Genomic DNA, 117,662 nt, shown 5'->3' on the forward strand with positions numbered 1-117,662 from the left:
AAACGCTTTCAGGTCAGAACTCTGAGATTTCATCTGGGAAAATGTCTGAGTTACAGGTTTCCTGGAACGCAGCATAATTCTTAAAATACTGATGCTGTTTTTAATAAGGTCCGGCAGAGACTTTATTTCTTGAGAAAAATGAACACGTTCAAGGTTTGTAAGGTTCTCATGTCTCTTTTCTATCAGTGCTTTATAGAAAGTGCTGTCACATACTGTATGGTTGCTTGGTTTGGTTGTCTTGCTTTGTTCAGTAAAAACAGACTTGTGAATCTGGTCAAAATAGTGAGCAAAGTGATCAGAGTGCAGCAATCTCGATGCAGGATATCTACAGCAGACGTATTCTTAGCAGAGCCCAACAAATTCATTGGCCTGACCAGTTTTTCTTCTTGTGCTTTATATTTCTTGTGGATAGAATTGATCGTTGATTTTAAGACTGTAATCCTATTCATTGACTTTTATTGAATCTCGTTTTATCTGCTTTATCTTGTATCTTCTTCATCACTGTTTATTTATCTACAGCACAGCACTTTGATGACTGAATGCACTTTATGGGTTTTGCCTGATTCTTAGTCTTGGGCATTTTGTGGTTTAAGTGTCATCCTTTTTTCATTTGACTTCAGGATTTTTCCTGATTTTGTAATACCCGTATGATTTATGTGTTATCATGTACTGTGAAATGATGCTTGCTGCTGGAAAACAATTTTCCCACGGGACTATAATAAAGTTCAAGTTGAAGTTAAAAGCTTAAGTGACGCCAGATCACACACATGGAAACTGCTGTGCCACTAAAGATCGTCTCCTTTCAACTTTCAACAAATCCATCTGAAGTGTAATAAAGCACAAAACCAGCACAGGTTAAATATCCTCCATGCTAACAGGCTACCTGCAGTGCTGTCTTCTTCTATACCCTAATTTTTGTTGGATGGCCCATAGTGTTGTGTACAATCTTGTGTTGACCCCTTGTCCAGCAACTCACATCAGCACTTGTTCAGTCCGGCACATATCAGGACCTCTAGACAGATGGAGAAATGGCTAAAATACACCAGATGCCTCTGCAATGCGTCTCTGTTCCTTTACAGCTAACGGATCACATAGGTTTCATTCAAATCAATGTGTCAACTTACACAGGATCCATTTTGTTGCAGTATGTCTGCGTGGCTGGTCCGTAATGTCGCAGGTAATACACAGCCATCCTATTTTTGAGGGACATGGAGATAAAGGACAAAAGATGGATAGGTCGGAGCACCAGGCTAACATATAGCCGGCTGCTACAACGTTTGCTTGATGTCACATTTTAACCCGTAGCGTTACGTAACTGTACCAATAAATACCTTACCTCGGCGCGTTGTATCCAGTAAAAAGTTGACTTGAACAAAGAAAATTTGTTTCGATCTGATCTCCATTTAATTCCAAAACAAACACACGTGTCGCTAAAAGTAATCTACCACAGTGTGTGGCGACTCCGGTCCACAAGGTGGCGAGGGAGTGCAATTAAAACAGATTCTCCTCACAGCATCTTTAAGCAGTGATGGGAGAAATGTTAGAAAATGTGTTGTTATAAGTGAAATTTCATTATTCACAGCCTTCACTAAAAGTTTTAAAAGAAAAATAAAATAATCGAGATACCGTGGTAGTTGTTAATATATGTACATGAATATTCGAATAACATAAAGAGTGGCTGTGCACTGGAGCATGAAATCAAGTTTTGATCATAATCAGCATCTTCCACTCTTGCTGGCAAAACAACAAATGAGGGATTCATGATGAAATCTGAAAATCGAAAAGTCCACACCGCTCTGTCTCTGCAGCCATTAAAGTAAAGGACCAATCATTAAGCAGATAGAGCGGGCTGGTTGAGGCCATGCAGGCCATGATGAGCATGCTGGTCATCATTAGCAGCTGCCTGGGAGGAATAGAGGTGTTTTACTGCAGCAGAGCCGCGCTGCAATTGGTCCCTGGGGAGCGTTAATTACCTCCAGCTCACTGTATCAATAAATATTTGAGGCGAAAAGAGGTTCCCGAGGGTAAACGCAGAGAGCCTGCTTTCTACCAAGTCCACTCAACCGTGAAATATGTGACTTTGATGAATGGAGCTGGAAGAAATGAGCTTTTTTTTTATCTCTTGTCTTGAAGAGTAATACGCATTTAAAAGCTAATCTGTGTTTTTCTAAGAGTTTAAAGCAGTAAATGTCGGAGCAATTCCTCTACGTGAGAGGTGAAAACAGGCACAAACAGCTAAATAACACAGTGGTAATTTCAAAACAGAGGCAGCAGGTTGTAATTCAGAGCATTTCTTTATTATTTCACAAAAAAAAAACAGCAGCTGCTTGCGTCGTCAGCCGCCGTCCACCCGACACAAACAGGAAACTACAACAGGAACTTCACGGCATTTTTACAAACACACAGGCACAGAAATGACAAGCCTCCTGTCTACGCTTCTACAGTCATCGCTCTATCAACGTCTGTGAGAAAATGTGGAAAAAACAATCTTTACAAAGGATGAGGAGGAGATTCAGATGCATGTTGTTCCCTTTAATCACAGGAAAATGTCATGTAACTGAAACGATGACGGTTATCTTAGAAAGATCCTGTCAACCAACTGATGACCTTCATTTCAGAATATTCAATGTGGCAGGAAAGAAAAATATAACACTGCGTCTGTTTATGCTTTGTTTTTATGCATGGCATCATTTTACACTGTTTGCCACTAAACAACGATGAGATTCAGCCTCCTTCAGATCAATAAACCAATAAATCAGCATCCAACAGACACGATAATGGTAGAAAAATGACTAAACCCTCTGATTACCTCACGTACAGTCTCTCTACATGATGGATTGGCAAGACTAAAGGACTAAAGACAGGTTCATTCATCATGAATGTGTGGAAAATCACACGTTGAGTATATTAGAGCTGTTAACGCTGGTTTAAGGACGTGTTTCCTGCAAGAAAACTCCAATTAAATTTAATTTTCTTTAATTAAATTTAATTTTCAAATTGGTGACAATTTTCTTTTTAAATTTGGAAAAAAAGTTTTTTTTTCTTGCAGGTTGCCAGTTAAGGTCTATCATCTATCTGTCAAAACTGAGTTAAATTAGAGGGAATGGGTTGCCAGTTTGGGTCCACTGTCAATTTCAAAAGATCAGGCTGAAGTTATTGTGACAGGGTTGCCAGATTGGTATCATGGGCTACTGTAAAAAAAAAAAAAAAGGGTCAAATTGGGTTACTGGGTTGCCAGTTTGGGTCCACTCTCAACTACTTTAAATCAGGGAATAGTAGTTGTGATTGAGTTGCCATTTTGGGATCACCATCTATTCTTGAATAAAAACATTGATATTAATAACAGTAATAATACTAATACTGGGTCAAACTTTGGGACTGAGTTGCCAGATTTGGCCCCATCACATATCTTAAAGAAATGGATAAAAAATGTGAATGAATGAGTTGCCAGATTGAGTCAACTGTTAATAAAGTACAATTAGGTCTGCTAAATGAAATTGTAGAATTGTAGTATGGGTAAAACCTTGTCACTTGGTTGCCAGTTCAGGTCCCCGGTAAATTAAAAAAAAAAAAGTGACCAGGTTGCAAGTTTGAGGTTTCTGTCTTTTGAAGAAAAAATAAAAAGACCTGGTCAAAATTTGTGTCTGGGCTGCCAGTTTGGGTCTAATGGGTTTAAATTTAACTGGCTCATAGCCAATTTTGATCCACTGCCAATCTTTAAAACAAAACAAAAAAAAATGGGCTGAGGTAATTGTTGCTTGGTTGCCAGTTTGGGGTAACTGTCTATTGGAAGAAAAAAGATTGGGGCAAACTTTGTGCAAAGGTTGCCAGTATGGAGTCAGTGTCCACAGGTAAGACAGAATGGGTCTTACTTTGTGACTGGGTTGCCAGTTTTGGCCTCCTCACTTTTCTTAAAGAAATGGAAAAAAAAAATTATGAATGAGTTGCCAGATTGAGTCAACTGTCATTCAAGAAAAAGTAGGTTGAAAAAAGGGATTTGGTTGCCAGTTTGGGGTTATTGTTCACTATAAGCAAAGCTTGTGCTGTATGTCACTTTGGACAAAAGTGTCTGCTAGATGAAATTGTAGATTTGTAGTATGGGTAAAACCTTCTAACTTGGTTGCCAGTTCAGGTCCCCTGTCAATCAGGGAAAAAAATGTGATTGGGTTGCCAGTTTGAGGTTGTTGTCTTTTGAAAAAGAAAAAAAAATAGAAAATTAAAAGAACTGGTCAGAATTTGTGACTGAGTTGCCAGTTTGGGTCTCATGAGTTAAAATTAAGGTGGCTTAGTAGCCAATTTTGGTCCATCACCAATCTATAAAACAAAGCAAAAAACAAAATTTAGCAAGGGTTGCCAGGTCTGGTTCGGTGTCAAAAGAGTAAAATCTGGTTAAAATAAATGCGACGAAAGAAAGGAAGGGTCTAACTTTGTGATGGGGTTGCCAGTTTGGGTCCATCATCTATCTGTTAAAACTGTGTTGAAACTAGAAAGAATGGGTTCCCAGTTTTTATCCTTTGCCAATCATCAAAAAAAATTGGATGAAATGAATATGGCTTGGTTGCCACTTTGGGTCCATCATGATCCACTGTCTATTTAGAAAGAAAAAGAATAGGTTAGACTCGGTGACTGGGTTGCCAGTTTGGGGTCAGAGTATATTGTCCAATGCAGAAAACAAAAAGGATCCAATTTTGTGACTGCGTAGCCAGTTTGGGACAACTCTGTGTGAATTATACTGTTTGGTGAAGCACAGAAGCCTCTAAATAAGAATAAACTCATTGTAATTTATCAAACTTAATCAGCATAAACCGTAGAAACTGTGCAGAAAAAGTCTTCCTGCCACAGACAACTTTGACCTTAAAAAATAAAACTTGCAAATTTCTCAGCATTTGAGGTCAAAGATCTCTGAGTACTTGGAGCTAAAAACATTTCAAACTTTTACCAAAAGAGCTTCACGCTGCTTTTGTGCCGTCTCACAGCAACTGTAGGAGTTTCTGCAAACAGCTCGAGTCCCTCATGGACCAGTTCAGCTGAACTATGTCTGGTTTTTCACTGAATTAGCAAATTAAACAGTCGTCCTGATGTAGCCTGAATGCTTTTAAAACACAATTTTCTTTGATCTGCAAAAAGCCCAGTGTGTGTTTTGGTTGAAATGTCCAAAATGTTCTTGTTTAGCGAAGATAAGTAGGGAAATTATGCTGATATGTGCAGCAAACTTAGGAAAGAAACAGAAAACAAGGATAAAACAACACTTTTACAACCTTTGATGGCTAAATTATATGATGTTAAAGTGTGTTTTGGGATTTTTAATGAGTAAATAAATGTATAACATTTGGTGCAGTATATTCTTCTGTATCACTTTGTGTCTCTGGTGCGTCATGCCCACTCTGCGTGCCCTGAACATCATGTTGTGTTTGTATCCACTGACCTCAAATCAGACTTTTTTTATACTCACAAAGTAAACATGTAAACAACAAAAATCTATCAGAAAAGACGAGAAAATTACAATCATCCTGTACATGACGAGACTGCTGTACAAAAGAGTTCACCCTGTTCGTGTGTTCTGTACACTCCATTGCTTTAATGACACAGTAAACAGACAAACCGCCTGCCTCGACGTATAAAAGTGGAAAGAAAGAGAAGCGTCCATCTGCGTGGACTGTGAGGGGTTTTCAAAAGCAGATAAATCGATACATGAACCCTGCAGCTCACGCCCACTCCTGACCAGCTACTGACCCACAGCTCACACACATAAAACACACACCGTCAGCCCTGAAGCCTTTGGTTTTTCTTAATTAAGGACGATATTCAGATGAAGGGGGTCAATACTTGTGTGGGCTGAGTGCCAGTGAGGGTCTGTTTAAAGCAGGAGAGGCCGTTTTTGGAGGGAGGTGGTGGTGTGCAGGTCAAAAAGTTAGCTAATCAATGAAAGATAGCGTGCTTAGCATTGATTAGCAAACAAAAACAAACAACCTTAATTTCTTTCAGGACTTATGAGTGAATGTGTCAGAGAAAAAAGAGCCAGATAGATACTGGGCTAGCTTGTAGAGCTAGCATGTGGTGGTAGTTAGCTTAGATTGGCTTATTGGTAACACTGGAAGCAGAGGGAAGCAGCTAGCTTACCTTGGTTATCAAAACTTAATATGAAATGTTAATACTGTTTGGAGAATTTTTGGCAAGTTAAAATTTAAAGGTTGTGTTTACAGTGGTGGTTCAATGGGGAGCTATTAGCATTAGCTAACTCATGTAGTATGCTAGTCCTTGTCAAGTGTCTTTGGGATGAGGAGGGCAACAAACATGATGCCCCTCCAAATTTCACGAACTTAGCTACAGTTTGGAAATTCATTTTTTATAGTCCTACCAAAAAGCTGTGATTTCATGTTGATATATTTATTGTAGCTAATGTAGTGTCTAGCATTGAGCACTACAATGAAGGCTTCAGAGACGCTAATAGAGGGTTAATATCTTTGGTAGGGGGGTGTACACAGGCTATCTTATTCCTACTACATCCATTACAAGCTAGCTAACTTAGCTACATTAATTAATGCCTTTTTTAAAACCATACAATTCCTGATATGAAAGGGGTATCAAATTGTTTAATTTCTCATGAAATTTCATATTTTTTCAAACTCTACAAGCTATTTTTTTTTCTAACTGAGACCTGGGCGAAGGTTTATGCTAGCATGTTGGTAGCACCTGATTAGAAGGCTTCATAAAAAACTTTGACAATATTCAAAATAAGACAAATGACAGTCAATCAGTTATTTCATAAAAGATTAGCTCTTTCCAACTGCTTCCGTTTTAGGCAAATTTAGCAACTAAATGCAAAAAATAGTAAAAAAAAAAGTATTTTTTTTTTAAAAAAAACACGGTATTCTCCATACATTGGCGATTTCTTTTACATTGTCTGTTGTCTTCCAAATCTTAATACTAGATAATAGTATTTCCAACAAATTCTTGCCTCTTATGATAACTTGCACAATGCCACCAATGGGCAAAAATGGCTCTGCAAAGATTTCAAAATAAGAGCGCAAATGTTGTGTTTTTAGATATGAAATGAAACATTGGTGGGTTGGTAATTGGTTATTGATAGCAACACAAGCTAATGGTTCAAGACCAAGGTTTGACCATGAAGAAATGGCTACCGCTTGAAATTGCACGTCATGATTCCTGACCAATCTCTCCATTTCTTGGAATTTCAGTGCTTTGAGCGTTAAAACAGTCAAACAGCTTCTCACTTTCTCTCTTGTATTTACTTTTGGCATGTACTGTGCTGGCATGGATTAACAGAGCGGTCAACCTTTAGTCTGATTTGACGATTATCTGTGTACCACATGGAGCCATCATAACACACTTTGTTCTGAACAGGAACAGGCTGCGTGAAGAGGGAAAAAAACAACAAACTAAAAGCTGTGTTGATTTTAAGTTTCCCAGATGATTCAAACAAGGCCAGACGTGGATCCTGCACAGTTAATTCCTGCAGCATCAGAGAGCAGAGCGCAGCCAAGTCCAAACTCTTTGTACTGCTGCACCAGCTGGAGACGCCAACAGACACTCAGCTACACAACGCTATGATAACTGTTGTACTTCTACCAACCACAGACTAAACGGGCCATCCAAAAGGCTGTGAGTGTGACTGAGTGTCGGATCGGACCTTCGCCAGGAACAAATCAGCTGGCCAAAAAACATTTCTGGATTAAATCCCAAAGTGTCTTCAAAGGAAAAGGAAGGACAGGAGGAGGGCAGGGGGTTTCAGGTGAAGTGAAGTTTCTATTTCTTTTTTAATTTCAGTCCCAAAAATTAAAAAAAGTAGGACACAAAGGCAGACGTTTTCTGGATCTCCGCCCCGCCCTCCTCTTCTTCTCTCACTACATTGCTCTGTTGTTTCCTTAATGCCCATAGTGTGAGTTTAGTCCCCCCTCATACCCTGAGGAAAGGAAGGGCTATTCGGCAAGGTCCAGGGGGGTCCGCGGCAGTCTGTGCAGCCTTCTCCAGATCCTCAGCCGCAAGAAATGACAGTAAAGCGTTTGGAGATGCAGGACATGTTGTGCAACACAATGCCCAGGAGGAAAAGCAGCACACACGCCACGAGTATCACTGTGCACACGCCAGACCACGTGGACCCTTTCCCTCCAGCTCCCACCGGGTGACTGACTCTCCTGTCGCTCTCGCCTCCCTCCAGCCCCATCCCCATGCCCTCCAGACCCATCCCCAGACCGAGGGGCTGCTGCTCAGGCACTGTCACCACTGTCACCCCCTTCTGCTGGCTGCCGGGCAGAAAACGACATCCCAGCTCCCCGGGCAGACCGAGCGCCCTCTCCTTGGCGATTGGCAGCGGCAGCATGTAGCAGCCGTTACTGGGGAGGCGGATGAAGACGGGCGTGTGCTCAGAGGCGTGAGGAATGGCGATGACAGTGATGATGTCCGGGTCATCAGGGAGCTGGGAGACGGACAGGCCCGGCGGGAGCTTGGTGACGCCGCGGCACCAGGGACAACGGATCTCCTTCTGGCTGCTGCGCATCTGGGTCAAACACACCGAGCAGCACGTGTGTCTGCAGTCCAAGAGCTTGGGCCGCCGCCGAGGACTGTAGTAGTTGAAGCAGATCTGGCACTCCAGAATTGAATCTTGGGAAAGAGTCTCCATTATTTAAAGAAGGTGGAGGGTCCTTTGTTAAACTTGCTCAGAGGAAACTTTTTCAGGAAAGGTAAGTTGAAATGGTCTTCCAAATGGAGTGATGGTTGGTCCACTTCTTCATTAACCTCTGTCACACCAAGTTGGTGGCACCATGGTCAACCATCTGCAAACAGAAGGAAAACACCAATTAAACAATGAAGGCATCAGTAAAATCTTGGTACTTGTGTTCAGTTTCTCAGTCCTTTAAGAATTTTGGCCTTTTTTTATCAGAAACTGAAACTGAGCTCTAACGCAAAGCACCAGCTTTGGTTTCTCATTAACTCATTTTATATCTCCCCAACCCACCAAAACCACTTGAATACTGACACATATGGTGTCTAATTTGTTCTAAAATCTAACCACTAATATTCTCCACCACAACTTCACTTGTATAACTTTAACATGCACCCTTAGGAAAGGTTAGATTAAAAAAAGTCAAAGGTTTGTCCAACAAAATTATCTTTGAGTTCATGTTTAACACTTTAAAACTCTTGTGGTATTAGCTGCGCATGCTAACAGGGTTGCGAAGAAGCTGACAAACAAACAAACATACTCTTAACAAGAAAAAATACATGAACAATCCAATTGGTACCCTAATCCAGTATTGTTAATGCTTTTTTAGAAATAAATAGATAATAACTAAATAAATAATAGAATAAATAAATAAATGTTGCCTTATTGTTATTTTACTGTCTTTTTTAAATACAAATAATAATATTAAAAAAAAAATCTATGGCATGTTTATCCATACCTCAAACCAAAATAATGATAATAATAATAATAATAATAATAATAATAATAATAATAATAATAATAATGAAATAAATAAATAAAAAGAAGAAAGAAATATAGACAAAGAAAAATATATATATAAAAACCAGATAAGATCAAATAAATACCAAAACATAATTACATAAAAAAAAATGAAAATTAAATAGTTATAATAAAACAACTTCGAGGATGTCAGGTTCTCTAGAATTTGCTCAGTTGTTATTTTTCCATGGGGTTGTTTTGCTTTGTTGGTCTTTTAATGAACAAAATACTGAATTAAAATATTAATAATATTATATCATAATTATTATATTACAGAGAAATTATGTTATATTCATATCTTTTCTCTCAGAGTGAATTTCATGTTGTGTATTTTAAATATTCTTAAAGTCAAACTGGTTCAAACTGAAACACTAAAAGTTGCAAAAAAACAAGTGCAGAAAAGTCTCTTCTACAAAAATGTGCACTGCACTAAAATAAAACCATCGACTTTTTCCTTTTGAATTCATTTTTATTCACTCTCAAATTTTGTGCCTCGGATGAACTTTTAGAATCATTATCTCCTCCTTTAAACCAAAGGTTTCCCACAAGCCAAATACGCAGATCAAATCAGAGTTTTTACTCAAAAAATCGTGCAACAATCTTTCCAAAGTTTTGTCTTTGGACATGGAGCTACACATTTGCACTGTGAAGGATGACAAACAAGAAGACAGATTAATATCAACACCAAAATTTTCTGTTGTCTTGTGTGAATACTTATTGTTGGGATAGCTTGTAAATACCACCAGAAACCAATGTCTCTCTGGTGAAGCATCAAAAACAGACTGTGTCTTATTTTCCAGTGTGACCTATATTCCAGATTTTACGGTACTTATTTACTGGAGCCCCTGAAGAAAGTAGAAATGACTCCTCCTGGAGTCAACACATGTAAACACGATGCTCTGATCTACAAAGACTATAAAAGGATTTAATCACACATATTTATCCACGCAGGTCTCTGGTCTCTGCAGCTTCAAATTATTCAGCAGGAACAAAAGGTCCCAATGATTTCTGTCACAGCCGACTGTTCTGACTGCTTCAATATCAATAATATTTTTTAAACAATACATAAAATCAGCTCAACAATGCTTAGTTAGAATGCTTCATAAGACTCATTGTTCTGTGCAGCACACATCCCAACCTGCAGCCTGCAGTCACGGCAGGTTCACGAGACCCGCTGCTTCAGTATCGATGTTAAGTGCGTTTAACCGTCTCCTTCAGGCCTCAGACTCCATAAACAATTCCTTCCTCCTCCTACTTCTCTTGCATAATCACTTCTACCGTGTTAATCCATCCGGAAGTGGTGATGGTCGACTTTTACAGATGATTAAACCCTGTCAAAACAGCACCAAGGAAATAATGAATACCAAACAGGGCCCTGCTGATTCTATATTATATTTCCTTCTTCCAAATTGTCAAGTGTGAAAACTGCTGAGGACCAAAGACGACTAGATTTCCTCTCTCTCTTTCTGCCTTCTCGACAGAGCCGACGTCCCTCCAGGGGAGGACGTGGGCAGACAGTGAAAGTGAAGAGCGAGACAGATGGAGGAGGGAGAGACGGCGAGAAAAGAGGTGATAAAAAAAGAGAGAAAGGTGACCACTGATTGCCCTGCAACACCATACATCTCAGTCCTTTATCACAACAAGATCTCAGGCAATTAAAGTCCTCAAAGCGCCCTGTGGGGAGACGGATGTGAGCGTGACAGATAAGACTGTGCTCACACCAGGCAGCCTCTCAGCAGTTTGTTCAGTCTGGAGTCTCTTTGGTTTGTTGTTTGGAGTAGAGAGAAGGATCGTTTTATACTTTTGGTGATGGTTAGGTTTCAGCAAGACAAGGATTGAAATTTAGAAGTTAAATTTGAAGTGAAATAGGCAGATACGGCTTATCAGAGCTGAATGAAACATCATCGATTGATCCTGTCACATCTGCTGTGAGTCAAGGAACGGAAGACACCTTCAATTACAGCATCATCCTCAACCTCTTCCTCAAAGAAACCCCAGAACATGAGGTAATACACTCACCGGCCACTTTATAAGGCACACCTCTCTAACTGCTTGTTAACACTAATTTCTAATCAGCCAATCACATGGCAGCAACTCAACACGTTTAGTCATGTAGACTTGGTCAAGACGATCTGCTGCAGTTCAAACTGAGCATCAGAATGAGGAAGAAAGGTGATTTAAGGGACTTTGAACATGGCATGGTTGTTGGTCTGAGTATTTCAGAAACTGCTGATCTACTGGGATTTTAACCCACAACCATCTCTAGGGTTTACAGAGAATGGTCCCAAAAAGAGAAAATATCCAGTGAGCAGCAGTTCTGTGGGACAAAATGCCTTGTTGATGCCAGAGGTCAGAGGAGAATGGACAGACTGGTTGGAGCTGATAGAAAGGCAACAGTAACTCAAATAACCACTGGTTACAACCGAGGTCTGCAGAAGAGCATCTCTGAACACACAACACGTCCAACCTTGAGGCAGATGGGCTACAGCAGCAGAAGACCACACCGGGTGACCCTCCTGTCAGCTAAGAACAGGAAACTGAGGCTACAATTCACACAGCAACACCAAAACTGGACAACAGAAGATTGGAAAAACGTTGCCTGGTCTGATGAGTCTGGATTTCTGCTCCACATTCAGATGGTAGGGTCAGAATTTGGCCTCAACAACATGAAAGCATGGATCCATCCTGCCTTGTATCAACGGTTCAGGCTGCTGCTGCTGGTGTAATGGTTTGGGGGATATTTTCTTGGCTCACTTTGGGCCCCTTAGTACCAACTGAGCATGGTTTAAAATCCACAGCCTACCTGAGTATTGCTGCTGACCATGTCCATCCCTTTATGAGCACAGTGTACCCATCTTCTGATGGCTACTTCCAGCAGGATAACGCTCCATGTCATAAAGCTGGAATCATCTCAGACTGCTTTCTTCAACATGACAATGAGTTCCCTGTACTCAAATGTCCTCCACAGTCCCCAGATCTCAATCCAATAGAGCACCTTTGGGATGTGGTGGAACGGGAGATTCTCATCATGGATGTTCAGACGACAAATCTGCAGCAACTGTGTGATGCTATCATGTCAATATGGACCAAACTCTCTGAGGAATGTTTCCAGGACCTTGCTGAATCTATAACACGAAGGATTAAGGCAGTTCTGAAGGCAAAAGGGGGTCCAACCCGGTACTAGCAAGGTGTAACTTATAATGTGGCTGGTGAGTGTAGGTCTATATCAGGGCGCTGGAAACTGTTCTTCAAAGTAAAAACACCAAGATGACTCGTCAAGGTAAAATGTTGTGTCTAGTCAGCAGAACAGACTTCAGGCAGTGACCTAAAAACACAGAGTGTTTGGGACAGATGGTCCAACACTTTCCTCCATCAAACCTCACAGTCAGATCCAGCTCCGGTCAGACTCGTGTGTGTCTCCTACTTCGCCCTCAGCAGCATCACATGACCCTCCCCTACCTCTGGGTACAACACTCCCTCCTCCTCCTCCTCCTCCACTGTCAGGTCCCGAGGCCAGACCTCCTCTCTCTGCACTCCACGCTGACCTAGTTTCTCCACACCCTCACCGAGTCAAAGTCGAGGAAACGCGAAGAGAAACCCGGCAGTTTTATGGAGAGAAGAGAGGAGAAGAGAGGAGAGAGGGAGAGGAGCGCAGGGAGACAGGAGCAGAGAAAGAAACCTGCCCTTGAGGGAGCGAGACAGCCCAGGGTATTACTGAATCCTTTTCCCAAAGATAAGGATTAGCTTTGATCTGACATAAATGCTTTGTGGCTCAATATTCCCATACACACACACACACACACACAAACACACACACACACTCCCTCGTCTCTTTTCTCCCTCCTGACTCAGAGCTTTTCCTCTTCTCCGCTTCACTTCTTCATATTTTACAGCAGGTTATATTTCTCTCCTCAGTCTCCTCCTTTCTACATTTACCACTTTACTCATTTTCTACGTGTCAAGGTCCAGAACAAAGCTGCACAATAAATACTCAGAGAAAAAGGGAGAAACATCATTATAAAGCGATGCAATTACTGAATCGCATGAGGCAGCAATTCCCCGCTCGCAGGTTCATTTTGTGGTTTGTAAAATCAAACCTCGGGAGCTCAGCTCTCCCATTGAACAAACGGCTTTACCGACTCAAAATGGGAAACATCAACATATATTTCACCGCAAAATGTTGTGGTTTTGAGACAGAAATAAGATATTATCCAAGATATTGGAACTCATGTGAGTGCTTATTGAAAGAAGTGCTGCAAACAGCAATCTTTACGCTCATATCAATGATTATCTTTCAGTGAGCAGCTGGATTGGCTCAGTCAATTCATAGTAGTGCAGTCATCAGCATCGTCCACTTTGTCTCGAGTCCCGTCATAGTGTACATTGTCTGTGATTTTGCTCCGTACTTTTCACTGTATCCTCACATTTTTTGCATTATGGACACAAAAAGGAAAGCAGGATCTGTTTTCCCATAAATAGAAAGTATAACACAAGATTTGGATAGTTATTTAGAGATTCAGGGGGTATTTAGGGTAAAAATCTGACTTACTTAAAGGACTGCCTGAACTTTAAATCTGAGGAAACATCAGGAAACACCCCAATCAATGCTTTTAAAACAGATTTGGGGCCTGCCTCTGTGATTAAGGGTTTAGCCCCATAACCGATGGACCTCACAACTGATTATTCTTCCGAGAATGACCAAAGTAGGTGATGTTGATATGGCTTTTCTACTGCTCTGGATCACGTCAGTCTTATGGTAATATTTAGCGTGAGTACTCAGAGGATTGTGATGTTAAAAAAACTGTTCTGTGTGGTTTAGATCTAAAAGTGGTCTAGTGTTTGGGTGGCCCTTTTTTTGTAACAACTACTCAAACCTTGTAATGTGAAAAAACAACGTGTTAATAACAAACCTGGGAACTCTGAGTGATTGGAGCAACACTTCAGCCTCTGGTGGAACAGCGAGAACATTTTCTGCTTTCAAGAACCCAGAAATGAACAAAAACACACACGGTACACGCTTCAAAACCCCTGCTCTATTTAACTGTCAGTCTGAAGGGCTGCATTTTCAGGTTTTCAGGTTTTCATCGCTCTTTCAGCGTCCACTCTCCATCTCCACCCCGAGGACACAATAGTTCTTCAGATTGGACTCGATTGTTTGAGGGAACAATGAAAACGCGGTCAAGCTGTTTCATCTTCCTCAGGATCTGAAGAAAACACCTCTCCCTGCTCCCCGGGAGCACTCGGAGGTCGTGAAACAACAACTACAGGAGCAACCTCGGCTGCAACTTAACAACATGATTTATCGGTTCAGCTGAGCTGCAACCAGGCCGACCTGGATAAAAGCTTCAGTTTGTGACCCATTTTTCTGTCACAGCGACGGAGAAACACAACAAAACCTGCACCTTAAAAGATCCAGGAGCTGAATTTAACATCAGCATCCAGAGGAAGTTGAATTCATAGTAGTGCTGTCAGGCGATTAAAAAAAATAATCTAATTAATTACAGGATTTGTAATTAATTAATCTAATTAATCACATTTTAATCTCATATCTCCTTAAGGTCCCAAAATAAAGCATTTGAATTCCAGGACATTAAAATTACATTAAAAGACATAAAAAAACGTTTAAAAATAAGGGGGGAATATATACAACACATTTTTAGGTACCCTGAGGCAAAAGGAACACATGAAAAAAGTTTTATGGTGCTATCTTACCAAGTCTACACAATCCTGCACCTAAGATAAGCTGATTTGATTTTTAGGATGGTTTTTCCTTCTGTCACTTTTTTACTCGATGTGGACTCAATTTTCACTGCAATATGAACTTCTATACTTCTATGAGGTCAGGAGAACCAGGGCTAAAGGCTAAAAACTGTGAGGAACTATGTACAAAACACTTAATTCAAGTCTTGGATCAAAGAAGAGTGAAGTATTTTCAGTTTTACATGCTCTAAACACACAAACTGTTGCTCATTGGTGCAGAGCAGCCCCAAGCTGAAACATGACACCAGGAAGATGGAAGGAACTTTTCAAAGAATTCTTTAGATTTGAATACAGGATGAATATCGATCATTCAGGGCTTGTTTAATGCAGAAAAGAGTGTAGAATTATCTTTTTTTTACAGAATTGAGCTAGAGCAAACGGTTGATTTTCTGCAGATTTTCAAAAAGGACATGTGATCACAAATCACCTTTGCTTCCCCCCTGGTTTAAAGCATGTTGCTGATGTCACGTGTGATACATTCAGGGACCTTCAGAAATTTGAAAATCTGACAAGAACACCACTTTTTCCAAGTAGGACAAACGGTTTGTAAATGCCAGACATTTGAAAATAAGTGCGTCTTTGAACGCCCCGCGGGTTTGGGATCCAGATTAATCTGCGTTAATTTTTATGACGCGTTAATTTGCGGTGTAATTAATTAATCTAATTAACGCGTTAAAATGACAGCCCTAATGTATAGACAAATTTAAAGGAATTTGTGGATTTTTTCGCCTCTTTTGGGCTGTTTCTGTAGTGATGCTGTGGAGTCTGGGGTTCAGGAAAGGACGGATGATTAAGTAATGAAACAGAGTGACCGAGTGTCGGCTCCCAACATGCCTCTGGTCCGCTGAGAGTTACAAAACAGAAAACACACACAGGCGCCACTCACTCCCCGGGGACCTCCACACGTCCTAAAAATAACCGCCACAGACAGACACTTACATAAAAAGACACAAAACTGACACTAACACACACACACATTGTCTGATAGACGGCCTGGGAGCAGCGTGGAGGGGAAACCAGTTCATCTGCAGACCAGGAGCACCGGAGCAGCTTCGGTGTAAAACTGTGCGTGCAATTAGCAGCGTCATATTTCTAATGATTTCCATTATGCTCCAACGCTCCTCATCTCTCATGGCAGATAAATGCACCGTGCAGTGATGGAGGTGTGCACGTGTTGGTGTTAAGTTAATTGCATGTCACTCATGCTCCTGAGGGAGTAAAATGAATCTTGTTATCCTCGTTTCAGACTCAGGATGTAAACATTTCATCAGTGAGTTAAAGCGACAAACCATCGATAAACCCTGGCGTGTGTGTTATGAGTGTGAGATATTTATCGGAGAACAACGTTCCTGCACAAACAAACATATCAGACGTGTTGTGCTCTCTGAGTTTTGGACTGTGAGCTCAGTGCTGAGCCAGCATTTGCATACGAGATGGCGTTCCTACCTCCTCGCCCACACGTCGGATCTTTGGACGAGAGTCAAATCACTTCCAGAGAACATTTAGCGGCTACATTTAGAGGATCTGCAGCCTGGGAGGAAAGGGCACAGCAGCTCCTTCACAGAGCGCCTGGCTGCTTCTGACACTGTGAGTGTGTGAGTGTGTGTGTGCTAATCCAGGACTCATCAATTAAGTTAAACTGCGGCTCATTTTTCATGTACCTTTAATGGTAACTGCACAGGCGAGGAGGCGAGGAGGGCAGGGAACGGTCTGTCCTTGACTGAGGTTATGATGGAGAGTGGATACATGTGGCTGTGCTGATCCTCCTGTCCTCAGACTGGCTGTTTGGAGTCCAGGTTTCATCTTTGGTTCAGATTCAGAGATTTAGATCTTGTTGTGGGTTCAGGACTTAAAACAGAAAGAAATTATTGAGGCACTGAAACCAGTTTTGGATCATTTCGAGTCATATTTTAAAAAAAAAACATGAGCCTAGAGTGAAGACACAACTTCATGGTTCAACTTTTGGTACCAGACATAGACTGTATATAGAGTGTACAGCGTGGCTCCGCCATTTCCCATTGTACAGTTTTGAAGCCAAAATTCAGAAACTTATTACTTTTTTTCCTCCAATTTCCACAAATCAGCATCATAAGGTTTAAATTTTCTCAGAGTCGCTCTTTGATTATATTTATAGATGTGACAGAGCTGTGCAGGATTAAAGGCACATTGGTCTCTCAGATCATCCCAATGCTTTTTATTCATTCAGGTTTTTAAGGCAGAGTTTTATTGTAATGAGAGGAAAATTTCGCTTTTTCATGTCACCTAAATCTGCTTTCTGAATTTAGATTGTGCTGTAAGAAGCTTTTAAATCATTTTAACATCATTATAAGCTTAAAAAAGTCACTGTTTTAAGATTATTCTAATAAAAACAGGTCTTAACTGAAGGAAAACACCATCAAATTTCTGTTTTGCCTCATTTCTCAGCAGATTGAATTAATATTATTAGAGTAACTTGAGAGTAACTTGAGAAACAGTGGTTTTTAAAGATCTTGAGCCCATGCGGTGACTTCCACTACAGACTCATATCTGCTTTTAATGCCTGGGAGCCTGAAGATGACGTCCTCCAGAATTGGCTCTTGGTAATTTTTGAACCATGTTGCTGGTCAACTGTTTAACACTGGATGCTGTCGCTGGCGAAAGATAATGACCAACATTCTTATGCCTGAAACAAAACAGAAACGTCTGCAGTTTGACTCCATTGCTTTGCGTGTTGACTGCGTTTTGTCAACTCACCCCAACTGTGTGTTCAGTCCAATAAGCTGCTTTGATAAGTCTCCTTTCATTCATGTTGGGCTGTAAAATCTCAAACCTGTTGACTTCTAATGGTGCGGCCACATCAAACGCGAATTTGCAGCGCGATCACATACAAAGTCAATGCAAAGACGCGTTTAGCCGCCGATTCGCCCTGGGCGGCGCGATTCGCGCGTTTGGAGCGTTCACGCGTTTGGGCGGTAGATGCGAATTAGCTCGAGTTCAAAATATTCCCCCACGACGTCATTGTTTTGACAACGTTGGGGGGCAACTGCCGCCTGCTCCGGCTCCAACTCCGCCGGATTATGGAGGAGAAAACAATCTGTGTGGTGTGTCATCATCCAGAGTTACGATACGACGTGTGTACTCAACAGAGACCGGAAAAACAGGAGCAGGCTTGGGTGAAAGTCTCTGAGGAGACAGGTTTTGAAGGTAAGTTCTGTAAATATTCGTTCCCAGCTGGATTTACCTGCACGGGCTATCACTGAGTCCAACTGTGTTTTCCTCAGCGGAGTTTTGAGCCTGATAGAGAGGAGGGAGGAGCGGGGGCAGGGGCAGAGCCAGGGAAAAGATGGAAGTTCTCTGTGCTCCTCTCTTTCCTCCACGCCTTCATTATCCCCGTGGAGACCTCCAGGAACATGGGTCGGGGGGTGGAGGATGAGGTCACAGGGAACAGCCAGGCAGGGCCAGTGGAGGTGGATTACCAGGGAGAGGCAGCAGGCCTTGATTGTGATCTCCAAAGCTTTCACACACTCTCCTGTCACGCTTTGGAAACCACAGCTCATTGTTTTTCAGCTGCTCTTTTGGACTTTCGGTCTTTAAATGAACGAGCTCTCTACTCCGCATGCGCAGTACCGCGCGTTTGCGCATTCGCGCCTCATTTTGTCAAAAAAGTCCAGCAGCGAGACTCGGGCGTTCACGCGGCACGTGACAGGCCATTCGCGCGAGTAAATTCGCGTGTTCGCGTTTGGTGTGGCTGCGGCATAATAGGAACTGGCTCTGATGCGGGTTTGAAAAAAAAAAAAAGTGGTCAGCTTGCATTCAAACATACACACGTTGTCATGGCAACCTGTTAACTTGCTGTTTGTCAGATTCATTCACTGGTCGTAAATCTTTCAGCTCTTGATTCTGTTTCGCTTCGTTAAGACTCAGGTGATGGTTGAGTCTGCTAAAATGACACGTTGGGGTGTTGTTTACACGTGTCCCGCTCCGCGATGGCGTCTTCTTCCTCTTCCTGTCTCTGCCGGCGTGTTTGTGTTCGGCTTCTGTGTTTGCTGTCTGATAAAACTGAGTGCTTTTTTTCCACGGTGTTGTAATTGAGTTTGCTTGTGTATTCAGCACCACAGAGTCGAACGGATGATGCATTGTGTTGGTGAGTGTGTGTGTGTGTGTGTGTGTGTGTGTGTGTGTGTGTGTGTGTGTGTGTGTGTGTGTGGTCTCAGCACAGATGGAGCCCCTGATAGAGGCCTGTGCAGCCGACCACTGCAGGACACATTATGGCAATTTCCAGCCTGAGGAGCCAGCGAGCGTCAGAGCTGGCGGGGCCGCTGGATGAGCTCGACCCCACACGTCCAACCAAGCGTGACACCAACGCCTGCACCGCTGGGACGCCGCCCAAACCAGGACGAAGAGGTGAGCGGAGAAGGTGGTGGTGTTCACGCGGTGCGGTTCCTCTGGTGCTGGGTTTCATTCTCTAAAGCCAATATTTGACTGGACGAGACCTTTTCCTGACTTAAGAGCAGTTTCACGAGGGGAAATAAAAAACAAGAGGCTGCGCTGATTGAAATCCCTTCCTGGCTGGAGAGTTCACACAAACACACACACACACTTAAAAACACACACTCACAGGTAAATTCCTCTATCTACAGACTTTACTTTGTCTCTTTGGATAAATTTGTTGAAGATTGTATCAGGAAGGTGGACGTTTTTTTGGGTGCTGAAAACATTTGATACTAACTGTCAGTTTGATTCTTTTTCCCGTTTTTTTAGAAGAAGATGATATAACTTTATTTGTCATTATAACAAGTACAACAATATTGCAAACAAGAAATTGCAACCTTATTGTCTCACACACACACATACAAGGTTATCTTGTGGTGCACCACTGAGACGCTTTATTTTTATTTTGTTGATCCAATGCTGCACTAAGTGGAGAAAAAAAGCTATATCCATGTTGGCTAGAATAATACCTTCATTCAAATAAAATAAAAAAAACCCAAAGGACAACTTGTAGGAGTTTTTTTCTTTTCTTTTTTCCTAATGCATTGCTGAAAGACTGGATCGGGAAATATCGGGATCGGCAGATACTCAAAATAAAAAAATTGGAATCGAATCGGGAGCAAAAAATAAAAGGTGATTGGGACATCCCTAAATAAAATACAATTTTGTTTGAATTATTGTGCCTCTTTTTTAGGATACATTCAACTTTCAAAATCTCTTAAGAATTTGTCATTTTTTTATGTTTTGGATGCTTCAAACTGTGCAGCTCAACAAAACCCAAACCTTCAGACAAGACACTAAATTACCATTTCCACGGCTCATTTCGTATCGGTACAGCTTGCATTTTGTGGCGTTGTCTTTGGCTAAAACTTGGACAGGTCCCCAAATTACTGACCCACACCGTTCCACTTTTTGGTACCCTTCAGTTGGGGTGACGGACGGACTGATCTGACCCCATGAGATGGAGCTAAAAACACTGCAGTCTGTTGATTGGTTGAAAGAGCCGCCGTCACTCCCTGTGGGAAAGTGGTTTAATGCCACGGCCACACCAAACGCGAACACGCGAATTTACTCGCGGGAATGGCCTGTCACGTGCTGCGTGAACGCCCGAGTCTCGCCGCTGGACTTTTTTGACAAGCTGAGGCGCGAACACGCGAATGCGCGGTACTGCGCATGCGGAGTAGAGAGCTCGTTCATTTAAAGACCGAAAGTCCAAAAGAGCAGCTGAAAAACAATGAGCTGTGGTTTCCAAAGCAGGACAGGAGAGTGTGTGAAAGCTTTGGAGATCACAATCAATGCCTGCTGCCTCTCCCTGGTAATCCACCAGCCCTGCTTGGCTGTTCCCTGCGATCTCATCCCCGATCCCCCGAACCTCCGACCCCCCGTACCCCCGACCACCCGATCAATGTAGGTCATTACCTGTCACCTGCAACAGCATTTGGTGTTAACAAGTTAATCAGCAACATGATTAAAAAATCATCAAGAGCCAACAATGGACGTCATCTTCAGGCTCTTTGGCATTAAGAGCAGATATGAGTCTGTAGTGGAAGTCACCGCATGAGTTCAAGATCCCTCCCAAAACAGTCTTACACAAGTTACTCTCACCACATACAGTTTAATCTGATAAATATAAATTAATAAGCTGATAAATGGCCCAAAAAGACCTGTTTTTATTAGAATAAAATCAAAATGTTTACTTTTTCAAGCTAACATTGATGTTAAAATGATTTAAAAGCCTCTTACAGCACAATCTAAATTCAGAAAGCAGATTTAGTGACGTGAGGAAGCTCAATTTTGATCTTCCTCTCATCACAATAAAACTCTCCCTTAAAAACCTGAATGAATAAAAAGCTTTGGGATGATCTGAGAGACCAATGTGCCTTTAATCCTGCACAGCTCTGTCACATCTATAATTCAAAGAGCGACCCAGAGAAAATTTAAACCTTATTTATGCCAACCCTGATCTGTTTATGACGCTGCTTTGTGGAAATTGGAGGAAAAGGGAATTAATTTCTGAGTTTCTGTGTGAATATAAAAATGGACCTGTCCTTGAATAAGAGGTCAAGTTAAGGATTCAGGTTTCTTATTTATCAGGTTTATATGTTTAATTTAAGCAAAACCTTGGTTTTCTTCATGTCTGTTCTCTTTAAAGTTGAGATTTATGATCATGAGAGCCGTTTGTGTGCAGACTCACACACCTGCACGCATGTGAGGGATTTATCGCTGACTCGTGCACATTAGCTCATCAATCCTGCGCGAGGTCACACAGAGTGCAAAAACTCTCATCAGCAAAACAAATCACCGTCCCTCTCCGCTCTTTGATGAAAGGCGTCGCTACACGCAGGAAACGTGAGATTTCCAGAGCAAGATGAAAGAGTTGAACGCTGCGATTCCCACTGCCCTGGGGCCTGATCTGCATCTACAGATCCAAACGGAGATCCTGGAGACCTGCGATAAAGGAGGAACACGGTTTCTCTGCCCCAAACTTCAAACAACACTGACACTTTAATCAAAACTATGGAAATGAAGATTATTTAAAAACCAGGAAATGTGAGATGACGTCAACATGTGTCCTCGGGGTGGGCGGTATACCGGTTTCATCACCGTCACCGGTATCATAAGTTGCCATGAAATGAATTTTGCTAAACAGTAATTACCACGGTAAAGCATTGTTACACTTAATTTAATCCAAGTAGTGGTTAATCTATGTGGGAGATTTATTTCTCCCGACGTGAGAAGACACTTTTCTGCCACAACCATTCCAAAAATACACCTTTAAGTCCAGTAGCACCGAGTCAGTGACGTGACGAAGTAAACATTTACCGCGTCTATGGTCAAACCTCAAGACCTAAAATGTGATACAACCATTTTTTAACATAAGTAGTGGCAACAAAATAAACATTGTGAAGCAAACTGAAGCCATAGATTGTGGACTATGAGACGCTACATTTTTCACACGCTTTGAACCATGAGGCTTAGACAATAGTGCAGCTAAATCACAGGTTTTTAAGGCCTAACGAGCTTCATAGCCTCGTAGCATTAAAACCAAGAAATTTCTCCATTATATTAGTTATCAATGAAAGACAAGCCAACGAAAAATATGAGTTTTGGCGAGCTTAGCTAGGCATAAATAACCAGCCTGCTCCGGTGTGTCCAGACAAGCTTTGTGTTAGTTTACTCTGAGTTTGTTTTCACCTTTTTTGACCAATAAACATGTTGCTACAAAACGCCTTTGATAGACTCTTGTTCTGAGGATGAAGCCTGAGCGCTGTCCAGCCCAACATCATGCGGTTCAGTCGGGACAGGCTGTTGTTTTTACTTCTTGTGAGTTTAGGGCAGAAATTACCCCTACAGCAGTGTTTTTGTGCAGCAGAAGCCCAGAGCGCTCGCACCAAACACCCCCTCCCTGCTCCTCTGCCGGTTTCCTCTGCACTCAGACGGGGCCATATTTTACTTGACCCAAAAACACAAATAAACAGACTCCCACTGAAAAAATCTGATATCAGTCTGCATTCACGCGTTATTTAGAGAATTTTCAGCGCGTTACTTTCACACAAAAACACCGCTAAATAAGGCTCTAGTTCTCATCGTGTCGTAAAACGGCGCTACCTCCGCTGCAGAGCCACAGCTGGCTACGAGGCGCTCGCCGCTTAGTGTATCAGTCCACGCGCGCAGACATAATAATGTCCTTATTTTTATAAACCAGTACTTACCCTTGGCCTAGCCACAGCATTCCGCTTTAGTATGTGCACATCCTTCTTGTTTGGAGGAGGGGGTTGATAATCTTCTCGAGAAAAATGTTGACTGCAAACGCGAAGAACTGACAACATTTGTGTTGGAGTGTTGCTGTCCATACTCAGAGCTACGAGCCATAGTTGTTGTAAATCCCAGTTTATCGATAGTATATGGTGAAACTTGTATGGTGTCCAGGAGGTTTGTTTGTTTTCGCATCCCGGGTAAGCACGCTAAGCTGCAAGCGCCTCGTAGCCAGCTGTGGCTCTGCAGCGGAGGTAGCGCCATTTTACGACACGATGAGAACTAGAGCCTTATTTAGCGGTGTTTTTGTGTGAAAGTAACACGCTGAAAATTCTCTAAACAAAGCGTGAATGCAGACTGATATCAGATTTTTTCGGTGGGAGTCTGTTTATTTGTGTTTTTGGTCAAGTAAAATATGGCCCCGTCTGACGAGCGGGGAGGGGGTGTTTGGTGAGAGTGCTCCGGGCTTCTGCTGCACAAAAACACTGCTGTAGGGGTAATTTCTGCCCTAAACCTTGTGATAGGACCCAACTTGTTCCATCCCGGAGTATCACTTTAAAACAGCATTAAATGATTCAAGAATCCTACCTTGGATTGATAAAGCTGCAGACCGAGCACCTGCCTCAAAAGTTTTGTTGTGTAGTGCTTCATTACACAACCTTACAGGCTTCAGAAAACACACATTTAGGAAAAGTCACGGAACGAAAAACTAGTAATGTTAATTTAACAAATTTATTGGCATCCAAAATGGTATTAGTTAATTGCTTACCCTTTTAAAATAACATGCAAAAAGTTATTTTTTTCAGTAAGTATTCTTCATTCCTCAGACACAGTTTGCTCACCAGTACAGTTCACTTTAAGCCTGAAATGGGAAAAGCTTCTCTTCCTAAAGCACATTGTGGGCAAAAAACTTTTTCGGACGACTTCACTTTTTTACATGTTGGAAAACCGCTGTATAATATCGTTATCGCAATATGAAGAAAAAATACCGTGATATGAATTTTGGGACACCCCTAGTGTGTCCACGTTCGGCTCGACGGATCTCCAAACAAAGATGGGAAGTGAAAGCGCTCTTTAGATGAGTCATAACTTTAACTGGAGGCTCTAATGCTCTTTTTTCCTCTCATGCCAGAAATCATTTCAGGTCTCCCTCCTTCAAATGGAGTAGATCTCGCCACAGAACGATTCACTTATTAAATAAGAGAGTTCACTGCAGAGAGGGTGATAAAATTTACTGCTAAGGACAGGCCTCGGGCTCTGTTCCTGCAGACGAGTTGGCTCTAAAGAGACGCCGGTTAAAATGTGTTTTCTCTGATTTTCCTCTCCTCTCCTGGATCCGTGTGGGCGTTTGAGTTTGAGCGTTTGAAGTCTGATTGTAGGCGGTAAATAAGAATCACTCCCAGCGAGGCGGCACCTGAAAGGACAGGTTTCAGTAATGTGTATCTTCTCGCAGCTGCTCGAGTCTATCAAACACGGTGCGACGCAGCAGGTAGCGAACGCACCCTGACCCGTGTTTCTCCAACTGAGGGGATCATTCGCATACAGACGAGCGGCGCGGCGGGAGAGTTCCTGAGCAGGATGTGAAACGGCGAAGTTTGAAAGAGATCCAGCTCCACTTTTAAGAAGCTCAGCAGGTAAACATTCGGGGAAAACGTTACAAACACTTCACCAGATGTTCAAAAACAGACGATTACACATTCACAACATGCACTATCCTCTGTTCAACCTTCACCTCCACTCGCAGCTGCGCTTCCAGCAAACTCTTTTAAGACTCTGTGGCTCAGCGTGAGCGGCAGGCAGGAGGTTGCGGATGTAGCTCGGAGACACGCGTTGTCATACGGCGACTGTTTGTCACGTCCTCGCTTCGAGCTTCTCTTGGAAAGAAACCGGAGGAGAAAACGTCGACGAGCTGACGGAGAGGTTCATTTATAGAGGTGCCCCCGAACTGTTTCATGTCACTCTGTCACCGTTAACACCTCAATTTCTCCAGCTGACACTTTGACGGCTTAATTACGGGCAATCTCAAATAAAAGACACAGGCGACAACATCGGCTTCACAAAGCTATCTCGCCCACACACACACACACACACACACACACACGCATAAATAAATATTTTAGGAGGCAAACTAAGTTGTCAGGCGAAGAGAATCAGTAACAAGCCTGAGGTAACTGCAGATAAACCCCCTGAGGAGACTTTTTTACCGTCTATTTTGGAGTCTTAAACACTTCCTGACGACTTCATTTAACAAAACGTCTTCATTTCTGAGCAAATAGTAAAAAATGAGCCACACAGCTGCACGGAAACTTCCAGACTGTGCTGAATCAAGGTGAAATCATCCCACAAGAAGACTGTTCAAACCCTCTACCCTCTCAGAGACCGTCAAGATCAGACTGACTTATATTCTGGTGTAACCTATATTCAAGATTTTACGGTAATTATTGAATAATCAGAAGAATATGGAATGAATGAAGAAAAATAGCATATTTCGCTTGTATAAACAATAAATACAGAGCAGACTAGCCCAGAAGCTGAAGGTCCAAGTTTCTAAAAGCCTTTCTTCCTGTTTTTTGTTTACCTTTCCAGGTAGTTTTTCTGTTTCGCTCTCTGAAGTGACTTACATGATGCAAACCCTTTATCACCCAGGTAACTCACAAGCCACCTGGATTTTCATTTTTGAAAAGAGTCAGAAAACATGTCCAGAAAGCTCAATATCTTCTTCTCTTCTTTTGGGAACTGTTTAAATTTTTTTCTCTTGCCCAAATAGTTGAAGAGTTACGGTAATGAGAATAGCTCACATCAAATAATGCCTGTGATTGGATTGTTGTTGCACGTGGATTCCTGTGCAGTGCAATGATACCCCAGATGTTACCATAAAGCTTTTCTTTTTTTAGTTAAGGAGCCATCTGAATTTCAAGCCCAAATAGTACAGGAGTTACGGTAATTTAAAGAGCACTTATAAATTGGGAGCACCGGCGCTCTGATGGGTTTTAACAAGCAGTTCCCAGAACTATTAAAGAAGAGGTGTTGAGCTCAGGAACTCGTAAACTGACTTCCAACTTGCACACTTTGTTAACTGGAAAGTCAAGCTGCGACATGTCGCTAGATGAGACGCTCTTTAAGGCATTAAAGTTCTTCCAAAATTACATCAAGGTCTCATGTTGAGTTTTAAAAATTGCAGAAACAGAAATCAAGTAAAAGCCTGATTGCATTAAAACATTTTTGAAACCGTTTGGAGATAATTCCTTTTTCCTTTTTTTGAAAAAGGGTTGTAAGAGATGTGAGATGTGTATTGTTTAAATCATTTAGAGTGGAGGTTTCTGAACTTTTTCCAAAGCATTTGGTTTTCTGAAAATGTCCAAGGTCCAGCAGCTCTTACTGACATATTTAATAACCATGACAGAAACATAAGTCTGTGTTTGTAAATCATGCCTTGGAAGATCATCTTTTCCTCACTCAGGAACTGTTTCAATTTTCTTGCTTGCCCAAATAGTTGAAGAATTACGGTAATTTAGAGAGCGCCTGTAATTTCGGAGCAGCAGCACTCTGGTGGATTTTAAAGGGTTAAAGGGATTGTATGGTTCCTTAAAATGCAAAAAAGTGAGATTTTAATCCTCACTAAGATCCAGCAGAGTGGTTAGCTGGTTGTAAAGCTTTGGATTGAGAGAAAAATGTTCAACTAATTAAGAAGCTATACTGGTTAGAGTTTGATCAAGAAAAGATAGAAATACTAGACTCATAAAATCTCACATGAACGCAGGTTTTAGATCATTTCTGGAGGAGGAAAAGGATCCAACTCACCCAGACGGGAACAAAGTCAATCCAACTCGATCTGCTCAGTATTTCCAACAGAGAGTGAACGGCAGAATCCAGCCTGTGAAGAGAAAACAGGAAAAGAAAACGAGTCAACAACGACCACCCTGAACAAACAACTGCTCTCACATTTCCAACAACAGTTGCAGGAGGCCTGAGGCAGGACAGGAACCTGTTTCTGAGGAGAGACTCTGAGAGCTTCGCTCAGAAACAACAATAAGCTGTCTTAGCAGATGGTGCAGGGGAGAAAACGTTTTATTTCAGACAGTTTGGTCTCCATAAGGTGTCCTCACTCATCTCTGATTCTGTCAAAGCAGTAGACACGGAGGAGTGCAGGAAGTCTTTGGAAGATTCATTACGTCTGCTTTGTTTGCAACAGGAGTTTGTTTATTTACTCTGCAGCTTCCCCGTCCACTAAAAGCCAAAAAACTCCAAACACCATGTGTTTAGCTTTTGAATGTTGCAAAGCTGAAGTCCTGCACAATGTGAGCAAATAGTTGCTCATCGTTGCAAAGCTGCTCTTCATGTTTTACACCAAAACTGTGTTTGGAAAAATCTTTCTTGATCCAAAATTAATCCAAAAGCAAAATTTCTCATCCCAGATTTGGCATCTGAGGGAAGCAGATCACTGCTTGAGCTTCATTTTGCAGCCCTTACATAACAAAACACACTAGTGCTGTCAGGCGTCTCAAGAAATAATCAAATTAATTACAGGATTTGTAATTAATTAATCAAATTAATCACATTTTAATCTCATATCTGCTTAAGGTCCCCAAATAAAGAATTTGAATTCTAAGATTCTAAGATTGTAGAGCATTACTAATCAAATGAACAAATGAAGAAGAGAAGATTTGTAGCAGGGTATTAGAACTTTTTAGATCTTTATATTGATGGAAGTTTTGCATCATTTCCTCAATTAAGCACCATATTTAATCTTCCAAATTCACACTTTCTTCGATTCCTGCAAGTTAGACATTATGTTGAGGATAAATGTACACAATTTGAAATCACTAGAGTTTATCAAGTCTCAAAATGTGTGGGCTGCTTTACAGTTTTGATGTCTTCAGGTCACATCAGAGAAGCTTGGGCCAGGGATTTGAATGCAGAGATATCTCCAGAATTTTGGGAAGATCATCGTTATTCTATTAATTCACGCTACAGATTGATCCAGCATAAGGTGATGCATAGACTGCATTTCTCAAAGACCAAACTTCATCACATCTTCCCTTCAGTGTCCTCGAAATGAGACAAATGCTGTTTGGCCGAAGGTTCTCTGTCACATGTTTTCTGGTTTTGCTCTGTACTTTGCAACTTTTGGACTTCCCCAACCACAACCTGTCCATCTTTGGGTGCTCTGCAGTAGGGCTGAACAATCAATCCAATTTAAACCAACATCGCAATGTAATAGAATGCCATTCTCACATCCCAAAGGCTGCAATTTATAAAAAAAAAAAAAAAAAAAAAAATGAAAGTGCATCTACTTTAGTTTGTGTTTTGTTACTAATGACAGATCAGTATGATTTCTATATGATTAATATTTAAATTTATGTTCACACAGAGTTTCTTTTTCATTTTATAAAAAAATGCATTTCACATGTTGACATATTTCAGTGGTTGAGCCAGAGATTTGGTCTTATTTACACTTCTGCACTGTATTTTATGTGAGATCCATAGACGAGAGGATTCATATTTATTCTTTATTTTATTGTTCATAATAGGCCTGTTGTTCTGCAGTGCTTTGTTCCTTTCTCTGATTTTATTTAAGGTAATTAATGATAATTTTATTACAGGTCTATAAGGCCTGAAGTTAAATCAATCAGTCAACATTCTACTGTGATTGTAATAGTTAAATAAAGGTTTATGTTATTTGTAAACATGATATATAGGCCTGAAAAACAGGAAAAAAAAAATTGTATGTTACACTATCCTTTGTTGTGTTGGTCATAATACAGAACGGTTTATTGCTTGTGTTAAGTGAATAATGTAGAAGATAAACATAAAAAATAACATAAAAAATCACATGCTAAATCGCAATCGCAATAGTGGTAAAAAAAAATTGCAATTACATTATTTTCCAAAATCGTTCAGCCCTACTCTGCAGGGACTTTAAAACTGTCGCATGATTTACAGATTGCATTGCTTGTAGGAATGGTGGTTGCAAAAAAACGTATTCCTCTCACTTGGAAATCCACCTCACCACTTTGCTTCTCGCACTGGCGTAAAGATTTGTTTTACGTTATTCAAATGGAAAAATAGTGTCTGCACAAACCCAACACGGAGATTAAATTTGAGAGAGTTTGGAGACCTTTCTTGGCATACTGTGACATCACCTTGCTTTCATGTGACGGTTTTGGTGATCCCGAGGTTGTGTCTCTTTTATATCCTCATGTTGCTTATCCCATTAACGTACTGTTGCTCTTGTGTTAACAACTTTTAAACTTTTTTGTACTACAACTACTATGTACCATGCAGTGGCAGCCATGTTGTTTTTTTGTTTCTTATCTTTATGTATGTGTCCTGTATCTTTGTACTTTTGTTTATAAGTGTATTTGTTCAAATTATGTTCTTGTGTATGTTACTACCAGCATAATGTTTTTGTAAATCCACATTTTTTCATCATTTACAACTGTTTACTGCGTCTCTTGAAGTAAATTGTGTTTTTCAGCAGGGGGAGGCGGGGTCTGGTGGAGCTTGTCAATTAAAATCCTGCTCGTTAACTACTGTGGGTGAGAGCGGTGTGCTCTTTGGACGAGAGCTCAGCATGGATATGAGGAGAAGATGTGAGATGACAGAGACATAGCGAGACGCTGCAAGTCAGAAAAGTTCAGGCAGCTCACGCTCCAACTGAGAGAAAAAGCCGTGCCAGCGAGAGAAAAGACGACAGAGATCGTGGCGAGGAATCAAAGGGTGGAGCGCCCGAGATGGATGCGATCAAAATAGTGCGTTTTGGCTTTTTTACATTTAATGGTATTGTGTTTAACGGAGAAATCAGTAAAAAAAAAAAAGATATTTCCACAGCTCATGTTGGGGTGTAAGGCTTTTCTAAAGAATGAGAGATGGCAAAAGGAGTTTATGTGGAGAAAAACTATGTTTTAGTACCAAACTCGCACCAAACGAAGGAATTGAAATCTGTGCAGCTTTCAAAGTCATTCTTTAGTCGATGACTTCATTTCCTTACAGACTGACTCTATCCCATCAACTCCAATCGTGTCGAAGCCACTCTCAACCTGCACAACAGCTTTCTCCAATTTCATGCAATTAAGTCTGGAAATGCTAATTAAACTCAGGAATATCAAAAGACTCGAGGAGGCTCGGGCGCCACAACAAAGCTGAGTGTTTTGATGCGGTTGCCAGGCGATAGACGGCGGAAAAGTCTCACACACACAAACACACAGACACACAAAGCTGGATGTCACTGCCAAACTGTAAACACGTCTGAAACAAAACCTCAGAAATGTGGAGCCACAGCGCTGAGCCGCATCCTGCATCAATGACAGTAATCCACAGAGTGTACACAGCCTGCCTGCAGTCATTACAGGAACACACACAGGCAACAATTAGCTGCTTACTATCTGATCTGAGATCAGCCGCATTAGGAGGATGTAAGCTCTCTTTCTGCGCGCTGCACGAGCACAATGGGTGATTAATGCGTCCGGCGTGGACAATAGAGACTCCATCTGAGGTCATAAAGGGTGTTTTATAGAGCTGTTAATGCTGGATCATAATTCAATTTGCTTCATGGGTCAGTTAGACCCAAACGGATTAAAAAGCATCAAAACGAGAAAATCTTGAGGTTTTATTTTTGCACACTGAGACATTTATTTACTTTAACCATCATCTGTAAACATGTCGTATGTACACGTCTGTTGTGGAACTCTGCGATCTGTGAGTGCAGATGATTTATTGACTGGTAGAAACCAGCTGCTCGCTCCCGGCTTATCACAGATATATCAGATTTACAGTTTAAAGAAGTGGTGCCATAGGATGGATTACAGTAAAAAGACTTCTTCAGAATATTTACAGGCAGAAACGAATCAAAACCGATGGTTAAAGATGTTTTAAAGTCCTCTAAGAGCATTTTTTACATTCATTGAATAAGAAAGCTGAAGTGAGGCTTGAATGTGAGCAGTAGAGGAAGCAGCGACCTCTGCAGCGAGGGTTCAAACTGGTTAGATCGACCAGTGTGCCATAAATAAAGGAATCACCTATGAATAACAAATGTTTTGACTTTTGGTTCTGAGAGTTGTTCAGTTTGGTTTGATTGAATGAAACCCTCGCTTTGAGAAGAGAGACTGATGCATTCAGGCTTTTGCTCAACAAGTCTGTTTTTTTTGGATCCGTAATCTGAAAAAAAACAACACCCCACAAAGACACCTTGCACACTGTTGATGTTTATTTTTCTATTAGCTGCGAAAATTTGCGGTACGAGAAAAATGAAATCAATAAACAGTGACAATGATTTTTTTGTTTCTTTCTCTGCTTGAGAAAAGAAACAGAAAACATGGAGTCCATCCACTCCTCAAAAAAAGACAAGAGCAAAGAGAGCAGAGCTGTGCAGTGTCTGGCAGAAGATGTTTGAAGTAGAAACACACACACACAAAAGCACACAAGTCTTTGTTCATCAACCAAACAACCCGAAATTACAGAAAACGTGTTGGAAAATGTAAAAACATGACATTCCATAAAAAAGTCTGAAAAGTCAAACAACCCTGAAAACAAGTTAATGAGAGAAAAAAACAAACAATTAGGATTCGGTGAGTACTGGTATCGGTATTCCTGAAGTCCTCCTCGCCAGTAGTTGGCGCTGCTGGCCTGCGGTTTAACACCACAGCAACTGTGTGTCATGTCCTTTCCAGAAAGCATTAATGAACCAGGGAGAGCTAACATTTAACTGTTTAATTTTGCACTTCAGTGTATCTTTAAGGTCCCATATTATGCAAAAATCACTTTATTAAGGCTCAATCCCAAACCACCCCCTACACACTACCCCTTCACTACCGAGTGTCACTTCAAATGAAGTCACACTCCTGGCTGTGGAGGGCACTTCAATTGAAGGGGGAGGGTATAACCATTACCGGCAGGAATGGGAGGCCCTCTTCACTTCACCGGAACACGGAAAACCTCGTCGCCATGGAAACAGAAAGACGCTCCCCGTGAATGAATGTTACGTTGTGGCACAGATTGCGAGTCGCTATATCGCTGTCTAGGGTTGATAAGGCTGTATGTTTCCAAAATACGCTTAGATTGACACAGATAACAGTGAAACATGTGGATTTCATTGGGATAGGGCAGATACCTGCTCCCATGCCTACTGCGTGTGTGAAATGAGAATTATTGCCTGTTTGGAGCTGCACCGTCTGTCTCGTTTTCCTTCTTCTTTACAATCATACAATCGGAGGCCGTTTCAATGACAGGAGATATATTATACTCTTAATAATTTGAAGTGACCCCACGTCTTTCAATGCTATCACCATCTGACATTTCCAGTTAAACAAATGAATTAATACTGCAAACTGCTCACATTTTAGGTGCCAGGGCTTCATGATCAAATCAAACGTCAGCATAGAGTAAGATTTGCTTGTTTCGTTTAATCTCTCTAAACCACGCTTCTTGTGAGTTTCTGTTAGTGTGATAGAGGTGTGGGGAACATATTTTACACATGTGGCACTTGTTTCCTCCTCTATTTCGCTGTTGCACTTCCTGTCAAAGTGAGCATCGATGCAGGCTCGCTGTTGAAGGGCTGAACAGTCCACTCCCCCTCCGCACTACGTGGTTTGGGACGGCCCTTAATGTGGCGGACCCTCCGCGAGAACGCGCAAACGGAGGGTTAGTGTGTAGGGAGAGTGTGTAGGGGGCGGTTTGGGATTGGGCCTAAGTCTTTTGGTGAAATTTGTGGGTCTTTGTCCTTCCTCCCAGCCCACAAAATGTGATATTTAATGACAAAACCTGTTCTTAGTAGGGCTTGTGAATGTAAAATCCTGACCTAAAACGAGCTGTTTGGATTTTAGGGATTTGACGACGTCAGCAATTCCCTTTTTTGACCAATCAGGAGAGAGAGGAGAAGAGAAATCTCTCCAGCAGTGGGGAGGAGAATGCCAAAGAGCCATCACTGCTCTGTTTTTGGCTGTAAACAGCCACATAGTTCCATGCACAAGCTTCCCATCTCAAAAGAAGACAGACTAAGTGTCTATAGTTCATTTATCAAAGAAATGTTCCAGCTACACTCAGTAAAACTGAGCATGTGTGTGCTAGTCACTTCACGGCCGAATGCTTTTCCAACTTTGGACAGTCCAACAGAGGGCTAGCGAATAGACTGGTCCTGAATCCAGGCGCATTACCAACCATCCACCAACAAACCTGGGACCCTGGAAATGTGAGTATTTTAAATGCTGTGTGCTGTGGAGCAGATGGAAGAGCTTTTCCTCAGTGTCCCCCCTGTCTCTGTGTTAGCTTCAGGATGCTAACTTTAGCTGCGGTTAGCCTGTTGTTTTACAGTAAACGAGCTTCTCTGTTTTCTAAACATTGTGCACTCTGAGCTCGTGGCGTCGCTCTCAGTGACGTGGTATCAGTGGTGGCTCATTTACATATGGAGGCCACGCCCACTAAATCAGAGCGTTCTGAACAGAGGGGCTATGAGAGCATGGAAACAATGCTGCTGTGCTTGATTTGTTGGCTTTTTGGACCAAAACATGTTACTACCATTTCATGAAGACATCAATGATCCATATTAAACTGCATTTCTATGTGCTTTGAAGTGTTATTTGTACATTGAAGAGTATTAAACTGGACTGACATGATTTGGTTTGTTTGCAGCTTAAGTTGCGCCTCTTCCTGCCTGCTGTGTCTGCTCTGCTTTCTGTCACAGCCTCTACACTGCCAACTCTGCACTTCACAAATCCACAAACACTGATGTTCTGTCCCTTTTAGTATTTCATAAACATGAAATAAACCTTTAATGTTTCTCCACATAGCTTCTTAAAGTCATATCAGTCTGATCTGTTTCAAACCAAAATCTAAATGTGTCTATTCTTCATTCTCAATAAGGAAAACTGATGCCACCGCTCCATTTTCATCCTTCACTCACACTCTTTAACAAGTAGAAACCCTCTGAGACTTCCTGATAATTCCTTCATTTCAGTTAGTTTCATAATAATCCCAAATCCTTTAAAGTAAAAACCAATTAAGACTATTTAATCCGTCTATTTTAAGTGCAAATTAAATCCTAAAAAGAAGCAGGAGCAGGACTGTGGGATACAGCAGCTCAGATAGAGGAAATCACTCAGTAACAGCTGCAGAGACCTTCAGAGGAGAGAGTGAAGCTGGTGGGGTTGTAAAACGCTCATTAAAAGGACGTTAAAGGAGCAAATGGAGGCCTAAGTTACAGTTTTAATAATAAAGGCTGTAAATTTAGACAAAGTAAGAGGGAGGATTTAGAGTTGGTGCTGCTAACCGCGGAGCAGAGTGAGGTTTCCGGCTGCCAGGCCACCTGCTACTACGCTCCTGATTGAGAAATGGTCGTGATGTCTTCCATCCTTTCACACCCTCCCTCCCCTCCTCCTCCTCCCTCTCCTCCCCCTCTGCTCATCTCTTTTAGTGAGACAGACAGCTCTGAGAGTGAGGACACGTTTGACGCTCAGCCAAGGAGAGGAATATTTCACCGGGACTGATGTCGGTGTGGACGCCTCCAGCTGGGGAAAAACACCAACGGGTCGATGCTCTGATTGGCACGTCGCTGTCGAGTCATGGGTCAGATCCTCCTTCCCTGACAGGCTGAGACAAAGCCATCAGGACGGACCACATACTGACACTACAGGAGCCGAAGGCCTCGCCCTGATCTACATTTATACTAGAGGAGTCGGCTCAGACGGTGTGCTGACAGCCCAACAGCTGCTGGAGGAAAACCTCAAATATGGACAAAAGATTCAACAATAACTCGAGAAAAACATCCCAATATAGCTGATATTTAGGTTAGTTAACAGTAGGGCTGCAGCTATCGAATATTTTAGTATTCGAGTATTCTACCGAAAATCCCATCGATTAATCGAGTAATTGGATAAAATACATTTTTGTTTAGTTAAAGAGCAGTTATTTTTCTCTTTAAGAAATAGAATTTTCTGATACAGCATGTCAATAAGAGCACTTGCTTTGGTAGCTCCAAAATCTGTAAACACACTCTGACACATTTTTTGTGCCTTGTACATCTCATCAGATGTTGCGGCCCCAAATGGCACCCGTTTCGTAGAATGACCCATTCGTCTCCAAACTCCAGAAAAGAAGCTAGATTTGTTGCTAGTTGCTATTTTGTATAAGAGGTAGCTTGAGGGGTCTGAAAACTCTCTTGATATGGCCTCAGCTCTATTTGAAATACCACTCTTTGATCTTTTTTAAAATTAAAGGATTCCTCGAGGCAGAGAAAATTACTCGAGTAATTTTTGTAATCGAGTACCTTGAATCATTCGAGGAATTGTTTCAGCTCTAGTTAACAGTTTTTTTATTTCCAATTCTCAGACTCAATTAGTGACCAAGTCAGAAAGACCACACTTTACATGAATTTCTGTCAATTTTACAGCAGTTTACTGTGAACTCTGACACCCAATCATAAACCAGTAGGGGTGGGAGAAAAAAATGGAAATATGATAAATCAGGATTTTTTGTTTGGCAATATCAAAATCAGGATTCTTTATCAATTTTTTTTTCTTTTTTAAATTCAAATTCTTCATTTCAGTCTTTGTTTTCTTAACTGGATTGGAAAAAGGTTATCACTAATCTCCAGTAGACGGTGTTCTGTTTCTCCCTTTTCACATGGTCTGGTGTTAAAAAAGTGAACTGAAAATTGTAAATGTCAAAGAATCGCAATTTTAAATCGAATTGGCGGCCCAGTTATCGTAATAGAATCAAATTGCGAGAAAAGCGTATCCTCCCAGCCCTAGAAACCAAAGCAAAACATCACACAGTTGCCTATTTTTGGTAGATCAGACTGTTTTCTATTGTAAGTAGGGATGTCCTGATCCAATAACTAATCAGTATTAGTGCTCGATATGGCTGACCGATTCAGTTTTCATGTGTTTTCAGCACAGTCACACTTTCCTGGACTCTTTCTCTTTGGAAAGCAATGATAGTAGAACAGCGTCTTGTAACATTTGTCAAGTGAGCTTTCCTCGAGGAGGTACCAACAGGGCTCACTTTGACACAACATATATGATTCATCATTTACAACTGAATCCCCCAGTGGAGCACAGGATTAATCAGAGAAATGTATCAGTATATGGATTGGTATAAAACTCACACACACGCAGGACACAAAGTATCACTTTTTGACAGCATTTAAGAGATCAGACTTCCATTTCCCTCGGTCAGTTCAATATTTCCATGGATGTTTTTGAATTATAATTCATTCCTTTAATTTTTGAATAGATGCAGCTATTTCAACTTTAAATTCATTTATCCATTCCATTGATTCATCCATTCATTTCCTTGAGAGGTCCTGGCAGGCTGCTTCAGCACTCTGCATTCACAGCGCAATTTCTTCAGGAATTGCTTTTCTAATTTAACAGTATTCTTCCATAAATTCAAAAAAACAAATCAGAAAAACAGTCAGAAACACCACACTGGTACTAATTTTTTCAGTATTTTACCGTAACATCTGTCATAATTTACTGGGAAGGGTCTTTTTTGTTATTTTACTGTCCAGTGCTGTACAGTAATGACACTGTGAATATTTGGGGTGAAAGACAAAATTGATTCACATAAATATCACAATTTCTAAATCGCAATTTTGTTGTTCAATTTTTTTTTTCCCCTCATTTTAAATCTTTCATTTTACTCTTTGTTTATAAGCTGGATCATAAAAAATACCACTTATCTCCAGCAGAGGGCGAAATGTTTTTCTTCCACTATATCAGATCACCTGAATGAATCCTAAAAACTGATTCACACATGAGGTGCACTTTTTGGGAAAATATGGCTCCTGATAAAGTCTGTAGACATCATAATGATCATATTTTTACTTATTCACATGGCCATGGTGTTAAAAATAGAGGTCGACTGATATGGGTTTTTTGGGGGCTGATGCCGATGCTTTCCAAATTTGGGCAGCCAATGCCGATATGCGTAGCTGATTTTTCCAATTTGATATTCAGGCCGATTGTTAAATAAATATATATTTATCACATTTTTGTGAAAAGCAGCAATTTCTGAGCAACTAAAAGAAATCTATTACAACAAGTCGTGTCCAGTCCTCCGAACATTTATTCAGCTTTCAAAACAATGAAATATTTTGTCTGAGTAAACACACAATGTAACAAGCAGTAGTAAACATTCACACTCTTCTTAAAATGTCAAAAAAGAAATTTAAACTTATTAATATAATTTGAACAAAAGTATGTAACGTATCCAAGTGGTTCCACAAGTTTGAGGTGCTCATCTTTTTTGTGCCTGATCAAAAATTGCGTCATTTTATACAACGGATCAAAAATCGGCTTTTTAAAAGAAAATACGGCTGATGGCCGATAGAGACAAATGTCCAAATATCGGCCCAATATATCAGCCAGCCGATATATCGTTCTACCTCTAGTTAAAAAAGCAAACTAAAAATCACAAAACTCACAATTAATAGCAATTTAAACTGAATCGGCACCCCGAAAACTGTAAAAGAATCAAACCAGGAGAAATGATAACGTTCCAGTCAGAGTAAATACTTAAACAGTAAACAGCTGGTACTTTACTGACAGTACAATATTTTTGCAGTGCAGTCATTCACATACCAGAAGAAATTGTTGATATATCTGTTTATCTCGCCTGATCCATTTATCTACAACAGGAAGGATCAAGGACAGAATCGCAGCTTTTTCAATTTCTACAAATTTTAATCCATCTGAAGCATCCAACAGTCCATCTCTGCACTCAGTTTGACACGACAAACCTTCAGCGTTCAACTTTGTAAATAAATTTAAAAAGGACTTCATTTCCTCTGGTTGCTTTATTATTTTCACAATTAGTCCAACCTTTCCTCCTTTTCCTCAAAACATGCCCCATGTGCTGCAGAAAACACACTCTTTGATAATCCTACACGCTGATCCCCGGCTGGCTGGCGCTCACACTCTTTAAAGGCGGTGTGGCGTTGGTGCGTCTGACAGCTGAGCAGGACCCTGTGATAGCGGTAAAAACATGAGGGAGCACAACAGAGGCGCCAACATCAAAGCCCTGCAGCACAGAAACACACTCACACACACTTACACACACATTTACACTCTGAAAACCGAGCGTTTGCAGCAGATTACTGACCGGTTATTCATAAGCACTTGGATGCATCAGGTTACGAGTCGTGCACATGCATAGAGCAGCTCCATAATGACTCGCAGAGATCATTTGTACATGAGGGAGGAGAAGAGGGCGACTCAGAGCATCGTATTGACACTCACTTAAGATAACGGGCCTGCAGGGAGGATATGGATTGGAGGATGAATCTGGAAGCTTGTGTTTGCAGCTGAATGGGCAGACACGGCAGATAAAGGGCTTTAGAAAGGGACTGTACAGTACACGCGGTGGCAATTTGTCAGGATTAAAGCTGTACAGTGCCTGTCAATGAGTGTGCGTGTGTGTGTGTGTGTGCAGAGTCAGGTGTTGGTCATTACCCTGTAGTTGTCAGGGAATTGGGATGCCACCCTGCAGACACACAGGGGTCATCTCAGTCTGTGCTTTCATCCTCCAGTCTGCAGGAAGTCCTGGGCAGATCTAACAAAATGTTTTCTTTATTGATATAAAAAACTGAGTTTACAAAGGTTGTTTGATTTCATATTTCAAACGATGAATAAATATCACCTCATTGCTCTGCATTCTGGGAAAAGCTGTCTTGAACAAAGGAAAGTAGATCTGCTCGCCAAAAGAAATGCACGCCTTGGTTTGGAGCCACATCTTTACAACAGTAAGTGAATTCATGATTAAACCCAATCAGCCACAAAGAGAACTTGTCTTTTATTTCATTTTGTTTTAGATTGTCTCAGAAAATGTTCATATCCTTCAATCATTGTTTTTGTTTGAAAAAACGAGTGCAGAAATGTTCCCTTCAAAAGCATCACATCACAGCTGCAGCAGGAAGCAGGAAGACACTGCGGTAGCTCAACTACGGTGTGCCAAAAGGGACATAATGGCCTGAAATTAAAACTAATTAATAGGGCTGAATAAATATGTTTTCCACCTGATTTGATTCTTTGACGATTTTTGGGATGCCGACTCGATTTAAGTTGCAATTCTTTAATATTACCAATTTTGCAATGTTTAGATTAGTTTTTCAACACTAGACTACATGAAAAAGTTGAATGATAATGATGATGATGTCAATAAACTGTATCAGGAGCCATTATTTTCTCCAAAAAATGAAAATGTGAGCCAGATTTATTTAGGGGATCTTACATCTCAATGTTTTTCTACCCAGCTTATAAAAAAAGGCTAAAATAAAGGATTTAATGTTGAGAATTTTTTTTTTTTTTTTGACAAAAAAAATCATGAATAGAAGTCCTTAAACAAAACATTCTGTTACTACAATACACCGATTTTTTTCTCTCACCCTCACTAATTAAGAGGTAAGTTGCAAACTTGCATCACATCAGGATTAGGGATGGGTACCTTTCACAACATAAGGTAAAACAATAAGGTATCGATACCAGGTACCTGGCAATTGGTATTGGTACTCAGCAGTACCAAGTTTCGAAATATTAATTTGTTTAAGAGTAAACTCTCAAACTTTTTTTAATTTAATACATTACTTCTTCGAAACATAACCTTGCAATGCTGTGTTCATGTCCAGTCTGCAAATTGCCAACTCTTCCACTCCCTCACTGTCACAAGATGTGTTTAGGTACCTAAACAAGGTGCCATTTGATTTTACCTGAATCGATACTACAGACAGATTAGATCAGTCCTTTTCATCATCCTTTTCTTTTTTGTAATAACTGTAGTTTGATCAGCGGCTGCTAAACAGTTAATATCTTAAACTGATAGCAGGTACATGGTCACGCATTCACAGTTCTCCTCTGCTCTCCGTTTCATGCACCGCAAAGTTCAGCCTGAGAGTCGGGGAAAATAATGTCACAACCCCAGAATCAGAATTTTGTTTTGGAGTGAGCATGGAGCAGGACGCAATCTTGCTTGAGCGCTAAGCGGCTTTAGGCCAATGGAGGTGGACACCTTTTGGGAATGAGGAGTGGAAAGTCTGACTGCTCCACTCACCTGCTCTAACAGACGGTAATGTTAACTCCCTGGTTCATGTCATCATGGTTGAATTAACTCTTAAAAACATGTTTTATAACCAAGCAGCAACCTCCGGTCTAAGAATATGAGACAATGCTGAAATGCTAAAATCTGCGGTTTGTTAAATGCCCACTTGAGGCTGGCTGCGGTCACCAAGCCAAAAAAAGTAGATGATTTTTTTTTCTTACTTGACAGTTCAGAGGATATTAAGATTGCGAGCTCGCCCAATCAGAGGCACAGCTGAGGTCATGTGACGGACAAGTGCTCTATAGCTGTATGTAAAACCCTTGCCACTACCAATATGGCCATGATAGCCAATATGCTTCAAATTCCATATCAGAAACAGACCGGTAACATCGGGGAGACTACGTCCATGTTTTATACAGTCTATGTAAATTACAAATGTTGATCTTTAAGTTGCACCAGACTATAGGTAGAAAAAACTGAAATCTATTCAAGTGCTTTTGTCTAATTTTCAGTAGAAAATGTCTTTTTAGACTAAATATGAGCCACATTCACCTGAGCAGTCTAGAAAAATGACTTATCTAAAGTTAAAGACAAAAATGAGGTCTGAAATGCTGTAATAGGTAAAAAAAAATCTGACAGTGGAACAAGAGAAAAGCTACTTGTATGAAGATATTTTTCTAGTTTTCTAGTAGACCTCATTTTGTCTTTGAATAACTTGAAACAAAATTTTTTTTGGACTGATCAGTTGAATGTGGCTCATATTAAGTGTAATAAGACAATTTTTGAGTCAAATAAGACAAAAACACTTGATAAGATTTCCCAACCAGAGGCACAGCTAAGGTCATGTGACCAACAAGTGCTCTTTAGCTGTACGTGAAGCCCTTGCCACTACCAATATGGCAGCGATAGCCAATATGCTTCAAATCCATTTCAGAAACAGATGGGTGACGTTGGGGAGACTACGTCTATGTTTTAAACAGTCTATGTTAATTACATATATATGTTGATCTTTAAGGTGCACCTGACTATAAATCGCAGGACCAGCCAAACTATAAAAAAGAAAAAATGCATCTTATAATCGGAGGATGTGATTAAAAATGTTCCTCATGATTTGTTAAATTTCTCAAGAAATTGTCAGTTCTTCACAAATCCTGCCATGGTATGTTGACTTAGGCAGTGAAAAAAATAAAATCTATCAAGTGTTTTTGTCTAAATTTTAGTAGATAATGTCTTTTTACACTTAATAAGAGCCATATTCACCTCAGCAGTCCAGAAAAATGCCTTATATCAAGTTATTTCAAGACAAAATAAGGTCTGAATTACTTGTAACAAGTTTAAAAAATCTACCAACAGGACAAGAGAAAAGTTACTTGTATTAAACAATTTTCTAGTTTTCTAGAAGAACTCATTTTGTCTTTGAATAACTTGAAACAAAACATTTTTCTGGACTGATAAGTTGAATGTGGCTCATATCAAGTGTAATAAGACAATTTTTGCGTCAAATAAGACAGAAACACTTGATAAGATTTCCCTTTTTTGCAGTGGAAGCACAACTACTCCTCTATCCTTTTTCCACTCTCTTTACCCAGTTTTTAATTCCATATCCATTATTTTTCTCTCTAACTGAAACACAAAAAGCCCAAGACTGAGTCCTCCAACAGAACAAAGAAATCAGAAAAGGCATTTCACTGCCAACATGTATTTAGGCAGAGTGTAGATTGGACGGACCTTTTGTTTTTACTACAGAATTAAATGAAATGATGTGTTAGTTTCACTAGAGGAGATTTTTGTGCAAATTACTTGAGAAACAATTTTCAATGAAGGGTTTTGTGTCTGTAATTATCCCACAGAACTGAAAATTGGGACAACATAAAATCATGCAGATATCCAATATTGTATGTCAGTGTTGTTGGGTCCAAAGCGGATTTTGAGAGACTGTGGGTGTAAAAGAAAAAGAAGAAGAAAGAGGAAGAGACCCAGAGAGCCTGGTGTTATTGTCTTTGTTTCCACATGAAGTGAAAGACGCCCTTCAGCCGGCACAGACTTCAATCAGACACCATCACTGACAAACCCATGATTACCTCCCTCTACATCTCCAGCACCGCGCTCTCCTGGAGCATCATGAGCCTCTTTGAGCCTACACACACACACACACACACTCACACACTTACACACACACACGTGCACGCTGCTTCATACAAGAGCCCTGCAGCAGAATCAGAAAAGAAACAAATGTCAAACATAAAAACACACACACTGTACACACACTCAGCGCACACTCGGCACACACTCAGCGCACACGCCTGACCTTCAGCAGCATCTCCGCGGGCCAAACATGTGAAAGGCTACCTGTGTTCACGCAGAGATCCCTGACGGCCTCCTGCACATGCTTTCAACCACCTCTAATGAAATTGGTTCAGCTTCACAATGCTTTCTTTCTGCGCTGATTCTGATGCTGCTGAAAAGCTGCAGGAGAATAAAAAAAAAAAAAGCAATCTATTTCCACGGAGGCGTCAGACCTGCGGCTGACACTGAGGGCTTTTATTGTGGCGGTCCACAACGTTAAAGACACATCTTCACACCAGCACACACACGTGAAACAAGCTGTCCTCCGCCTGCAGAGGTTAGAGAACAATGTTGATATTATGCTAATAGGTTTAGCTTGGTTTTAATCCAGCACTTCCACCTCCACACTGTGACACAAAGCTATTGTGTCAGATGAATTCATTAACGGAGCTGTCAGAGCAAATCTCTTCACAGGCCAAACAGCCATCGACATATCAGCGAGTTAAAGGAAGAATAGAAGAGCGGCACAAAACAATCTGATTCTGATCAACAGAGGGATTTAACCAAAGGTTTCCAATCATTCATGTGTTTGAGGTTTCTGAGGGAAATTGTTTAACATCTGGGTGAAGTTTGCTAGCGCTGAACGCGGAGGCACTAATAGATCCTGAGTCCGGCTGAATCCAACCCCAGAGTCTGATTGCAACCGCATAATCTAGGTGTGTAATCTGTTCAGTCTGTTCTGGGTCTGACTACATTGTTTACATGCATTCCAATAGTCGGATCTCACACTGACTAAGCTCATAGTCTGATTTCTGAAGCTGCTTGTAAACGTACGGACTGTAAAGGTTAGAGAAATGGACATTTTTGCTTCTTTGTTTTATTCTCAAGGTCTCCGCGCAATGTGTCTGTTTTTTTTTGGATGTGTATTTTGGATATGTAACACAAAAAAAAACAGACACATTGCGTCCAATGAAATATCTGATGCTTCCTGGTACTCTATTACTAACTATAACAGTTTATTACTCCCGTTTGTAGCCTAAACCCTTACAATTAGAGTTGCTTTTTGCCGCTTAAAGCTTTTCAAAAGATCATTCACAGACGATCTGATTGGGTTTTCATTATTAGTGTTGCAGCAGGTGTGACTCCCAAGGACAAAAACGGTGTTCCTGCTCCCTAATAATGATAAATATAATAGACAAAAAGTGTCATCATAGGATTGAGGAACACATAGATTCATTGGCTTAGCTGCAAAAAAAAACAAAACACAAAAAATGCAATTCACCAGGGTTTCCAGGAAATTAATTGTCAGGAGAAATATCAAACCCTACAGCCGACGCTCCAATGCCTCAGAATCCAGGATGCAGTTTGCTAAAGAGAGACTGACTGTGAGGTTGTTTGGTTTCCAGGAGGATCAATAAATAATGGCTCACAGCGTCCAGCAGCGTTTTTGCTTTTGCTGCATCTTTCCATCACATTTACTCACCACACTGTTCCCTGACAGCAGCACAGGTGTGCATCGACTCCGCCGAGCAGAATGAGCTGCAGGAACACCTGGCGGAGCATTTTGCACGGTAACCCTAAATGTTAATGACTGGAGCAGTTGGTGGGCAAATTGACGGGATAACAAGCTCTGATGAGGCCCGCGGAGTGACATCTGAGATGATGGTAAAGGACCCGGAGAAAAAAAACAGAGAGTGGCAGTCAATGGAGGCGACGCAGAGCCGGAGCCGAGTCAATGAAGAGCACAATGCAAACTCAGCAAGAGAGCAGAACAGCCTCCAGCACGCAGGGAAAGAAATCCACTTTTACAGGGTCAGAGTCGAAACGCAGCGACTCCCCTGTGGACAAACATCTCGTACTCCTCAAACGGAAGCAGATGGAGAGGAGTTTCTCAGCAGGGGGGAGTCGGTGTGCCACAGAGGTCATAAATCAGACGCTCAGCATCGTGTGTCTCCAGTCAGGCGGCAGAGTCCGACTCGACATGTTTCAATCACCGGGACAGCAGACGAACTGACAGCACGGAGGTTAGAAAAACCCAGAGGCAGCGAAATACTCGCAGCAGCTGGAGTGAGATACGAGACACCTGACGGACTGACACATGTCAACCTCTGAAAAGAGACAGGTCTATCACTTTTTAATGCATCCCACTCCACGCCTGTCAGGTGCAGCAGCTGGTTCTCGACCTTTAACTGCAAAATACGCCCATGTAGGGTCAACCTCAGGGTCACCGCGGCAGGAGTGTGACTTACTGACCGCGTCACACGGAGCATTTCTGCAGCAGAGAGTTTTATATCACACTGACCTTTCTGAGTCAAGGATTCAGGTCATGCATCCACACAGCTAATAATCGCAGCAGCGCTAACACCCTGTCACATGCAGCACAGCAGCAAAGCTAACAAACCGCATCATGAATGAGCTTTCATGTCCACCCTTCACGAGCCCTTTGCTCCCTCCATCTGAACTCTGCCACAACAAAAGTCACTTCACCCAAACAGCTCCGTCTGATCAAAGCCAGGAGAGAAAAATGTAAATTTCTCTGAAAGCATTGTTGGATTATTAAAATATGAATAAAGCAGGAAAAAAGATAATTCAGTGTTTGAAGATGAAAGAGTCATCTTAACCTTAGAAACAGTCGTTGAATACACAAATGTCTCCACTAAGAGCTCTTCCTGCAGGTCGGCTTTGAAAATCCATTTGTGAATGTCCTCTGAATGGATCCGAGGTCAGCTCGATGAGGAGAAATAAGAAACTAAGACAACAAAGCCAACTCTGTTTACTGAAGACGACTGCAAGAGTCAGCTGAGAGTCAGAGAGAAAAAACTAAAACCCCTGTGAAGGACAACAAAGAGGGGATTATATAAAAAATACCACCTTAAGATGTCCATCATTGGTTTATTAAGCTGCTTTGTGCAAAAGATTTTAAATTAGCCAGTTTTGGTATTTCCAGAGAGGCACGAGGAAGGGCAGGGAGCTCAAGGAAACATTCATACCATCAGTTATTGCATGCAAATAAAAATTCCTTTGATGAAAAACGTCCTGAGTGAAAAACACTTTTTGAAAGTTGACTCGTCCTGAATTATGGGCTATACTGCATACTCCAAGTATCATACAGTCCACAAGAAGTTTTGTTGTTATTTTGGCCTTAAAAGAGGCCGAAGAAGAAGTCATACTCAGAAAGTTCATTTTCTCATTTTCTAGTATCCATTAAATTTTTTTTCTCTTGCCCAAATAGTTGAAGAGTTACGGTAATAAGGAGCCTGCATCAATCATTGCCTGTGATTTCAATGTTGTTGCACATGGATTCCTATGTGGTACCGTAATACTCTGAATATCACCATAAAGCTTGTTTTTTTCTTCTTTAAGTTGCTGTTTGAGTTTTTTCTCTGGCCTAACTAGTTGAGGAGTTACGGTAATTTAAAGAGCACTTAAAAAATAGGGGTGCCAGCACTCTGATGGGTTTTAAAGAGAATCTAAAATGAATATTGGGATATGCTGGGATGTATTGCTCACATCCTTCTAGGATGCATCTGTTAGACAGATATGAGGGGTCATCAAAAAAGGGAAATGGGACAAAAAGAGTCTCAAAGCGGGCCCTTTGAAGGATCCAGGCTCTGGCACAGTCGTAAACCACCACAGACAACTTAAAATGAGACTCTCAGGTCTACGGAGAATTTCCTGTTGATGTCAGCAACTTTACTAACCAGTCCACTTCCCACTAGGGATGGGTACCAATGCTCAGTACCTTGCAATCGATATCGGTGCTCAACCAATTGTCGGTACTTTTATGTGCTTATGTGGTAGGGCTGAACAATTAATCGATTTTAAACCGACATCGCAGTGTAATAGAACGCAAGGTTCAAATCGCAAAAGCTGTAATTAGAAAAAAACAAAGTTTTATATGCACAGACCTGGAGGGAATATAGTAACTTGATCTTGTTCTCCCTAAAACCTGCAAAAGTCAAAATGCTGTTTTTTTCTGGCAAAAAAAAACTCCTGTGGGCAAAAAAGATCCATCCAGTAGATTGTAGAGCCATACATCTTGATCACTTTATTCTGTATGGTTTGTTACTCTTACTGACAACTGGAGGTCAGTAAAATTTCACAGTGTTCCTTTTTCTTTTTCAATTAAGAAATGCAAAAAAAGACTTGTTTCAATGCTAACAGTATCTTTTGTTGGTTAGTCATACTATAAAACGACGTAAAACTTGTGTTAAGTGAACAATGCAGAAGATAAAGATCCCCCCCAAAAAAATTGTATGCTTGAATCGCAAAAAATTGCAATTAGATTATTTTCTGAAATCGTTCAGCCCTATTATGTGGTAATGAATATAAAATTCCTTTTCAATTTAACATATTTATTCTTCAATATACATTTCTACAGTTTCATTTATCAGACGCTTTTGTCCAAAGTGACGTACAACACAAGCAAGAATTTAGACGGAAAGAAAACCTAGTTAGTGCGACAACAGTGCTACAAGTTATTCAGCTGCTGGTGCTGCCATTAAGTGCAGGATTTTTTTAATAATGTAGAATAATCTGGCCAACAAACCACAATTAATTGCTGCAACAATACACTTCAACTAAGGCTGCATGATATGGCCAAAATCCAATATCTCAATATTTTTAGGCTTTATCTCGATACATATATCTCGATATTCTGATTTCTCCTCTAAATCATTAAATTTTGTTAAGTCTAACCCTTTAATGCATAAAATGACATCAGTATAACGATGTAAGCAGATCTTCTTGTTGGATTTTTAAAACTTGAATAAAAAAAGGGTGGAAATCTCAATCAGGTAGAGTTGAGCAAACTTTTTATTTTAAACCAAACTTTATGTAGTTACACATTTTTAGTTCCAGTAAAATAATTCATTCAGATTTATTCAACTGGCTGACTATATTATACTATATAACTATATATTATGGTTTGAAAATATCATGAAATTACTTTTATCACCATAAAGCAGCTACCTGGATAATGTTGGTCATGCTGAAAGGACTCTAGTGATTTCAGTCTTTGAGCCTGGGGTCTGGTTGAACTGTATCGGATTTGGGTTTGTCTTCTGATAATATCCCAGCCTGCAGTATTTTGGTCTAAAATAGCATCAAACTCATCTGCCGTCATGTTTCGAGCAGTGCACAGCTGAGTACCGTGACTGAACGACACTCAGAGGGAGGGGGGCAGAGTGCGCAGAAAAGCAAAAGTGAAGTCAACAACATGTCGCGTTTGTTTCTCGTTGTGGAGAGTTGGAAGAGAATCAGGGATCATACGGACGGATTTTATATATCTCACATGCAAAAACCTGCGATACATTGAGTATATTTGATAAATTCCCCAGCCTTAACTTCAACCTTCAACAACATGAGACCTTCTGACTCATTCTCCCCCTGAGGACAAAGAGGAGAAGGCTCAGATTAAGGGCCTAAGTGTTCCCTGAACAGATGAGTCTTCAGACATCTCTTAAAGTAGAAAGGGACTCTGTGGATCATATAGAGTTTGGTAATTCATTCACCATTTGGGCACAACAGAGGAGAAGAGTCTGGCTAGAGATTTGGAGCCGCGCTGGGCTGGGAGCACCAGGTGTCTTTCACAAGCAGAGTGTAGTGGACCAGAAGGAGTGTAGACCTGGATGAGGGACCCCAGATAGACAGGAGCTGTTCTTGTCAATGTTTTGTAAACCAGAAGAAGAGCTTTGGATTTGGAAAATCAGCTACTCTTCCACCCCAGTGATGATCCACCCCTCGTTCCTGTTGGGCTGTAAAATCTCAAACCTGCTCATTACATCAGTTTGTTGTTGTAATCAAGATAACTATGATCGGGTGCTGACACAGTTTGTTTTATTTTGAAAGTCAGTCATTTTTAAGTAGTTTCAATGCACGACTTCCTGTCCTCCTTGATGCGTCTTTGCTCTGACATCCAGTAAAGAAAGAAGTCTTGCAAATCTAATTCAGTATGAGTTCACACACTGACAGTAATTCTCTGTATCCTTTGTGCTGCCATGGATGCACCTGACGCTTCCTTTGTGGTCCAGAAAAACTAGGACATTCGTCTGCGTCATTTGAGGAAGCTTTCAAAGTGGCACTGCTGTGATGATGCCAGTCTCAGAGAGCGTCCTTCAAAGGATCCAGCCTCCGAATTGGAACACAGCTCCTGTTTCCTCGAGAGCAAACACAACGAACGGCTTCGTGTTTGTAGAAACTGCAGAAATTAAATGAATAACACAGCAGATCTACAAAAGCATCTCTCCGTTCATTAAGTCCGGCCCCGTCTGTCTCTCTGCAGGCCTAGTTTGGGATTTGGTTTGATCAAATGGGTATAATTATACATGAAAAGCCGGTCTGGTCTAAAATTAAGTAAACACAGCCACAGGAGATGCAAACACTCATTTCAGGGCCAAGTGCGGACATCCTAGTTGCAATCCAAGAAAATCCTGCCTCAGAGATATTAAATAAAGCAAAAGCAGCCAGACAGATCTGCTTTCTTCCTCTGAGAGACGAGGAAAAACTCGCCATGTCACTTTCTGATTCTGTGACACGCAGCGCGCTAAATGAAACTCCACCTGTCCCCGGCTAACCGCTGTTTCCACCTGCGCCGTTTTTGGCGACAACGCTGGAAAATGTATTTATTTCTCAGGGAGGGAAGCACAGAGAGGGTTCGTTTGATCCGACAGCCAGCTCATGCTCTCGCCCCGGCCACCTGAGGTGGGCACAGATTATCATCGGCCGTCTGGGAGGAAGCAGAGCTGCAGGATCAGTCCCGAACCCGCTGAGATGAGGCCTCTGGATGCAGATAAAGCGCTTCCTTTCTATCAAACACCTCGTGGAGAAAAGCAATCCCAGAAGCTGCAGAAGAGTGGACTTCATGCTGCACTGTGGTTTGATTAAAACAGGTGAGAGCAGAGATTTCAAAGGGCACCTTGGAAAAACAAAAAACATCAAAATCTCCTGAGACATGAGAAAAAGTGATGTTTTTCTTAAAAGACAAAAAGATGAAACTCAAAGTGAATTCAGGATTGAAAACCTGCTCTTTAGTTAAACTCCAGCAGGAAGTAACTTTCAGGAAACATCAAACCCATTCGTACCATCTTAGGTCTTCAGACAAAAAGAAAAAAACCCAGAGGTAGCACATCCAGCATTCTCTGGAAAGACATATCTCTCACAGCTCCGTAAATCCGATCCATCCTTCCCTGCGAGCGAGGCTGTGTTCATGGCACACGCCAGGATTTGATTTGGAGGGGATCCATGTTGACTCGGTTAGTGGAAATGAATGAGACCACCGCCGCCGCACCGCGCTGTGAGGCGGATAAACGGGCTGTGTTTCCATCTTAAACTCTCTCCAGAGCAGCTTTAAAAGGTGTGTTTGGATTCCTGCTGACTGATTGTTTCAGGCATTAGCAGATTTACATTAAGACGTGAGACAGATTATTTCTCTCAGCGCAGAGTTAGTTTTCATCTGTTAGCTCTAATAGTTGAGTTTTTACAACCGAGTCTGAATTTCTGACCATTAGAGACTCGTTGATTTACTTCCTGGATTCTGTGTCTTATTGACAACATGGACATCTGTTATCTGCCTGCACTCATGCATATGTGAGGCTTTAGTTTGCCGTCTTCACCGTTGAGTCAGACAGATTGTGTCTAAGTCCCAACATGAAAAACAAGAACAATGGAATTAGGGATGGGTACCTTTCACAGTTGAAAAGATATGGTACCGATATCCGGTACCCATTTTTGGTACTTTTTTGTGTTTGTGTGATCAAGACATCATTTTTAATAATAAAATATACAAATTTTTCAATTTGAAGGTCCCATATTATGCAAAAATCACTTTATTAAGTCTTTTAGTGAAAATTGTGGGTCTTTGTCTTTCCTCCCAGCCCACAAAATGTGATATTTAATGACAAAACCTGTACTTAGTAGTGCTTGTGAATGTAAAATCCCAAGTCTGACCTGATTGGTCCACCAGAGCAGATAGCCCCACACCCCCTCCCCGCTGCTGCTGCAGCAGCCATCACTGCTCTGTTTTTGGCTGTAATCAGCCACATAGTTCCATGCTCAAGCTTCCCATCTCAGAAAGAAGAAAGACTAAGTGTCTAGAGTTCATTTATCAAGGAAATGTTCCAGCTACACTCAGTAAAACTGAGCATGTGTGTGCTAGTCACTTCACAGCCGACTGCTTTTCCAACTTTGGACAGTCCAACAGAGGGCTAGTGAATAGACTGGTCCTGAATCCAGGCGCATTACCAACCATCCACCAACAAACCTGGGACCCTGGAAATGTGAGTGTTTTAAATGCTGTGTGCTGTGGAGCAGATGGAAGAGCTTTTCCTCAGTGTTAGCTTCAGGATGCTAACTTTAGCAGCTGTTAGCCTGTTGTTTTAGCCTGTAATGTTACGGTAAACGAGCTTCGCTGTTTTCTAAACATTGTGCACTCAGAGCTCGTGGCGCCGCTCTCAGTGACGCTGAAGAGCGGGGCGGTATCAGCGGTGGCTCATTTACATATGAAGGCCACGCCCACTACATCATAAACATGTTACTACCATTTCATGAAGACATCAATAATTCATATTAAACTGCAGAAAAGGAGCAGAATATGGGATATTTAACATGTCTTTTCTTCAGTGTATAACCTTGCAATGTTGTGTTCATGTCCAGCATGGAAATCCGCCTACTCTACCACTCCCTCACAGTCACAAGGACGCATTTAGGTACCTAAACATGGTACCTATTGGTAAGTACTTAATTAGGTGCCCATCCCTAGATGGAATAAACAATTGTGGAAAACAGATCTTTGGATTCAGTGAAAATAAAAATCCTTTAAAGCTTGTTAGCTGAAGCCCTAAAAAAGCCTGAGGGTGAAGCCTTATCTTTCTATGACTGTCACATCGACCGTGGGAACAATGAATAGATTTAATAAGTTAATTCATATTTGGGCTTTAGAATGATTATTAAAAATGAAATCCTTATTTTTTTTCCATGAACTTCCTTCCAGTTTTGCCAATTTAACATCTTACTGCTACATTTAGAGAGTTTCGCCAGTAAATACCCTGTAGTGACTCTTTCTACAAAAATTAAACATGATTTACAACAAATCACGAGACTTCCCTGGTTTCTTCTCTCCTACAGCGCCCATTCCCATCCCGAAATATGCAATTACTTCTAGGACAGACAAAAGCTACTGTCCTTATGTTCTTGTTTACTTCTTAAAGAAACACAAACAACAGCAACATGTAAAGTGCTTCAGACCACTTATCATAAAAAATGTGAAAACCATGTAGCATCTAGCATAATTTAAACTCTTTCTTTCTCGGTGAGTTCTGTTTGCTTCACCATTTTGAAGAAGCGTTAAGCATTATAGATGTCGTTTTAATTACAGAGCTTTCACATCCTGTTGGATTAACAATCACGGAAACATAAAAAAATATTTTTCTGATGAGAAATATACTGTTAATGCAGGGCAGTGGTGGAAAACACCCAATGGAAACGTGAAGTTAATCAGCAGGTAAAGCAGCCACAGCTTCCATGCTAACACCAGGTGAAGAGGGGAATAGGTGTCTCTTAAATCGAGCTCAACGTTAGCTTTGTTGTTGGAGGATTAAGGAGCCATCTCAGGTGAGCGTCCTCTCCAGACCGGACTCAGAGCACCTGATCCAAAGCCCTCAATAAACCGGGCCCACTGAGGGAGCAGCTAACCTGACAAAGAAACCAATAAGTGCACCTGTGGGCCGCCTGTTGCCATGAACACCGGCAGCAGCAGCAGCAGAGTCACTGTAGCGTAATCGTCACCAGCAGCCGGCGGGGACTCAGCGCTTCCTAAACAAATTAGCCCCGAGAAAACTGCTGAGGCCCGAACCCTTTAATTACATCAACCTGAAAGCGAATTATAGGCCGACTCTGCTGCGTGTAATAACTAATGCACATCAAACAAGCCTCCCTCTCTCCTCTCCTCCTCCTCCTCCTCTTCCTGTCCCGCTCCGTCACCAGTTTGGAACATTTATATCGAGGTTTTCACTCCCAGGAGAGACAGAGAGAAATGTCAAGACAAGAGAGACGTGACTTATCCTCCCTCTCTGGCCTTTCAGCTTCTCTTTCCATCGCTCCCTCCATTCTTCTCCCTCCCCGCTCCGCTTTCCTCATTCATTCCCCTCCACTCCGTCTCTTTCTCTTTTTATCCTGTCATCTACATTGTGAGGAGCGTCTGCAGCTCCTCTGAGCCTCCGCTGTGTAAGCAGAGCAGGCGAGATGGGAAGCAGAGGTGCTGCGCGCTGAATAGAGAAACACCAACGCTGGATGGGATTTCAATGCTGCCGACAGAGGAGCAGAACGAAGGAGAGATCTGGAAGCGAAAAAATGATTTCTACAGGGAAGCATGACGGCCTGAGTTAACATATCTTAATTTTCTAGTAATGCAGCATTACGGCGCAGGGTTGGTTGATTTTTCTCTTTTTCTAAGCAGCATCTTAAGTTTCATTGACATGCTGTTGGACTTTTTATTCTGAGGACAGATTTATTCCCTTTCCAAATGCACAAACTGCAGCCCTGGCTTATTTAGCTTTATCGTGGATCAGTTTCTCACTCCATCCATCATCTTAAACTATCCAACAATTTCTGACAGATGCCCAAACCAAACCAAACATTGCTAGTTACAGATTATTTCAAAATACTCCTTCCTAGCTTCCTGACCAGACTGGTTTACAGCACATCCAGGTCTCTATGACAACACCACGCCAGTTGACAAAGTTTAGCAGTGAGAAGAGAGATCTGTGGTTTTCTCTGCTAAAAACGATTTCTGTGATTAATTTTGTAGTGATGGTGGACACGGAGTCGAAAAAGTCAGACAGAAAAAGGACAGAGGAGCAGAAGAAAGATAAACAGGAGAGCGATAGAGCACGAGCTAAAGGCTAACACAGAGGCTAAACTAGACAGCTACTTAACAACATAGAAACCAACTTGTTGTCACGTTAGCCTACAGATTCGGCTGCCGATAGCGCTACATATAGCTGGCTACTACAACGTTTGCTCGATGTCAAATCATAGCACTTGCTAGTATTCAGTAAAAAGTTGTCTTGAACAAGGGAAATTGGTTTCAATCTGATTTCCATTTAATCCCAAAACAAACACTCACCTCACTAAAAGTTATTTATGACAGGGTGCGAGAGACTCCGGGCCACAAGGTGGCGAGGGAGTCCAATCAAAACAGATCCTCCTCACAGCATCTTTAAGTTATGAGATGGAGCAGAAAAGTTTAATATTTGGAGCTAAAAATGTTGTTTCCAGGTCAAAATGGTCTGAAAATAGACATATTTTGCCCATATCGCCCCCTAATGGAGAAAATTTTGATTAGAAGCAGAGTTTGCCTATTCACACATCTTAGAGCCTTCTGGCAACCAAGGGAGCTTTCACTGCTGCAAAGCTTTCATTTCAGGTCCTCTGACTGATTTTAAGCTGTCTTGGGTCTGGAACTGTTAGTGCCAGCTCTTTAAATTACCGTAACTCCTCAACTTTTTGAGCAAGAAAATTTAAACCACTCCTTAAAGGAGGAAAGAAAAACTTGATGGTGATATTCAGGGTATTACAGTATTGCTCAGGAGTCAACGTGCAACAACACTTCAATCTCAGGCAATAACTGACACGAGCTGTTCTCATTACCATAACTCTTCTAGTATTTGGGCAAGAGAAAATTTCAAACTGTTCCTGAAAGAGGAGAAAATTAACTTTGCAGGGCATTATCTCTGACTATGACTCATAAAAGGGACAAAATAACACAACATAAGTCCCATTTTACAAGAGTTATTTTTATTACCGTAACTCCTCAACTTTTTGAGCAAGAAAATTTGTACCGCTCCTTAAAAAAGAAAATAAAAACTTTATGGTGATATCTAGGGTATTACAGTACTGCGTACGGGCCCATGTGCAACAACACTTCAATCACAGGCAATAACTGACGTGAGCTGGTTTCATTACCGTAACTCTTCTACTATTTGGGCAAGAGAAAATTTTCAAACTGTTCCTGAAAGAGGTTAAAATTAACTTTCCAGGGCATTATCTCTGACTGACTCTTTAGGGGGACAAAATAACACAACATAAGTCCCATTTTACAAGAGTTATTTTTATTACCGTAACTCCTCAACTTTTTGAGCAAGAAAATTTGTACTGCTCCTTAAAGAAGAATTTAAAATCTTTATGGTGATATCTAGGGTATTACAGTACTGCGTACGAGCCCACGTGCAACAACGTTCCAGACACAGGCAATAACTGACGCCAGCTGTTCTCATTACCATAATTCTTCTAGTATTTGGGCAAGAGAAAATTTCAAACTGTTCCTGAAAGAGGAGAAAATTAACTTTGCAGGGCATTATCTCTGACTATGACTCATAAAAGGGACAAAATAACACAACATAAGTCCCATTTTACAAGAGTTATTTTTATTACCGTAACTCCTCAACTTTTTGAGCAAGAAAATTTGTACCGCTCCTTAAAAAAAGAAAATAAAAACTTTATGGTGATATCTAGGGTATTACAGTACTGCGTACGGGCCCATGTGCAACAACACTTCAATCACAGGCAATAACTGACGTGAGCTGGTCTCATTACCGTAACTCATCTACTATTTGGGCAAGAGAAAATTTTCAAACTGTTCCTGAAAGAGGAGAAAATTAACTTTGCAGGGCATTATCTCTGACTGACTCTTTAGAGGGACAAAATAACACAACATAAGTCCCATTTTACAAGTGCTCTTTTAATTACCGTAACTCCTCAACTTTTTGAGCAAGAAAATTTAAACCACTCCTTAAAGGAGAATTTAAAATCTTTATGGTGATATCTAGGGTATTACAGTACTGCGTACGAGCCCACGTGCAACAACGTTCCAGACACAGGCAATAACTGACGCCAGCTGCTCTCATTACCATAACTCTTCTACTATTTGGGCAAGAGAAAAAAATTAAAACTGTTCCTAAAAGAAGAGGAGATGGACTTTCCAGGGCATGATCTCTGACTCCGACTCTTTAGAGGACAAAATAACACAAAATAAGTCCCTGTGGTCTGTCTGTTATTGGAACAGCTTTAAGAGTCAATGAAAGGCTCACAGGCCAACAGTTAAGAACCAATAAACTGATCAATGGACAGAAAATCAACTTTGGTTTAGTGTTTAATTACGCCGACTTTGGGTCATTCATCAAGAAAGTTGCCGATAATTTCCTGAATGAGAGCGAACTTTCTGTTTTTGTTTCCAAAACCACTTCATGGACGTATGGGGTCTTTTAGAGACGTCATTTTTGACTGACGAGAACTTTTCGTCAGTTATTTATTCACTGACCCAAAAACATTATTTGATATTGAATTTATTAAGTTTCAGCCCCTAATTATTAAAAATAACACCAAGGCAACAATTAATTCATCAGAGCTAATGAGTGAGATGCTGTTCTCAGGAACATGCTCTGCTGCCTTCGCTCTTATCGTCCATTATTGAAACGCTACAGTTTGTCCTCGTGCTTACCTTTACGCCGCCCAGCAGCCTTCTGAAGTCACGCTGGTTATCTTCAAACCATTACAGCCTCGTCCAGGCACTAAGGCAATTAATTACTGAATTATACCATGCTGCAGCACAATGAATGCAATAGGCCCTGGGGGCTTTTTTCTCATTAGCAGGTACACAGTGTCCTACACGGGCGAGGCAGGGGAGGCTTTTAATAACATTTAGGATTCAGATTAAACTGTTGTATGCAGCCGGCGCTCCGGCTTCCAGGGTTTGGGCTCCGAAGTGGGATCAATTTACAATCCAATTAATTCAAATTGTGTGGAAACATGCTCACAAGGAGGGAAACAATCAGCTGTCCCATTAAGGTGAAGACAAACAGGGTCTGCGCTGAACGGAGGGGGGGTGCTTCTGATGTGTTGACACGCCTGGTTCACGGGTTCACTTAGAGACAACAAAGAGACAATTATCAGAGGAATTAGTTCCTTCTCTAATTAAATATAGGATTACAACGCTTTTTCCTCATGTTCAAAAGATAAAAGTGATTTCTCACCAAAAGAGAAATACTTCGATTTTTAAAGTTGAATCTCTGCAAAAAAGATTCCCAAGAGCTACATAGTTCCTGCGGTCCATTGTTCGACTGCATTTCACACCCCAGGGCCGAAAATCCAGGTAGATGATGCAAAGCAGGTCAATGAGCTATGGAGAAAATTAAAACTAATTGCAAAACACCACCACACCAGTAGAGGGCAGTAAAGCTCCATTTCCATCAAGCAATCTGGTTTGGATCAGAAAGGTTTGGATCAATAAAGCCTGGTCCTGTTTGCATTTCCACAGCCAACTCTGCCCCCTTGTGGTAGGCTGCGTGTCAGCCGGATACTGATAGCGGCATCAGTTACATAATAGTGTGACGCCATAGCAGCGCGACACAGTGTACCCCGATAATAATCCAATGAAGAAGAAAATACAGTAAACACAGTGAACAAAAAGCAACGATGGAAGACATCCAGCAATTTGTCTTCTTCTTTCATTGTCATGTGACTATTTGTTACAAAGAACAATCAAGCTTTGTTTCAGTGAAGTCTGTGTGCCGCCAGGAGAAATACAGCAGCAGGAAGTGACAATTCTGTCGACCAATCAATGGTCTGCAGTGTTGTAGTTCCACCTTCCGGGGATCGGACTGGTTTAGTCTGACACCCATACGAAAGGATCCCAAAAAGTGCGACGGCTTGTCTCGGTTATTTGGGGATCTGTCCCGGGATTAGTCAGTGGAAACACCATAAAATGTGTCCCGTGTCGAGACAAACTGAAATGCTTGGTGGAAACAGGGCTTAAGGGGCCATTTACACGACAACGGTTTCAGGGTGAAATGCAAAAGTTTCGTTGCGTTTCGGCCTCGCGTTTACTCGCGGAAACAGTGCTTTAGCTAACCCAAGACGCAAACTTTTGAGAACAGCCTCCAGAGTGGAGTTTTTCTGATATGCTGCCGACACCATTGCCATATAAACAGTAAGCCGGGGTTTTCAGTGGTTAGCTGACGTCACACTCTGCTTCACCTGAGCACATACAACAGTCCAACAGTACCGTTGTTTCAGCCCAACTTTACTTGGGTGGTGATCTACCAAAATGCGCTTCTAGAAAAGGCAGTAATAGCGCCAGCTACAGGCCTGGCATGCTTACTGCAGCGTTTTCAGTCCCTACGCGTTTCCATGTAAGATAGCATTTTCAGATGAAGTGTTGTCGCGTAAACAGAGCCTAAGACGGCAAAAAAGGACAAAGGATATTCACGCTGTGCTGTTTTTGATCGTGTTTTCTTTCTATTTCTATTTTTTATTTCTCTGCAGATGGATTTGTGGACACTTGAAAGTAGACAATCCCTAGTAGCAAAGCCGTCGCCTGTCGAAGTTGTTTCAAAAAGCCACAAACAGCTTCAACCTTCATCAGCTTTGGATCGTCATTAAATCCTGATCTGACCAGGAGATAATGACACATAAATAAACGTACATCAAACTAAACAGGATGTATTCCTAAGGACTTCTGCTGTTAGAACAGCTGTTGTAAACTGGATCTTGACTGACATGTTCAGCTGAAGGTCTCCAGTTTACAGGGTCACTCTTTAAACTGGAACACCAGGAGCTGACAGAGACACATTCACACTATCAGGCTTAAAGAAGACCATTGGTTAGGAGGTACTAAACCAAATCCATCACTTCTGGAGATGATCTTATTGTGGATGGAGGAGGAGATGTTCAGCTTGCAGGCCCTGCTCCTTTAAGTTTGTTTTCCTGGGTAAATTTTTCCCCCAAAACTAAATCTAGACCCTGGACACTATTCTTCCTTTCACTGTTCATCCTCAGAGTTTGATCTGATAACCCCTCAGATGTCTTCTCCGCTCAGGTCAGGTTGGAGGCATCAGCTCCCGCAGAGCAACATGTGACCACCAACCTCCCCCTGCAGGCAAAGAGCAAAGTGAAGCCATGAAGACACGGACACGCTTAATGCAGCACAAGAGGAAGCCGGCTGCTCCAGTTTGTCTTCATGTTTTCGTGCAGATTCAGACTTAAAAACAGGTAAAGTCAGAGGAAACGCAGGTAGGGGGTGGGTTGGTGAATTCAGCGGAGCGTTCCCTGCAGCAGTGAAGACACATTAGAGGCCCAGCAGAGGATTTGTGATGGATGAAGGAAACAGGATGCTGCTGCAGACTCCCCAGGTGACCAGGACGATGTGAGGGATGGATTTTATTTCAGTTATCTTCAGACGAGCAGACAGAAAACCTTTTTAAAGAGGATGAACTTCATAAAAATGAGACGCAAACACATGTGGCATCTAATTTCAAAAACATCATCCTCTTCTCTTCATCTATCCCTGCCCACGAGCTGTTTTTTACACCCTGTGATGATCTGTGGAAGTTTTTGTTTCTGTGAAAGGAGGAAGGATTGAAATTAAAGCCGGAGGATTTATTTGTCCTGTCCTGATCTGTAGAGGAAGTTTTTACCTGTTCATATCAGCGTTATAATTCAGAGGCTGACGAAAGCTGTTTGCTTTTATCCTCGGGGACGCATGAAAGCTAAATTTCATCCCCAGCATGTTTTTGAGATAAGTGTTGCTCTGACAGACTCAGTGCTGAGCCCGTGGCGTGGTTAAAAATCAGATTAATTCCCTGTTGTTGAGCCTCTTCTTCCTCCTTCTCCTCCTCCTCCTCATCGCCAAGGCTCCATCACACCACCTCCCTCCAGGGCTCGTGTCCTTGTACACCAAAAAAAATATCTCAATCACGGCATGCGTGTTGTGACTGTTTAACCCTGCAGACACAACACAGCGTGCGGCTGCTCCCGCGCAGAGTCCCCAAACAAGCTGCGCCCGGTTCAAGAGGGGAGGTCACCCTGGAAAAATAAAATAAAACTCACTCAGACCTGCGCCTCTCGGGATAACAACCACATTAACAACGCTCCTCGCGGGGCCTCCACGCCTGCCAGACCCTGACGGGAAAAAATGAGAATAAGAAAAAAAACGAGTACCCGTCAGAGCACGCCAATTTCTTACCAGCTTTCGAATTCAATCCCCAAGTCAAATCTGCAAGTTTAATTAGGCGCCAATGGCGAGGAAGTGTTGGCAAAGCAGGACGATGTTTGCTAAACCGTGCGAGTCAGAGGCTGAAGTGAATTAAAAATAACGACAGCAGAGAATCCCTGATCCACCGTCCTCTAAAAGATGTTTGAGTGAGCGTATGCTGCCGGTGTTCCTCGTCTCATGACGCTTTCATGAAGAGCGTTTGTCTCAGATCGCGTCACGTCCCCGTGATGAATAATGAAGGCTGGAGCAGACAGCCGCAGATGTCGGAGTGAAAGGGAAAGTGGGTCACATGTCTGGATGAGGCGACGAGAACAAGACGAGGAGCGAGCAGACGGAGGATTCGAGTCCGATCAGGAGAACAGCGATCAGAGTGGCAGGTCGTGGTTTAACCTCTGAACTCTGCCAGCACGAATTGCTGTTTCTGTTCATGTCGGAAAGACTGTAAATGTTTAACATCACAAGAATCTGTATAACATCAGCCAACGGGCGAATCTGAAGCTCAGGAAGCTCAAACTGTGTAAAGAGCTAACCCGAACCCTAACCCTAACATCATCCAGACCACAACTGGAACTAAGGCCTAAATTTACCTCCGAAAACAACAACTACCAGGAACTTTGAGAGGTGGGGCCTGAAAGTTTGATGTCTCTGATTGGGGAGCATCTCTCTCCGTCCACAATAAGCTGACCCCCAGCTGTGATGGACTTGGTTTAATACGTCTCAAACAAACTTTGAGACTTTGTAAGCGTGTCTCTGTCAGCTCCCGGTGTTCCAGTTCAAAGTGTGACCCTGTAAACTGGAGACCTCGGGGAAAGCTGTTTGAGAAGGACGAAAGTCTTTAATCAAGGCGCTCATTATTTAAGCCAAAACACAAAATGATCTCTGTACGGTGGCCGGCAGGTGTCAGCCGATTTGCAAACGCAACAACACGAATGTAAAAGCAAAATAAATTTAGCTCTAATGCTAATGTTATGACATAAATGATTCAGAAACCTAAATATATGATGACTTATTTTGCGGTAAATAAAGAAAAATAAGTTCTATGAAGGAAGACCTCTACAAAGCTTTTGTATCATAGATGAAGTTAAAAAGAAAACAATCATTTGCCTACTTTCACAACTTTTCTGTGTCTGTTGGGGTAACTAATCTCTTTTAATTTGCATTGTCTTGTGGCGTTAGCGTTCTTGTTTTTGCTCTCACATTCGTGTTGCGGCTTTTGCAAACCGTCTGACACCCACTGGCCACCGCATCTCTGACGTCTTCATGCTTTAAGCTTGGCTAATGCTTCATGTGTCTGCAAGGTCAGTGCAGCTTCGTGCTGACAAATTACATTATTTTAGCCGCCTTGCTTGGTACCTTTCAAGCGCAAAACTGCAAAAAAAAATCCTGGCACTTGGAAGGTTCATAACACAGAGACCACAATCAACAAAATCAAAATCCAGATTCTTGTCAAAAATCTTTTTTTTTTTATTCAAATCTTCTATTTCAGCCTTTGTTTATAAACTGGATTGGAAAAACGCTCCCACTTTACTCCAGCAGAGGGCGAAATGTTTCTCTCTGACTCACGTAATGTGCAATTTATGGGAAAATACGGCTCCTGATAGAGTCTGTGGACATTATCATTACCATTTAACTTTTTCACATGGTCTGGTGTTAAAAAGCAAACTAAAAATCGTAAATATAGTAGAATCGCAATTATATCAAATCTGCACCCCAAAAGTCATAATAGAATCATATCACGAAAGTAGGGTATAGTCCAAGCTCTAGTGATAACTATGTCAGAGGAGAAAAGAAATTGGTTAAAAAGAACGTAAACAGTGTATTTTGCGAAACATCAACCCCTGCAGTTTGGGAACAGATGCTACGTGGAGTGTTATAAAGTTGCAGATTCAGTGGGTCTCATTTACTTGCATAACCCAGTCTCGAAATGACAGGGTGGTTTGGTGTTTGCCCGGTGTTTAAAAACAGATTCCCCCGGCTTCAGACGGCTTTGCCTCTGGAGTTTTTTCCTTCCAAGTGTCAGGAAAAAAACCAGCATGGCTGAATATCCTCCATGAAAGGCTTTCATTGTTGACTTACTGCCCTCTACTGGCCTGGTGGTGTGTTGCAATTACTTTGTTTTTCTTCATACATCACTGACCTGATCCACATAATCTCCTCGGGTCTACGGCCTGTGGTGAAAACACACACAAACAATGGGCCACAGGAACCATGTAGTTCCTGGGAACATTTAACCAGGTACTCAAAGTTCCTGAACCTTCTGGTCAAAAAACACCTTCACTTCTTTAACCTTGAGTTTCTAAAACTGCTGGCTTTTTTTGTTTGCAGTAAAAACACTGCATAAAAATAAAAACCAGTGAATCAAAGACTGTTGAGCATATTAAACTGGTCACATGACACCGAACAGAGCAGGCTGTAAACTCCGAGCACAGACTCCTATTGGTCGAGTCCATTATCTATTTGATTAAAAGGTCAAAGGTCAGCTGCAGAGTTGGTTGTAAAACGACTCCCAGGGGTCTCGACGGTCTCTGTCCGTACATCACTCACTCTGCAGGAGTTTTTCCTGAAGACCTTCACAGCTCAGTGATGTCACACGAGCTCATCCATCAAAAACACACCGCACATCCATCACCCGCCGTCTCTGACCCCCCCACCCAACACACCTCCAGCGTCGGCAGCTGATCAGAAGTGACACATTAACACAAAAAACACACTCCGGCAGCTGACATGAGATCATCATGCAAACACGGCGAGTTTATGACGGGCTGCTTCCGCTCCGGCCGTAAATCGAGCGTGAGACAATAAAGCTCGTTCATCATATCTGGGTCACCTGACGCACCAGCAGCTCGCTCCTTACTCTGGGTAATGACTGCAGCTCTTAAAGAAGCGGGGTTAAATATTCCAGGATGTTCTTTGCATGTTTTATAAAGAGGACAGTGAATTATTTGTGGGTGTCCCAGAATTTTCCCACAAAAACTCAAGCTCGCTCTGATTCAGTCTGAGAGGTGGATTTGCTGTTGAAGGTCAGACTCAGAGACGGTGTGTTTGCACATTCGTTAATGTTTACAAAGATGTAAAATTTTACAACACAGAGGAATAATCACAGGGTTATTACACGAGGACTTTGTCACGACATTCAAGCTGCAAAACAAAAAAATGGGACAGAAAGAGGCCGGCACTGCGCAAAAAAGTGACAAGAAGCTATAAGACAAGACAACAACAAGTTTAGTTGACCAGGTGTTGATTCTTTCTTTGCAAATCCAGCCAAATCCAGCACCAGCTCTTAACTTTTCAGCCACCAAATCCAGAAAAACTGGCACCAGAGTAGCAACAACTCCTCACTAGGTCAGAGAAATCTGATCTTTAAGGTTCATGTGGACTTGATTGCTCGATCTTGTGGATATCCCCTCTATAAGATCAGGACAATCAGACCCTACCTGACACAACAGGCCACGCAGCTTCTGGTGTAGGCCCTTGTGATCTCACATATACACTACTGCAACTCTCTTCTAGCAGGCCTCCCTGTGCACATTTAAACTTCTGCAGATTACCCAGAATGCAGCAGCACATCTGGTCTCTAACCAGCCCAAAAAAGCACACGTCACCCTGCTGTTAATTTATCTTCACTGGCCTCTAGTGGCAGCTCCAATCAAATTCAAAGCTCTTCTTCTGGCTTACAAAACATCAACAAGAATCCTACCTGGGGTCCCTCATCCACGTCTAAACTCCTTCTGGTCCACTACGCTCTGCTTGTCAAAGACGCCTGGTCCCCCCAGCCCAGCGCGGCTCCAAATCTCTAGCCAGACTCTTCTCCTCTGTTGTTCCCAAATGGTGGAATGAATTACCTAACTCTATACGATCCACAGAGTCCCTTTCTACTTTAAGAGCGGTCTGAAGACTCATCTGTTCAGGGAACGCTTAGGCCCTTAATCTGACCCTTCTCCTCTTTGTCTTCAAGGGTAGAATAATCCAGAAGGTCTCAGATCCAGCTCTTAGTCAATATTTAGCATTGATTATTGAATGTTGTTGAAGCTTGAATTATATTATTGCAGCAATTCATTGTGGTTAGCTGGCTACATTATTCTACATTATTTTAAAAAAAAAAGTTTTTTTCTTCTGTAGAACTGTAGAAATCATCGCTAGCATCAGGCACTGGAGGTGACCAAATCACAGCACCCAAACCTTTGTTCGGGCTGAAGGCAAAATAAAAACAAAGATAGACTCAAAGTGTTTCAAGACATCTTAAAATTGCACTTAAGTTCTACTTAAATTTATCATTTCATACAAATTAAAGTGTAATGAAGCTCATCATGGTGGGGGCCATATTGGAATAACTGACTCAGGAGGCGGGCTTTGAGCTTCCTCACTGACAGCTACAGGGTGCTAGACTTGTCAGTCACGTGAGCAGGGCTTCTGATTGGACAAACTTGTGATTCTTGTATTATCTAAACCACTGAGTTAGAAAAAGGTCACCCTTTATAGAGAAATGAGCTTTTCAGACTCTAGCTGTTTTTTTAACCAGGCTGTAAATGTGTTTCTAATGCTGTAAAAGTCTTTTTTGTCCTGGTATACGTGGTTAGCCCCAAGTGGACACTCAGTGAAATGCGAGTTTTAGCCCTTTAAGGAACTTCAGCACCGTCTGATTGTAAGTTTTACAAAGAAAAGTGTCGACTTCAAATATAGATCAAATTTTTTATATCTATTTCAATGTTTTTATCTGTATTTGTAAAATATGGGAGTGATTCCTCAACATGACACACCAGATGAACAGCTTCATATACCCGCCATGGATATATTTCACTAGTCCATCTGGGTAGCAGCTCTTTGAATTTGTTTTCAGAGGCGGGACCTTCAAAAAAATCAGCAGCTGGTGATTGGGCGACCATTCTGGTTGACACACTCACCACAGACCAATCCACATCAAGCCACGGTATGACGTAGCTTATGTGCGCCGCTGCTGAGAAACAATAGACGAACAACAACAGGAACACGAGAAACAGCTGTGATAATGGTGTTAAACCACTGCTGCTGTTTTTGTAAAGTTAACTTAAGAATCAAAGGAACGCTGACAAGTACGAAAGTCTGCTGACATCATGTCTGCTCGTCACTTCCGCAGCTCCCGCCTCTCTTCCCTGATTGGGCCGGTAAGAATTTAGCCGAGTGACTTCATTGGTCAATGGAGCCTGACTCGGGAAGGTCTATCTGCTCTGCAAGGTTAGTGATTCCTGACGTACTTGACAGAAGTTGGTTCCTAGATGTTTCTCAAGCTGTGTTGCCAACCTTGCGGCTTTGTGGCTTTATCAAAAAAAGTTTTCTGACCCCTTTAGCAACACTTTTTTAAAAAAAGTGGGAGAACCAAGCGAGTTTTTCTAGATTTTGGAGATTCTGGTGTGAAAGCACGCATCAACCTAAGTCTTCTCAACAATCGGCCATGACACCTCCCCAGCACCAAACATAGACTGTATACAGAGTCGACAGCGTGGTTCTCCCATTTACCATTGTACAGTTTTGAAGCCAAATTTTTCCTGTCACAGGGGCAGCCATTTGAAGCAGTTGTGCAGCCAGAGTCTGCGCAGTAGAGACTGTGAGGTAAATAATTAAAAATAATTGTTATTTTTTTCTTTCCAGAGTCTAATAGCTTCTTGACTCTACCTCTTGACATATTTTACAATCCCTGAAAAAAGGAATGGCAGCTGTCAATCATCGTTAAACGTGACGTAAAACTTCATTTTTAACCTCTAAAAATGAATGAAAATGAAACTCTTCAGAATAAAAAGAGGACTTGAATACAAAGCACCCAAATGATATCTTCTAATCACCACAACAATCAGATTTGAGAAACATTTCTACCAGGTGTAATAATTTTTTAAAGTTTGACCACAGCCCATCTGGAATGACTGGAGAGTCTGATTTTTTGACCTATACTGCAGCCAGCCACCAGGGAGAGCAGTTTTTGTGGCGACCTCACTTCGAGCCAAGCAAGTTGACATCCATTTATTTTACATTCTATGTCTCCAAACTACTCACAGCCTCACATCTGCATGCTCACTTTTTCTCTCCTACAGCGTCTATGACCATGACATGCAAATAGCCAATTATGCAAATTAGGCATTGACATCATTAAGAGACTTCAAGGACAGCCAATAGCTTCTTTCATTACTGAGGAGTTGGTAACACTTTTCTTAAGCTGAATAAGAGCCATACTCTCGTTGGTGTTGTGTGTTTACATACATTCACTTAATTTTACTCCACTTTGTCTCAAAAGAAGAGACACAAAGTTAAATTTATTTGATTCCAAGAAGCTGTGGTTTGTTCCGATAAAAGAAAACCTCTCCGTCTTTCTTCCACACGTGACCTTTTGGAGTCAATGTGACAGACGTGGATGGATTTTCAGGCGCACAGAAGGAGAACTAAAAAACATCATAAACCCTGGAGTAGTGAGGTGTGATGGCACCTCGCAGGACTGTGCAATGACGCATGTCTGACACCAGACTGCAGGTGTCTCTGAGGAGCAGAGACCTTCATCCTGGAGGCTGAAACACTCGTCTGTGAACAGCACCCACACCCACCGAGGTGCACATTTACCACACGTGGATCGTTAATGGCGAGAGCTGCTGAGATCCGACTGTAGATAAAAACACAGAGAGCGCTCCAGCTCCGGCGATAAACTCAGAAACCGTCTCTCTGATCAGAACACATTGGAGTCAAAGTGTAAAAATCATCCTCTGTTGTTTCCTCCTGCAGCTGTGTTATGAACGCCACACAAAGATGTAATCAGCCATCGCTTTGTGCAGCTGGCACGTCCGCAGACCACACTGATTTCAAGAGGCCTGCAGCAAGGTCTTTTTTACGTAATTGCTCACTCATGCAACGCTCGCTGGGGCCTTTCGTCTGCTTTTTTCACATAATTGCACATCAAACTATTTCCTCTTCAGTGTTTGGATGCCAGTGAAGAAACTCAACAGGCTGGGTGAAAGAAAAGAAGGAGTCGATTCACACTGTCACTTATCTTTTCATCTGGGGCTGAACAATTAATCAAACAGATATCGCAGGTTATAGGGTGCAATTTTCAAATCACAAAGGCTACGATTTAAAATAAAAAAGTTTCAAGTTCATACACCTGGAGGGATTTAAGTAACACATCCTCTTCTTCCTTAAAACCAGCAAAAGTTAATACTCTGGGTTTTTTTAGTAAAAACCCTGAGAGCTAAGGAGATCCACACACCAGAATGATGTTTTCTCTTATGTTTCAATCAACATGTTTACACATTTCAGTGGTCGAGCCAAAACGTTGTTTTTAGTTATATTTATGCACTTTAGTTTGGGTTTTTTGGGACTGATAACAGATCAGTAAGACTTTTAAACATTTAATATTTGTATTTATGTTCACACAGTGTTGACATCTTTCAGTCGTTGAGCCAGAGATTTGGTCTTATTTACATTTCTGTACTTAATTTTGAGTTAAATTCATACAGATATGTTAGTTATATTAATCAATACACAATTTTGTCTCAATTTGTTATAACATGTAGGCCTGGCCTACAGAAAAGAATTGTTTATATGTTGACAATATCCTTTGTTGTGTTGGTCATACGACAGAATGATTTATTGCTTATATTAACAGAATAATGCAGAAGATAAACTCCCCCCAAGAAATTGCATCCTGAATCACACTCCCAATATAGGTCCAAAAAAAATCCCAATTGAATTATTTTCCAAAAACATCACAATCGTTTGTGTTTGTGTTGTGATAGATATTAATTTGTTACCTCCGCCAAGGAGGTTGTGCTTTTCGGAGAGTTTGTCTGTTAACAGCATAACTCAAAAAGTAATGAACAGATCTTGATGTTATTTTCAGGAAATCTTCAAAATAGTATAAAAAAGTAGTGGTTAAATTTTGGAGGTGATCTGGATCACTGTCTGGATCCAGGACTTCTTTAAAGGATTCTTTATTAGAGCTGAAACGATTCCTCGAATGATTCGAGGTACTCGATTACAAAAAATACTTGAGTAATTTTCTCCGCCTCGAGGAATCGTTTTATTTTAAAAAAGATCAAAGAGTGGTATTTCAAATAAAGCTGAGGCCATATTAAAAGAGTTTTCAGACCCCTCAAGCTACCTCTTATACAAAATAGCAACTAGCAACAAATCTAGCTTCTTTTCTGGAGTTTGGAGACTAATGGGTCATTCTACGAAACGGGTGCCATTTGGGTCCGCAACATTTGATGAGATGTACAAGGCAAAAAAAATGTGTCAAAGTGTGTTTACAAATTTTGGAGCTACCAGAGCAAGCGCTCTTAGTGACATGCTGTATCAGAAAATTCTATTTCTTAAAGAGAAAAATTTTCATTTGAGAAATAACTGCTCTTTAACTAAACAAAAATGTATTTTATCCGATTACTCGATTAATCGATGGGATTTTCAGGAGAATACTCGAATACTAAAATATTCCATAGCTGCAGCCCTATTCTTTATTATTGTGAGAAAGGGCCGTTTTCACCATATGTGTATATAACTTCACCATAAATGGTCAGATTGCTTTGCAAACGATACAAGACAAGGTCACCATAATTTCTGACGAGTGTAAAAGTACGATCCAGATCCTGACAATATTCTGGATACTAAGATCTGGAATATTAAATATGAACTGGGTCATCATCATTGTCAACACTGTCAGTAAGTTATCATACAAACCTGCAACTAATACCAAACTGTAGCAGACAGTCTGCTGAAAAGGAGTATAACATTAAAGTAAGACCAAAGTGTTGATGACAATTACAATATGCTTGGTGGACGTCTGCACTCTCTGAGTGCTTGTCCAGTTGCTTAAAAATAAAACCTTATGATGCTTTGTTCATGTCCAACCCAGCAAATCTCCTACTTTTCCTCTCTCATAGCCACAAGGATGCGTTTAGGTACCTAAAAATGGTACCACAGACAGAGTTTGGTCGGTACCTATAAAAATAACGCATTCAGTACCCATCCCTGACTTAAATGCAGATAATACTTTAGATTTCTCACCTTTCTCACCTTTTTGGTTCCATCTATGATTTATCTGGCCTCTTAACTTTCTTATGTTACATCAGTTCACAGCATGTTTTATAAATACCACAGTTAATTATTTGTGCATGGCCCAGAATTTCCATGCATGGGGGATTTCCTCCACCTCCAAACCCAGAACAAGAAAAATACACCATGCAAAGTTTGCTCTGATGGTTCAGGACTGCACGTCCAAAATGGCTGCACAATGCATGATCTAAGCTGCTGAAATCCATCATCATGTGACCTGAAAATGACGGCAGGAGAAGATGCCAATATGGCCTCCACAAATTGAATCCAGTCTATGTTTGTCAGCGTCTGCAGAACCAAGTTTTTCCTTCTTTTATCACTTTAATGGATGTTATAAAAGCACGATAAATGAATTTCCCATGACAGCATGAGATGCATTCGTTGCCGTTTACAATCCATCCTGCAGATGAGAATACAGACATCTATCATCGAGAGGAGACGACCCCAGAACAATACGAACACCGCGGAGACTCTGATTGGTTCAAATTGAATCCTCTTCAAGAATCCTGGAGCCACAGCTTCATGTAACCAAAGAAGAGCGCTGAATGAAGACAAGCCTCATTTCAGATAGAGCAGCTAAACAAATGGAGTGTCAGGCAGCAGGAAGGAGAAACACGGAGATATCAGCTTTAAAGCACACAATCAAAATGTTGATGTGAAGAAGCTGAAAGCAGGAAGCATTAAATAACGGTGTCCAATCCTCTAAAAGAGCCTCAATTTGTGGGATAACCTTGGAGGTCCAACACGGTGAGATACTTCTGTCAATTGCCACTTTCAACCCCATCTGCGTCTCATATCTCAGGTCTCCTTTTTTTATCATTGCAGCAAATTAAATTTAGCTGCCGTGTATTTCAGCCTGTCGGGTGATTCAGCCTCTCCTGCTGCTGAAGAGGAAACCCCATGGGCCGCGCACGCACACACACACATGGGCACACACACACAGACCTAAACTCATTACAGAAGGTCAACGGCGGCACCCCCATCAACTGTCAGGAAGCTCTCAAAAAGAGCCTGAAATTGATTCATCATCGACAGCTCTCAGAGGCGAACACGTAGGGGACTTTATGAATAAAAATGCACAGATATAGCATGATGATGAAGATTGAGAAGAGGGGGAGGAAGAGGACAGGTGAAAGCCACAGGGGAGAGCTGTTTATGGGAGCTGAACAGTCACAGGAAGTATCAAATGAAACGTGCTTCACTAAAACTGGAAATCAATAAGAAACAAAAAAAAAGGGGGAACAGCATCTTTTTACTTTCAGAAAAGGTCACTCTTTCTTAAAATCGAGCAGGATCATGATGAGTGTACACTCTGGTGTTTGTTTACTTCAGGTAAGGAAAGGGTTACACACTCTACTCCTGGTGTTTTCCTGTCTTCAGCGTCTCAGCGTTTCCTGTTTTGGTTTGGTTGGCTTCATCGAGCCCTCACCACTTCTTCCTGTGAGTGTTAATCTTAAAAACTAAGCAGGAACTCATGCTGAAGATCACTACCTCAGATTATTACAGAGAGAAGTGTGCGGCCCCTGTTTTCTTAGCATGACAACTTTAATTAGCATGAGATCAAAACAGGACGTCAAAGTAGGTCATTACTATGTATGGCACATTTGTTGGTTGAGGACACCAAACTGTCTTCAGTGATGTTTTTACTACTGTTTCTCCTGTGTTTGTCTGGAGATCCTACATGTAACCATGGCTGCATTATTTTCATGTGAAATCACCTGTTAGCAGCCTGTATCATATCAATGCTAACTGGTGCAAGGCCTGATGTTTCCCACAAGGTGAGGAGAAGGAGGTGAGGACGACATGCTGGTTCTCAGGTGTGAGCTGAGAAGTGACGACATGGCCTGTCCTTCCATCCATCGCTATTGGGAACGTAAGATCTATCTCCAATAAGATGGACGAGCTAGCTGTGCTAACCCAGCAATAGAGGGAATACCAGAGGGCAGAGTAGCATCATGCTATTTAAAGACATGGTTAACAGAGCTAACACCAGACACCAACGCCACATTGGATGAGATGGAACTGGTTACAGACTTATATCAAAGCACCTGAATATTCCAGTCAGCACCGTTGGGGCCATTATCCGCAAGTGAAAGAAGCACCACCTTACCATCAACAGGCCACGCACAGGAGCTCCTTGAAGATTTCTGACCAGGGAGTCAGAGAGATAGTCAGAAGAGTACTCAACAAGCCAAGGACCACCCTGAAAGTGCTCCAGAAAGACTTGGAGGCAGCAGGTACAATTGTTACAGAGAAAACAATAGGCAATGCACTCCACTACCATGGCCTCTATGGACGCTCAGCCCGCAAGACTCCATTCCTCATGAAAAGGCATGTTGAAGCTGGTTTAAAGTTTGCTAAACAGCATCTTGACAAGCCTGTAGAATACTGGGAGAATGTTGTCTGGTCAGATGAGACCAAAACTGAACTTTTGGGCTGTCATACTACAGACCATGTTTGGAGGAGAAATGTCACTGCACATCAGCCAAAAAAACACTACACCAACAGTGAAGTTTGGAGGTGGAAGCATCATGGCATGGGGTTGTTTCTCATCTCATGGTGTTGGCAAACTTCATATAACTGACGGAGCAATGAATGGAGCCATGTATGAGGAAATTCTTGATCTGAATCTGCTGCCATCCACCAGGATGATGAAGATGAGACGTGGCTGGACCTTCCAGCAGGACAACGATCCAAAGCACACGGCAAAGTTGACTCTCAAATGGTTTCAAAAAAAGAAAATCAATCTGTTAGAATGACCTAGTCAATCACCTGACTTCAATCCAACTGAACATTTGTGGAAAGAACTAAAGAAAAGGGTTCACCAGAGGGCACCAACGAATATTCCAGATTTAAAGACTTCTTTGTTGTTAGAATAACCTCTGTTAGCATTGGAGCTTTCATTAGCATGAGAATTTTTGTAAACATGACACAGGAAGGAGAAATTCTTTCCTCTCCAGCCAAATAAAAACTACTCAAAGAAAGTTAAACAGCCTTCTTCTATAGATTAAAAAAGAAAAATCTTAAATCACCTACAACAACATTTCTGAAGGAATGAAGGGCACATTAGCTGCTTTGTTCGTAGGAGAACTTTCGTTAGCATGAGATCAAAACAGGAGCAGAGACATTGAGGAGCAGTTCATACAGAGAGCGAATCAAAAGTGTTCAAACCCTTTTAGTCTCCATCCAAATAAAAATACTCAAAGAAAGTCCCAAAGCTGTCTTCTCTCAAACCACCTAGTGCAATAAAACTTTCGTTAGCATTAGATCTTTGGTTAGCATGAGATCAAAACAGCCGTGAAGGGACTTTGAGGAGACACTGAGGCGCAGAGTAGAAGCAGTTTGAAGATAAAGCACAAGATGTGTCAGGAGGACTGATAGTTTTATCTTCGTCCTTGTTCTAACCTTCACAGCTGACAGAGTAACAGAATAAAAACTGAGTCATACATCAAATCTGACACATTTTGTGCTCCCAACCTTTTCTCCCGCTGTGAAAAACATCCTAGAAAATGTTTCAGACTTGTTTCTTTGAAGGAAAATCTGAAAACACTTTCTGCAGCAGCATCCTGGGACTGTCTGAAAAGGTAAAAACTAAATCAATACGGTAAAACTCCTGACACAAATTACCCACGATCCCATAAAGGCCGCTTTCTCCCAACAGATGGGAACCAATTAGCCACCTGACTCCCAGAAAACACTTGGGCAGCCGCGTGGAGCCGCGATGCAAATGAAGCAGAGGGGAAGGTGGATGCAGACCCGCCGGTGTCCCGGGAGAGGAGAAATTAATGAAGGAGACAGCGGAGGTGCAGATTTGGAAAATGGAAAAGGGAATAAAGTGGGGAATGATGTATGGAGGCCGTGCAGAGCTGGACTAAAGGTCCCTGAAGAGGTCTGGGAAACAAGTGAAGGGCAAAAATATCTGTTACTGGAGGACGTCGTCTCATCCTGCAGGCGGAGGATCCTCAATCAGCCCCACATCAGCCTCAGCTCGACACATTCAATTTGAGGCTAACACGAAACCATTGATCTAGTTAATGAACGTCTTGTCATGTTTATTTAACTGATCCACTGAGGAGACGGCGGAGGCTGCGAGGAATCACAGAACAGCTCGACCCTCATTCACAAATTTAGGATCAGGGTCATGGATTCTGCTGCTTCCTGGTCTAACTGATTCTATAGAAAGTTAGCTTTTAGCTGTTAGCATGAGATTTTAACATCCTGGATCAAACTCTGAAGAGCTTTCTGCTCTGTGTTTATCAACTTCTGATGGCAAGAATTTCCGGTGAATCATTCAGTGATTAAAGAAATTATATGGTGACAAAGTTCCGATGTGACACCCCTTAGGTAAGTCTGGATTCTGCCTCACCCAGCGCCCACGGTACGCTTAGGCTTGGAGGCTCTGGTCCCATGCAGACTTCACAAACAACACAATGAACTGCCCCACAACAGTTCTCAATCGCCTTATTGCCCATGGGGATTTTATCGTCCGGTACCAGAGGAACTACCTCCAACTCTATGGTGGTGGATTTCCATAGTGGAAAGCTCACTTTTCCAGACCATTTGACTACCAGGTAACGGACAGTGACTTTTTAAAGTCTAAAAAGTAACTAAACTGGTCAAAAGCTCATTACAAGAAGGCACAAAGTGACTGTTTCTGCTCAAGACATTGGTCTTTCAGTGGGCAGTAGGGGGCGCTTCTAAGGTCTGTCTTTGACTGTGGTGGTATCAGCAAGTACAATCAAATTCAAGCCTGACAAAGCGCTCATGCTAGGGATGGGTACCAAATTAGGTTCTTTTAGAGGTACTGACTCAATTCTGTCAATAGGACCAGGTACTGATCCACATAAAATTGAAAGTTACCATGTTTAGGCACCTTAACACATCTTTGTGACTGTGTGGGAGTGGAAAAGTAGGCGATTTTCCAAACTGTACATGAGCACAGCATTGCAAGGTTATAAATTGAAGAAAAAAAGGTTGAATTCAAAAACAGTGAGATTTTAATATTAGACAATATTGATAATTTTACCACATAAACACAAAAAAGTATGGAAAATTAGTACAGTTGAGTACCCCTACCGATTGGCAGGTACCGGGCATCGGTACTGTATCGTTTTAATAATGAAAGGGACCCATCCCCTAGCTCATGCACTTGGATTATTTTTGTCTACACTATAGACTGTAAATAGAATGGACAGCATGGCTCCACCTTTCACCATTGTAGGGTTTTGAAACTAAAATAACCCGCGTCAGAGGCATCGCCATCGTACAGCTAGAGTCTGAGCAGTCGAAGGTCAAAGTGGAGCAAGGTGACCAACACAAAAAGAACCCTTTTCCCCTTTGAAAGTCTAATCTCTTCTTGGCCCTCCCTCCTGACATATCTTACTATTTCAGAAAAAAAATACATTTACACAGCAGTTGCTTACCATTGTTAAATGTGACGTAAAACCCTGTTCTTAAAATCAAGTAACACATTTAAAAAAAGGGTTTCAGATAAAAAAGAGGACTGAACACAACACAGCCCAATAATATCTTCATATAACCACAGCAAACGGATGTGAGAAACATTTCTACCAGGTTAATTTATAGTTTATAGTTGATCTTTATTTCATTCATGTTGCCATTTCAAATATATTTACAATCTAAAAATAAAAATCTCAAATGAATGAAAAGGAGCAGAAAGAAGAACAATCTTGCTGTATCTGCCCCTTCTCTCACAAAACGTTCGGTCAGCACGCCTTTTAACCTTATAACCTTCCATTAAGTCTTCCTTGGAGGAAGATGAAAAGCAAAAGAATCTACAAACATAAAAATTAAATTTCTACAAAATCAAAAGGACAAAACGACAGGAAAGAAATAAAAACAAAAAAAAGTTAAGGTTATCTTTGAGTCCTTATAATTTATTTTTTAAAGTCTGACCACAGCCCATTTGTAATGAACTGGGAAACCAAGTTTTTGACCTATACTGCAGTCAGCCACTAGGGGGAGCAGCACCTTCATATACGACAAACTTTAGTATCGAACTGATCCTAAATAACGCTAAATGTCTGTTTGACTTTTAACCTGATAATGCAAAGTGCAAATATTCTTCTTCCTCAGTTTGAGAAAATACAACTGTAAGAGGCTCCTGAACCTTCCTGCAGTTACAGATGTCGAAACAAACTTGAGAAATATCTTCCTCCAAAGAGCTTCAAAGCAAATCATTTCACTTGTTTCACACTGCAAAAATCACCAAAATAAAAGAGCCAAGGTTTTCACAGTTTCAGAATCCAAAGCATAATCCAAAACCTGGGAGAGACTTGTAAAAAAAAAATAAGCTGCCTTTTTCAATTTGACACAGAATAAAGCTGCAACCGTCTGGGAACCACACTCCTGGCATCACTTTCCAAATCTCTCACATCCCTCCAAAGTAAGACAGACTAAGAAAAAGGGGCTGGAATAAGATGCCAGGGCAAGTTACGCTCCTCAGGACAAATTTCAAAGCTTTGAACGTGTCTGGAGCTCGGTGCCGCTGCAAACTCAAAGGCAGTGTTTACCTTCATTCCCTCTGACTGCTCCCACAAGGCGTGCGGCAGCTGTTAGATAAAGCCGAGTAAATATTGGTAAGTGTAGGTGATATAAGGCGACATATTACCCCAGAGATTTCGCTGCGCAGGCTGCAACGGCTGAATTCTAGACATCTGCATAATGAGGTTTTCCTCATAAGTCTGCATGGAAATGAAAGCGAGGAAGGATGCCTCAGAATACGAGGTATTAATTCGACTGCTTAGGTAGACTTCACATGCAGGAAGAAGGCAGTTCAGGATATTTTCACCCCTTGAAGTAAAAGTGGTTTCTTATCATCCTGAATCAATACAAGCATTTCTTATCTATCCCTTTGCTTTTCCAGAAAACCCAGACAAAAGTCTCCAATCTAATTCCCAGACAATGTTTATTAATGTGCTGCTAACAGCCTCCTTCATTCTTCTTTTAAGCCTTTAACCAGATTGCATGCAACAAAAGCATTACAGAGGTCAAACGCTGATGTTTGGTGATAAGGTCTGGCTCAGAGTTGGCGCTCCGATTCATCCCAAAGAATGGGCTGGAGGTCAGGGCGGCGTGCCAGTCAGTCTGCTTCCTCTACATCAGACTGAGGGCTCGGCGAGGGACTGTCATGGTAAAACAGGCGGCGGACAAACACAACGTGACAGATTACTATCATCATTAACATAATTATGGGTTGGAGCATTAAGATTTGCTGGATTTAGAAACGAATAGCTCCCGGCTGAAAGCGAGCCTGTCTTTATGCAGTTAGCTCTAAAAAATCTCAAACAAGCAGAAAAAATACAAGTCACAGCTCGGTTCGCAGCCCCTGATCCTGCATCATGAACATTTTCTTTTTCACAGCTCACACATCTTTTTGTTATGAGATGACAATCTTTGTGTGAAGAGCCCTTAACCTAAAAACTTAGCCAGAGTTGTGAGCAGCAGCTCAGCTCACAGCCCTCTTCTTGTTCTCTAAAGCTTCAGTAAAACATAGATGTTAAGCTGTCTAGTTCTTACTTTTACTGTTTTAATCATCAGGCTGAATGTTTTTAAAAGAGGAAAGATCAACGAAGACAGAAGCTCAGCTTGCAGCCCCTAAAAAACATGCTGTTCGACAAAGAGTGCTACAGGAACACAGATTTTAGACATGGCAGTGTCTCTTTTAGCATTTAAATCATCTTATTTATCAGTTTAATATGTTACAGAGGGGAGAATGCAGCTCAGCTCACAGCCTCCTCTAATGTGTTGTTCACCACAGAGGTCTACAGAGACACAAATTAAGACAAAGACCTTTTTTCTTTAACATTTTAGTCATCTAATTTACCAGTTATAGAGGGGCAGATTAAGACTCTTTGTGACAGCTCAGCTCTCAGCCCCCTTGTCTGCTAGAGAAGAGAGAAGCAAGTGCAAAATGGGAAGATTAAAATGTTTATAAGACACTTCTACAAATAATCTGTGTTTCTGTTGCACTATCGGTGATTAGTGTGTCAGTAGGGGGCTGCGAGCTGAGCATCTGTCTCAGTTTTAAAGTTACTGTTCAAGTTACAGCCATCGTTCTGGTGGTGTCTTCTGCAAAGATTTCCACCTTGTAAAAAGCATGAAAACAAAGTTAAATTTCTGTACTTTAATTAAGTTTTCTGTCAGAAACAGAACAACAAGGGGCTGTGAGCTGAGCTGCCAACAAGCGCCTTACTCATAACTGTATAACAATAATGTTAAAGGAAACAAGTTTTTGTCTAAACCTGTGTCTATAGACCTCTAGGGGGAACAACACATCAGAAGAGGCTGCAAGCTGAGCTGCTGCTTCCAGTTTTCATATTACTATTCCCCTCAGGGGTCATCTAATGGTTGTACCAATGGTTTCTTCAGCAGATGTGAAAGACTCTTGGGGCAGCTCAGCTCACAGCCCTCTGATAGAGAGCTTTAGTAAAGTAAAACCTCTGCAGAAGAAACCACCAGTATGAAGACCACTAAGGGTATAGCAACTTAAAAACTGAGACAGCAGCTCAGCTTGCAGCCCCTGCTGACACGTAGTCATCCTATTTTGCTTTACATCTGTTATACAGGAGAGGAGACCTCTGCCTTCGACACAGTAACAGAAAGACTCTTGGTAGCAGCTCAGCTCACAGCCCCTTCTTACATGGTGTTCACCAAATAGTTTATACATTCCCACTCAGTGTTTTGATGTTTTTATCATTTTGTTTTGGATGGAGGTTTCCTCCTTTGCAGCTGATTCTTCTCTTGTGAAGCAAATTTAGGTTGTTGAAAGTAGCTCAGCTTGCAGCTCCCCTGACAGAACTGCCTTATATTCAGTTTCTGAGTTAGCCCAAATTTCCTGTTCTTGGAAAAAAATATAATCACAGTTTTGTCTTTTCTAAATACTTCAGTCCAACTTTATCCACATGCTTTTTTTCTGTAATATGTATCATATCTCATTCACAGTGGTGGACATGAGGGTGTTGGAGCATATCTGAGCATGTGGGAGGCAGAGGTCGGCCAAAAATAGCTTCAAACATTCAAGAAGACACATTAATCTGCATAAAACTTCAACATTTTCTTCAATCTGTTGCAGACTTATTCGCTCATTGGTTTGTACATGTTCCTACAGGCACTCCTGCCGTGAGTTACCACCTCGATGCAAAGCCCACAGACGCCTGTAAGTGCTCCAGTCAAGTTCCTTCTCTCGAGCCGACAACTGGAGCAAATTAAACTCACTGATGCATTTGAATAACTCAGATAACCATTTTCGTTGCAGCTCCAGATCTCAGAAAAACAGAAATGTTTCAGCAGCTTTTAAATCAGCGTGAGCTCCAATAAATGAGAGCGTTTGTTAATCCAGGTGAAAATGATGCCTCTTGGACTAAAACTGGAAGGTTTTATGGTCACAATCCATCTTCTCTGTGTGTGTTATTAGACTCTAAACCGTATAAACACATGATTACAACATCAGGTTTCACTTAATGTGCTCAGTGCAATCAGATTTGTTGGACTGCCCGTCTCTTACTGCCTGATAATCCAACCTGGCATAAAGTAATGCAACGCTTTCCAATAAATACGCAACCTGCGAATTCACGCGGTTGTTTAAGAAACTCAGAGGCTGGAGGCTCTTTAAGTGCTTCTGTTCAGGGACCTGACTCTATCTTTTATTAATGGAAGAAAAAAACACTCTCCAGGAGCGGCTGCACTGACTCAACACTGATGTTTACGTCAACCATTTGTCCTCCAGTGTCCTCGTTTTCTGTGCAACATGTCGAGCTTTTTGTTCCTGTTCACACATCATCTGTTTGTGTGTTAAAAATGATGTGAACATGATCACAGGTGAAGACGAGAGCTGTCCTGCAGGTGGTCAGCCGCTCCACCTCCACTCTCAGCCCTGATGCTCAATTCACTCTGAGGTAATAAAGGAGTTTTAGAGAGATTGAGTTTCTTCTTTCATAAAGTTGGAGGACAAAGATGATAGAAATAAGCTGTCAGAAAGTGATGCGTCCAAAGCGGTGAGATTCTCACTTTTAGTCACTACCAGAAAACCACTTTTCCTGCTTTTACTGTAATTGAAGCTTTTTTTGTTAGATCCACGTGATTGGTTGATTTCTCCACCTGATTTAACGTTCAACATCATGACAAATAAGGGAAACTTTAAATTTCCTTTCTAGACTAATAAAGGTCTGAAATAATATTTTATAACTACAAACTGACTGGGAGAAAGTGTGATATAATCCATGGTTTGGAGCTGACCTTCCACAAAAGTCAACAACTTTTTGATGGTTTTAGAGATAAACTTTAATCAAAAAAATACTGGTGTTGGCTCAGGTCAGTTTCTGTATCAGCTGATACCAAAGCCCAGGTATTGTCATCGATATTGGAGCTTAAAAAGTCAGACCGGTCCATCCCTAATTGTCTTTCCTGTGGTGTGATGACGGTAGAGGGAATTTATATCTCTTGATCTTCTAAGGCCATGTCCACACATAGCTGAGTATTTGGGAAACCACATATATTTTTAAACATTATGGCCTGTCGTCCACACGAAAACGTAGTTTTACGTCACTAAAAACAATGTTTTCTGAAAACTCAGCCAAAGTGAAGATTTTGGGAAATTCCAGTTTCATGATTTCATGTAGATTCCGGGAGACAGAGTTTTTGGTTCTCAAACGTTACAGCTGAATGACGGGGTTCATTCTGATTGGCTGGCGTCTGGAAAACACTGACAAATATGGGTTTGACATGCTTCCAGCTGTACTTGCCTGATGCATGTCGAATGAAGGGGGGGGGGGTTCGTTAGATCGGCACTAATTGATCGGCTGGCCAATCGATTGGTGTCGATTTCCTAATTTTGGGGGATCAGTGATCAGCCCATCCTTACACATGAAACTGATCTTATAAACCTCCAGGAAGGTCTAACAGCCAGCCATTGTTGCTTTTTGCTCTGAGACCTAAAACTCAGGACATTTTATTGGTTAAGTTAAAACATAAAGATTTTATTGTTTCACATGTATTGTTCAATGATTTTCAATAAAGTACAATTCGAACATTGAGGGTATATGCTGTCAGTTATAAAAAAGAAAAAGTAAAAATTGGTATCAGCGTCAGGCTTTTTAAAGATCAGTGATCGGCCAGAAAATTGTGATCGGTGCACCCCTAATATTCGTTTTTCGAAAATACCCAGCAACGTGCGGACAAGGCCTAAGAGGAGCGTCATGTGAGTCTGTAGAGTCACATGGAGCAGAACGATAGCCAATCAGGATGCAAGCAGCAACAATTAGCTTGACCTTCTTCTCATCATCTGCCATGTTTGTTTACACCAAAGTCAGGTTTGGAGGTAGGATTTCGTCCGACACAGATTTGAGGGTTTACTCTGCTCTAAAACCTTTAAATCTGTCGTTATTTGCCATCCTGTGTGTGATCTCTATCATTTCCAACTCATTAAGACTTAGAAAGTCTTTGAGAGTCTTAAGTCTGATCCGAGTTTATTTAAACGGATTCATTTGAAGCTAAAATAAGTAGTGTGATAAGATTGATGGTTTTAAAACCATAAAATAATTATACAATAAATTATTTATATACAGTGGTGGCCAAAATTATTAGAACACCTGACAGATCTGAAACCTTTTTTTTTCAGCCTCTAAATCCTGATCATGAAACATGAGGATGGTCACTCTGAGCACCGCAAATATCACATAAAGTGATTCCTTCTGTTTTTATCTACTTTAACTTTAATATTTACGCTATGCTAATGTTATCCCATGACTTCTGCAACTCAAACTGAAGGATTTCCTTTGAATGTTCAATAGATCTGTCCACTTAGTTTTACAACGAGCCCAAATCTGCAGGATGGGGATGAGGTCGGAGGCAGTCCAACATTTTTAATGTCCCTCTTTGTAAGATAATGACCTAAATCTTCTCAGGATGGCTCTATTCTATGGTATAAGAAGCATAATAATGACTTTGTAGATTTTTAGATAGACTTTCAGTCATTTATGAGTATTTTGACTAGGGATGCACGATATTGGATTTTTGCCGATATCCGATATGCCGATATATCATAACCCCTTTTGGCCGATACCGATACCGATAATCACAAGTTTGTTTGTTTTTTTCACTGTAAAGAAAGCTAAGTCTATCCTGTACTGGAATTTATATGTTACTCTAATTGTGACGGTCTTATTTGTTTAAGAAACACACATAAAACAAGACAAAAAACATTTGATTTTACCATAAATAAGAAATGTATTATTTTTTCAAACTCAAGACATTCAGTATTGAAATAAAGAAAAATAATTTCTTTAGATCACATGAACTTTAAATGTACAATGTATTTTTAAACATAACCAATTTGCATTTGATTATTTTAGAGCTACTGTAACAACCTGGTGACAGACACAGAGCTCTGCAGTGCAAATAAATGAAGTGCTACATTTTATTCAAGGAGCTTATTTTTCAGATGGAAAATAATAATAATCCGAACTGAATAGCATCTTATCGGCTGTGATTATCGGCAGAAATTTTCATATCTGCCCATACAGATAAACATGTTTTTAAGCTTTTATCTGCCGATACTGATATTGTGCCGATAATATCGTGCATCCCTAATTTTAACAGCCTATTCAACAAAAACAAATGAAAAATCTTGAATATGCCAAGTGTTTCAATGATTTGGCCGATGACAAAGCAAGAACCCAAGCCCAAAATTCTAAACAGGAAACAAAAATACAAAAAAAAAAAAAAAAAAAGATTTCTGAAATCTTAAGAAGACAGGAGATAAAGGTGGAATCAATCTGCAGGAATATAACCGAAGAAGAAGAACGGTGAGGTCATTTTGGGCCAAAGTTGAATCAGTAATCGTCCAGTTTAGCCTCCCCCGCTTCTGGAGGCGCCGTCATATCACCTCCCGTTCCCCCACGTGGGTCAAAGATGTGGAAATAACATCATTATTCCAGCCGCAGAGAAACAATCAGATTTAGTCTTTATCTGGTTATTAGGCTCTAATTCTTTCCTGTTGAACGGATTATCTGAGGTTTACATCAACCCCTCTCAAGCCTGCGATTAATCCCCTCCACAAAGGTGATCCCCTTCACTTCCTATTAGGTTGATTATGCAGGTTTTTATTGGACTTTAAGAGTCCAGGGTTGGATAATCTCATTATAACACACACACACACAGAGATGGACGGACTGAAGCGTCCTCAGAGTGATTCAATCTTTGGGTTCATTTTTAAGAGTTTTGGCATATTCCTCGTGTTTTGTGCTTAAAGGCTGCAGCTCCACAAACGACCATGCATCAGGACAAAAGGAGGCTGGAGGGGTATAAAAACCCTGGAGCCACATTTTCCACCCAGAGGCCACCTGAGCAGGTTTATCTGGCCCCGATCACAATCTTTACATTCCTTGTTTTGTCAAAGAACAACACAACAAGAGCCTGAAGACGAAACAGGGAGAAAGCCAATATCTTAAAGAAGTAAATCCACAAATCTGAACGCGCTGCATTGTCATAGTGTCGTACAGGAGCAACACGGGCATTAATCTACAGGACGCAGCACGCTTCAGGCTGCAGGGAGGCTTAACAAGAAGCACAACACACAAAAGACGATACGTTACAATCTATACGGCCAGAAATAACCTGCCTGGACGGCAGAGAGGGGTTTACAGGAAGAGGAGGAGACCGCTCAGGAAGGTTTACAGCTCACAGAGCTCTCAGAGCGAAAAGCCAAACTGACACCAAGTCTCCAACGCAGAAATCCCACCGGCAGTTAAGTTAGCAGAGAATTAAAGACAAGTTGACACGTCCTGAATGTTTGATGAGGTCCAGTCGCTTCAATTCAGACTTTTAAATCAATGCAAAAAATAAAAATAAAGCAGGTTTGTCACATTCATTAAGGCAGAAATGAGAAAAAAAGAGGCAAACTTTGAGATTGCATTGTTATTTAGAAACCTAATCTCCTAATCTGAGCCATCTGTCTGCAGAATTTGCATATGAAGAGACACTGCAGAGAGTAAACAAGCCAAATAACATTGCATTAAGCATTTGCATTCATTCTTAAGGTGGTTTAAGGTGACAGACTTCAGCTTTTACATCCTACAGACACATTAAAGTGGAGAGGCTGCATGAAGCATAAGAAAGCACTTCTTCCTCAGTGACTTTTCCCACTTCCTTGAATGTTAAACTATTTTTGGAGGCTTCTGAAGCTGATTTTTTCAGTGTCTTAATGATGTTATAGCAGCAAACAGGAAGCTCCTACTGTAAACTGTGTGTGGAGGGTGCAGGGGGTAAGATAACAGCACAAAGGACGTGTGATAGAGAGGCAACCAGAGGAGCATACAGGATCAGAAAGAGCAGGAATTAGAGATTTCAAGTTGTTAAACCCCCAAAAAACAGCTGGATGTGTTTTGTTTTACTTCGTGCATCAGAGTTAAAGGTCTAATCCTGAGTGGAGTCATCACACGCAGACAAAAGCGCACAGAAAAGGATGCTGACCTCACCTTTCACCACCAAACAAAGCCATCAAGCCACGGGAAATAACTTTGTTTTGTTTCCGCTCCGCAGCCCTCCGACCAGACTCCGCTCAATAAATCAATCATTTTGAGACAAAGAGGAGAATCTGCAGCTTACCTTTTGTCAGATCCTGTGCAGCAGCAGCAGCAGCAGCAGCAGTCCTGTCTGTGTCTGTGGGTGTCTGCTCTCCTCCGGCTCCTCCACACATTTAATCGGGTCACAGCAGCAGCTCAGGAGCTGATTGCGAAACGTTGACGCGCGCTTCGCCGTGTTCGGTGGGCGGCGTGGCTGCTCGCTGTTTTCTTCCTGCGATTCAAACCAGCGAAAAACACCAAAAAATCCCTCCCACTCTCAGCTCCGTGCTGGCCCAGCCTCCCCCTGGACGCGGATACGCCCTCTCTGACTGTACACAGAGAAATGTTTCTCTCACATTAACGGGCTTCAGAGTGAGGAGCGAACCGTGTCCCCTCCGCGGGCTGGGTCTGGGGGATGTGGTGTGATGTCTGGCCGGCTGTGAGCAGCCCGAGCAGGCAGACAGGAGTCCTGCTGCACCGCTGCGCTCCGCTGGGTTTGGTGGCTGTGGCTGCACTGTAAAAAATGTCCGTCTTGAGCTGAGACTGTGGCCTGTCACAGTTTTACAGTCAGGGCACATGTGGTGACCTTTTTCAACCGTGCATCCGTGAAGCTAAACTCTGTAATCCCAGAATAAAGTGATGCATCTTGTGTCTGAGCATCGTTTTTTTGACTCTTGATAAAATCACTTTGTCCCAAATCTTTTCTGACATGCTTTACCCATCAAGTATTTCGAAATGAAAACATCCAAGAATTTAAAAAGCAGCAAAACCTTTGGTGAAAAAAAATGTTCATCTTCCAAGCTTTTCAGGTCATGACCCCCAAAGATAGCAGTGCCAGAGACCATCGCCCCCTGCTGTTGGAATACACAAATAGACCAATCTGAGGGGACATTTACACGACAACAGTTTTAGGGTGAAACGCAAAAGTATTGTTGCGTTTCAGCCTTACGTTTACACGGAAACTGCATTTCAGCCGACCTAAAACGCAAACTTTTGAAAATGGCCTCCAGAGTGGGATTTTTGTGAAACGCTGCCGACATCGTTGCCGTGTAAACACTACCGTGCCGTACTGTTTTTAGTAAAAACAGAAATTAACACGTGTATAAATGTACATTAAGCTAAACTAGGGTGAATTCCTGAGGACTTCCTCAAGGTTTGAACAGCTGTTGTAAACTGGATTTCCACTGACACGTTCAGCTGAAGGTCTCCAGTTTACAGAGTCACTCTTTAAACATGAACACCGGGAGCTGACAGAGACACATTCACACTGTCAGGGTCAAAGAAGACCATTGGTTAGGAGGAACTAAACCAAGACCATCACAGCTCAGGGTTATCTTAGGGTACCATCACACTGGCCATCTGTACCGTGCCATACTCAAGCATGATTGGTTCCCCCTGGGGGCCATTCTTCTGCTGGCTGGTACAGCCCATGATCACACTACTCCAGTATGAACCAGACTTGAGCATGACTGCCTCTTGGACACACGTCATCAGGTCATAGTACCACAGGTATGGCCCGCCAACGCCATCATGTAGCGTCTAGCGTCAGTTTACAAGAAGCGCAGTCTCGTAAATGTCAGTACAATGGAGAACAAAGAGAACATGGCTACACCTTTAGTGACTTTTTGGGTCATGTTGAGTTTTTTTGGTCCAACACCCCCACCATTGTTTAAAACAATCATCAGGAGGAGCAATTGCTGGGATTATACGTCATGTCCTTGTTGGGTACACGTGCTTGTGCTGGTGTACCGTGCCACAATACACCTCTCCAAAGTGTGCCAAAGTCAAGGAAGTGTGCAGTCACACTGGCCAAACCAGCTGAATCTTGGGGTTGACGCATGCTTGAGGATGCTATAGATCAGTGGTCCCCAACCCCCGGGCCGCAGACTGGTACCGGTCCATGGGTCAATTGGTACCAGGCCGCACAGCAAAAAATAATCAACTTACATTATTGATTTATTATCTGACTCTGAACAAGGTTTTACTTTGAAAAATGACCAGATTCTCTCCATTATACCTGTCTCTGACTCATTCTTGATGCCAAACCCCCAAGCTAGCACAATTGGCAAAAAAACAAACATCTTTGAAAGTTTCTTTAGGTAACAGAGCCAGTGAGGAGACAGAAGAAGAGCCGGTCCATGAAAATATTGTCTGACACAAAAAAACCTGAGGACCGCTGCTATAGATGGTGTGTGTGACTGCACCCTTATGGAGGACAGACAGAGGTGGAAACAAAAGCTGCGTTTCCAACAAGTACACCGGTTCAGTTCGTCTCAGTACAGCGCACAATTAGTGACGTTTCCACTGACTTATCCAAGGACAGATCCCCAAATAACCTAGAAGAGCCATTCCACTTTTTGGGACCCTTTTGTATGGGTACCGGACTGAACCGATCTGCTCTCAGAAGGTGGGACTACAACACTGCAGACCGTTGATTGGTCAAAAAAATCGTCACTCACCCCGCGACAGTGGCTGCATTTCTCCTGGCGGCACACAGACTTCTCTAAAACAAAGCTTGATTTCACTTTGTATCAAAGAGCTTCTACTGCCAATCACAGAAAGGATGAAATGCTGCATATCGTTCATCTATGCTCTTTGTTTACCATGTCACGTTTTTCTTCTTCATTGGATTTATTAGCGGTGTACATTGTGTCTTGCAGCTACAGTGTCACGCTTACACGCCGCCTACCACGAGAGGGCACAGTTTGCTGTGGAAACGCAAACAGGCTCAGGCCTAACTGTATCAAACCGTACTGAATCAAACCGGACTGCTTGGTGGAAACGCAGCTAAAGACACTGTAGATGCTCCACCAATCAGAAACGGACAGCTTGTAGGCTCCAACCCATAAAGACTCTGGGCTTCTGAATAGTACTATCCCCTCAGGTAGGGACATTTTCAGGGATAAATTTATCCGCCAGAATTAATTTAAATTTGGTTTTGACAGTCTCAACATGCTTTTTGTTCCTTGTGGTGCCAGAGACTGGCAGCCCTATCATAGAAATACACATACAACAGGGTTAAAAACAGATTAAATAAACAAAAAAGACCTGGGATGGTTAACTTAGCTAATGTCTATAATCTTAGGATACCTATGGTCACATATTACTGTTTCCCAAATTAATCAAAAACTGAGACTATTGCTATTCCCTAGTTTGGTCACCTCACAGGTCTTCAACAAAGAAATGTGGAAAACAGATCAGACATTTTCAGTCTGCATGGTTTAATATCATAATTCAACACTAAGTTTTGTTTATATTTTTGCAGTGATGAATGTGGTAAATAATTGAGACCCTCTATCAGCGTTTCTGGACCCCCACTTTGGGAACCAATGATGTAGAAGTCTAATTTGTTTTCAAATTGATATTTCTTGCAGTGTGTGGCTGCACAGACAGCTCTGAAGAAATGTGAAAGTGTTTCCTCTGAGATAAGTCAACTTAGGACAGATTTGCCTTATTTGGTCTGATTATCACTCAACCATATACAGCTCTTTTTCTAAATCCCTGAGGTGTATAAAGTCCTCGCTTTCAGACATTACGTTCAAGGATGCAATTTAATATAATAGACCAAACCAGAGCAGAGTATTGCTATATCTCCAAATCCTCAAAGGAGATTAAAAAACACCAGGAATTATGACAGAGTGTGTATCAGTCCTCTCCTGAGCTGGGCAGACACATCCTCACCGCTCCCCTGAGAGGGTTATAACGATCTCCTGCCAGCGAAGAAGCTCCCATTTCCTCTAAAAATGAACCCAACACCAGCAGAGTGAGCACCGTAATTAAATGTGGTGACCGGAGCATAATTAAAAGCACTGGCAATTAAATTTTGCAGGAATACGGCTGCGACGTCTCACAGTTTTGGGTTAAATTATTAATAGGAACCCTGAGGATGCGTTTAACAAGATGCTATATTTATCTATGTGTGTGTAAGTGTGTGTAAGTGTGTGTGTGTTTTAGTGTGAATATATTAGACGCCACCTGGGCTGCAGGCCCGCGCGCCTTGGTCCCTCCGGAGCCCGCTGACAGTATCGCTGCAGTGTTAGCGCTCTTTGATATATTCGCTTTAATTATAGAGGATAATGAATTTAAATTTGTGATGCATCAAGGCGCTGAAATGGCAACACGCCCCTGGAGTCCATAAAAGTCTGATACTGCTCCAGGCTGCTCCAGGGGAGTTTGGGGAATCTTATTGGAGATTGAGACGATTAGCTTCTGAAATGCTAATGTTGACTTTTGGCGCTGAAAGCTGGCCGCAGTACAGAAGATACACGATGGAAAAACAGAGGTGTGTCTTTACTTTATTCTGCTTCTAAGCTCTCGGTGTAGGCAACTCCTCAGCTAGGGACGTAGCTATTGGCTGCCATGTCGCAGTAAACAGGCAGCCATCCTATTTTTGCCGGACGTGGAGCTGCGATTCATAAACTCAGGGTAGAAAACATCGAGTGGGACAGAAAGCTGTGACCAGAAACTACCTAGAAACACCCAGTGACTTGTAAAATAAAACAAACCACATCAAAATTAGTTTGTATTTATTTTGACCACAACAACAAACTGACATAATGAGCAGAGCCAGACCAGGAGTCAACAGGTTTGAGGTTTTACAGCTCAACATGAATCAAGAGACGCTTATCAGTAGACTTAGTGCTGGCTATCATCATTTTTGCACCTACGCCCCCTTGCACGGTCCCTTTCACAGATAAGATGCCGGAAGAACAGGATCTCCTAGTGGCCAAAGTGCAGAAATACAGACATCTGTATGACTCTTCACAAAGAGATCACTGTGATAACCGAGTGGTAAATGATTCAAGGTGTGAAATTGCGGCCGCTCTCGGCAGAAGAGAGGAATCAGTTTAAAGAACCTGGTAAAATCTCTGAGACGCATATGTTATGTTGTAAACAAAAGGCAAACTTCTTCGATTCTGGTAGATGTACATTTGTGATACACCGCCCCCTGCAGTTTTGGAAGGGACACCAACGGATGCGCGCGGGGTGTTAAAAAGCATAAAAGCCCCTTGCATTCTCTCGTACAGATCTCATATGACTGATTTCTGGGTGTCCTGTTTGTGTGGAAAGCTAAACACAGCCTTCAGTCAGTCATGCAGCTTGTTGGACTGAACACGCAACCGGTTGGAGTTAACAAACACAGTCACACAGTGCAAACGTATCTGGTGTATTTAAAGGCCTGATCCACCAGCAGCTGATTAGTCCACCTGAGAATGATTCAGGATGAGGGGTCTACATCATCACCCAATGCTAATTGAGAAGAGTAAAGCCTGGTTTATGCTAGACGTCATTTTAACAGCCTCACAGAGCATCCAAGCAAATTTCCATGTCACGTACCTCCAAAAATTTGTAACTTCCACACAAAGATGCACGAACAATCAGGTGCTCCTAGTGTCAAGTTCAAATTATTAAAAATGCTTAATACTTATTTTGTTCTTGTGTAATCTGTTAATAGTAATATTTTTCAACTTTTCAATATTTCTTTAAATTCTTAATTTCATCATAGTATTATTATATTCTCATTATTTTATAATTATTATTTTATAATTATCCTCATTTTTATAATTTTTATAATTATATTATTATTATTATTATTATTATTATTATTATTATTATTATTATTATTATTATTGTTATTATTATTATTATTATTATTATTATTATTATTATTATTATTATTATTATTATTGTTATTTTTGCATTATTGCACTTTTTCTGTGGGCTGCTGTGGCAGGAAAATTTCCCCTATTGGGGATCAATAAAAGAATATCCTATTCTTTTTTTTTCTATTCTATTTTATTCCATTCTATTCTGAAACACAGAAATCCCCATAATCACTGAGTAATGAACAATTCCTGGCGCAAAATTGGCTAATTTGGCGACACTGACCGATAAAAAACCATCACAAAAATATTGTGTGGGTCTTCTCCAGAGTGCTAACCTTCAGCTAGCGCTCTGTTCTTTGCATACACATTTTAGTTTTTCTGGGGTCAAAACATCTCACAAAAGAAGAAGAAAAAAGACAAACAGCAAATAAAAATCTGTGTGGTTTCCTCATTTCTTATTTACATCAGATTATTAGAAATTTTATCCGTTATTTTCAAGTTAAACCTACAGTTAACCCCAGATTTCGCATGATTAGTAAATAGTGGGGATGGGCAAGTACCGGTATCAGGCAGGTCCTCCTCACCAGTAGGTGGCACTACTGGCTGCAGTTTATTTAAACTCTGACAGTTGCTAGTTTAATTTTGCACTTTTTGAATTTATTGGAAAAAAAAAGTCGTAAACTCAGAGAGAGTGTTTGTGTTTTATATTCGACTCCATTGCAGAGTGACTGGTCTGTCTTCGTTTATAATGATCTGTCACTGTTAATTGAAAGAGGGAGAACTTGTAGTGGTATCAGTCTGAAAATAGGAGTAACAGAAAATCACATGATCCACAGCTCTGCCCATCTCTTCCCAGAGAGAGTGACGCTTATTTCCTGACTGTCCTTCAGTGAAACACAGAGTAAGAAAAGTTAACTTGAATGAGCCTTAATTTCTCACCTTCACTCTTACAAATGAAGTGAACCGTGGACGTGCTCGTCTTCGTCCGCCCACTTGAATCTGAGCTGTGGGCGATTAATTAAATCATCGACACGCAGAGTTCAGCCGGTCTGTCAGACCTGCCAGTCATCAGAGCAGCGTGACAACGATCTGACCATCACCGGCTTAATTGGCATTCGGAGGACGCGCTCTCCTCACTGTAGGCTAAATAAACACACAGCCGGGCCAGATGCAACCTTCACTCCTCCTCGCCTCTCTTGATCAATAACCCTCCAACATAAACCCACCTCTGTTAATAAGAGGCAGTTACAGCAGCATTTATCTCCTCTGCAGACGTGGAGTGTTACACGTCTGTACAAAATAAGACATTTGGTCGTGTTAGCATTAACATCCAGGAGCTCAGTACCTGGTAAACTGCAAACTCCTGCATATAAATATGTCAAAGGTTTGTTTTTAAAGATTTTTGTCGTTATATCTGAACATTTAAAATCCTGTTATCACTGCAGTACCATCAGAAATGGGGCAGTGTTGAGTAGCGTTTTCGTCCACCTGTTCTGCAAACTGCATTGTGAAGTTCAAAAGGTGAGTGTATTTTTCCTCCTCCCAAAAGTTTAACAGCTCGGCGTGTGACTGTTTTGTAATCTGGCTCATTAAGCAAACAGCTGAAAAAAAGAAGTAGCAGATTCAACAAAGACTCGGGTGGTTGTGCATAAAATAACTCAGATTATACGTGTGTTGATTTTAAATTAAACAATCCTAAGACCTCAACTGCTCTCTGCTCATCAGACAAAAACACCTCCTCTTTAAAGCTAGGAAACAAATAAACCTGTAAAGCTGCAGGTTTCACACACTGATCCCTAAAACAGTCAGTGTAAGTCTAACACACTCTGACCCTTGAACTGTTCAGTGTTTCTGTCTTTTGTTCATCCTCTAATAACTCACAGGTTAAATGAACATTAATCGCAAAAATCATCAGGCTGGATTTTGCATTAAAGCTCCTGTAAGGGATTTTGAGTTTGTGTTGGTTTTGGCGCCCCCTGGGGACAATCCTTAACCTCTTTCTTTGTGTTGTCTTTTATGTGTGAAAAGAATAAGTTTTCTAACAAACACTGCAGCTTAAGCATTCAAATGTTACTTTTATTTTTCCAGTCTGCTGAGAGAAAAAAGGAATTGTGTTATTAATTGACTTCAGATGATACCAGATGCCCTGGAGATCAGCTGCAACGACTGTCCAATAATTTCACTAAATGCACAAAAAGTTTTTCTTTGAAAGAAGAAGGACATACTATTTTCACAAGCATTGAATTTTACAATATGTTTTTAATTTCAATTATTTAAAACAAATTGTCATGCTTTCTATATTTTGGTGCTTTTATTGGCAGTTTTCAAATTTTTTAGTGTTTAGTGTTCTTCTGTATTTTTTTTTTTTAGTTTTTATTTTTATATTCTTAAAATAGTTAGAATATTTCCTTTTAATATGTCTTCATTTTACATAGTATATTGTTTTATATTTTGGTGCTTTATTGATCATTTTAGAAAAATGTTTTAGTGTTTATAAAAATTCACATTTTCTATTTTTTTTTCAAGTATTTGCAACTCTCAAAAGATTTTAGTTTTTTAACTTTGCTGTATTTACTTATTATTTATTTATTTAATTAGTTATTTATTTAGTTAGTTTGTTGTTTTGAAAAAATAAGAATACTTTTTGATATATCTGCATTTTACTAAATATTTTTGAGTGAGCTGGAATTTTACTTAATGATTTTTGTGATTTATTTGTATTTCAAGGAATATTTTTTTAAATATGTATTTTTTTATTTTTTTATTTATTTATTGCTCTTTATCAAAGATTTTGTCACATATTTTTCTCAGCATAAAATAAAAGATTTTTATGGCTTTGAAAATCTTGTGCACTTGGCCTTCAGAGTCACTGTATGCCTCAGCACTGGATTGAAATTTTAGAAACATTAGAAACAACCTAAAGGAAAACAGAAAGCTCTTATTTTGATGGTCTCAAATCCTTGAGTATATTACAGGGAGGCTTTATGTTTGCAGCTCCTTTCAGGAGCTTTAGCATAACCAAAAAGAAAAAAGAAAAAGAAAACATAAATAAGTAAAGATTTCATCAGATCTTAATTTTTTTCTGTTCTTTCACATGTAATGTGAACATGTAACTCAATGGATTTAAAATGCTGAGTTAAGGTTGTAAAACTGAAGCAGTTTCAGATCCAAAATTGTTTCAGTTTGAGTAAAGAAGAGACTCTGGTTTGAGTCCAAATAAGTGCAAACATATTAACAATAGTCCGGTTTACTAACTTATAAACCAACCTGTCGACCAAAAATGGTGAAGAATCTCTTGTTCAGTCTTCATTGTTGACTTTTTGCCTCCTCATTTGCTCCTCCTCCTGCTCTCCTGCTCTGGGTATGAATGAACACTGAAAACACGCCGCGCTTCAGATCCTGGAAAATTAGGTCAGCTGCTGAACGAAGCGAAGCCTCCATGTGGGACATGAGAGCTGGCACACTTCTGTGGAAATGTTCACGGCTCCTGACGACTTTTTTCCATCACAAAACATCCAGCACCTGGTTCCACTCCAGGCTGAAAGAGAGCGATCCGTGGGGGAGGAGGAGGACGAGGAGGAGATGAGGAGGGCCGTCGTCTTCCTCTGCAGAGCATCAGCTCAGATGTGACTTTTGTGTAATTGTTCTCATAAGCATCGACGGCACAAAGACAAATTCCTCAAGTGTGCAGTGTTTTCCACAAATACACAAAGGTGAATTTGATTTTTCCTCCCTGTCTCACCCCTTCTCCTCCCCCACTCTCCCCCATTATATTCACTGTTTCCTGTGCTTCCATGGGAGCTTCTAATTGCCTATTGTGCTCGCTGCTCAGCTGTCTGGGTGATGTGCAGAGACAAGCTGCATCCTCAAAATAAATTGATGTGTTCTCCTGAGGTTCTGTGAGAAAAGCTTTCACATGATTTCTCTCCCACACAAGTCCCTCACCCTTCTCCCCCTCTCCTCCCCCTCTCCTCCCCTTCTCCTCCTCTTCACGTCATGTCTCTTGTAATATAGAAACGTATGTCAAGTGGAAGCGTAATGTACGTGGAGTGGAAAGTGGGCATGCAAAGCCTCATTCCCAGAACAACGGCGTGGAAAAAAAGAAAAAGCTGAGCAATTTGTCGGTTGTTCTCGAGGCAGAAGTTTGTTCAAAGTTGATGTCAGAAGAGAAGCTGTGCAGCGTTTTCTGTTTCCACTCAGATGAGTCAAAAAGTCAGAGGAGGAAAGACAAAAGAGTGTGTGGGAGAAGCTTGTTATTATCTCTGCAGAAGGATGTCAGTGATACAGCCTGGGTGGAAATGAAAATGGGAGTGTTTCTGCAAATCAATGCACCAAGCTGCAAATAAGAAAGTTGATTTTCTCGTGCAACTTTTGCTGTGGCTCAGAATAAAAACTCACACTACACTTCTGTTGATTGTGAAAATAAGATGCAAACATGACCTCCAGGTCTGCAGAGGCCGAACCCTGTGTTCTATATAACTGCTGTCATTCATCAAAGACCTGATTTGTTCCTTGTTAAATTCTGGAGTGAAAAGCTTCTGGGAATCCTTGAAAATGAAAAACCTCAGAATGACTGTCAATAAAGCCATTTCTGTCCATTGTGCTCCATCACACTCAAGAGGCAAACATTACTGCCTGATATACGATGTACTATGCTGGGACTATTTTTATTAAAGTAGAAGAGCCTGGGTGTCTTTATCAATTGTGTGTAGCAACATGTGGCATGTGAAATGGCATTTGCCATGGAATGTGCCAAGTGCCATCTGAATGTGGCATGTGCCATCCAAATGTGGCATGTGCCATGTGGCTGAGCAGCATGTGCCATGTGGCATGTTGTGACGGATTTTAAGTGGTGACTTCTCTTTTGTTTTTAGTTAGAAGGTTCTTAAGTCATAGGGGTGCCAGTCAGAGATTATCTGACAAAAGTCTAATTTAGTCTCTTTAGTCAGCACACTTATCACAACCCGTACACAAAGGATGCAAAAGTATAACACCTAAACAACCTCATACAGATACTGAAACATGCCCAAACCATAATCAATCGTGCATAATTTATAAAGTCCAAACCCAAAACAAAAAAAAAAAAAAATGAATCCACCAACACAACAATGACAGATAACACAAATGTGCAGTCCACAACCATTGTAATTAATATTTTATTTATTTATTTATTTATTTTTTCAGTAGAAAGGAAGTTCCAGGTGTCTGCAGTTCAAAAATTAGTTCGTCAAGGAAAAATCAAACCGTCAAGCCAGGTTAAGTTCAGTTTTGGAAAAAAAATAAAAAAACACAAAAAAACAGTTTGTTTCTTGTTCAAAAAGAAATAAAAAACATCCCGTTTGAATCCAAAGCAAATAAAAAAGGGGGGGGGTAGAAAAAAAAACTACTCACAACAGAAGATATGTCCGAAAAGTCAGTCTTGTCAGCCACTCATGACGGTCAGAGTATCTTAAGGAGGATTTATGGAGTACTGGTGCACTGTAGTGTCCTGATCCGGTGGTATGCTGAGGAGGTTGATTGTGAGACTTTTTCGAATGCCTGTGAGGGACTTAACTACCCCGACTCCCGCATCTTTTAACTGTGACGATCGCACTCCTGGCCTCTTCCCGGACTCTTCCAAAACAGCCCCAGCGCCTTCTCCCCACGTCACCAATAACAGCCTCCACACTCCCAGTCACAGTCTTCGGCCAATCACACAGATAACGAGGAGCCGGAGGGCGGAACAAAGCAGCTCGTCACAATGTGCAATGGCATTTGCCATGGAATGCCAAGTGCATGTGTGGTGGCATGTGGCACATGTCATCCAAATGTGGCATGTGCCATCTGAAAGTGTCATGTGCCATCCAAATGTGGCATGTGGCATGTGCCATGACGGTGAGCAGCATGTGGCATGTGCCATGACGGTGGGCAGCATGTGGCATGTGCCATGACGGTGAGCAGCATGTGGCATGTGAAATGGCGTTTGCCATGGAATGTGCCAAGTGCATGTGTGGTGGCACGTGGCACGTCATCCAAATGTGGCATGTACCATCTGAATGTGGCATGTGCCATCCAAATACATCATGTACTATCTGAATGTGGCATGTGACATCTGAAAGTGGCATGTGCCATCCAAATGTGGCGTGTGCTATCGCAATGTGGCATGTGTCATGTGAACTGGCATTTGCCAGGGAATGTGCCAAGTGCATGTGTGGTGGCATGTGGCACATGTCATCTAAATGCAGCATGTGCCATCTGAATGTGGCATGTGCCATTGCAATGTGGCACGTGCCATGTGCAGCGGCATGGCCTATGCGCGGTGACAAATGGCTTTTGCATATGGCTGGGGCTATGTGCATGTGGCATGTTCAGTGGCATGTACCAAGTGTATTGGCAAGTGACATAGGCATGAACAATTTTTTTGCATATCTATTGTGACAAACCTACAAAGAAGTCTATTATGAGCATAATAACAACCCAAAAGGAAATCCATAGTTTTGAGTTGGATGCTCGATTTTGCTGATTCGAAGGGTCTGTATTTTGACAAACTTTTTATTAGGTAAATTGTGCGTCTCATTTGCGTTCAGAAGTCAAGAGAGAAATTTCAGCAGGAATTCCCTCAGAGGTCAGAATTCCCAATTGGGAAGTTTGTGGATCCACACCACCCCTGAGTTTACAATCAAAGATGGCTGCCCCTGGGTGTAAACTGTAATTAAGCTCCTGTTATTTTCTGTTTATTTTAGCATTTCTGACTAGTTTGTCGCACTAAATCAGCTGTATACATAGTTTTGTACGATGTTTAAATATAGAAGTATCCCTGTTTTGGCAAGTTTTTCCAACTTGACTACTGGAACGCTTTTAACTTGGAAATGACGCCACTCCCCACTTCCCAGTTTCGATGTAAATGGACACAGAAGACGAAAAGTTTTCATGGGACAGGGCATAGTAAATGTGCTGGAGCTGGTGATGGGTGGATGAGAAATGTGAGCATGCAGGAAGCTGCATCATCTGGACGCCACGCTCAGCCTCTAAAAATAAAAATAAACACAGAGAAAACCAGACCAAAGGTGCATGGGAAAACAAGTTAAACATGAAAAGTGCATGAAAAATAAGACTAGAATGCATGTATCTCCATGTGTCTTTGAGTTTGAGCGGGTTTTGGCGCCTCCTGTGGACAAAGTATGTAGCATATAGTCTCATATAAAGCACTTGGTAATCCAGAGGTGGTAAGCCAAAAAAGGTTGATCCGAAACTGTTCCTGGAGACAAAATCGATAAAATATTTGATTCTGAAGAGCAGAAAAAGTGGATTCCCACATTTTGTTCTTTTCTGGATGAAACCTTTTACTCAATCAGCCCCACTCATAAAAATAAAAATCTGCAGAAAACAGAAAAAGCTGACAAACTGTTTTGATTTTTGGGTTTCGAGAGCAACAAGAAAAGGAAATGTTCAAAAGACGCAGAAGTAACGTCCATGTCTCGCCCTGATTCTCGTGTCCAGCAGATTGAAATTAAGCTTATCCCGTAAACGAGTGCAATCAGCGAATCTCAGCGGCTCATCAGAGGATCTGCACGGCCCCCCATCTGCTCCCTGCCAGCTCCACTCTGCACTGCCTCAGCCTGCAGACGGATCGGACCCCGCAGGCCTGGCACCGGGTTCAGCCTCCATGATGAGGACATTTACATTTTAAGCATTTGGCTGATGCTCGTGTGGAGAGTGATTTACAGTCAGCGGGACCTGAGGGCAGAGGCTGACCTTGTGCGAATCACCGACCCTCTTTTGTTTTACGAGCGGAGCTGCTGAGGCGTGTTCACACTCATGTTGTGTGATCAGACGCAGGTTTCATGCATTTAGAAGGCGTTCTATCTCTGGGTTGAGCTAATCAGGCAGCTCGCTGAGGCCTGACTTATGAACAAGCATATTAGATTAGTGTACTAACTGTTATTCACAGGCTTCATGGAGTGGAAAGGATAAATGCTTCTGTGAACTCTGTTTACTGGTTTGGAAACAGGAGCAACAGTTTCTAGGTTCTCACCACTGACTGAGTCTCCTTTACCAGTAAGAATAAGTGTGGAGATAGTTGATAGCAAAATGGTATGAATTTTTCATTACTGTTTGTTTCTGAACATAAGGGAAGCTAGGCGCCACCCTGTTGGCTATGGCTGCCCTTAGCAGCAGCTCTCTCTTCTTTGTCCGTTTCTTGTAATTTTTGGTGTCTTCAGTGATATTTTTACTACTTTTTCTCCTGTGTTTGTCTGGAGATCCTACATGTAGCTGCATTGTTTACATGTTAAATCAGCTGTTAGCACCCTGTAGCATATCAATGCTAACTAGTGCAAGGCCGGATGTTTCCCCACAAGGTGAGGAGAGGGAGGTGAGGACGACGTGCTGAGCTAAGAAGTGACGACATCGACCTGTCCTTCCATCCATCGTTATTGGGAATGTAAGATCTCCAATGAGATGGACGAGCTATCCGTGCTAACCCAGCGATAGAGAGAATACTATAGGGCAGAGTAGCATCATGCTATTCACAGACATGGCTAACAGAGCTAACACCAGACACCAACGCCACATTGGAAGAGCTTCACCTGCTGTGAGCAGACAGGATCCAGGAGACAGAGACTGAACAGACTGCTGAAGAAGCTCAGTCCTGGACCCTGTGGAGGTGGAGGCTGGCTGACTGGAGAACGATTGACAAGCTGTCAGCATCTATTTTCTTATGGAGCTTTTTGCACTTTCTATACACTTTCTTACTTCTGTTTTCTTGATTGCTGCTGTGACTTCAATTTCGTTGTACTTGTTGCAATGACAATGAAGTTCTATTCTGTTCTATCTATAAATAAGTTACTGATAAGATTCATCTTGTCTTCTTAGAAGCTTAAATGTTTTTAGTGTTCTTGTTTAAAGACAAAAAGGTATGCTTACCTTGAAATGTTTCGACGTAACACTGCCATCTTCTTCAGAAGCTGTCATCCTGACAGCTGTGGCGTGTCTTTGTCTCGTGGGCAGAACAGGAAAGGGCAAATCAGGAAAACCTAAAATCAGCAATATCAGACCACTGCAATAGTGAAAACCAGATAATGGACTGGGATAAATCAACAATAATCGGAGCAGAAAACAACAGATACAAAAGATGGATAAAAGAATCAATGGAGATCAGGAAATGGGGAAAGGACACAATCAACAGGGATGAAGGAGCCTTCCAGCTCTCGCACACCTGGGACACACTTCTCCAGAGGGCGTAGCTGGCGGGACAGATCACGTGATCAATCTGTCCCGCCAGCTACTACCGGAAACAGCTGATAAAAAGACACGCCACAGCTGTCAGGATGACAGCTTCTGAAGAAGACGGCAGTGTTACGTCGAAACATGTCAAGGTAACCATACCTTTTTGTATTTAAACAAGAACACTAAAAACAAATATCTATAAATGTTTATCATGACACTAAAGTGTGATGAATCCTCCGAACCACTGGGTGCTGGTTGTGAGCCGACGTTGGGTCATCAGGAGTGGATGAGACGCACCTGGGCCCGGTGTGGTCTCTGTCTTAAGGCCTGACTCTTGAATCAGTGTGGGGGCTGCCTACCTCAGGGTGTGTGACCCGAGGGGTGCAGTGAGGCACAGCTGTTTGCTCTGTGGTTACTTTAAAGAAGCTAATAAAGTTTTGTTCCATCTGTAATAAAATTGGTGTTGAGCAGCAGCTTTCTCGCCTGCCTCCTGTTCTTGCTACAGCCTAGGACCCAGGTTGTAACAGAAGTAATTTGTAGACACCTTTAAACTTTGCCCAAATCTGTCCTAGGTTTTAACAACATTAAAAAGAAAAAATCACAATACACCTAAAGGTCTGCAGTTTGATACATCAACCTTAAATATCAAGAAGTATCGGTATCGGCAATACTGGCCCTGTATTTACTTGGTAGGGGATCTATATCAAAACTCCCAGTATCACCTACCTCTAGTTTTTACTATATTTTCGTTTACGTGTGTCCATGGTTGCATCATTTACAGTGAAGATCAGCTGTTAGCAGCCTGTAGCATGTGGATGCTAACCAGTGCTGAGGTGAGGATGATGTGCTGGCACCATAGACTGAAAAAAAAAAAATATGGACATCATCTTGCTCGGCTCGAAGTGAGGTCCTCACAAAAACTGCTCCCCCTGGTGGCTGGCTGCAGTGTAGGTCAAAAAATCCGGCTCCCCAGTCATTCCAGATGGGCTGTGGTCAAACTTTAAAAAATCAATGCACCTGGTAAAAGTGTTTCTCAAATTTGATTGTTTTGGTGATTTGAAGATATCATTTGGGCTGCCTTGTTTTAAAGTCCTCTTTTATCTGAAAAGTTTTATTTTGATTAGTTATAAAAGGTTAAAAACAGGGCTTTACATCATGTTTAACGATGATTGACAGCTGACGTTCTTGTGTATTTTCTTCAGAGATTTTAAATTGACAAACAAGAGAGATTCAACATTCAAAAGAAAAAAATCTATATGTATGTCACCAGCTCTGGCTGCCAATAGCTGTGCCTGTGACGGACGTATTTTGGCTTCAAAACCGTACAATGGTAAACAGCAGAGCCACGCCGTCTACTTGATATACAGTCTATAGCTGGCACTGAGAAGCGACATCGACCTGTCCTTCCATCTATCATTACAGGGAAAGTGAGATCTGTCTCCAATAAGGTGGTGCTGAAGAAGTGTGCACCCCCTGCTGTGAGCTAACCACCTCTGCACTTTAAACTGATTGATCCTCTGTAACCTGATCAGTCTGATTCAAAAACCTCCATCTCAGAGCCATAACTCCAGGTAGACGGTCAGTCTGAGCTTTTTTCATCCCTAACCTGGGATAAACTCAATCTAACGTCACAGTGTATCCAATTATACCCGCCTCTTTCAGACGGAGGTCACCTTAGCCGCTATCTCCTCTCCATCAGGCGGAGATTGAAAAAGGGGCTTGATTGTGTGATAGGCCGAAGGTGGAGGGGGGTAAATCAGCTAAATACCAATCAGTGCCCCCTTTTCCCCTTTTTCTCATTTTGGAAAAACTGAAGGGATAAAGTGAAGACAGTGATGCCAATTGGAGTGTGAAGTGGTCAGGTGATTGTAAAAGGGTGACTCAGCTTTTTTATGCTTCTGTGTAAGAGGTGGCCTGCAGGTTTTGCTCATCCAAACACTGACTGGGTATAAAGATGGAAGACATGCCCAAACTCCACCCATCTTACAAAAATGAAGCCAAGATAACCCCCTTTGTAATGAGTAGTTATGTTCATGGAGGCAAAAGTCCAGATCAGCTGATCAAGCTAACAAAACTCACTTTTAACTTAACAGTGTAGGGTCAAAGAGCGCCACATGTTTGGCTTCACTTTAGGAGAGCCATTATGTCGTTCCTCTATTATAGTGAAGATTAACTATAACAAGAACAAAGACTCTGGAGTCAGGTCAGTTTAGCTGACTTCACTGAAGTTCCCAACATGACCGGACTTAAACACAATTAAAGGGTTTAATATCGACATACATGGGTTTTGTTTTCAATAACTGTCTCTAAAAATGGAACGGTGCATCGTAGAGCTTGCCGTTGAAAAGCAATTAATCAGTGAGTGATGGTTTATGAGCATTTGTTTCTATGGCTTAGAGGAAATTAATGTCTTTTGAGAGACTCTCCGAGCCCCATCCCTCCAAAATCAAAGGTATTTTTTGATAATTAATTAGATGGACTAGATTAGAGTGCTAATAACAGGCTGCCATCTTTGTTTTGGTCAGTCAACCAATCAGGGGTTGTTTTTGAAACAACTGACTTCGAAAGACTTTTGGATAACACTCTCACCTGCCACTTAATTAGGTAGACCTTTCTAGTACCAGGTTGGACCCCCTTTTGCCTTCAGAACTGCCTTAATCCTTGGTGGTATAGATTCAACAAGGTCCTGGAAACATTCCTCAGAGAGTTTGGTCCATATTGACATGATAGCATCACACAGTTGCTGCAGATTTGTCGTCTGAACATCCATGATGAGAATCTCCCGTTCCACCACATCCCAAAGGTGCTCTATTGGATTGAGATCTGGGGACTGTGGAGGACATTTGAGTACAGGGAACTCATTGTCATGTTGAAGAAAGCAGTCTGAGATGATTCCAGCTTTATGACATGGAGCGTTATCCTGCTGGAAGTAGCCATCAGAAGATGGGTACGCTGTGCTCATAAAGGGATGGACATGGTCAGCAACAATACTCAGGTAGGCTGTGGACTTTAAACCATGCTCAGTTGGTACTAAGGGGCCCAAAGTGAGCCAAGAAAATATCCCCCACACCATTACACCAGCAGCAGCAGCCTGAACCGTTGATACAAGGCAGGATGGATCCATGCTTTCATGTTGTTGAGGCCAAATTCTGACCCTACCATCTGAATGTGGAGCAGAAATCCAGACTCATCAGACCAGGCAACGTTTCTCCAATCTTCTATTGTCCAGTTTTGGTGTTGCTGTGTGAATTGTAGCCTCAGTTTCCTGTTCTTAGCTGACAGGAGGGTCACCCGGTGTGGTCTTCTGCTGCTGTAGCCCATCTGCCTCAAGGTTGGACGTGTTGTGTGTTCAGAGATGCTCTTCTGCAGACCTCGGTTGTAACCAGTGGTTATTTGAGTTACTGTTGCCTTTCTATCAGCTCCAACCAGTCTGTCCATTCTCCTCTGACCTCTGGCATCAACAACCATGCCATGTTCAGAGTCCCTTAAATCACCTTTCTTCCTCATTCTGATGCTCGCTTTGACCTGCAGCAGATCGTCTTGACCATGTCTACATGTCTAAATGCATTGAGTTGCTGCCATGTGATTGGCTGATTACCATTACAGAAAGGGCACTTCACTTCTTCCTGCTTCCTGAGCCAAAGTCGAACCAGTCAAGGATGTCAGATGAAAATAAAGTTAACTTCCTGTCTGTAAACAGGACGCAGATGAGGGAATGACTTTCTGAATCTCCTGGTTTAGAGGGAATGACAGATAAAACATCTTCTCTTTGTTAGATTATTCTGTAGGATAGGAAACCATCCCTTTAACCGAGTCCTGATAGATTCCTAAATTGTCCGTATGCGCTGTAATATGCTCTCTGATGCCGTTTAAATCGGCATGGCGGCCCAAATCTTCTTTGTCTTTGAAGCCGAGCTGAGATAAATGTTGTAAAAAGAGGTCAGATCACACACAAAGTGCCGCCTCTCTAAAGCAGGCAAGGTGCAAATGAATCACTGAATCTCTTTTAAGTTGGAATATTTAGCTTTTTCCACATTAAAATAAAAGATGAATAAAATATTCCTCATGCATTAACAATCTGTGTCGGGGTGCGGTGCAGAGTTTGTCTGAAGTTGGAGTTTTGAAGTTGGTCAGCGAAGTGCAAAAATCCCCCAAAAACAGCAAAACTAGCTCATGTTTTTCCCCATGTTGTTGCAGGATGTTTGTGCCACCCCTCACTGATTCTGTGTAATCTAACATGTAGTCTGACATGTTTCCGAGCTGTTATCGAGACATCTCATGTATCTCTACACCACAGAGCTCGTGCATTCACCAGTCGCTACATAAAACTCTTACATGTCTCTTTTCCTCCTCGTGGTAAAGATAACAGCGTCCCGAGCAGCTCACTGAATGAAAAACCTCAGAGGACAACAGCAGGAGTCTTTAAAAAACTGTAAATCCTCACAGAGTGTGTGTGAGCAGCCGTCTGTGTCTCACTCTGCAGACACACACCTCCTCCACGCTTCAGTGCATCTCTCTGTTTCTCCTTTTCCAAACATCCTCCGTGTTTCCTCACCTTTACGTCTGTGTCTCAGCCTCCTCTTGCGATTCTCCGGCTGCGGCTGATTAATAATCTCGCTAATTTCGTTAGCAGTGCAGGTTTGGATGCTATCATGCAGAGCTGTGTGTGTGTGTGTGTGTGTGTCCTTGTGTGTGTGTGCAGTGTATGAAATGAAACTGCCTCTGAGTATCCGTATTAACATCTCAGCTGCAGCCTGGAAATGAAGCAGAAATTGAATTTTGAGGCCGACCGCTTCTTATTTCCAAAGGCTGACCTTCAATTCTAATACTAAGTGGAGATGGATGAATATATTACAGATTGTGTGTACTGAAAATTCACATTCACCAAATTCCTGCTCGGCGTCCGGAGGTCTTATGACCTTCTTATGAGTCCGTCTCCAGCGGCGGGGGAAATTTCATGCATCCTCTGATGAACCAAACCATGACAGTAAATGTGCGCACTTTCACACCTGGATGGCCCCTGTGCCCATCGCCTCCATCTCTTCTGATTCTGCTCCGCTAATCCATGATGGAGGTGCAGCGGGGCTCCAGAATGCATCACCCGGGTCAGATATTTCCTCTTCACGAGGGATTATCTCGAGGAAAGCAGAGAGACGGGGAGAAAACTCCATATCTTGTGTTAACAGGCCCCAAAAAGCAAGCAGGAGATGGAGTTTTTCCACGCTGTCGAGGTTTATTCTTCGCCGTTAAAGGGATAAGCTAATTCAAAGGGAGAGGCGTTAAACTCAGAGAGGTTACCTTGACAATCAGCTTTGAAAGGCCTTACATCAGACCAGAAGCCTCGGAGAGATAAATCACTCCGGGTCTCAGTATCACAGATTTAATTAGGTTGTGAAAGTGTTTTTGGACGTCTCGATGCTGGCTCGATTATCCGCAGCAGGAGTCTTTCAGAAGATGAGAATGGAGAGTACAGTAGAAGTCTGGGAAGAGTTTTGTGTCGGGTTTAATAACGGACCACATGGCGGAAGCTTCCACGCCATCTGTGCATCAGTTTCATCAACAGAAGAGAAGAGGGGAAGTGATGGCGTCTGAAGCTTTGTCGAAATGTTTGAACCATCAGCTGCAAAGATGCAGGACTGATGGTGAAGACACTCTGCAGCCTCCCAGGTGTGTGTGTGTATGTGTGTGTTTCCTCCACCTCCTTACATAACCAGGATTAGCTCATTTCCTGTCCTGCTCGTTATTGTTTGCTGACTCTCCCTGTCCTGTAATCCTTTTCTGCAGATGCACGCTGCGCCTCTCGCTGCCACATCTGGAACTCGTTTCTGGCAATTAGGCCGGCAGGGGAACACGGCGTTCCTTCGTGCCCGCCGAGGCCCCCCCAGCTACATGTGTTTGCACCCCCTGCCTCCAACCCATGAGTGTGTTTCTGTTAGGCGCCCTGTGTGCGACCTGTCCCTCTGAAAAACTCAGACTGAATGCAGCACTGATTACCTCAGAGCGGGTCAGCAGCAATGCCCACAACTCGTGTGTGTATGAGTGTGTGCGTGTGTGTGTTAGAAGCTCTGTAAACAAGTAAACATTGTGACATTAATCATGTGGATGATTATATCCACAGCTTGTGTGTGTGTGAGTGTGTTTTCAGGAAGCAGATAGTTTTCTTTGCACAGCAGAATAGTTTCATACAAGTTTGTTGAAGCTTCTGTCAGGAACTTTCTCTTTGGGTCGTTTTTGGCGCCCTCCTCTGGACTAACCATTTAGTGGCAGTGGTGTTTCGCGACATAAAAACCTATCTTGTTGTATTTTAAAAAACACATTCATTATGTATCATAAAGCTTTGTAGGAAAAACATAAACATGAGGCTCTTACAATGACATGCAGCCAACTGCCTCACCCTTTGCGGCAGTGTTACATCGCCAGGCTGCACGGCCTACCCAACCTGACGAGCCTACAGCTAGCCCGGGGTGTAACCTTACCTGCTCCTCTTTTTTTCCCTTCGCGTTTCAATGGACATGGACATGGGGGGGTGCATGGTGACTCACCCCAGCTCTCACTCGAAGACCAGCCCGTCCTCTATCGACCACATTGATCTTTTTTTCCAGCCAGCCCCCTTTTTCAACGATCGTTATTCAGATTTTTAAAAGGTGTGCTGTCAGGCAGTTAAAAAATCATCTAATTAATTACAGGATTCGTGATTAATCTAATTAATCACATTTTAATCTCATATCTGCTTGGGTCCTCAAATAAAGAATTTGAATTCTAGGACATTAGAAAATTGTTGTGCATGACTAATCAAATGAAAACACAAAGAAGAGAAGATTTGGAAATCAGCTTTTTTTTCAACTGGCTAATATTAAAATGTCCGTGTTCACTGCCATTCACATTGTGCAACTGTTTACTGCGTCTATAGAAGTAAATTGTGTTTTTCAGCAGAGCAAGGCGGGGTCTGGAGGAGCTTGTCAATCAAAATCCTGCTCGTAAACTACTGTGGGTGAGAGCGGTGCGCTCTTTGGACGAGAGCTCAGCATGGATATGAGGAGAAGATGTGAGATGACAAGGACATAGCGAGACGCTGCGAGTCAGAAAAGTTCAGGCTGCTCACGCTCCAACTGAGGATGTGTCCTGGTAGTTCAGAGAGTGAGGAAAGACGACGGCGATCATGGAGAGGATCAAAGGATGGAGCGTCCGAGATAAACGGGATCAAAAGAAGTACATGTTGTCTGTTTTTTGGATCAAAAACATGTAGAGAGACATAAAAGATGAAAGTCCACTCTTCTTAGGTAGTTTTGGTGTTTACATCGTCAGAGAAAACAAGATTATTGGGGTCCTGAAAATCTTTCAAGATGCTCTGAAGTAGTATTAACAGTTAATTGTATGTTTTGCCATAGGGTGTCTCTTCTCCAGCCAACGCCAAAAACACCAGACATCCAATTCTCCTCTCCTCAGATGCGGCCCCTTGATAATTAGCCCAAAGTTCCAGCACCACGCCACCATACAGTGGTAGAGAAACATGTCATAACAAGCAGTATTAGACAGTATACGGTAACAATCAGCCTATATGCTGATTATCTTGCTTGCTGTCATGGATCTGCTCCGTCATGACTCTGATCATATTTACTTCAAGTTGATGTGTGAAGTGCTCTTTGAATTACCGTAACTCCTCAACTATTTGGGCAAGTGAGAAATTTCAATCGGCTCCTTAAAGAATAAATAATAGGCTTTACAGTTGTATCCAGGGTATTACGGTACTTCACAGGAAGCCATGTGTAAACACTGTTCAAATCACAGGCAATGATTAATGCAAGCTGATCTCATTACCGTAACTCTTCAAATAAATGGGCAAGAGAAATATTCAAACAGCTCCTGAAAAAAGAGAAGATGAGTTTTCCGGGCATGATCTGATGATCACGACAGGAAACCACCTAAAAACGCCCAGTGACTTTCAAAATAAAACAAACCATGTCAAAAACAGTTGGCATTAATCTCAGCTACAACAAGAAACCGACAAAACTGACGTGACCTTTTTGCTGAGTACACGGGTTTAAGTGACCTGACGGATAAAATGAAAGCAGATAAGTGTGTTTTGAATGTCTGTCTCTGTGTCTAATGAGTGTCTGTGATGTACTGTACATGTCATCTCTCCAGCAACGAGTGTTAGTGTCTGTTCCAACAAAGATCTGTCCTGCGGGAGTTTCCCTACATGCCATTTGACTTTAGATCTTACGAGTGTGTTTTTCTGTGAGTGAGATGTCAGTGCAGTCATGGCAGCTTGTTTACTCCCTCCTACGCTCTCTGATTCGTGCCAGCTCACTCACAAACACGCCACTTGATGTTGAAGTCGTTTGATTTTTCACGTCTAATTCAAAGGAGGAGTGTGACTCTTTGCACGCTAATAGAGCAGAGTCATGCTGCCACACACACACCCCGAATAATGATGTGAAAACTCCTCATGTGCCAGGAAATCTTTGGAGTAAACATAATTACTGCCAGGAGCAGGTTCACTTCAGATCCAGGGACTCATCTGAGCGTGTGGTTGGGTTTTTGGTTGTAAAAATACTTTGGTAAAGGTTGGGGAAAGTTCATGGCTTTGGGTCAAATTAAAACGGGAAATGTCACGTCTTGTTGACATTTCCTCTGAACCACAGGCTGACTTTTCCCTGACCTTCACAGAGTACCATGAGCCGCTTTAACAGCACAGTAGATGATGTTTTAATGAGTCTTACAAAAATTTCCAAAATACAGATTTAACCACCTTTTTTGTTGTGTTCAACCTAAAAATGTGAAATGTCCCAAGTATCAGGGGTTCAAGGTGACATTAGGTGAAGAAAACTTGCAAGACTCTTGCCTTTTAAGGTAAAAACTCTCATTGGACTCTGAAGACTGATGTTCAAGTGGGAGCTACGTGATGAGGGAGCATCTGAAATTTCCTTGAAGCAGAGAAAACATGATGCATGGCCTGTAGGGGGCAGTATCCACTGGTAAAGGATGAATATGATTGACTTTTCAGGAAAGAAAATTGGATATGGTCTCATTAAATAGACCTCCAGTTGGAGAAAACATGGCACAGTGCACTGTTTGTTACCAATCTAGTGGAGAAAATGAGACACATAGGGTGCTCTTAAAGTGGAGAAACATATTAAAATGCTCATTGTGTGGTGTAAAATAAAGTAGATTCATTTGACGTGGAGAAGATCTTGATTCCAGTGCCTGAAAGGAACATCTTTAGCGGAGAAAACAGGATGGTACACCGTGTTTTTTGTTATTACCCATCTAGTAGAGAAAATGTGTCCTGGAACATGTCAAAATGTTCTGAAGGAAGCCATTTCTGTAGAATTACTTTATTCAGTAAAATTTTAAGTGCCCCTGTAGTGGAGAAAATGTGGCGTAGAGCAACCTTTATTCTCACTGAGTGGAGAAAATGTGTCTTTTGGAGTACCCTAGAAGCAGAAAAACATGTAGAAGTGCCCCAAAGGGTGTATTTCTGCTAGAGAAAACTTGTTTTATTGGCATTGACAGTGTGCCTGTAGTGGAGAAAACTGTCTTTTGTCGCTATTTAGTGGTAAAGACTGAAGTAGGTGTCTTTGGTGCAGGAGTGGCCAACCAGTCAGAAAACCAAGAGTTACAAAAATTACTGTGGTACTACAAAGAGCCACATCACACACGTGGTCTCACAAACGCAAATGATATATAATGAAAATTAATATATTTCCAATTTTCAAAGCTATATTTGTGTTTGAGCCGTGTCAAAGACAAATTTCTGTTTTTACTGCAGAAGAGACAAAGTTTTATCTATCTATCTATCTATCTATCTATCTATCTATCTATCTATCTATCTATCTATCTATCTATTTATCTATCTATCTATCTATCTATCTATCTATTTATCTATTTATCTATCTATCTATCTATCTATCTATTTATCTATCTATCTATCTATCTATCTATTATCTATCTATCTATCATTCTATCATTCTATCTATCTATCTATCTATCTATCTATCTATCTATCTATCTATCTATCTATCTATCTATCTATCTATTTATCTATCTATCTATCTATCATTCTATCTATCTATCTATCTATCTATCTATCTATCTATCTATCTATCATTCTATCTATCTATCTATCTATCTATCTATCTATCTATCTATCTATCTATCTATCTATCTATCTATCTATCTGTCTATCTATCCAGATAGCTATGAGCACATGAAGATTGAGAGGAGCACATGTAGAGAAAAGAAACTGAAACTTAATTATCAATCAATACTGATCTCAACGTTGGCATCAATATATCAATATTTAGGACTGATTGGCACACTTCTACTCATAATAGTTTATATATATATATATATATATATATATATATATATATATATATATATAGATATATAGATATATAGATATATAGATATAGATATATAGATATATAGATATATAGATATATAGATATATAGGAATGGATCAAAGAGCCACACACCGAAAGGCAAATAGCCACATGTGGCTCGCGAGCCGCAGGTTGGCCACTCTTCTTTGGTGCATAAAAACGTGACCTTTGTTCTTCTGAGAAACATCTTTAGTGGAGAAAACCAAATAGAGTGCAGTGCTTTTTCTTTAACCCATCTAGTGGAGAAAATTTGTCCCTACAGTTATTTGGAATGTTCAGAAGGAAGCCATTATCAAAGTGAAAACTTCTTTCAGAGCCTTGCAAGAGTCCCTGTAGTGGAGAAAACAAGACACAGTGTCATCTTTAGTGTCACCTGGTGGTGAAAACTCCAGTTTAGACTCGGAGCCCCTGCAAAGAAAAAATTCATTCTCAGTGCTTCTAAGGAATCCCTTTAGAGGGGAAAACTGGAGGAACGAGATGTACACATTCTGTTAATACATCAACGTCCTAGTGGAGAAAATGTGTTCCCATGTTTGCGATTAAAGCAGACAAACATGTTGAAGGGTTTTAAAGAATCCTTTTCCTGTAGAGAAAACTTGATCCAGGCCCACTGTGAGTGTCCACGAACTGGAGAAAACATTTTGCAGTGTTTTCTTTTGTGACCGTCTAGTGGTTAAAACTAAGGTCAGTGCCCTAAGCATAGTGAAAACTTCATTTTAATGAGAAGAATGGGATGCCTTTCTTAGCCCAGAGAAAAATGAAGTTGTGCCCTCTCAGTGCACTTTGAAGTAAGAAAAAATGTCACACCTTTGGTTGAAGAATCAATAAATTAATGGAGAAATTAGCCTTGATTTAAATGGTTGTACTTTGTTTGGCATAATAAAAGAATTAAATCTTTACCAAGGTTAAATACAATCGTGTTTTGGCAGCTGGAGTCTTTTTTGTTTTCCTCACACTTTGTTGGCCGCAGCCTGAGCCTCCCACTCTGCTATCACACCATCAGCACCGCCCTCTGGTGTAACCCCGCTCCATTAAACCCTGCTCTCCTCCAAGTAGCTTCCTTCATTTTCTGTAAAACCTGGACCAGACTCTCAGGGTTCAGCGCCACTGGCTGCTCTACAAGTGGAGCGGCCTGCGAGGTGCACTCTGTAAACACAGGTCATTTGTCAAGTGAAAGACATTAAAGTGTAAAAGCCCCAGGTATTAAGACCGCCGAGCAGGGGCTGATCTATCTGGCGTCACCTCGGCGGTGGAGAAATGCTGAGCCTGCAGCGAGGGTTGCTGAGGCTCGCGCTCTCTGCCGTCGCCGTGTGATGGACCTGTTTTACAGCTCGGCTCGCCGTGCGGCTAACAAGTGGACACGCTGAACTTTGCGGCCTCTGTTTCCCTCTGGGCTCGGCCATTACGGTACACGCTGCCTGGAGACCTTACAGAGTATTCATTTTCACAGTACACTGACTCAATACCCAGCCAGGCCGCGCTCTCGCCGGCTTTGTTTTCATGCTGCAGAGGACGTGCTGACGGGTTTTCAGAGCTGTTGTTGCTCTGATGATCTGGTTTGTGGTTCGTGGTTGAGAGGGCAATGCTCCCCGGGCGAAGAGCGGCATGATAGGGTGAATCATCCTAAAGAGGAAAAAACAAAAACATGCACCCCTGACATTTACGTGTGGAGCTCATGTGCAGCTGGCTTTGAATTTAACCTTCTTAATCAACACTCGCCCGGAACATTTAGTAAATTATGACGGGATGAAACAAGATGAGTTTTAATTTTTAAAGCCTGAACTCTTGGGTCAGATGCATTAATTTTAATTTGGTTAAATTTTATTTTGCAGAAATTAACTATCAGGAAAGGAAATTTTGTACTAGTTATGATGTAAAAGTGTCTGTTTCTTCTCCTTATTTCGTTCTTTGCATGCTGTTTCATGGCTAAATTTGCACAATAAGTGAAAAAATGAGACAAACTCAGGGCTAAGAAAACGTCAGTTGTTGATAAAATCTACTTTAGTTGATCTCTTCTTGCATAGTGTTTGGGCTGAACATGTTTTTGCACAAATCTAGAGCCAAAACACTGAGCTACAAACATATACCTTTAGTTTGTTATTGTTTTGTTCCTCTTCTAGTAATTGAGAATATTTCAGGATATCTTAACGCTACATCAGGAAACACCTCAGGCACCAGTTTTTCTGTTACTGTTTCACTATGAAGGAGTCACCGTGCATGAAGCAACCTGCAGAAGGAAATGTTTTCACCACTTTGGTGCTGAAGAAGTTGCCAGAGCTCTGACCTGAAGCACCACCTTACCATCAACAGGCCACGCACAGGAGCTCCTTGAAGATTTCTGACCAGGGAGTCAGAAAGATAGTCAGAAGAGTACTCAATGAGCCAAGGACCACCCTGAAAGTGCTCCAGAAAGACTTGGAGGCAGCAGGTACAATTGTTACAGAGAAAACATTAGGCAATGCACTCCACCACCATGGCCTCTATGGACGCTCAGCCCACAAGACTCCATTCCTCAAGAAAAGGCATGTTGAAGCTGGTTTAAAGTTTGCTAAACAGCATCTTGACAAGCCTGTAGAATACTGGGAGAATGTTGTCTGGTCAGATGAGACCAAAACTGAACTTTTGGGCTGTCATACTACAGACCATGTTTGGAGGAGAAATGGCACTGCACATCAGCACATCATGACCTTTACTCCGTGCAGCACCTTTGGGACGACCTGGAACAGGTGCCAGGAGCAAAACCCTCATTGCATCACTGCCTCAAATCCCTGCAGAGAGAGCTGAGAGCTGTGTTCAATAATGTATTTTTGAACAGTCTGCATACTTTTGGTCATGCTTTGGGCTAAATATCTTGTGGTGTAGAAACGTCGCCCCTGGTTTTGGTTCTCGTACATCCTGTGCTGAGGAGAAAGGAGCTGCAGTGCAGCGTGGTCGGCGTGCTGTGAAGCAGTGACACAGTGAAGGTCGTGTTTCTCTGTGGCTGCTGGCTGATCTACATTTCCCCCAGCTGCAGCTCGCCGCTGCTGCCAGTAACCACCGCACAGCGCTCCGTGACCTTGATGTGTGTTGCTCTTTAATTGAGTGCATACACCTGAGCGTGAGGGGCGCCTCTATGGAAATTAAACCCCAAACCCTGCTAGCATTAGAGGCGCACAGGTCCAGCTTCCTGCTAGGGACTGACCACTCTGCAAAAAACTGAAATCTCATCAAGTGTTTTTGTCTTATTCTCAGTAGAAAATATCTCTTTGGACTTAATCTGAGACACATTCACCTGACAAGTCCAGAAAAATGTCTACTTGTAAGTTACTTAAAGACAAAAATGAGGTCTGAATTGCTGTAACAAGTAAAAATAAAATCTGCTAATGAGGCTAATAAGTTGATAGTGGCTCATACTAAGTAAAATAAGACACTTTTGACTTAAAATAAGACAAAACACTTGTTAAAATTTGAGGAAATGCACCAAAAACAAACTAGCTTGATGTGTTTCACAGCTTTATACAAAACAAATAATAGAGCTACTAACTTCTTTCAGCCTTTGTTTACATTCTTCTCCAACCAAAATATTAAAAAGCATCGTTAAATATGAAAAAATAGGCTCTCAGCTACTCAAGGACGATATAATAAAATTTTAGACTTTTCTTTCTCCTTAATTTTTGTTGCCAAAAACAAAAACTGAATCAACATTGAGATAAAATCCAAGTACTAGATTATATAAAAATATTTAACACTTGAAAAAACATTTTACAAGCACTCTTTAAATTACCGTAACTCTTCAACAATTTGGACTGGCAAAAAATTCAAACGGCTCCTTAAGAAAGAAAAAAAACAAGCATTACAGTAAAATGTGAGATATTACAGTGTTGCATAAGAATTCATGTGCAATGATCACAGGGGATAATTGATACAAGCTGTTCTCGTTACCGTAACTCTTCAAATACAGTGGGGAAAATAAGTATTGACTTTTTTCTCATTACATTTATTTCAAAGCCGCAATTCAAACAAAATTTCTACCAGACATTGGTATAAACTCAAATAATCCACACAGGAAAAGAAATCACAACGTTCAGATCCATAAATAATGATTATGGTGAATTAAGTACGATAACACAGGAAAAAAGTATTGAACACACCATGGAAAGGCTGTATACTTTGGCAAGGAAATGCACCATACCACCTGAAATCTGTCAGTAATTATTACTTGAACTTCCAATTAGTGCAAACCAACATCAGCTGGGCTAGAGCAAATTGATGGTCCTATAAAAAAGGTTGTTTTTTCACCAAGCAGTTAAATACCACACACCTCATGATGGGTAAAGGCAAAGAGCTCTCTGAAGACATTCACAACCTGATTGTTGCTCAGCATCAGAATGGAACTGGTTACAGACTTATATCAAAGCACCTGAATATTCCAGTCATCGTTGGGGCCATTATTCACAAGTGGAAGAAGCACCACCTTACCATCAACAGGCCACGCACAGGAGCTCCTTGAAGATTTCTGACCAGGGAGTCAGAAAGATAGTCAGAAGAGTACTCAACCAGCCAAGGACCACCCTGAAAGTGCTCCAGAAAGACTTGGAGGCAGCAGGTGCAATTGTTACAGAGAAAACAATAGGCAATGCACTCCACCGCCATGGCCTCTATGAATGCTGAGCCCGCAAGACTCCATTCCTCAAGAAAAGGCATGTTGAAGCTGGTTTAAAGTTTGCTGAACAGCATCTTGACAAGCCTGTAGAATACTGGGAGAATGTTGTCTGGTCAGATGAGACCAAAACTGAACTTTTGGGCTGTCATACTACAGACCATGTTTGGAGGAGAAATGGCTCTGCACATCAGCCAAAAAACACTACACCAACAGTGAAGTTTGGAGGTGGAAGCATCATGGCATGGGGTTGTTTCTCATCTCATGGTGTTGGCAAACTTCATATAATTGACGGAGCAATGAATGGAGCCATGTATGGGGAAATTCTTGATCTGAATCTGCTGCCATCCACCAGGATGATGAAGATGAGACGTGGCTGGACCTTCCAGCAGGACAACCATCCAAAGCACACGGCAAAGTTGACTCTCAAATGGTTTCAAAGAAGTTGACGCGTTCAATACTGATTTTCCCCACTGTATTTGGGCAAGAGAAAAATCAAACGGCTCCTAAAAGAAGAGAAGATGAGCTCTCCAGGCGTGATACTCGGCTGATAAATGATATTTTTACAGAGTGGAGAAACTGTCTGCTGAAGTATTATTGTCCAAACTCCGGCCCTCTCTGACCTCTCAGAGCAGCGCCGGTCTCTGTATCAGGTGACGGATGGAATAAAGTGCCAAAAAGCGTCGGTGTGGTCCGCTGAGTGACTGATGCTGCCCTCCCTCCTCTCGGTGCGGAGTGGCCAGCCGGAGCGGAGCGAGGCTCTAATTGGGCGTCTGGATGACAGAAGGGATCCTTCAAAGAAGCATCCATCATGTCCTTCAGGAGGCGAGGAGAGCAGACGGCAGCGTCAGGACGCCGGCCGGGTGTTTATCTTCAGCTGAAGGAGAGATACAGAGAGGACTTCATGGATTTACTCTTTTCTGACGAGCCGGTCCCCAGCCAAGATAAAGGAAGAGGGTTGATATTTAGACATTAAAAAAAAATAATAATAATAATAAAAACTAAGCTTTGATGATGTTTGAAATGGGAAACAGCCTCATTCTTTCAGCTTTTTCAGGACTAAACATGACAGGATTGATTAAAAATAATCTGTTAATAGTGGATTATTAGGGTATATGGTAAAAATAAAGGTGTTAAAAGCAACAACAATGTACACCAAACACCAAAAAAAAGCCATTTTAAGGATGTAACAATCTATTAAATTTAACAAATACAATAACACATTTTGAATTCTTCTATTGCTTTAAATAAAATCAGCATGACAAGATTTTAATGACCTGACAGTATCATGTACTGTTGAATAAAGTGGGTGCTAAGCAGTGGTGATTGCTCTAAGACTGCAAGGGAAGCTCAGCTTCCCCTATAATGTCCCAAAAAAGTGGTGATATGTTCTGCTGTGTGTACATTTCATTGACAAAACATGTGCTAGAATTCCTTCATCTTTTGCTCAGAATCAGCTCCTATCACAGGTAACTGGCTCCACCTCCTTCTCATTCATCCCTGCAGCGTCTCAGCGCTTTAACACAGTCGGACGTTGAGCGTCTTCTGACTTCAGCGGGGAAGCGTAGAGTGGGTTGTTCCACTGTGGAAACTGGACGGTCATTGGATAAACGCTGGGCTTTGTCCCGCCCATCGGACGCTCAGCGTCTCTGGGGGTCTATGAGGCAGCGGGCTGGCCTGGACGCTGGGCTTCTGCATGATGATTGGATGATCTGTCTGAGGCTGAATCCCTTTTTGATTGACAGTGAAATGAGCCAGTCAGGGATCTTGAAGTATAACCCTCCACCAGAGCATCTTCTGCAGTTAGTTGTTTTGGACTGATCCGGAGGTTTTATCGATCCCCAGCAAGTTTACTTTTCTTAAAAACGGTGAGTGTTGAGAGAACACTGGTAAAATCTCTGGAAAAAACACCTGGTTGGTACAACAGGGTCACAGATCATTTTCTTGAAAAAGCAGAATTTACGTTAAAATAAATAAACAAATTTTGGATGTAGGCCAGAAAAACATGAGCTTCCCCTCTTGACTAACCAGCAGCCGCCACTGGTGCTAAGCTAAAGCTAGCCAAAGCATTATATCTCAAAATGTGCTGTGAGGTGATTAAAAAAAAATCTAATTAATTACAAGATTTGTAATTAATTAATCTAATTAATCACATTTTCATCTCATATCTGCTTAAGGTTCCCAAATAAAGAATCAGAGTTCTAGGACATTACAAAATTGAAGTGCATGACTGATCAAATGAAAACACAAAGAAGTAAATTATGTTTTCAGCAGGGGGAGGTGGGGTCTATTAGAGCTTGTCAATCAAAATCCTGCTCGTAAACTACTGTGGGTGAGAGCAGTGTGCTCTTTGGACGAGAGCTCAGAATGGATATGAGGAGAAGATGTAAGATGACAGAGACATAGCGAGACGCTGCAAGTCAGAAAAGTTCAAGCAGCTCACGCTCCAAATGAGGATGTGTCACAGTAGTTCAGAGAGAAAGTGTGGCGCTGTTTACTGCTGTTTACAGAGTCCGAAAAAACAAGATTATTTGGGTCTTGGAGGATAGCTCAAGATGCGCTGGCAGCCAATGAGTTAATCATGTTAATTTTTATAATGCATTCATATCCTCAGGTATAATTACAGTTCTTTTGTGCAACCTTTGGTAGCTTGAGTCCACACGTCTGGTCAGAAGTCACTTCACCCTCTGCTGCTGTGAACAAACAATCATTTAAAGGTCATGACCCTGAATATCAGACGTCTTGATCATTGTTTCCTGCCAGCTCTTTGAGCCGAAGCCATTTTTTCCTCTTCAGTAAACTCTCTGTGACGCTGTCTGTGTGTTATTTTTATCAGTCTGTTAAAGAAGCCTTGAGGAAACTCTCGTCAAAGTGTTTCCGTGACGTGATTTTCTGAAAAATCTGAGAACACTTCACTTCCTCCGAGAAAGAGCCGCCATGACAGCTTGACAGAATCCCGGCGAACAGTTAAGGAGGCAGGATGGATGCTGTTAACCTCCCACTGCTCTTAAAAGCATCTCGAGGAGCTACACACACACACACACACACACACACACACACACACACACACACACACTCAGAGGTATACACACACAGAGATGCTGTCGAGGGAAGTGTTAGAGAGTTGCTTTAATCTTTTATACATCTGAAACACACACAACAAACACACCCAGGAGAAAAACTAATGGAAAGAGATCCCATGTGTGTGTGTGAGAGAACACACACACACATACACACATACACACACACTGGGGTGAGAGAAGATTTCAGACCTTCACAAAAACTCTCCACACATGGAAAGTCATACAGTCCATGACGAGATTAACTCAAGTTTTCATCTCTAAATCCGATCATAGAGAGAAGCTGATGTGAGAAACTGTTTCTGACGTAAACATCAGACGCTGAGCGACAAACTGAAAACTGCTGCAGCTTTAACTTAACTTTAGCGTTTGACGTTTTTAGCTTAACTTTTCCCTTGTTCCATTTGCAGATTTTTTTTAACTTGTTTCAAGAAATTCAGACTTCATTTTTGTCTTTAAATAACCTGAGACAAGACATTTTTCTGCACCGGTCAGGTGAATGTTGCTCATATCAAGTCTAAAAAGACATTTCTACTGAAAAAGACAAAATCACTTGATAAGATTTCAGATTTTTGCAGTCTAGGCCGACCTTCTTAAGAAGACAGTGTACTGGTTTTGCTGGGAAGTTGGTTGGATGCCATCTTTTTAGATGAGCTTCATCTATCCAGTCCTTATATCTATCTTCCTTCTCAGGATGCTCCGATCTGATCCTGGTATCAGGTGTAAGGTACCAAGTTTTGATACAGAATCATAATTTGACTCAATCATTTGAAGGAAACCCCTTTGCATCTTTGGGTACTAAGTGAGAAAACTGGAAATATTCTGGAGTTATTACGTCAGCAAATTAAGTTAGAACTAGGGCTGTGGAAATGGACGCAATGACAGCCATAGACTGTAAAAAAAATAGATGTCATCTTGCTCAGCTTAAAGTGAGGTCTCCACAAAAACTGCTCCCCCTGGTGGCTGGCTGCAGTATAGGTCAAAAGATCCATCTCTCCAGTCCTTCCAGATGGGCTGTGGTCAAACTTTAAAAAATTAGTACACCTCGTAGAAATGTTTCTCACGTCTGATTGTTGTGGTGATTTGAAGATATCATTTGGCTGCCATATATCCAAGTCCTCTTTTTTTCTGAAAAGTTTCGTTCGAAGTGATTAGACTCTCGAAAGAAAAAAAAACGTATTTTTGACACCTGGCTCCTCTCAGATTCTCCCAGAATCCCTCACAGTCTGTACTGCGCAGACTCTGGCGGCAAACTGCTACAAT

At 41.6% G+C, this 117,662-nt stretch overlaps 1 protein-coding gene across 3 annotated transcripts; it reads right to left on the minus strand.

Moving 5' to 3' along the window:
* Nucleotides 1-2,306: 2,306 nt before the first annotated feature.
* Nucleotides 2,307-92,433, minus strand: rnf152 (ring finger protein 152). 3 transcript variants are annotated; one of them, XM_074693811.1, is made up of 3 exons: nt 92,353-92,433; nt 27,272-27,344; nt 2,307-8,795 (listed from the first exon to the last, which is right to left on the minus strand). In XM_074693811.1, exon 3 carries the CDS (start codon nt 8,639-8,641, stop codon nt 7,997-7,999), a length of 645 nt encoding a protein of 214 aa, XP_074549912.1. In that variant the 5' UTR covers nt 8,642-8,795; nt 27,272-27,344; nt 92,353-92,433; the 3' UTR covers nt 2,307-7,996. The 3 variants fall into 3 exon arrangements, with proteins under 3 accessions (XP_074549912.1, XP_074549911.1, XP_074549913.1); XM_074693810.1 differs by lacking the exon at nt 92,353-92,433 and adding an exon at nt 83,523-84,081; XM_074693812.1 differs by lacking the exon at nt 92,353-92,433 and adding an exon at nt 83,393-83,424.
* Nucleotides 92,434-117,662: the final 25,229 nt, after the last annotated feature.

This window comes from Halichoeres trimaculatus, unplaced genomic scaffold, assembly GCF_033239565.1.
Source record: "Halichoeres trimaculatus isolate MK-OKI-2021-1 unplaced genomic scaffold, fHalTri1.1 fHalTri1_scaffold_18, whole genome shotgun sequence".
Taxonomy (NCBI): domain Eukaryota; kingdom Metazoa; phylum Chordata; class Actinopteri; order Labriformes; family Labridae; genus Halichoeres; species Halichoeres trimaculatus.

What these genes read in the sequence shown, in the direction of transcription:
- rnf152 (XM_074693811.1), bottom strand. Translation starts at nt 8,641, where the DNA reads ATGGAGACTCTTTCCCAAGATTCAATTCTGGAGTGCCAGATCTGCTTC.